We start from the raw sequence: 144,179 nt of genomic DNA, 5'->3' as shown, positions 1-144,179 counted from the left end.
CCAGCATGTGCACTGCCTGAGCTGGTGAGTAAATCTTGCACTGCTTTGTAGACATGATGACTCATTATCATCAAGCTAGAGCAGTATGGTAAGTCAAATAAATGTAACTATGTGGTAACAAATAATGTTCTACTCCACATGCACAATCAAACGCATATGTTAACTTTGTGAAATGCCAACATACTTTGTGATGTCCTAAAAAAAGATTCATGAACTGAACACAAAAGAATGTAGTAGAAAGCTTAAATAATTAATTACAAGCAAAATGGCTTTTACTTTGGTCAGTGTTATTATGCACTAACACTCAGGCACATAACAACTTCAAGCCCAAGAATAATTAAATTTTATGTGGTTTGACAGTTTTAATGAAATGCGCCTGGCTTCTAGCAAACAACATTCAAGACAAATTTATGTAGAGAAAACTAACTAATAAAAGAGCTGCAGGTTCTGTCAAGAATATCTCATGCGGGTTATTGTATTTTCTCTGGTTTTAGTGACACTGTGGATAGCAATGTCAGCTGGCTGGTCTGAAACTTTGGTAGAGACTAACTGTGAATATCTTTCTCTAGAAAGTCTTTTGAAATTTATATAAATACTTTTTGTTTTTTCCTTTAACAGTAAATCCTATTGTAATTCAGAATTCTATATTAGCAAAGCTAAGTTCTGGCCAATGCATGTTTTTACATGCATAAGGCAGATAGAGTTCCAATGTTTTAAAAGGCCCTTAAAACAGAGTTTTAGGGCCCCCTTAAAAAAAATGAGACTTCAAAATTTCCAGGTTAAAAGTTTACATTTCCAAGGAAAAATTGAACCCGTCTTTGTTGCCAGGGATCAGCATGCCGAGTCCAATACCCTGATTGCCACCCAGCCTCCTATGCACCGACCTCTATGCCTACCCCTTCAAGGGGTGGACCCAAAGGGTGACGGCTCCACAATGTTTTTCCCAGGCTGAGCCATCATCATGGAGGAAAGCCCGGCCACTAGACCCTTGCCATCCAGCCCCACCATCCTGGTCTGGCTCCAGGGGGGTTCCCCGGTGTCCAATTTCCAGGCGAAATAAATATTTTCCCTTTATGCCAATTCATAGAGGATCTGTGAAGTGAAGGAGTTCAAGTCTCTCGGGGTCTTCTTCACAAGCAAGGGTTAAATGGATTGTGATTGTCAGGTGGACTGGTACTGCGTCAGCAATAATCTGACCGTTGTGCCAGACTGTTGTGGTAAATAGGAATTTTAGTCAAAGGCAAAGCCTTCTATTTACCAGTTGGTCTACATTCCAACCCTCACCCATGGTCGTGAGCTATGTGTTCTGCCTGAAAAAACAAGATTGTGGATACAAATGGATGAAATCAGTGTCCTCCGAAGGGTAGCTCAGCATTAGAGACAGGGTAAGGAGCCTCCACATCAGGAAAGAGCTTCGAGTACACCCACAGCTCCTTGGCATCGAAAGGAGTCAGTTAAGGTGGTTTAGGCATTTGATAAGAATGCCTCCTGGAGGCCACCCTTTGAAGGTTTTCTGGGTGAATCTGCCCAGGAGGAAGCCTCAGGGTCAACCCAGAGCTTTGTGGAGAGATTATATATCACAACTGGCCTGGGAACATCTTGGGATCCCCCAGGAGGAGCTGGAAAACATTTCATGGGAGAGAGATGTCTGGGTCGACTTGCCTGGACTGCCGACCCTGCGACCTGTTCTCAGAAAAGCGGACCAAAATGAATGGATGGATGGAGCTTTGTGACATGGGCAAGAGATGTCATTCCACCCTGTCCCCTCTCTTCTTCTAGTCCAAGTGTAAATAGACTTTTTCGTTAGATCAGCTCCCTGTCCTGAAGATGGATCTCTACCGTCTATTCAGTGGAGTATAGTAGCTGTTACTTTGCTGCTCTCCTTCAAGCAATAGTATGGTATCAACCAAGCCTTACTCCTACTGAGTGCAGGGACGTGAAGAAGAAAAACCTATCTTGTCAAGACGTTTAGCATGCACAGAAAGAACAGCTGAAAGACGATCACAACCACTGTTTATATCGGACAGTTTTTATTTTGATTGGTTTATGTAAAGGTTGAAACCACCCCTCTGCAACAAAATGAAATTCCATTCAGTTTGGGCCTGTTTATCCCCACTGAGGTGTTTACATACAGCATTTTCATTCTGTTTGTGCTTTTAAATCATTTGTTATCTGAACATTATACTGCAGCTACTATTACTGTCACTCAGTATACATTTTAGCTAAAATTCTGTTGCTAGCCTGTCATTTCCATTACAATAACAGCTAAGAGGAAAATGTGTATGGGTGTTACTTTTAACTTTAGCTCTAAAATACAAATACAAATTGCATGCCTTCCTGTATTGGAGAGTATTTCTCCATGGAAGAGTGATTATATGTCCATTGTTAGAGCAGTGAATGTAAAAGCTTTCAAAAAAGGAGACCCAATCTGTGGAAGCTTGTATTTCTGTCATTATTCTCATTGTAACATTTTCTCACATATTCTTACACATTATGTATAATCAACAACGAGCAAAACATAAAATTCACTGGAAAGTTAGTTTTTCTCAACCCTTTTTATTTCACCACATATAGGTGCATGTGCATCATTCGGCCCATTATATCAGTTTGAGTCATTGGCCCTCTAAATGTGCTTTATGTAAAATTCCTGCACTTAGCAGAAGCATAAGAGTTTTGAACAACACTTTTTGATGGCTCTTGATGAAAGGATCTCAGGGAGCTAAAAAAAAAAATAATGAAAAAAACATCAGGTGTTCAACCTGTGGGAAGACAACCATTGGGCTCCATTCAGCAGCTGTTCTTAAATCCTGTACATTGTGCATTCCCAACTCCTCAACCATTCTCTTTTGCAGTCTCATGTCCTTTTATCAGTATTGGAGGGGCGTCTATCTATGCTAACAAGTGAAAACCAGCAGGCAGGGGCTTTTACCTAAAGAGAACATGGCTTTTATCAGTTTAATAACAGGTGCCAACAATTCTGCTGTAACAGAAAGGGATTATGAATCTGCAGTAGACTTCTCTTAGGAACTGACTTCAGAACAAATTTAAGATAAATCCAATTAGTGATTGAGCTCCTTTGAAAGTAGAGAGTAGAAATATGAAAGATTTTTTTCTTATAATAGACATTTTAACAACCATGTTACAGTCACTAGTTAAAGTAGACCAAAGACTTTCTGCAGACCTGGAAAGTTTCAAGTTTGCTTTGAAGTGAAAAGAGTTCTGATCTTTGACATGATGCAGTAAACAACATTGAAGAATTTAATACATTTTGCTTTCAAAGCATTTCCTACATCAGCCATTGATGTTGGTGATAAGATCTGGCTCACTGTTTGGGTATCATTTCATTCCTGTTTATTACATGCTGTAGCATCAATAACTTCTTTATGTGGAGGATGGCCAACCTCAATGGAAGTCTGAAAAAGCAGCAGTTTTAAAATGTACACAAACGTGTATGGACATCTTTATAACCTGGACTTCTACAGGCCTGACACCGAGACTCAAACAAAAGCCCATACCAGTTGGAAACCAACTCCCATTAATCACACCGTTTGGGGTCGAATGTGAGCCACAGCAAATTTAGTCCCGCCTCCATGGACACCCAGCATGGGATTAGGAGAGCCAGGACACCCCAAGGCTTTTTGAGCCAATGACAAAATATCAAATTTGGACCCACAATTCACACATCTCAAATTTGACATTTTCAACAGTTTTAGAAAATAATAGCTTTTTTTTTTTTTTTTTAAATAGTGCTGTTGGGCATTTTTGCAGTTATTAAAAACAACAGCTCAAGAGAGATAGGAAATGTAGGGACTAGAGAGAGGGGGAAGACATGCAGCCAAGGGTCAAAGCTGGGAGTCAAACCAGCGAATGCTGTGTACATGGGGCGCACACTTAGACCACAAAGCTAACCATAGCCCAAATAACAGCAAAGTTTGACTTGCAATAAATTCATGGGGATACAAAAACGTTTTAGAGTAATTTAATATATATTATTAATTCTATGAGAATGCTAGGATCTAAGAATGAAGACAAATCTCCCTTATTCTATTTGAGTGGATATAGGATCATATTTTTTCAGAATTTTCTTAAATGTCACACTATGAGGACACATTTAGGGTGCAGTTCAGAGAGTGATCAAAAAAAAATCCAAGAACTTTAAAAAAATTGGAGACCCCTTATATTTCCTCAAGTATCTGTTTTCATCAAACATAAATATGTACAGTTTATATATATATATAATTTTACAATAAATTCTGTTTTTTAATTCTTATTTGACATCCACCCCAAAACAGATTTTGATAGTTTGCTAATTATTTAAACCTTATATTTAATTGAAAATAATGTAAAGATAATAGATTAGTTAAAACTAAAAATTATGCTCATTTTGGGAATTGGGGTTGCACTGTATTATATTAAATATACTATACAAACTATGTATTGTACACTCTCTTTGTAAAGCTTCTAACTAATATGTAACTAACCAACCAGCAAAAAACACCAACAACTTGTACTAGCTAAAAGTCTCAGTCTTAGCAACAGTACTCACAATGTAGGCAAATCTCAGCATGTGCCACCATAATAAATAATATCTTTATATCAATATGTTTGTCAAATTCTCCTTTAGAATTGGAGTTAGGTAGACATGAACCTCTTCTGTCCTCTTCTGGTCAACTGCACTGGCTACAATCTATTCCCCTTTCTGCTTCCTATTGAGCATCTTGTATACAGGCAACACGATAGGCATAGCCAGTTGGAACTCAAAGAGAGAAAGAAAGAGCAAAGTTTATTTTTCTTTATGCAAAACAACATCACAGACCATCCCGTGACACTTTTGTCTTAATAGACATGTTAGCACACAGTCTCTTAAGTTTCAAGATCAGAATAAATGTAGACCATGTTGATAGTCAAAGTGATGGGGGCAGAGGGTTTGTCCCTGTCAGACTTTATAAGAGTAAGGGATTGGTACACACTAACCGAGACATGCAGTGTTAAAGAAGATATCTGTGAGTGACAGTCACTTAGTTGAAAGTGGGAAAAGGAGGCTGACCTTTATGTGAAGAAAGGTGTCAGCTCCAGGAGGGGCAGGAAAGGGGAAGGTGTCTCCTTCGCTTCACTGACTTCCTCTCTCCTGGACAAGAAAACTGTCGGCCATCTTCCAAGAGGACTCCCTTTCACTGTTGCACTCAATCTCCCTTTATCTTTCTGCCTATCTGTCACCTATCTTCCCCTTCACTCTTTCTGTATGCAATGTCTTCCAACTCCTTCTTTCTAGCCCCCACCTTCTCCTCTGTCACTCTGTCAGCAACCGTTAAATCAGATAGATTGCAGGTGTGTTTTCACTTTGAAGGAGGCTTCACTGCTGCTGAATGCCTGCAACCCCTCAGCATGATGCGGCATATCCCCCAATTCACTGCACTGTAATTTATCCACAAACCTCAAACATACTTAAACAGCAGTTATACATGCAGGGCGTATAGTGATCCTATTTATCATACAACCCTACCTCTGCATTAATTCTGAGGTGTGATTAACTGCAATTGCAGCTTATAAAGTCTTGCAATAAAATGCCCAACTTCATCCACTACCCATACAGCGATGGATATATTACTTAAGAAACCAACCTGTTATTATTCAGCATTCATTTACCCCCGGCATTTTAATGTGAGACTAGATGTATACATGCTGAATACAATTTTCTATCTCACCCGCTGTGTTTTCAGGCATATTTTCGACCCTGTATCCTCAAACTGGCAGCTGCTATCAGTAAATAGCACCAACCTGTCTCTGCGGACGAAAATGACTGCCTTGTAAGCTTTGCACCGGCCTCAGCCCTTTCCCAAGATGGTAGTTAAAAACGATGTTGACCTATACACAGCCTCAGGACTGTATATCTTAGCCAGAACAGCACACAGAAATAATCCCCACAGTTTTGAATTATTATGTGTCCCAAGGTCCCTAAATGGATTTTCTGAGAAGCAATGCAAGACTGTAGAAGCCGGACATCTGACAATATGCTCTGTTGTTGTTTTTTCCCTTTCTTTTATTGATTGTAATATTATCCAGACTTCTATAATCCCACTTATACAATTAGAAGTATCTTCTCTCTTCCAGTGGTGCAGAACAGATTAGACTAATTGAGTCTCTATTGACAGGTCTCAATTAATGGGACAGAGCCTTTGATTCTGCCTGTACTAAATTCATTAATAACAAAACTCTATACCAATGATACCGCAGTGATGGATGACTGAGGTTTGGCCTTTTAATATCACAACGGTAAACAATCTGTTGGATACTATCATGACATTTCCAAACCAAGCCTTTTGTCATTTTCAAAGTGCCTGTCTGTGTGTGCAGGGTTCCATATGAGACAATCACTGTCCTGGCTCTGTCCTCACAGGCTCTCAAAGGTCAGCCTGGACAGTACCAAGTGCTCTAATTATATTCTGCTGAAAAACCTGTCGAGGGAGCACAGGTCCAACAACATTGTGAGTACTGGACAGTATAGGTGTTGTCTGCATTGGGGGTCAATCCAAGGCCCTGTCCACATGATTGTGGACTGCATTTTGGCCTTTCATCCCAATACACACAGAGTTAAGGTCACTGAGATCTAAGGTTTTGTAAGATTTTTAAAAACCCTATTTTGTCTGTATTTGACAACAGAAACAGGTTTTGAGGATAGCTGAACGTCATTACTGGGCATGGAAATTGTTGTCGATATGTATTGAATCATAATCAAAGATGTGAGATACAGATCTGTTATTATCTACCTGATACTACTGACTGTAATTGCATATTCACAAGGCAACCTAGCTGTTCTTCCTCATTATACCGAGGCACAAGGGCAGATACAAATATCACACTCAGTAGTTTTTTATTCACCATTTGGTTCAGTAGAAACTGTTTCACTGCACGCAGAAGAAGTCACTCAATATGTATGCGCACAATCTTCTTCTATGGTGTTTGACATGACGGACCGATTACACATGATCGCCACCTACTGGTCTGGCATGCTCATGTGAGCGTTTTCAACCATTTCTGCACTGTCATGTGGACAGAAAAATATTCATGCTCACCTCTTTATTTTGAAATCTCAGAAAAAAAAGAAGTTTTGTATGTTATCATGTGGATGCAGCCATGCTTTGTTTTTAAATGTAGTTTCCTATGTTTTAAATAGCTATTATGTGTATGTGTGTATATGTGTGTGTGTGTCTGTTTCATACTTGTGCAGTCAAACTTAAGTTCTCACCAAAAGTACACAAAGTTCTCAGATATAGCGTACTTACTGTCCTCTATCCTTGATGTCTTATTCATTTTATGTCAGAAACTCAGGAGTATTTCCTTTTTGTCCCTCTGGTGATCTTTGCAAAATCAAGCGTACAAAATAAGAAAACACAGGCAAAAGGAGGCAACGTGAAATAAAATAAATCAATGCAGAATTCTTCAAAGAGGGCGCTATGAGGAAAGGAGGAGGAAACACTCAAAACAAGCCTAAAGTTAGGGTGAGATTTACTGTAATCTTTTTGACAATTTGAGACCTGGAAGAAGCTTGGGGGCAATTGTTTGTTAGATGACACCTAACACTACACCATTTTATTGCTATGAACCTTTGATATAGATTGCTGTGCTTTGTCCTTTTTATAACAATAACATAATTTAACATAAGCATTAAATTAATCTCAGGGTCATCTTTAGCTGTGAGACTTTTTCATAAACTGAACATAGGCAAGACTGGACTTGGCAAAAAAGCAGCCCTGGAATTTTGAAGCAGATAGGCCTTTATTTATTTGCACTTTATTTAGTAAGGATGGATACAATATACATTGAAAAAACAGCCATTCAATGCAAGTGTCATAACAGGTGCTAATTTGGGACACCTGTCCCTAGAAGGGTTTATGTGAGACAATCTGTCTCACACAACACACCTGAAAACCGTCTTTGTGAACCCTTTTTATGCATACTTTTCCCCCCAGACTTTTATAAAGCCTTTTACAAAGTACTATAGACACATAACTCAAAGGGTACTTACTCTCTCAACTTACTTCCTGGTGGGAAGGGGTGAGTATGAGCACACAAAAGCTGTGCAGGTACAATACTTTAAGTACTTACTGGGAGCTTCCACCAAATGCATGTTCGGTCAGTCCACCACAGCAGCGGGGTTTCCCTTTAGTCAATGTGTGTGCTTCAACGGGCTCTACAGATCATATGGTACAGTCAAATCAGATATCAATCAATCAATCAATCTTTATTTGTATAGCGCCAAATCACAAGAAGTGTTATCTCAGGACGCTTTTACAAACATAGGAGATCTAGACCACTCTGTGTCAAATTATGAACAGAGACCCAACTTCAAGACAGGGTAAGACTCAGTCTGACCCCACCTTAATCCATCATGAGCATTGCACATCACAGTATTTAGCTAGTTACATTGGTGAGGAAAAACTTCCTTTAACAGGCAGAAACCTCAGGCAGAACCAGACTCATGTTAGACAGCCATCATGCCTCGACTGAGTTGGGTCTGGAAAGACAGATAGAGGGGAGTAAGAGAGAGAGGTGATAGTGATGAGACGAGTAGTAGAAGCTGTTGCCGCTGAAGTCCAGTACGTCCGTATCAGCTGGAGTCCAGAACGTCTGCAGCAGGAGGACGTCTACGGCAGCTCAGAGGAATCTACGAGACAATGGAGCTCAGGGACTCCAGAAAGGTCTATGGTTAGTAATTTTAATGGGACAGGCAGAGTTGCAGTAAGTGATGAAGGGGTTGGGGGGAAGGGGGTGAGCTAGGATCCCAGTGTGTTAGTGCGCCAGTTCCCCCGGTAGTCTAGGCCTATAGCAGCATAACAAAAGCTGGTCCAAGCCTGAGCCAGCTTTAGTTATAAGCTTTATCAAAAAGGAAAGTTTTAAGCCTACTCTTAAAAGTGGAGAGGGTGTCTGCCTCCCGGACCTTGACTGGTAGATGATTCCAAAGGAGAGGGGCCTGATAACTGAAGGTTCTACCTCCCATACTACTTTTAGAGATTTTAGGTACAACTAGCAAGCCTGCATGTTGGGAGCGTAGTGTTCTAGAGGGGTAATAGGGCACTATGAGCTCTTTAAGATACAAGGGTGCCTGATTTTTAAGGGCTTTGTAGGTTAAAAGAAGGATTTTAAATTCTATTCTATATTTTATTGGGAGCCAGTGAAGAGAAGCTAACACTGGAGAGATGTGCTCTCTCTTCCTAGTTCTAGTCAATACTCGAGCTGAGATACTGAACCATAATTAAAACATCTGGTTAATCATTAGAAAAATACATTCTGTGTTGACGCCAGATCTTATTTCACATAACTACATCGACAAAATGTGTGGAGCCAGGCCTGGACTCAAGAGGTCAGAGGTTTTCAGAGTTCACTGCCTACAACATGGATGAGAAAAAGCTAATCATGTAGATGGCAACTTGCACATTCTGTAATTATAATGGGAAATCCTTGGTCTTGCGACTCCAGCTGTCTGGTGGTGCTGCTCTGTGCTGTGCTCTGAAAACATAGCTGGTAGGCGTTGACAGGCAAGCTGTCAGACAATGCACACGCAACCAGTGAAAGTTCACAGTTACACATGACAATACTGACAAAACAGAAGGAATTAAATCCAGGACATCAATCTTTATTTTTTCAATCAATCAATCAATCTTTATTTGTATAGCGCCAAATCACACCAAAGTTATCTCAAGATGCTTTTACAAACATAGGAGGTCTAGACCACTCTATGTCAAATTATGAACAGAGACCCAACTTCAAGACAGGGTAAGACTCAGTCTGACCCCACCTTATTTTTGAATGTAGTCATAGTTCTTTTACAATCACCCTTGACATATATTATAACAATAGAGCAACAGATTTTAAGCTATGGAACAACTACTTTCATACATTTGCATACGATGTAATAATGTGACTAACATCATGACACTATACTGATCTCACTCAATGGTAATCACTTTATCTTTACTCTAATTGTGCTCTCTGTCCCTTGGCTCACCAGTCGCTCACCTTCCCTTTCAGTGCCACACACCTCTCCTCTCTCCAGCTGTTGCATCATGACAGCGGATATTACAGTAGCAGGTAAACTCCACTACATTGACTGCAGGTTCTTTGCACATTTTGCAGCAATGATCATCTTAATGTTTTACTTTATCCAGAAATGTTCATGGTTTGATCAGGAAAGGGAAGAGGGGGAGGGTTTGAGCAAACCTAGTTGGAGACATGATTGGGTTAACTAACTACTTGGTGGTTTCCTCTGCTTTGTGAGGTGGCCAAAAGCAATTGTTCTTTCCAAGATAAAACCGCACCAGCCCCATAAGTGTATTGGACAACTATAAGTGCCTGGTACACCACGCTCACCAGTCCAGCCCTGTCCATGGATGCCTTTGAGGTAGCTGGTCATGGTTTATTGGTAAACCAATTATGTGTTTACACCATCAAGCAACTAAGTCCTCTTGAGAGAAGGTTTTTTTTTTCTTTTGGCAGCGTTCATTCCTTACATTGAGGTGGAGGTAAAGGTGACCCCTGAAGAGCAAGTACCTCAGTCTGAAGCACTTTTCCCTGTAGCTCTCTGCTGCCACATAGGCCATCAGAAAGCCAGGCTCAATCCACTTTTCTAAATTGCTACCATTAATGGAACACCTTGACCTGACATCCCTCCCTGCCAAAAATAAATAAAGAAGATGTTGGTTAAAATGAGGCTTTCCGAACCGAGGCGATGCCTGTAGAAAGTTGAACATATGAAACACATTTATTGAATTGCTTGACAGATTCTTCCCGGCACCGGTTCTTCATCAAGCTAAACATGGTATGGTGTTATAGAGAAACCCAATACATTAAATGGTTTACGGCTCAGTACATTTTACAGACAGAATATATTCTTAAGATTTGCAAAGTTATGCAAGCATTAGAAAAAAAAGAATCTCATATAAATTCTAAAAATGTACTTTTATTTAGTATTTGCACACCTTAGGTGTCAAAAGATGGCCCAGCAGTTTGAACCAAAGCTGGAGAGCAGCCTGAAAAAAGCTAGCGCCTTCACTTTAGCTTGGTCCCTGGTGGGTGGACAAGCAGCTTGTTGAATGACCTGCAGGTACAAGTGGAGGAGTAAGAAGTTCAAACAAAAAGGGTGGAGCATTTCTGTACTAGAGAGCGAAAAATAGGCTTTTTTTTTTTAAAACTCAGTCCTGGTTTCCATAGCAATTACCTACTTCATATTTGCCTGGCAAATCCTGCAAAATTCAGAGGCTGACTTTTATCTTTCCACTTGCTGGAAACTCCACATGGATACACAGAAGCTCTGCATGACTCCTTTGAGGGATCTGACACAAAAAGAGCTTTTGTAACCCGGCCTCATCTTATTCCAGTTGATTGTCATCCTCTCAGAGTTCAGTAATCTGCTCAGATCCAAGATCTTGCTCAATCAATCTGTAAGAGTACAGCCATCTTTAAACACTGACAGTTTCAGAGAGTTTCTCTCAAGGTTTAACACCTCAGAGGGCTCTGATGAGATTCTGAATGTAACTGGCCATAAAGCGTCCCACACATTAAATTAAGCCAGCCTGAATCTAATTAGCACTGACTGCTGACTTGAGTGACAACTTGTTTATGTATTGTGTGGATAAGAGAGTGACGATTGCCAAAACGAAGGGATGATTAAAAGTCCTTCTTCTGAGCCGCTGGCTTAGTGGTCAAACAAACTTTATTGCTTATGAAATTATCCAAATAATGGAGCTGCCAAACTTTCTTTGAACATTTGTTTATCCAATTTCTCAAACCAAAAGAGAGGAAGAGAGACAAAAGGAGTGATAAAAGCAAAAAAGTGAGAAGTGAGTGGTAAATATTTATTTCTCTGAAGTTGTTTTTTGCTTAAAGATATCATGAGACACCTTGACTCTATCAGAAAATGCACTTAAACTTTAAGTGTTAATGGGCCTCAGTGCCCTTCACATTCAGATTCCCAAGGTGGATAGCAGCTGTACTTGTTAATCTCTATACTGACATCTGCTCCAAATGTTGCAAAGGATGGAGAGTAAAAAAAAAGGCGGATCTGAACTTCCATTGGCATTCTAGGCGGTCTTTTGATCTCAGCTGAAACCCCACTTGCCTGCTGGGTGGACTTCGAAGGGATGCTGCGAGTCGAGCACTAGAAGCACGGTGAACCTGGGCTGGAAGCCAGCCGTTGTAGGTGGCTCTGTACAACATCTGAACTGTCCATCGATCCGTAGAAAAACAGAGACATCCATTTGTGGTGTAAGACCCCCTCTGTCAGGGATGGGCACAGGAATTTCCCTGGAAGCTGAAATTTTGAGAACCCCTGATGTTAGAGGCCATGCTCAGACTGCATTAGTATCTTTCTTTAGGATCTTTTTATTACACTGGTGTGACAGCAGACTAAATCACTTCCTTTAAGGCAGGGGGCCATGAAAGTCCAATTTAAAGGTAAAAGCTGCAATATATTGGTCGGAACTTCATCAAAATGAGTTAATGTGGTTAACACCAGCATTTAACTATCACTGAACATGAATAAGATATTAAGGGAAATAATAATAAGGGAATAAAAGTCGCACAAGTATATAAAGTGCAGCCTATTTATAGAGAGCTCTCAGAGGGTAAACAACTTTATACCTGTGTGTAATCATGCCTTTTATAATTGTACCATTGCTGTTGTTTTCTGACTGTCTGTTATTCTGTGAAGCACTTTGGGCTGCATGTTTTTATGTATGAAAGGTGCTATATGAATAAAGTTGAGTTGAGTTGTGTGGCACTTCCCATCGTGTTCAGCAAAATCCATGCTATGCAATTTCTGTGCTGCTGTGTATCTCTTTCTAGACCCAACTGTGTTTGCTTCGTGGAGTTTGCAATCCTTCTCGTGGTACAGTAGCTGAGCTCACCCTGTAGTAAGGTACAGACCCACCCACCTTCACTCGTCACTTGTTGTCTTAAACTGAGGTGTCTTTTAAATCTCACCCACACTGTACAAGACTTATTTGCTTACAGGTATGCAACTGTTTTCTTAAACTGCATGATTATGACCTAATGAGGGAGAAAATCTGTTCAGAAGTGGCGCTGCATGCCTGGGCCACCTCGCTAGGTATCCCTTCATGCTTCATGACGGGCAATATATTCTAAGTAAAATACCGGCTCACAATAAAATGCCTCTGAGACTAGTGCATTGACTACATTAGTACTCAGACTTATTTACTGATTAAGACTGTATATTGTTATGTTAGACTTTATAAGGCCCTAATAAGGTATTCAGTTTTGAGCAAGAGCTATCATGAGTGTTTGCCTGCATACTCTTTTGCATGCCGTCTTGTTCAGCAGCTCCTGTCGGGATTGCTTTAGAGGTGCCGTGAATCGTGCATTTTGCTCTCAGAGATTTTCCAGTTAATCAGAATCAGAAATACTCTATTTATCCCAGGGGGAAATTCAGTCATTAAAGTTGCTCCTATACACAATAATGAAGAATATCAAATAATATTAATAGCAGAAGTAATTAATAAGATATAAATACAAATATTTAATGCAAGCAATAGCAGCGCAACATGCGTAAAATGTAAAAGAACTATCGAGGAGAAGATGGGGACAACCTCAAACTTTAATATTCACCTGTCCATGATGGGTAAGTGAGATGCTTACATGATTTGGACTGTTGGATACGTCAATGTTAGCAAGCTCTAGCTTAATTCCACAAGAAGCGTGTGCGTCATGTTCCATTAGGGCCCCGCACTCTGGAGCTAATCTGTGCCCGTTCAAGTCAGGGCTTGTGTTTCCACAGGGAGTGCCTCGTCGCTCCGATCAGCTCTGATCCAAAAGCATCTCCCTGCTCCGCTCTGCTACACTAAAGATGCACGCCGACGCCCGCGCCCAACAAACTTCAAATTGAACTGGACAGGAAGTCAAACATGGGAACGGCATTCGAAATTTGGTTGATTTCAAAATAAAACACCATGTATGGACTATATCATATAAAGGTTTTGTGACTGGATTATAACTGTGGCAGATATATGTTTAACATGTACAGTCCTTATCTCCTTAAATTCCTTAAAAGAACATTTGCCAAAGTAGATCAACTGCATGATACTTGTTTTTTGGGGGGGACAAGATTTCCAGAGATCAATCATATTTGCTGACCTGTGGTGTTTGCTTTTTCGATTTTAAAATATTAAATATAATTTTATACGAGATTTGATCTTTTAATTTCTTCTAGCATGAGCAATGCTTCAAAGTGGTGCAAATCAGCCAATCACTGGTGTACACATGACAAAGTGCTCATTTGAACTTTGAGAGATTTATTTTGTAAAAGCAAAGTAAAAAAAAACGAGTTGCTGCTTTTAATGGACTGCTAAAAAGGAATTTATAACAAGCAGATTAGCGTACCCCATTTGTTGCTTGTGATGAATCTAGGCATACTAATCCATCATGGCTTGATATAAATACACCAATTGGCACCCAAGAAGCCCTGTGAAAAAAACCACAGCAGGTCTGACAGGAGCACAGTCAATAGAAGGCCTTTTTCTTTATTATTTTCCTCTCTGGTCTCATCCAGCTATGACGATCCTGTTAGCACCACATAATCTGTCTCAGGATGGCACCTCTCCTGGATCCAGCCTACCAGGTTTATAGATTACTACCTTTTATTGGAGAGAACAACAGAACAAGGACAGGCTTTATTCACTATTGGAAAGCTATAAGGACCATACCTGCCTGCTTTAAATGAGACACTTGAGGTGCTAAAGCCAGCACACTGAGGTCATGCATCTGATGTTAAGTATGCCAGGTGGTTTATACTCTGGCTGCTTGAGTGGAAGCTGGAGAAAGAAGTGTAACGGGTTGCATTCCTGTGTGAAAAGAAAGATCATATACAGGGTGATTTAATTCACTAGATACAATGATTTTAAGATATAAGTAATATCTTTTGAAATGCTATACACTAAAATGTGCTCTGCTGATAAGTAAGGAAAAAAGAACCAATCAGCGGTTACTTTATTATTGAGTTATTGCTGTATGAATTCACTCTGAAGATTGGACAACTCAGGAGGGCTAATGATTAGAGAAGCAGACTGGAGGATATTGTATTCATTAAATACCTTGGATTGATTAATGCAAAGAAATCAAAGGAACAGGCAAAGGGCAACGCATCATATTCAAATTTTAAAAGAATCAACTGCTGCAAAGTAGATTATATCGGACAGCTAACATGCAGCTGAAAACTTGGATCAAATCGATCATGTCCACCTTTTAATGTCATTTACATGTTGCTCATTTCATTCTTGTCCCTATTTATTGTTGCTTGGAGCATTAAATGAGTTTGGTGAGTTTAGCCTGTTTTATGTATCTGTGTTCACTCGAAGCGGCAGTGGCCGATGCGGACGTGGCCACGACATACTTAAGTGTCGATGTGTGTGTTGTGAAGACTACTGCCTCTAAAACTCCTCCAGTCTCAGACGCTGCTTATCTTTTCTAAAGCAATGTCCTTGTTACTGTATAAAATCCAGACAGGGTGCTTACAGTTTTTATTACAGCAACTTTCCAGCAGTCAAAAAGTCCAAGACACTGTGGAAGTGTCAATGCATAAATGAAACTATTCACCACTCCTGTATCAGGGCGGCAGCATTGAGACAAAAGTTCTGCACATAAAACTGTGTGCATATTTAGAGACCAAGGGGGATAAGAATATGTTTATCCGCGATTTGACCTTTTCTGACCCTCTCAAAACTCCACTGTGTGGGAGTTTCTCGATGTGAGAGAATATTTAAACAAAATCTGCCATTGATGCTAATACAGGTACAATGCAGGCTCTCTCATGTCTGAATGCAACAACACATTAGCATAAAACTGAGTCACTTATATGTGACTTATGCTGCGCTGCTTGCTGTATGAGTGCATTTTTCAAAAGTACTCAGCATTGTTTGGAGAAGCACTGCAAAAAGCAGGGCACAAACATATGAGCAATCAGGCAAAGCTGCAGAATATATTTAAAGCAGAGTTTCCACCGAGGAAAAGTACAACACCACACAATATTTTAAAGCATATTTTGTTGAATGTGCTTGTTTCAGTTATTGATTTTCATTTGGTTAATTCATTTTTCAAGAGGCCCACTTTTCTCTGTGATGATTGCAAGGAAAAAAATATTTCATTAGTCATTCTTACTGACTCATTCTATGTACAAAAATAGTTTCAACTAGCACTGAAGTGTTTGTACACTCCTGAAAGCCAAACTTCACCAAATGTCTGAACTGTAAGCCTAAAACACTTTCTTCACTGACTTCTTTTCCAGAACTCTTTGGAAGCCCGGTTTACTTCTCTTCACCATTTCTTTTACCATTTCCCGTCATTTTCTGAGGTGGAAACTGATGAAGCATGGTTTGCTGCTGTGTCAGATGGATGGTGCAGGAAATGGATCACTTGCTTTGATTAAAGAACCCCGCTTGGCTGCTTTTGCACATCATAATCTAGGAATGGATTACGCTGCAGTAATGTGGGTCACAATATTTCTCCACAGTAGAGGTAAAGCCACTTTGGTGCAGAGGAAACAATGCTCATAGTAAAAGATTACTCAGAGATGTACCTGTACACTGTGTGATTAAATTGTAAAACTGTATGGAAACTCAGCGCTGCTCATTTAAAGGTGATTTTCGCACTCCAACCATCCATATAACTCCCTCCCTCCTGGCTCTGAATGTAAAGGTGAGTGTAATGATGGTTGTGCAGAGTGAGTATCTGTGCTCGTGCATGCACACATGCCCGTGCATGTGATTGAGTGAACTGAGTTATTGACCTCTAGCGAGGGAGGAGCATTAATGTCCAGTGTGCCGTGAAACTGGCCTACACCCCGTGTCCAAGGTGACTGGCACTGCCCTGTCCCATGGCACACTTCTGCCTCTGATGGATTGACTAGGCCCCGGTGAAGGACCTCTAGTAGTCCACTGATTTCTTTTTTCTTTCTTTCTTTTTTGAACATGTTTTTGGAAAAAGTTTCATTGTCTACATATTTGAACTTTTGTGTTTTTGGCTATCTTCCTGCATACCTTGTAAAGCAGTTGTTCTCTCAGTACCTCTTCGGGAACATTTATCAAGACAGGGACTCTCCCTCTGTGCCTCATGCTAATGAGTCCCTGTACATTTTCTTCTCTCTAATGATCTTCAAGAATTGCTCCTCTCTTGTCTCCTTCTTATCACCATCTCCCATGCTCCTCTCATTTATCCAATGCACTTTTTCATTTAAGTAATGCTTAAATGAAATGTGCTTGCAACATTTTCTTCCAATCATGTTCTCCTTATCTCTGCTCCTCTTTTTTTTCCTCTCTGTACACTGCCACTCCTTGTGATTGAATGGATGAGCCGAGCACTCTGAAGACGATGCTAAACTCCTACATGAGACTGTGTAGTACATGCCACTTCCATTTATGGAATGAATTATAGATTACCCTTCACCACATACGGAGGCAGGAATGTGAGAAAAGTGCTAACAACATACCTAAGTTGGAGATTTGATTACAGGCTGCCACTTACTGATTCACCAGGAAATATCTAATGAAAGCTTTGGTTGTCAACTGTCACATTTGGCCGAGTAATTTCGGCACTGATTGACTGTGGATGAGAGAGTTGGGACATGTTCTTCATGTTCTTTCTTTTGATGGTTACACAGCTGATATTCTCCAATTTTCTTCTCTTCTTCTTTTTTGTCACTCATCATCACTGGTTATGTAAGCTGCTCAACCTGCTGAAAAGCAAAACAGCAATTAGTTTTTAAAAGATTTAAATTTGAGTCAGTGTACTGTTGTTGTGCAGCATTAATAGTGTTAATCATAAGCAAAAGCAGTGAGAGCCTTTCTTTGTGAGGCAATGTGACATTCAATAATTATAAGTTATAATTCATTCTTGATAATTATGAATTATCAAGGCTTCACGGTGGCGCAGTGGGTAGCGCTGTTACCTCATAGCAAGAAGGACCCTGGTTCGAATCCCTGATGGGGCAGGTGCCTTTCTGTTTCTCTCCAGCTTCCTCCCACAGTCCAAAAACATGCTCAACAAGTTAATTGGTCACTCTAAATTGTCCGTAGGTGTGAGTGTGAATGGTTGCCTGTGTCTCCATGTTAGCCCTGTGATAGGTCGGTGACCTGTCCAGGGTGTACTCCGCCTTCTGCCCGATGTCAGCTGGGATAGGCTCCAGCCCCCGACCCCAAATAGGATAAGCATTCAAGATGGATGGATGGATGGATGGATGGATGTACCATCAAACTAACCTGGGCCACTTGTCAGTGAAAAACACAGGGTATGTAATTATGTTTCCTTTAAGGACCATGCCTATACTCAAAATCTGAAGTTACAGTTTATAACAGACTTTTTCTCTGGATTTACACTACCAGTCAAAAGTTTGGACACACCTTCTCATTCAATGTTTTTTATTTATTTTAATTATTTTCCACATTGTCGATTAATACTGAAGACATCAAAACTATGAAATAATATAGTTTTGCTATAATATGGATTACAACAATAGTCAAATAGGGCTATCCATTGTGTACTAACCCTACCTCTGAACAACACAACTGATGGTCTCAAACACATTAAGGCAAGTCATTCTACAAATGAACTCTTGACAAGGCTCATGCTAATTAGAAACCATTCCAGGAGACCACTTCATGAAGCAGACTGACAGAATACCAAGAGTGTGCAAAGCTGTCATGAAGGAAAAAGGGGGCTAAATAATTCCATATATGTTCTTTCATAGTTTTGATGTCTTCAGTATTAATTTACAGTGTTTCAAATAATACAAACCCTTGAATGAGAAGGTGTTACCAAACTTTTGACTGTTTTTTGCCTTTCCTTTTCTACTTTTTTGCTATTTTTACTTTCCCTTGAGTCTAAGCAAACATAACTTTTTTAACCCTTGGATGGACTAAACGACCTTGTTTTGAGCTCATTTTTCCTGAGTTCATGTAAACCTTGCATCTTGGTCATCTATTCCTGACTGTATAGTTTCCCATCAGTGCTGACTGATAAGCTGCTTTGACCCTGTGTGTCTACATGTCCCTGCAGTCAATGGAGATGATGATCGATGTTTCAAGTGACATTTCTCAGCTAATAACCTCTTATCCTATTGATTCCCTGCCCAGATATCCTTTTCTGCTCTCTTTCAACAAATGGATTTTGTCCCCTGCTGTCCTTCTCTCCACCCATCTTCTTTTCTCATTTCTCTGTATTTCAAAGAATATCTAACATGTGCATTCAGGAATTCATTTCACCCCCATTCTACTTCGTACTGCTTATCCCTAGGGCTAAACTCCACGACAAATTAAAACCAAGTATTACCATTTTTAGAGAGTGGCCCACTTCAAAAGTCCCCCTGTAGTTTGCCTTGAGGAGGGTCTGTCACCACTGTCATAGTACATCTGAAAGGGAGGAAATAGGAAGGAATTGAAAAAGAGCCCTGCCAAAAACCCAGTCATGAGTTACAAGAGTCTTTGAGGAGCTTCTCAAAGGAAATGATGTTTCTGCATGCCCATATCACAAAGGCAATCACTGCACACTCCCTCACATCTTAATTAAAAACTGTGGGCATACAATGACTGTCGGTTGTGCTGCCAACTTCCACATTCAAAACATTTTCTTCTCTGTGTGACTTTTAATCTTTATTAATTAATTTGAATTCATACAGAACTCAAAAGGAAAATAGTCAAGTTTAACCAAGGATAAATGTGAGAATGTTAAAAGCAGAGAGATAGCTGTGTACTAACACAAAACACTTAACAGTAGCTGAGAGAAATTTATGAGCCGAATAATTACATAATGTTGTAGTCACACTAACTTCATTAGATGCATCTCAATGTGGTTTTACCCCTGCAGCATATCCCTCCCCAAAAGGGGTGTAGTGTGAAACATTTAATATGTTGAGAGCCGAAATGTTAACACTGAAGCAACAAAAACAGCTTTAAAAACTACTCACTCACTTATCTGTTTATGCTCATTTTCACAGTGTTTTTTCAAGTTTTATGTCCATTAAATTTTAACACACATCCTTTCAGGTTGCAAATGGCACCTGCCTCCCTGCAAATGTAGATTACAGCAATCTAGACGTAACAAGCCGTAAGCCTTGAAGACCATCATTTAGTCCTTCCAGTTATTTCCATGATTAATTACCCTTTGCTTCGTATTACACTGAGTATGAATTTTTATAACCCACCAATCCAAATGGCCACTGTAGACACCGTGTATTAACTTGACAGTTCATAAACAGACATAAAATATAAAAGAGTGAAACTCTCTAAGCTTGGACATTTATGTGCCTGCAACATCCCCCCGCAGGTGCTGTAGTTTCTGCAGTCAATGCTGAATATAATCCCACTGTAATGACAGAGAGGGAATCCAATATTTTCAAATAGTGACAGCTGTTGCAAAATAACCGTGATTAGCTATAATTTCATTTTACGATAAGTGTTTGAAGTTTACACAAAACAACAAACTTAAAGCCTTAAAAGAGACCGTACGGCTGATTAAGTGTGAGGTTTTTTCTCCACACTTTGTGAATCCCATGCTGGCCTTCCAACAAATTAATTATCAAGCTGTTTTTAAGATGCAGATTACAATCATGTGACTTTTGCTAAAGCTAGACCACACTTCCATGCACTGGGTTGTTTGGAGTAAGATCTTGTCTTGGTGTTTTGTTAAAATCATAAAATCAAACATGCTTAATATTATCATAGGGCTTTAATGGTTCAAATGCAAATTCTGTTGTTCAATGATGTGAACTTTTTCAACAACCAATAAGTGAGCTCTTGTCAGCATCAAACAGGAAGCTGCAAACTAGCAAAACAAACATGGTGGTGAAGTGGAAAACATATGGTTAGCTTGTAGGCTAATACCAAACAGTAACAGTAGGGTTCCACTGCTACACGAATGACACCCAGCTCTACTTGTCCACCAAACCCACCTCCCTTTCAGACTGTCTCCATGACATCAGATCCTGGCTCACAAACAACTTCCTCAAACTGAACAGTGATAAAACAGAGGTTCTTCTCATTGGCACTAAATCCACCCTCTCAAACTCAAACAACTCTACATCCTCATTGACAACTTCTCAGTCTCCCCCTCCCCCCATGTTAGGAGTCTGGGGGCCCGATCTACTAAAGGTCTGCGTGTATAAAAACACGTGCAAACTTTATAACGCACACAAAGCAAATCTACTAACCGGGTGCACCAAGGATTGCGTCTGTCAAATGAGCAAAATAGCACCTGCTATCCATTTAGCGTGTTTGCCTTCATGAATATGCAGAATACATGTAGATCATTTAGCACACGCAATGTGATTTATCAAACCTGAAGCAGATAGCGAGCGCTAATTTTGCGTCTATATTTAGCACGTTTGAATGGCAGGTGCAAACTGGCACAGTGTTGCGCACACATGGCTGCGGTCACTGCAAAGCTCATCATAACTTTACAACATGCTCGCAACAGCGGGATTTACAAGCATTACTACAGTTTTTACACACAGTTATGTCTATTTGAAGTCAATCAAACGGACATGAAGTCTAACAAACCAAGAGAACAACACAAATAAATAAATAAAACAACACAAATTCAAAGCAGTTCAGCACCACAGATAGCGACCGCATCATTCTGACACCCACTTTAACTGTTTCAACTAATGAGAGCACATGAGGCCACTGTATCAACAGATATACAATTTAGTCAAATTGGCACAGCGGCCCACATGTTCACATACAAACAAAAAATCAATATGAACTAGGCCTACTCACCACTGTTTGGACGAGCCTTAAGCTCCGCGGACTTGTCCATGATGTGCTGTATGTCCATTTTCTTTGCTCTGTCATTCTCAATAGATAACATGACATGTCCACTCAGTCTCTTCTGACCCCCGTGCTCATCAAGGGGTTTTTAGTTAGTTTTACCTTGGAGAATGAGCGCTCAGAAGGTGCAACGTTGACGGGAAGAGTAAAAAATAAAAGCAGGGACAGGCCTCATCAAATTGCTCTCTAAACTCCATCAAAACGTTGATTGCGTTTTGGAGTCGAATAGATGGGTTTATTTCATCGGCAGGTCTTCTGTTTTTTCTCACAGCACTCACCTTTGCTGGAGTTCACTGATGTGTTTATTTCCCTCCTCCAAAAAGACCTCCAACTCCTTGGCTTCAAACTTCATTTATTGCTTAAGACCACTCTGCTCTCTCAAACTCTCCATGGTGACAGCCGATAGCGCACGCAAAATACTCATTACAGGGCGGTCCGCATCACTTTTGCACTTGTTATCATTTGCGCACGCAGTCATAATAGATCAACCGCAACACGCCTAGAAATAGCACGTGCAAAATTATTATTTGCACACGCAAATTAGTGCTTGTTATATGGGATCTTAGTAGATCAGGCCCTGGGTGTCATCCTCGACAGTACACTGTCATTTCAGTCCCTTCGTGTTTTTGTGTTTCAAATACATGGGCCAGACATGACCCTCAAACAGGCCGGGGGGTCTGGCACCAAGTAGTTCTTTGAGCACCTCATCTTTTTGCATTCTTTGTACGGGATGGAAATAAAGTAACTTTGGTTCAACACGTTCATCAAAGGCTCAAAGGTGTACGACACTGCCTGTTTTTTTTTTGTTATATGTTTTTCATCAAAAAAGGAATAAAGGGGAGCTGACTTGGAGGAAAGTGAGTAAGTACATCAGATTATCTGTTTTAAAAACTTTTGTCTGTCACTTGATTCCACCTATCAGTAATACTAGCAAGTTACCCCAATTGGCATCACTGGCTTCTTGTCTTTCGGTACTAGTGTACACATGAATGGGGTCAGTTCTTCGTAAGTAAAGTAAGCAAATGGTTTGATTCGTGATTCGTGTGAACACAATATTATAAGGGATTTCAAACTTTGACTTGCTGACACATTGTCTTCTTCTTTTAAAAGTCTCTTTAAAGTTTTGTTCAAAGTCTTTTAACATAATAAGCCATTAAAACCATGCATTGTTGTGCTTGTCAGGCCACTTCCTCTGGGGGTTTGGGTGGATGTTACTTCACACAGCGTGGAATCTTCCATGTCAGGAACTTTACTCCACTTCAGCAGTAATAACAGAACACGCAGCTGTTGACAGCAGTGAGGGTTGTTAGACTGACTTGTGTGCTCTAAGTCACGTCTTCTGGTGTCAAGCAAATGACTCAACATGCGCTAGAAGTGACACGAGATATGTTCTGTATGATCAAAAATACATCTTGTTAGACACTGATCACTGCTATACTCTGTTAGTTTTATTATTGCTGTGTTTTCTGACTTCACTTGATCTGCCTTCTTAATCAGAGGTTGAGCGGTTCACGCACAGTTATATAAGTAACTGCGCCTGAGGCAAGATGAGTCTGGAACTACCAGTTGATGCAATGGCATTATTATACTGCTATGTCTTCATCGTGCAGTACATTGAAGAAAATATACTCACATGGTGTAGAATTGTATTTTGAATGTTAAAATAAATAAATCTGTCTATCACATTTTTTAAGCCATCATCGTGCATTATATACTAAATTATATTGTGATACAAGCAAAGTTTGGATAAAGTTTAATTTTAAGGCAACAAATCTCTCAGTATTAATCTGCGGCATGCAATGCTAAAACAAAATAATTTCTGATTCACAAACAAAAACCTGAACATGGATTTCAACACAACTGAGAAATAATTGTATTTATTAGGGATGCACAATATTTAGTAATTTTGAGCTGATAAATGGTAATTTCCTGCTTCTGTTGGCTGATTAGATTACTGATAATGTTTTATTTGAAAAAGAAGTTCATGATGTGTTTAATTCAAACCTGAGGATAAGACAGTCTGAGATGTAGTTAATCAAAATGAACATTTAGACTGTCTCCGGTAAATTCTCTGCAGTTTTCGAAAGCCTCTTGTATAAGCATGACAGCGCTTATTTTTTTCTTGGTGCTAATGCTAGCTGCGGCTTCTGCTGCTTTCATCAAGTGACTTATATGAGTCATTGTGCTAACTCTTGAAGACATATTTTCCACCTCTGGGAATCCTTGTGGTTCATGTCATGCATTTGCAACTGTATTATCCTCCTCAGAAACAGAAACACACAGGAGGAAATGGGGCCCCAAATCTGCCTGATTATCTCAGTGTCTAGTCTACCCCACTTTCAGGGATCATGGGCTAGCCAAAATAGGACAGCATTTAAAGCAATAAGATTAAGTCAAATGGGTAAAATAATAAATCATTTAGATTGTAATTCAAACTCGACAGTTATTAATGTGACCCTGTCGTGTTTTAGGGTCATGTGCACTATTAGTCAGGACAAAAAAATCTGGATTTACATAAGTCAATAAAAAATGCCAGACACTGGTTTGTCATGCGCCATATTCTTCTTGTCATTTTAACATTTAATGGAGCTTCACACCCACACACTTTGTCCCCTCATGCATTAAATGTTAATATAACATGGAAGCATCTGTGAGTGTGCTGCACTGCTTTTGTTCGCCTTCGTTGTGTTAACCTCTCACAGTTAAAGGTTTGTCAGCCATCTGCAGAACTAATCAGTTGTTATTGTGGTGTAGTGGTTATTTCAGTACTACGGTTATATCAGGTTTCCATAGCAGGACTCATTACTTTTCCTGTTTTCCCTTTGTACATGCAACCTTTTGATCCATTTTAAGTATGACACATTTTAGTCAAGGCAGTAACCAAACCTATAGACTTATTGCTGAAATATTTTTGTGAGATATAATTAGAAACATGACCTCATGAAGACCACAATTGTCAATTTTTGCTCCCAATATTTTTTGAACATTCCACAAATTTGAGTTATTTTTTTCCTAACCGGCTAAGAACTCAAAAACAGGAGCTTATATAAAACATGTCATCATTTGTATGCTAATGGTTTTATTTTCCAGTCAGAGTAAGACTTTTGTTCTCATTTTTATGTCTTGAGAAAATCATTATCAGAGAACATGGAATACAAGGCATTTTCTTCCCGTTCATTTACCATTAAATTGAATGGGTCCCAACACTTCTTGTATTAAATCAGTGCCTTCAGTTGTTGTATTGATGGAATCTGTGCAAGAAAAAAAGATCTGAATTTTAAAAGGCCCCACTCCTGTTATTCAGAAGAGAAAAAACAGTCCAAAGATGTTTAAATAATGATCATAAAGAAATAATGATTTGATAAATGTTTAAATTGTAAGAGGAGAGTAAAGGCTGATTTATACTTCTGCGTTGAATTGACGGCGTAGCCTACGCCGTAGGTCCGCGTAGCTCCCGTACCTACGCAGAGGCCTACGCACATAGCTGACGTGCACCTCCTCCAAAATGTAACTACGCGTAGAGCCGACGCGGACCGCAAGCTCTGTGATTGGTCCGCTCGACGGCTTGGTCTTTCCCGCATTCACAGCACTTCCGGGATCCCGGACATCGGCCACACATCGGCCGTGTATTTCATCTCCTCCTCTCTATTCTTCATGTAATCATGTCTGTATGATAAACAGCAACATGTATCAGCTGTAGATTAACTTAACACGCTCTGAATCGATGTGGAAAAGTAAACAGAGATCGTAGCAGGACCGGAAGCAGGCGACCGGCTATCAGAGAATTGCTGCGCGACACGGACACATCGACGCAGAAGTATGTGGGGCTCATGTCCGCGTCAGCCCCTGCTGCGTAGGGGCGACGCAGAAGTATAAATCAGCCTTAACTTAACATCCCTTTTCTTCACAGAAAACTTTCCTGGTTGAATCCATGCAGATTTTGCATTTCCGTAATATCATTTCTTTCATCTTTTAAATTTTCAGGAAATACCACATCTGTAAATACATAAAGTGAAGCCCTCTAAGGCGCCACCACTGCTTTTGAGCTGTCATCCAAACACTCAGCTGACCTGCTGTGTACATCTAATGTAGCTGCATGGGTCCAGACTCTTCCAGAGATTCTGTTCCACTGTTCCATTAGTGGGTCAAAAACAATCTGTATGTGTGTTAATGTGTCCCTAAAACCGTTAAGGGGTTTGGACCAATCAGAATCAATCATTTACAGAGCTGGGTCAGTAATAAGAAAGCCAGGGGGTAAATAATGAAGCAAATACTCATCTATGTTGATGAATTGTATTAATTTGATCCAATGAAATATTTTCTTAGGTAACAGTGATAATAATACTCACATGTATCAGATCTTGGTATGTTAATGTTTTCATTAGAGGTGACCTAAATGAAGTAATCAGTGTGGTTCACAGTAAATTTATTCCTGAGAGCCACATTCGATAAGCATCAAAGGCTCCCATGCAACCACATAGAAAATGCACGCAGGTCATTTTTGACCTCCTTGGGGAAGCTTGTGGTATGAGAAAAGTTACTACAATGTCTTAAATAACTTGTAGCAATTGTAGCAAGACTCTTCTCTAAACAATTCACTTCAATTGGAATGCAGTGATGGTGGAATTTGTTTGCTGGCCTCCCGAAGTGCAATGCAAAACTATTTACAAAAAGGGAAAAAAAGGGAAAACACCATTTACAAAATTCACAAAGAAGTCATCAACAAGGCAAGAGTTCCATAGTTACTCTTAAATCCACACAGGTAAACCGTGTGAGTAATGAGCAGTTACTTTCAGTGCAACCAAAACAAGACTGACTAAAGAGGTCTAGGTCCAGGTCCAGGTGGTTCTGGAGCCTGGTGGGATAGCTCAGGGTTTTAACCCGTTTCTATCCATGGATGGATCTCATCTGTGGTGGAAGGAGGTGGAGGGAGGCAAAGTTCTCAAGATGTTACAGGACACTATGGACCAAGGCACCAAAATAATTTAGTGAAAGAAATAAAGAAGTAAAGAAATAGAGAAAAGTATGATAAAGAAAAAGAAAAGAAACTGACCAGAGAGCCCAAAGCAGCCCGATTTTAACCCCTGTAGCCCCTCCCACTGGGCTTCAATAAATACATAACTTTTAGCTAAAGTATATTTCTTAATATTTAAGGCATTTTAAACTTTTGAAACGTAACACATTTCACAATGATATTCAAAACATTTTTAACTGTCCTTTTTTTTCAACCCAAACCACATATTTTAGGACATGAATGACAAGCAGGATATGGTGGAGTACATTTGCAACGCACCCTAGAAGCTAAGTGGACTGGATGCTGTGTAAACGTATGTTGAGGATAACAAAAGAGCTCCCAAGTGTGCACCAATGATTAGTTTAAGAACAGAGAGGAGCAGTGGAATACCGGCCCTGTTCACAGGGTGAATTGAGACACTGGCTGAGAAGGCAAAGTTTAGTGTGTATGTGTGTGCATTGGTGTGTGTTCCCTTGCATGCACTTCCTGCAGTCAGTGACGGTGCCGCTCCGTCACAGCAATTATTTTCCTTGCAAAGATATCACAAGACAACAACCTCACCGAGTCATTTTTGACCCACTTATGCATCTTAGGGTTAACATGGTTCTTTCCCTTTGGCTTTGGTAAACCTTGCAATGGCACCATCAGGTTAATCTTTAAGAACACTGGGGAAGAGGAGGATATTGTGGAGTAGGGAAAAGTAGGATGAAGGTAAATGGAGAAGAAGTGCTGTGGGAGATGGAAAGAAGGAAAGGTTGAGCTCTTTCTAATATTTAATGAGCTGAGATGTGGAAACGTTTGTCAGCAGCAGAAGTTTCAGGGCGGAAGTCGGACTACTTGTGGGGGCTGTGTATGTACAGGATGTAATTAGCAGCTGTTCACATAAAGAAAAGGGGTATTCATTAACAGAGTTGTGTTCCTTAAAGCTTTGATCAGGCTGTAGACTCTATTAGTCAACGTGCAACTTCTTCAAGTGTTTCAAATCCTTGAGTGGTTTATTTCGAAGCTAAGGTCGGAATGCAAAACAGATCGGTCCAACTGAAACCTTATTTTTAACATTTCTCCGGACAGTGGTCATAAATGTGCATATTTTTTATTAGCTTGCTATGTTTGTGACTAACGCATGGATGAGTGTAAAGTTCAAGTGCTGCAGAATAAGGCTCCATGTTCAATAGTTTGCTCTTTTATGTTTTAGGCACAGAGGCCTTTGACAAGCCTTTTACTACTAAGTTTCCCCTGAAAACTTTTATACGAGTGCTTATAAAGTACAACACTTTCTCATCAAATCAATTATGCAATGACCATGCAGCAGCAAAGTGTTTTTGTTCTGTTAAGTGTTTTACAGTGTGGCAAATGGTTCCACAGGGGATTGAAATCATGTCCCGTCAGATGTGGAGAAAGAAATAATCCAAATAATGAGGATATAAACAGAGAAACACAAGCCAATGAGTTAACTGAGGGGAAATTAAAAGACATCAGGTAAGTGAAGCGTGTTAAAATGTTTTAATAACATATAAATTAAGCATTAGTGTACAACAAATGATTGGGTGAAGAATCTGTGTAGCAGGGCTGGGGAATCTGGAACTCAACCTTGCATCCTTTCATCACAAAGCTGTGAAACATTGGAAACATGCTTTGTCAATTAGTGCAGCTAAGTGGAACTGATTATGACATATTTAACAAATTATGATTTGCTTAAATAACTGTCACCACCCCCGCCGTGCACACGAAGACAGTAGCTGTCAAGTTTGTGTATCCCACAGCTGCACAGAACATACAAAAGTACAGCTTCCGTCTTCTCATTCTGACATTATTTCATACAAAAAATATACTCTTATGTAGCATCAAATATTCATGCTTACTTCTTTGCTGTGTCAATGACAGAAACAAAGGTAGAGACATAAAAAATGTAAATCCTAGAATCAAACAGAGGAAGGATAAAAAAGACAAAGAAAAGAGTCGTAGAAAAGGAAGGTGGGGGAGATGAAAGGAGAAAAGAGAGCTTGCACAAAGTGAAACCAAACATTATGTCTTCTGTTTCCTCAAGCGGTTCATGCCTCTGCTTCCATTAACCTCCATGATGACAAGACGAAAACAAACGGATACTCCCCGCCTCTCGTCCCCGCACCCAGTAGCGTATGTGCTGCCGAGGTGGGGAACGGATCACGGGCGACACAGATTAGGAGTCAACAGGGTTCCCTTCATCTGGCTGGATGCAGCTGGAGGGCCGATTAGACAACCCTAGCGTTGGTGAGGGAGGGGACGCCCGATGCTATCACAGCCCCTCAAACTCACTCCCTTGCCGGGAACTCTGCAGACTACCGTGAAATTGATCAAGCTCCCTGAAACGATGTCGCAGCATTTGTGAGTGGCATGTCAGAGGTAGGAAATGAGGATAGCTGCTGTATGAAGATGCCTGCAGGTCATGAAAACGCTTCAGCTGTTGTGTCATGAAAAAGATTTTAACAGTCTGTTAACTGGGGTCCAGAGTTAATGTGCTTATGGAGGCCACTATTCATTTATTTCTTAATGTCATTGATAACAGTTGGAAAATGTAGAGGCCTGGGAAACTATCACTCATAACATTTCTAACATATTCTGTTATTGGTTTTGCACAAAAAAGTACAGTGGCTGGGACGTCAGTCATGTCCTTATTTGGGCAAAAACTCAGAATCTTAATATCTTCTGAACCGTCGCATTAGAAAAAAATTCACCCCCCCGTACAGTGTGTGCCATTAGAGAAATCAGCTTCGTAGGGCCAAGCCGTTTTTTGAACCAGGCTGTAAACATGTTTATTAATGCTGCAAAGATCGTCTTTTTCCCATTCATGTCTATGTGGTTTCCGGTGTTTCTGCAGCCAGCCTCAAGCGGATTTTTGATGTATTGCAGTTTATAACACTTCTGCATGGGCTTCATCATTTCAGACCGGAAGTTGCCGCTTGGGCACAACACAAATTTACAATGGATGTTGGAGACAAACTTTACAGTTAAGAAAACAAATTTACAAAATCCGAAACAATTTAACAAGAGACAGTCCAGAAACAAATTTACAAAAGGCAGATTCTACTGCAAACAGAATGTACCAAATACAGGAAGTGCACTGGAAGCGATCGAGTGAGTGGTTTGTTGTGAGAGAAATAGACTGCGGTCAAGCCAGCCTCCACGACATTCTGTTTCAAAACTTGACATCAGCGTTTTAAACTGAGTTTCTCTTCTTGCTTCAATATAGAGTGACCTAAGTCCAGATTTACTGAACCTAGACAATCCAATAAAAGACTATATTTTGGATTTGTAGTTCATTATTATTATTATTATTATTATTATTATTATTATTATTATTATTATTATTATTATTATCATCATGGATTTTTGTGTTTATACATTTATTCATTTATTATCATTATTTTTATTATTTTGTTTTGTGATGTTGCCTAGAACACTGATAGCATCTGACTTTTGAGACAGCTGAAGTGATAGTGATCTCTGTCTGGCTGGTTTAAAACATCAAGAGGAAGGTAAATCCTGCCTCCATGTCAGATCTACTCTCAGCTTCCTAAGAGATACTCTCCTCCTAAATCATTCAAATTGAAAGTGAAAGGTATTGCCATACAATCTGCCACCATTATCTGAAGGGAGTTAATCATATATTAACTAGAGCCTAGGATCACCCCTGAACGTATGGGCTGCAAAGTCTCTATCTCTGTCCTTGTCTCCTCCTCTATCTCTCTTCCACTCTGACACACTCACTTTTTCACCGACTGTGACCTGTGCTTCTTCCATTCACTCATCCTGAGCAGGAACTGGGTCATGTTGACCTTTTATCTGTCAAAACATACAGCTAAAGTGACCTGACAGGACTGAGTATACGCTTTGTGCAGGCTGGCGCTTTTCTTTCTCGTACAGTCTCAATTTGTTTGCTCTACATTTCCTCCTGTTTTTTTTCTTCAGCTGCAGCACTTAAAAGGAGTCACACTGAAAAACTATGTCTCTGTCTTCGTACGCTCATCATCCTTGCGTTTCAGCCCCTGCTTTGATGCTTGATCCAAGTCTGGCAACAACAAAAGGCTTCAAGAGGTTGACTTCAACCTCAACAACAAAGAGCGCACTCATACTGCAATATACATATAATAGAGCTACACAGGGTGACAGCCTATACTTACCTTATCTGACTGGTCCTGGTGGAGTATGACTGAAACTTATGCTTCATAAAAAAAAGCAAAGCACTCTATTTCTCTTTTAAATTGGTCATCCAATTTGACACAATTGGACAAAGGCCATGCCAAAGAATGACCGTCTGCATATAAAAAAGGAGTTATAGCCAGAAAGCACCACCCTGTGTTAGGAAACATTTGCATTTGAATGATTCCAGTCGGAGCCGGCGGAACAGATGGACACAGAAATCCTCAGAGTTACAGCAACGACTCTCCTCAGCGTCATTTATGTAACCCAATAAAGGGATAATGAGCCATCACTGATCTGTCAATTACAGGTGCAGTTATGTTCTCTGTGGCGTGTTTGTTTTGTCAGATGATGTGCCATCATGTCACGTTGCTTTAGGTGTCCAATATCCTTCAGAGAATACAGAATGTACAGAAAAGCTGATAACAATAGGGATTATGTAAGTAATGAGGGAACTGAGTGAATTATATTCGTGCCTCTAGAGTTTTTCTCGCTGAAGCAGGAGAAACTGTGTCCATTGAGCAAGTGTAGTGACATTTAATGTGATTCTTTATATGATGGTGCTCAGTTTACAGCAAGTATGAAGAAAGACACAAACAAGAACTTAATGTTAGAACTCCTAAACTGTAAAACATTGATGTCTTAAACTCAGTCAGAAGCTTTTTCTTTTTTTATGGGGGTTAAACTACGATGGGGTTAATTCTTATAGAAGTGGGGTTAAATAATTGACAGAGTTACAATGAAGGATGAATCTATACCTGCCCGCCACAACCCTACCAGTGGTATGCCATTACGGATCCCTATCCTGAAGCCTTCATCATATGGGGCTCAATTTGTAAAGTGGTGCACACCGAAAATAACAGCAACAATTCTCTACATTTAGCTCCAAAACGTCATAACAATGTAGAGTGAATTTTTAAAAGTCCCTTTTTTTTATCCCATTTAGAGGAATATTTGTGATGTTCTTCACATTTAATTTTGATGTGAAAAATATATTAAGTTATATTCATTGTTAAATCCAAATGTTAAATATAAATATAAATGTTAAATATAAATATAAATGTTAAATATAAATCCAAATCAGATCAGTGTAAGGTGTACTTGGCAAAGCTACACGTCACATGTGTACTTGCTGTTGGATCAGGTCACACTCAAAAGTAAATTATAATGTTACAAGTTGGCTCATTCTGATTGCTAATTGTCTTGGATGTTTCTTGGTGGAGCTAAGGTGGGGCTAATTAAATATCTGGTAGGACTGTAACCCAACCAAGCCTTACCCTGGAGCCCTATATGCCCATACTTCCTGCTTTAAATGATGGCTTAAAAACAGCCTATCGTATAAAGAGAGGTGAGTCTGCTGGTATGAATATTTTCCTGTATATCTAACAGAACTCAACATGCAATTCCTCAAAATGAATCTAAGTATCTTGGAAGAGACACAGAAGGTTCCTTCAATTTTCCTTTCTTTTCTTGAAATTCCTGTGTTGATTTCTTTAAGATGTGGGCATTTGTTAAACTGACCTCATAGAACAGGACAATAAACAGGCAGCGAGAAGCAAGTAAGACATATTGCTCTCCACTTATGATAAGACATGGAAAATGCTGGTTATGTAAAGATAAGAAATTATGAAATCAGTATACTGATTCTGTAATGTCACCATCTTAAGTTTGCTCACATTAGCCACCACTAGCTGCAGGTCATGCCATACCAAGAAAGGCTTTAATAGCAAAACGTTTGTGTGAATTCAGCAAAGTTAACTTTAAAGTATAATGTTTTATCTCACCTTTAAAAAAAGTTTGATCATTTCATTAATATTTCATATTATTCACTGGAAATGTACTGACTACATCTCATAGTGATAGTCCATAATGTGTGCAAATTCCCCATTCCAGAAATGTAATTGCCCATCCCAGTGTGATGTCAAATTGTGGCTAAGTAAATTAGACATGCAGTAAAACAGAGAGTAAAAACATTCCTTTCATATCACTTCAGATTTTGTCTTAAGCTGCTCTCTGTAAGTGAACCCTGGCAAATGCCAGTAGTCCTGACGAGAAAAGTTCAAAAAGGCAGAAGAAACTCATTAGCTGACTGAGCTCTAATTATTGTCCAACAGAGTAGGCGAGCAGTATCAAGCCATCCATGAGCACTTATACTTTCTGAAGCTTCTATACGGTTCTGCTCACTTTTCCGTGACCTCAAACTGCCCCTCGGAATGAAATGACAGCTTAAACCACCCACACATGTTTGAAGGGGATGTGGAAATGCTAGCCGCATCAAGAGAGTATGAAAATGCATACTGTGAAGGTCTGTGTGACATTGTCAGATTATATCATCAAATGCACAAGTCTCTGTGTGTGGTTGTTGCTTCTGTGAAGTTCAAAACATAACGATTCATACAGTGCACAGTATTTCCAGCTGAAACAGTCAGTGGTGTTCTGCTCTCTTTCTGTGTTTCTTTCTGTGCTCTGTGTGTATTGCAAAAATAGTTATTTAGTAAATGTGTAGTTACTTTTTGAAGACACAACACATTAATCTTGTACCAAGTTGGTCTTTCTATATCTATTTGAAGTGTATTTTCACTTTCTGCATAAAGTTAATGGTATCAGGACTTTAACAAAGATAAAGCATGGTCAAACTAAAAAATGTTTGAAAGTATTTTTCCCTATTTAAAGTTTAACTGCAGAAGAAATTACAGTTTTACTATGTGTGTGATTAGATCAAGTATTGAAAGTGATGATATGGCTTAAAAAAAAAAAACATATCAGACCTATTTACACAACCAATCAAACTAAATGTTACAGACAGAACTGATCATTGAAAGTTATTTTTGGATTAAAGTCAGTGGACATATATCTTCATTTGACTCCAATTCCTCAATTGACCATAACAAAGACAGACCCTTTACTTCATACAGTGAATCGTGTGCATCAAATATGAATTAATAAAAAAAATGTTGCCTTGGAAAACTGAATGGGGATACAATGATCAACACAAAATACTTGGAGTGTGTGTCTCTCCTCTCCAAGGCAACTCAATCTCATTTGAACCTTGATGGCTACAATTCAATTCAGGTATGGTTAATTATAATACAGAACAATTCTGCTCAATCAATACAATTTGAGTCAATTCGACCTAAGTAATTTCATAATTGAATCACAGATAATGTTTTACCTTATACAACTGAGAACAGTTGAAACGAATGTGTCCTTCAAAGTAACATGTCCTTGATTTCCTTTCTTTTCCAGGAGGTAAAAGTCACACATGCACAGGTGTCTCACTATGACAGGTAGTTTGGTGGTATAAGTGACACAGAGATCTTGTCTTTTCGGCACATCTATCTTCATTTGCTTTGCCCTGCTAACACTTAAAACAAAGTATTAATTTCACCAAAGTTAAAAAATGTAATTAAACTAACAACAAAAGTAGATGGAAACAAACACTGTATGACAAGATGATTGTGTCACATTTAACGGAAGAGCAATGCTGGGCCATTAAGTGGTTAGTATGTCATTTTACTGATCCAGGGTGCTGTGGATCAGTGCACTCTGATCTTTAACATGAAGACTGGTAACGGATTTGATTAGGGGGATTTTGACACCCCTGCAGAATACTATAACCTCTTCATTAAAAGACTTAGAGATACTATACATTCAGACATACGTATATGTCTGAACACTGTGCTTAGTTTTCAGTTGGATATAAAACTGACTGAAATTAAACTTGAATTAAGTTGTCTTTTTATGAAAACTAGAAAAGAGATATTAGATATCAACTTTACCCACAGGGCATGCCAAAATCAACACAAACAAATTTTCATCACAGGGGCTTTAAATCAAGATCCAAAGTGATACAATGACATTGTTCTGCTTGATGAGAAATGATTTGTTCATTCATGAAACTGTGAGCAGAAATGGCTGCTTTTGTTGTTGCATTTTGTAAACAGTTGTCTATGAGATGTGTGGCCCAAAATATTGAGTCGAAGCCCTTTGAAATCATGTGTTTTCAATCAATCAAATAATGTCAATTCAATGTAATGTAAATGCAAATTTCATTTTTGATAGTTGCATTATCATCTCAACATTAGTCATGATTTTTCTTTATAGAAGGAGATGTTTTGCAGTGCATTGGCCAGTCATTCGGCAGTGGGCCAGCGTGAGCTGAGCTGAATGCTGCAGCGTGTGTGGTGATTAATCACGCTGTGACTCTGCGTCTCTCGGGCCTGTCAACCACTCGGGCCGCATGAGGTCCGGGAACATCTGGGGATGTCTGGGGACGTCACGGGGTGACCACGGCCCATTCGTCTCCCAGGGACAGCGAGCAGACGTGTCACTTCAATCTCACATCAACCCCCCTCCTTTCTCCTTACTGTACCTCCAGGGCCCCTGTAGACCCAGCTCGGACAAAAGGTGTACACTCTTATTACATGACACATAACACTCGGAGGAACTGTGAACAGAGGAAGGCAACGCCTTGGGGCTGCACATCAGTGACAATAACAGCCAGGACTGGTAATACGCCTGTTGGTGAGCTATCAAGAAGAACAACAACCTGCTGGGTGTGGGAATAAGGCCTGACACATCACTTTAGCAGAAGCGGCTTTAGACAAGAGCGTAGCTTAAAATAACACAACAACAGACGCAAGGAAGTGACACAGGATTCGACTGATGATATAGATAAAACTTAGAGTTATGCTTTAAAGCACTAAAGCAGCACAAAAGTGCTGAAAATGTGCAAGAGTTCAAAACAAAATATACAAAGAGGTGTCAGTGGCATATCGTTCTTTGCAGGGTTGCTCGGGCAGATCAGTCTTCCTTGAAAAAACAACATGGTTCCCAACAAATAATCCCTGTCAAAGTCGTTTCCATCTTTGGCTGTTGTAAAAATATCAAGCTTGGTCCTCATAAGATATTCTGGAACAAAGACTTGTATTCTATTTTATGCTTTTTAAAGTAGAACCTGTAGGTTTCATTAAATGGCCAGTTCCCAACTGAAGTGACACACATTTCAAAGTAAACTATCGACTCCCACACAATTAAGATAAGGGATTATGTGTTATGAAGATTGCTCTGTTAATTCTTTCAATTCAGTGACATAAAAGGTTTCATAAGGGAAAGACATTCTTTCAAAGCAGGTAACCTGAATATTAGATTATGAAATATGCAAAGCAAGATTTTCTAAATAAATATTAAAAGTGGGCAGACTGTTGTTTATTAAAACAATCCACTAATTTACTCGTGCAAATCCACTGGATGTTCCGCTTCAAGCATTGTGTCCTGTAGCTTATTTTGTAAACATGAACCTGATTATATCTTTTGTGCAATCCTGGTTATTCACAGTAAATCAATTCAGCAGCGATAAGAGAAAGCAGCTGCGATGAAGTTAATGCAGATGAGGTATTTTAGGCATAAAAGAACCAGCTGATTATGCAGTGGCCCCTCTGAACATTCCAATAAGCCACTGTACAGCAGAGATACATGAGCCATGTCCCCCCCTTTGCTCTGCGAGACGGCATGATGAATGATCGCCGGGGGGAGCAGAGGACATGCAGCCAGGGCAGCTCTAACATGAGGGAATCATGGAATATACATGCACTTGCTTTGTTCCTGGGTCTCTTTCCCTTTTTTGTCCTTCTGTCCCTGCAGCAGGGAGCTCAAACACCCTGGTCTTTGGGAAGCAGCGTTGGCAGCTTTGAGGGCTTCCCTGTTGTGTGACGTTTGACAGGTGGCGGCTCACGGTGCATTGTTTCCTAGAGGCGGAGATTTGACGTTTGAAATCCAGCTTAAATCACTGCTACCGGACTTTTTCTAGGCACATGCATGGGGACACATGGGCACACAAAGAGCCGTGGAACACATGGCTCTCAGTGACTTAGCTGAGTGTGATGGGATTAACATGAAACTAGCAGAAACCACATGGATATAGACTCTAATCTCTGAGGCAAAGGGCAGTATATCTGACAAAAGATTTTCCTTTTTCAAACTTCAAAAAGGAAAATCCATTTGCGAAAACACAGCTTCACACAAAAATGATATGATTATAATTATAGCAATTCAGTGTCTAAGCTTCAGATGTCTACCCCTCAACACGGAACAGTGTTATTGATTTATTGGGGAGAAAAATAAAGAGTAGTCATCGCTTAAACTGCTACAAATCCATTGGGTTCAGTGGGTTTGGACTGAGAATCAAATTGTTGCAATAATGTTGTTGTTTTCTCTGAATCCTTCTTCTGTTGTTTGGTTTTTAGAATGAGACAAGAACATTTCAGTGCTCAAATGTGGTTGAGATTTCACTACAGCATTCACTGCCTGTGTTGTGGTAAACATTTCATAAAGGACCATTCAAAACAAACTCATCTAGCTAGTTAAATGGAATTATATGGTATAAAACCACTCTTATCCTACACCACATTTAGCTGAATAACACTTCAGGGCAGATAGTTGCATTCAGCTGCTGAGGGAGTCTTGATGGAGCTGTCCATGGTGATGAAGTGGGAGTGGATTTCATTCTACTGAAGGCAATGGACCCATTTAACTATATTCCATCAATGCAATGTCAAATTACCAAAAACAGGAGAAAGAGATGACAAGATTGATGCATATAAGTCAGTGTTGGGCAAGTTAGTGAAAATTAGTAATACGTTACAACTACTAGTTACAATTATTGCAAAAGTACTGACCCTGCCTCTTGTCTCATCAGTAATTTGCTAATTAGTTATTTGAAAGCAGCAGACTCAAGTGTGGATATGGGACACCTTGCAACAACATACCTTGCAATCAGTCTGTTTTCAGTCCTGGTTTAAAGATTGTGGAGCTGGATTTGATTGAAATCAAGCCTTGGCTGTAATGGTGGAGTGGCTACTCCTTGGTCTGCAGAGCTAACGTGAGCTGCACCTGAGTCCCCGGTGTTTGCAGCGCTGGGTTTGCTGTTAACTAGCTCAGCAGAAGTGTGTGGTTTTAAAATTACTTTTCCTAGCACTGGACAATGTTTTCCTTTCTGCAGATAGACTACTAGTACGATCCTCCATTCGTGAAGTTATTACCATCAAAAATATCCATCAATACAAATTATTTTGGGCACAACAACAAGCACTCTCTTATTCTTTGTCTACCAAGTTGTGCCTTACATGTACCCACTCACTAAATACATCAGCACATGTTACTTCCTCTTTGTGCTGTGCTAGAAACATGGCTATGCAAGATGGTGGCCTCCATGGAAGTGGACCCACTCCCAATTTTTAAAGCTCATTGTAAGTTAACAAAAACAAAAGCTACCCATTGCTAGCAAGTATTTTCTGCTAAATGAAAAGTCCCATACACTATATCCACCAAACATAACTCAATCTAAAAATGTATTGTCCCTGTACCAGGACATCATGGGCAACTGATTTTTTGAAGGAACCAAAAAAAATTGCCTCTTCTAAAACTTAAACAAAAACCTTCCCAAGACATTACACGAACAAACTAAAGATAATTATGTTGCAGCATACAGAAAAACATATAATTAAGTGCTACAATCAAGATCCATTGTGGTACTTAATTTTGTGCATCATTTTGAAAGACAGCCTCTGTGTGAAGATGAGCTGGATGTATTTTCTTTATTTATAAAAAAAAGGTTGCAAAGCTACCAGCCAGTGCTTAAAAAACTATTTGAAGTCAGTTGAGTTTATTTAATAATTTAAATATTAATTACACTTAACGGAACTCTTTAAACATAATTTATAATAATGATTTAAAAGCTAAAATCAAACATGATCATCAGTCATCCAAAAAACATGACTCAAAATGGGGGAAAAAATAGAAACACCTTACAGAGTACAGTGGACTTCTGAGACACCACAAGTCTTATACAACAGTTTAATCTTAAAAAAAAGGTTCAACAATAGTTCAGACCTTTCAAAGCTTTGGAGATAAGGCTCCAGGGCCCCTTCAAGCAAAAGGGGCACACAGAGGCCAACTGTTGTTTTAGAGGAATCACTAAATCCCACCAAATACATCCTCACATGGAGTATTTTGGTTGAATTTCATGAAATTTGGTTTCTGGTTTTGGCTCTTGTGTCATCTCCTGGTGCCAGAACACATTAAACCTGATCAATATACAGTTGGATCATCCATAATATGCAGTCAATGCAGTACATTTTTTCATATATACACTGCATTCCAGCAATATCTTAAATGTTCCTTAAGATATCATGTTTCTAACTATTTCCACAATGTTTTCATTAAAGGTTCTTATTCACTATTGCAGACACAAACCAGAAGGCGCACGTTTCTGCAAGGGTGAACTGAGCTGAGCAGCTTGCAGCGATTGCTTGGTCAGCCATGTTTGCAGTTTGATGAAAGTCTTAGTGAAAAGAGACAAGGTCATAGGGAGGATGTTCTTGCCGACTGAATCAGCCGGGCAAACAAGAGCGAGCTGCTGTTTAAATTAAACATTATGTTTCTTTAAAAAATGGGAGCAAAGTGTTGAGAGGTCTACAGATCTAAAAAAAAATTAAAAAGGAGATTCTTTCTCTGCAGATTACTTCTTTAGTGTGTTTGTCTTTCTCTGCATATAGCCATGTGTGCTCATCAGCACTAAACCGAGTTAACATGGGATTACGTACGAGCAGAGTCAGAGTTACAACAAGCATTCAAACACAATGCAATAAACTTGTAAAAGTGTTCAATCAGAAGACGCCCAAAGCCCTCAAAATAGGAACATTCATCAAAACCAAAACTATCAAAGTGATGCTGCTACAAATACTGCATACATACTTGTTATAGTAATAATCTAGAGAGTTAACTAGAATGTAAAATTATGTTTTCAGTTAATTTAAGTTGGTAATATATTTAGAGATTACTTCAATTCAAATGTAGATGGACCAATCCAAGTTGTGTTTGATAAACATGATATTTAAATCCATGAAAACATGAATAAATAAAACTAACCAGTCCCTCCAGGATTTCAAGGGATTTTTTTGTGATTGCTGCTGCCCAAAAAGCCTGAATTTGCAACAGTTTTTTGACTTAATTGCGGTGAAAGTTGCTATTTTTTTTTTTTTTTTTTTGCTTTTTTCCTTCAATAACATCTCAGGGGCAAGTAAATACGCTAAATTACAGTTGTTTTTAGAAAACATTCTTGATGTGGCCACTGACTGTATTTTGATTCTGTTGATTCACAGAAAAAAGCCATGAAAGGACTATATTGCACATTTACGACGGTCCCTGAATGCACCTCACAGCGACTGAGGCACAGACAGTCAGTTCACGGCACTCTGAAATGAATCTGCATCTTTGATGACGAGGAGTTGATCAAACTTACTAAATGGGTCTGATGTATCACCAAACTGGATTAAATCAAGCTGTAGACGTGGAGCTTTTTACGGTAATGGCGGCAAAAACGTTAAACGCTGAATATTAAACAGACGGTTGTGGTCTTTGTCACTAACACACACCGGGGATAAAAATCCTCAATAAAGATGAGACAGATGCATGGAGGTGAGGAGAGCTGGTTCATAAAGTACACCTGCTGCAGGTAGAGACCAAGCGAACACTGAGCCCCTCAATCTATAAATAACAATGTTGTCATCGTCACTTGTCCTGCCTGCTGTCCTCTCTTTTCACCCGTTCTCTGTGCGTGTTTTGCTGTTGAAAAGTGCAGATCAAGTGAGGACTTCCGTTTATGTTCCAAGGAAGTCAAATTGATGACAAAACCGATGACGTACAGGGGCTGAGATTAAGGTAATTGGTCAAATTTGTGGGAAAGTTGCTGTGATTGTATAAAATTGCAAGGCCGCGAAAAAATCGCGCTGATTGGTTGAATTTGCGTTGATAGTTGCGAACGTGAAATCGCAACTTCCTGGAGGGACTGACTAACTAAAACATAAAATTAATTGAGATACAACTAAATATTCACAGTGGATGATTTATTGTATTTGGTATATTGATCATTGATCAAAATGATACGGTGACCCTTTAATTTATTATTTATTTTGACTACTCTGATAAGGTCTTCAGATTAATTCAAACTTGATTATTCTCTGCTTTTGGAAATTAAGTTCACTACATCATGCCTGTATGTATCAGAGACAGACATAATGTTTATGTATCAGTATAAATCAATACAAAAAAATACAAAAATAAAAATAATAATACAGAAATATGTACAATCAAAAGGGAGATAAAAAAGGTAAATAAATAATAATAATAATATTACTAAATAGTTTTAGATAACTTTTAAAAAAAAACATTCTGGGAGACATCTCACTACCCCCCCATTTGTGTCTCTGGGGCCCCCCCCCAGGGGAACTCGACCCACACTTTGGGAACCCCTACTTTAATCCATCTTTAATACCTCCTTATACATCCTTATTCCTCCTTATTCCTCCTTTTACCTCCTTTAATAACTCCTTATACCTCCTTATACCTCCTTATACCCTCTTAAACCCAGCTTTAATACCTAATTTATTCCTTCATACACCTCCTTTAATCAACCTTTACTACCTCCTTATACTTCTCTAATCAACCTTTAATACCTCCCTATACCTCCTTTGATCTACATTTAATACCTCCTTATTCCTTCTTACATCTCCTTATACCTCCTTTAATCCACCTTTAATACCTCTTTATACCTCCTTTGATCGACCTTTAATACCTCCTTATACCCAATTAAAGCTCCTTCAATCCACCTTTGATACCTCCTTATACCTCTTTTCATTCCTCTGGAAGAGGGGCTTGTCCAGACTTTGTTACTGGAATGGCCCAACCAGGATGCTGACATAGGTAGAGTCGGCACACTCGTGAAAAATTATAAGCATTTACCCCTTCTGTATTCACTGCCTATTTGAGTTACTATCATCAAGTTGTTATACAGTTGTTCACAATAGGAAGTCATATCTCTCTGTTGGACACCAATGGTTTTGGAACTGATTTTACCAACACTGTTCAGACTATTTGTCTATTACTAGGAGGCTTTGAAACCAGCCGATAAAAACAAATTGTTTTCATGTTTGTATTCATAATTTGATTACATTACAAATACCAGTGTTTTTTCTGATCAAAATCGATTATCTACTGTTAAATGTCTTATTTTTACAATGGTTTTTCTCTTATTTTTATAAGCTGTTATGCTCATCTTGCAATAAAGTTATTAAACTCTATGATAAAGGCCATTTTTTACCAATGCAATTTTTTCAAAGGTTATCTTCTACATTACAAAAGAAAAAAACAGTATCTAATGGTAATATCCAGTCACAGTATCCCATTTCAACCATAAGTATGAAATGTCTCAAGATATCAATCTCAGCTCTTACCTGGACAGAAATGTGTAGAGCAAAGTGAGAACAAATGGAGAGGAATGCAGTTTAAAAAACATTATTTTGATAATTTTATTAAAAGGAAACAATCTCTGTATAAAACCGTGTTTATCAAAATAACTCTTCATATGAACTTAAAATTATAAATAAATAAATATAATTTGTAATTGGTGAGTCCATCATTTATAAAGTATGAACAAAGAGTTAGTTAACACATTATAGAGAGTTATATTCATCAATAATAAAACATTTATAACTGTGTTTGTACATGATATACAATTGAGTATTAATGTATGAACAATGCTTTACATGTGATGAGTTAAGTATTAACTAATACTTAATTAATGCTTAACTAATGCTTAAAAGTGTGTAGTTAATATAAAGTGTTTCCTTAATATCTAACCTTTGTTTGTAAATTGCCGCATGGGAATGTTTCATTACAATAAGCCTTACCTGTACAATATATTTCAATGTCTGTCTCTTTTTTGTGTATTTTTTTTTTCTTCTGTTGTTCGTGCTTAGACAGGCCAAAACACACATGCATACACAAACACACACAGGTACATTGCAAAACACACACATTCACATAATCCCAGTAAGGCTGTGTTTAGTTTGGCAGCGCCTCCGTCACTGTGAAAGACCTCTTGTCTCTGGGCACCGGTGGAAATGACTGCCCTTTCATTAATCTCCCTGTCCACAGTGCAGACCTCCCCTAATTGCAGCCATTGTTTACCTTTGCGCTGGCACACCCATTGAATTATTGATGGCCACCCTGCCCTAGTCAGTTTAAAGGCCTTGCCACTGGGCACACACCAACCAATGGACAGATACCTGCCAACATAACCCCTGTGTCTTCTGTATGACAGTTCACTGAATTATTATGCTAATAGCAATTTGTTTCCCTGACAGGAGTTGGAGTACAAGGAAAAGCATACCATTATCATATGCTTTGATGTTTAAGTGTCTTTGATAAGAAAAATGTTTATTGCATTATATAAATGGATCATTAGGTTCCCACTTTCCAAATGTTTCATTTCAGAAAATGCATCACAAACAATTGTGCTTAATCTAGATCCAATTTATAATTTAATGAAGACACAGCAATGTTCTGATTTTTCATTACTCCAATCTCTGATGCATGTTGTAAATGTGTTAATTTGTATGTAGTGAATTGTAAAATTAAGTTGTGACCCCCATGAAGAGTGGCAGTGTTTTAGTGCACAGCAGATGACAATCCTTTTAAATGAACAATGTGCAAACTATTTTAGATTACTGAGATTAAAAGGTGACCTCTGACAACCTTCCTTATTTTTATTAGATTAATTATAAGGCCTATCATAAGATGACATCAAATTTGTCAAACCTGCCTTTAGTGGCCCATTATACCCTCTTATGGCACGCATAAATAAAATCCCTCTATCTCTACTGCAAATAAAAAAAGCAACTGAAACCCAACCAAATCCATGAATGATTACCCCCCAACAATAAGTAAATCCGCAGAACTAAAATTCAATTTTCAGCAATCCCATAGTCCTACTGCTAGACGCCATTCAAAGCTCATGAGGATTTGGACTTAAGGCGACTTAGAGGTGATTTATGCAGTAACCCAAATGGCTGTAAGAAAAAAAAGGCACAAGTCTCAGAACAAGAACCTGTCTCTGTGTCATGACTCACTAGCTACACTCTGCCTGATAAGGTAGGGCACATTCATATCAGATTGCTAGGGATTGTGCTCTGTTGGGTTTTCCCTGTATGCAGAACCTCTGTGTCATGCAGTGAGAGCAGAGCATTTCTCACTGCTGGCTATGGGGGGGGGGGGGAGAAGATCATAAATGTCAACACAATTTGAGATACCTCCGACATGGTTGTTTAGAACAGTTCCGCCTCAGTTTACCAATCTATAAAAAGAGTCAGATTCCATATCTCAGTGGACAAGACGTTCTTTATGTAATATAAACAGCAATATATTATCTGTCCAAACAACGATGCAGAAATATGCTTTCTCACTCTATCATTTTGATCAGCAAATGTCATTACACGTAATTTTTTTTTTTGCATTTTATGGCACAGAAATATGACACCACATTCAAATCCAGACTCAAACCCCACCTATTTAGAAAGGCTTTTAACGTTTAATTGATTTTTTTTTTTTCTTTTTTTGCTTTGCTTTCCTTTGCTTATCTATTATATAATTGTGTACAGTGTCTTTGAGAAACTTTTAAAGCGCTTATATCTATAAACTCAGTCTTGTCACTACCATACAGCGGTCAAAAAATGTATCAATAGTGAGATATACTAAATGATCACACAAAAAAGGCCAGAGGTTAGTTAAATGCTGTTTTTGACAGATTAGTAAAGCAGTCCTAAAATATATTAAATTGGAGGTCTAAAGTTTTATTAATAAAAATATATACAGTGAGACAAGATTTTCTAACAAAATGTAAAAAAAGTTAAGGGGTACATACATTCCCTACCCACCTATATATCTCTGCTGCCATGTGTCAGATGTGTGGACCTTATAAAAGGATGCCTTGCTTCAGGCTTTATTCTGACTTCAGGGATAATACGCGCAAACCTGAGTGCTTAAGGGGATCCCAATGTCTAAAGCAAATCTGATAAACAAATAGGATAAGGTCCATTAATAGGTTTAGAAACCAATAGCAGGACCTTCTGAAGCTAACAGAAAACTTCACAAATGGTGAAAAATGTGCTCACAGCTTGTGCAAGTCAAAACACATAGGCTAAATTTTGGAGTAGTTGTAAAAGAGGGGAAAGTACAACATTAAAAGCATGTAAGCTTCAAATAATTAGATTTGATTAGATAAGAGAACTTTATAAATCCCCTGTGGGGGAAACTCATGTGCCACAAGGGTCTGTTCACAGAATCAACAAACAAAAGACAATACAGTCACAAAACACGACAAATAAATAAATAGCACAGTCACACCATTTGAGGCATAATTAACAGCTATGAGTCAGATCCATAACTACAAATGTTCAATAAAAATCTGACTGCTGCAAGAACAAAGGACCTTCTAAGACGTTCAGTGGAGAACTGAGGCATCACCAGTCTTTCACGGAAGAAACTTCTCAGTCCATTAAAAACACTGCAGAGAATTGCCTCACCAACTGACATATGTAATAATGTATCTGTATCGACTTGAAGAAGAAACTGTGGCACTCTGTTCAGCGGATGATTAAATGCATTCCCCTGGTGTAGGATTGAAATGCAACAATGCCCTTAGGTTTTTAAATTGCTCATTTAGGATGAATGAAATTCTGGCCATTTTGTATTACATTTCTCTCTCTGGATTTGAATTCCAATTACAGTAATTTTAATTTTATTCTGCTTAGCTGTTTAAAATGCTGTTTTAGCTGTTCGATACCTTAATATCACAGATCCAGTTAAAAGTGGTTTTGGAATTTTGCCAGTAGACAACGCAAAATAAATCATTGACATAGCTTTGGGAGACGGTAACATGTAAATGTAAAAATACATAGGACTTAGAATGGAACCCTGAGGAACGCCACAATTCTTCTAATAGTCTCATAGATGGACACATTGATTATTTTGAAGAATGATCTTTTATCAAACAAGATTTGTGCCAAGAACTTCTGAAATAGCACAAGAGAGCTCAGTCATACTTTGAAGTCTGCATATGAGAATCTAGTTGTTTGCTAGCGCTAATACTAAAACCATAGACTGTATAAAATATGGACGTAGTATCCGTGACGTCACCCATTGAGCCAGTGTGACGTCAAGGGGCGGGCTTTGAGCCTCCTAGCCAACAGCTACAGTGTTCCTGCAGTCAGCTGTGCCTCTCATTGGAAGACTGGTAATCTCAATATCTTCAAAATTGCCGCGTTAGAAAAAAATTCACCCTCCTCACAGTGAGAGGACATCGAGAAATTAGCTATTCAGACTACACTCATCTTTTGTACCAGGCTGTAAGCATGTTTATTTTTGCTGTAAAGATCGTCTTTTTCCCATTCATGTGTATGTGACTTCCGGTACTTCCGGAGCCAGCCTCAAGCGGATCCTCGATGAACTGCAGCTTTTAACACTTCCGCATTGACTCATATTTTTAGACCGGAGGTTGCCGCTTGACTAAAACCTTTTCATGCCCATATTGAACCTGGGGGTGGAACAATGTCTTGTGCTGTCTTGTAATTTCTTCAGAATCTCAGCTTCAACCAGGACACATTTATCTAAAGGGATGGTACATGATATTAAAAATAATAGGCTGTCGTTGACTTAAATTTCTCCAAATAGTGCTCTAAAGTGGACTATAAACTCTACACATTTGGAGATGGCAGAAATGCCACTGAATTGCACAGAGACAAAGACAATTTAATAGACAGTCGTGTGGAAGATGATTTTGAGGCTGTTCCAGTTGTTTGACTTCTACTTTGTGAAATGTCTCTCTTACATATTTAATTATTCATTATAGTCAGCTGACATCAGAGTAAATAATAGGGCCAGTGGCTTGTAGAAGACAGAAATAAAACTGTTGTATCTGTGCAGTTTTTGGAAGTCAGACAGTCCACGCCCCAAGCTATAATACCAGAATCCAATTCATCCAGCACTTTAAACCTGTCTGATAGGCTGAGGTCCTGTCAAGGAGGAACTTCTACTGCCCTGTTTTTTCCCGATTAAGCTCGCTCAACGGTGCTAAGTACCCAGGTGTAAAATACTGGAGAGTGTGGGTAAGTCCTGTGTCCACTCTCTTGCCTGCAGCTACAGGGAAGCTGTGACAATGGGGTACCATGGTGTCAATGAGTCATTCATCCATCCTAAATGTGAAGGAGAGACAACCTTTTCTTCATCTTAACAACTTTCTGGTTCAGCAATCGGCAGCCCTTGCAGGCAACAGATGGGGAGCTAAGACTTAGCATACTGCCTCTGTTTAAGGTATTCTGTGTTAGCTTGTTAGCTGCCGTACAGGAACACAAACGCTGAGATGCATTGTTGATTTGTAGAATTTGGCCAGTAGGACAAGGATAAGGCAAACAGCTGGGGAAGGAAGAAAATGTTCCTTAAAACCTTAGGAGATGTAAATTTAGGATGTAAAAGTAAGCCTTCAGTGGAAAGGTCTTATGCCTTTTGCATTCATTATTCACCCCAGCGCCTCCTGACTATATCCGTGCAGAAAAATAAAATACAATTGCCATAGGAGATAACACAGGGGGAAAAAGTTATTCCTTGAAACTTATTGGAAAAGGGCTTCACTATTACTGTGTCTGTTTGCAACACTAAATTCCAGTGATAATATCAGAACCATTTCCAAACGGACATTAAATTCTACAGAAAGTTACTTATTGTGTGAGATTTTCTGAGTGGCCTTAGACACATCAAATGAGTCCAGCATAATCTTACTCACAATACATTTTATAACAGCAGTAACAGCAGTTATTTTACTTTGTCCAGGCCCAAAGGCTAAAGCTGCTTCTTTCTTTTTAAATGACCCATATGGATTCAAGCTAATTTAACTGAATGAGCTTTGGACAAAAATAAATGACATGAAAAACAAAAAAGAACAAAGGATGATAAAGGTTGAATGTACCCCTCACAAATAATCATTGCAGGCATTTCACACACACAAGACTGCAGTAACTGATGTTTGTTAAGAGTTTCCACATTTTAATGATGTCTTATAGGGCCTGGTTACGGTTTGGTTATGTCTTTAACTTTTTTTTATCAGCTTAACTTAGGAAAAAGAAATATGGTGTTTACATATATTTTTAATTTATGTCTGTCATGCTATACATGTTCATAGCTTTACAATGAATATCTATATGAAACCAAAGTCAAGATAATCCAAAGCTTGATCCTTAAGGCAACTGGACTGGTAGAAATTCTTGTAGATGTTTCACCTCTCCTCCGAAAGGCTTCTTCAGTTCTGACCAGAATGGGCAAGAGCTCGAATCAGAACTGAAGAAGCCTTTCGAGGAGAGGTAAAACGTCTTCAAGAATGTCTACCAGTCCAGTTGCCTTACGGATAAAGCTTTGGATTACCATGACCTGGATGACTGAGAACCTTCACAGACAAAGTCAAGATAAAGAAAATGTATTAATTAGACAATACTGTACAAGACAACTAAGAAGCTGCACGATGTCCTGCAAATGGGTATTGCTTATTGCAATACACAATTACTCATTACAAAACGGAAGTGATTCCATTTTTCATTTCAACATGCAACATTTGGAAAAGAAAACAAAGTAATTTATTCATATTTACAACTTTCTTTGTAATGAAAACAGTCATATCACTGTTATGAACATAAACGTGATAACCTATGATCAATCTATTTGTTAACTGCAAAAGAAAGACAGTTTCAGAGTATTTCTGTTTTTCTGTTTTGATTTCAGACTTGATCTTTGAAGGGGTTCCTCCTCTAGAACAACCTGCTCATCATACATTATCTATCTTGATACACGGCTACTTGCTTAAGAAATCAATAATTTCATACCAATATTAATTCAGACATTATTGTATTGATTCAAAAATGAATAAATCCCTTTTTTTTTTAAATAGTTTTTTACACCGACAGTTCGAGCTGCATCCACGGTAGCAGTAATGGGTAGCTCTCTTACCTTCTTTAATAAGAATAAATAATGCTAACTGTAATTACTAATGTTGAACTGAATATTTTCATTGATATAGAAGTAAAACATGGTGAACAGATCAGCATGAATTGGCGCCTTAGTTGAATGACTTCTATTCTGTCTTGTTGCTGTCAAGACTCCACACCCTTTACTTCATATACCATCTTATATTTTGTGGATTTCTGTGTCTTAGCTCCAAGAGTTGTTGTGTTTAACCTCTCCTGCCTGTTTCCACCTCTTTTTTCTTTTTATTACCAAGTAAACAATTGATACAGAGTCTGTGATACACCTGTATCATCTAAATTGATGTGCTGTTGTAGAATAATAGACATTTGTTTTGTAGAATTATTCGATCAAAATCAAGTATTTCACACAGCTGTGTAGTGAGGTTACAGAACACGCCTACAGAAGTGTTATTTCATGGAGGACGTGAAGATGTGTGGCTCCATTAACAGCACTGTTGTTTGTCTGCACAGGTGCTTTAAAGTGAGAGCAGTGGGAAAGCTCAGCCTGATGATGATGGCCATGTCTGACATCAGCCACAGGGTGAGGTGGAGGGGTGAATAATAACAAGACAGGAAATAGAAGCGCTTGTCAAGTGGCATTTAGGTGTCACTTCCAGAATGTGAATCATCGCATCACGGAGAAGGTCTTGATCGACATGATGTCACGAAAGTATCCGCATCTACAGCAGGCTGAAGACAGCAGCAGCCAACAGGTTATTTTGTATCAGTGAAAAATCCTGTGCAACACAAAGTACTGATGACACTTCACAAGACGCAAAGCTCCAAGAATGAACAAAGAAAATTAAACTTATATATATATATATATTATAAACCCAGAAGGTTAAATTCATCACAGGGTTTCAGGTCCAACTATTTCAACTCATCCCTGCTTTAATAAAACTGCTTTCCCTTTACACATTTCTGTGCAAACTAAATATGATGAGAGCTGTTTCACGTATCAGTCAGAGAGCAGCGGAGTGGAAAGATAATAATGCGAGGCGCGATACAATGTGTTTCTCAAGTAGCATTTAAGTGTCACTTCCAGAATGTCAATCATCGTCTCCTCACTGAGGGGCTTCAAGGGGCCACATCAAGTTGGTGACAGCATGGATGGTTTAGCACGGCTGCCAGGATGAATCTGGACTGTATATAATGTGTTTCTTGTTATTTGATATATAAGGTTTACAAGGGAGAGTTTTTGGGTTGACTGCCATTTCTTTCAGTCTTCAGTGATTGATAGTTCTTTATTGAAGTCAACATATTAAGTTACTGGGTTTATGGGTAATGTATTTAGATGATTTACTCAAAACAGTGTTTTAAAGGAGCAGTATGTAAAATATCTACTGAAATAAATCATAAAATGACCATAATATATCATTAGACATGAAGGAAACATGTAAAATTGAAATACTGGCTTCTCTGATGTAGTAACCAGCATGTCCCCTCAAAGTTTCTAGGTTTTGGGACGCAGTTGGCCTAGTGGTCCAAGCGTATATGCAGAGGCTGTAGTTCTTGTTGCATCGGTCGCAGGTTTGACTCCCGGCTTGACCATTTATTGCATATATTTCCCCCCTCTCTACTCCCCACATGTCCTGTCTCTCTTTAGCTGTTCTACCCTAAGCACTTCTGGTTAGATGCTATCTATATTTCATTTCTTGTTTGTACCTGTTACATGGTCAATGACAATACATTGAATCTAATCTAATCTAATTAAAGGCGAAAATGCCCGAAAATATAACTTTAATAAAAAATAATAAAAAGGTTATAATAATCGTTTGTTAATTCATGTGCTCGATAGAAGTTAATAAGAAAGTAACACACATAATTGACAAATCATGGATTAACAGACATGTGCCAAGCTATGGGTATACATACGCTTATCAGCTAACAGTGTAGGACTAGTCACTTGCTATTCTCCAAGTAGATACACACCCTCTTCTTGCACTCGTTAAGCGTCAGTGTCCGCGACATTTTGAATTTGGACTGCAGTACCCATTTTTAACACTAGGTGCCACTCACGTATTGGTCCTTTAACATCCCTTGCTAATTTCTGCGCTGGTTTACCACGCTCGTCAAGTATTATCCACCAATCCAGTTTTGTACTCTTCAAATAAATATTGAGTAATAAAACAAAAATCCTCCAAACTGTCTACTGATGTTATCGGTAAGTTACTTTTTCTGTCACAGAAAGAGATGAAATCGTGCTTTGACTTCTTCCCAGGGATTGATTTGATGTGTGTTATGTTTTCCTCACTTAGAATTAATAACCATTGTTATGGGGTTTTGACCAATCACAGTCAAGTATCTATTACAGCTGTGTGATTAGTAAGAAAGCCAGGTACAAATTAAAAACACTTGGGGTACCATTGGCCATTTAAGTGAAAGGCCCTTATACAGATTGTGGTCCTCATCCAAGTGGTTGCTGGTTTGACTCCATGCCACGGCCGTTTGCTGCATGTCCAGAACACTGCTGCTGGTATCATCACCAGAACTCTGTCCATCAATCACATCACTCCCGTCCTTCAGGAGCTTCACTGGTTATGTGTCAAAACTCAGACCAATTTCAAGATCTTGCTCCTCGCCTTTAAGGCCCTCCATAACCTCGCTCCTCCATACCGCTCTGAACTTCTCCACATCAACACACCCAGCCGCACTCTCAGGTCTTCTTCTTCCATTCACCTCACTACACCACCCGCCCGCTTAACCACCATGGGGTCCAGATCCTTCAGCCGGTCTGCCCCCCGCCTCTGGAACTCCCTCCCACCAGACGTCCGTAACAACGACTCTCTTTCCGTTTTTAAATCACATCTCAAAACACATCTTTTTAAACTGTCATATTCACTCTGATTACACCTCTTCACTGCACTTTATCTTATCCTGTTACTTTTATTTGTATTTGTTAATTACACTGTATCATGCCTTGTTGATTTTATCTGCCTAATTTTTATATTGTTCTTTTTTTAAACTGTGCCCTGTACGGTGACCTTGAGTGCTAAGAAAGGCGCCTTTAAACAAAATGCGTTAATATTATTATTATTATTATTATTATTATTATTATTATTATTATTATTATGTCTCCCCCACTCTCCCCCATGACTTTTTAAACAAGCCGTTTAAATATTATGTATAATGGAAACTGGATATAACCAGACTTTTTCAGTATGTGTCCTACAGCTGTTATTTTTGGAGACATTGTGGTAGCCACATTCGGAAGACCTTGTTTACCAAACACTACAAATGAAAACAGACAAGTGGAACCTCATTATGAGATCAGCTCCAGGTGATGCCAGCTGCAGTATGCAAAAACTGCCAAATCTCTGCATCCTTTTCTTGGACTCTTGTGGTATGAGTTTGGCAGTTCTCTGAAAACACATTCCTCAATTGGTTACAAAAAATACCCTGTGGTGCACTTTACAGGTTTCCACATTTCCAGCCAAGTTGGACAATCTCTATGAAGTTAAAGACAGAAGGAATGGGTGCTGTGCAGAAGGGAAGCCAAAACAAGAGTTAAACTTATCACCCTCTGCACAGCTCACATTATTTTTATAGGTCATTCCATGACACTAAAGACACAAAAGACACCAGTCAAAAGTGAAGGATATATGCACCTCATAGCATTATGTCTGTAGCGGGAAAATAAGGTTTTCAAGTTACAATGAAAGAGCAACTTGTCAGTTAGCAATATGCTTAATATTTTGGATTCCTTTTTGCATACAGTGACAAATCACAAATCACTTATGCTGCCAAACACACCCTCGTCATGATGACAATACTCCCAATTCTGGATTATGGTGACATTTATAAAATGGCCTCAAGAACCACACTCAAGAAACTGGACACTCTTTATCACTCAGCTATCCGCTTTGCCACCCTTCCACACTCACCACTGCGATCTCTATAAATTGCTGAGGTGGCCCCCCCTTCATACACGGCGGCTTCACCACTGGAATCATTTTGTATATAAGTCAATACTGGGCCGGACACCTCCCAACCCGTCCTATCTTCTTCACGTCGCCCATGTTTCATATCACACTAGGCCCAGTGAATACATCAAGCTCATCATCCCCAGTATTTCTACTATGTTTGGCCGTAATTCCTTTCGTTTTACAGCAGCTAACGACTGGAATATCTTACAAAACACCCTCAAACTTTCTACTTTGACTCCACTCACAACCTTCAAGCTTAAACTTCAACAGATTGTAGTTGATTGTTGCTCCTGCTGATCACTTCCGACTTTACTTAAATGCATACTTATATATACACACATACTTTTCTTGCACCTCACGCACATTGCTTCTGACTTGTTCTCTTTTGTTCTATTTTATGTTGCTCAAGTGAAAGTTCAGACAGGACGACTATAAAAGCAATCACAGCAGTTGTTTAACTCTCCTCTCCCTCGTTCAAAAGCTCACCTGCTTCCAGCTGCATGCTCCGGAGCTGTCATTGGTTAATTAGCGGTGGCTGTCATCCAATAGCTCAGTGGCATGCCCTTATCGTCAGCCTATCAACTTTCTGCTGTCTTTTTAAATGTGTCTCTCTCTACTGCTAGTTCCTTCTTGCATTGATGGTGCGCACCCCTCCACCTCCCCATCTCCACCTTGTCTCTGTAAGTCTTCAATTCCTAGAATTCATCAAAGATTTCATTATTCATTAATTAATTGATAACATTGAATCTTCAAATTGTGTCTCTCCTGATGGAAAGGTTTATGTGTCTATTTGTGACTGTAGTTTACATGTGTATGTGTTTCTGTTGGGGCCTCTTGGCCAGGTCATGTTTGTAAATGAGAACTGGTTCTCAAACATTTTTTTTACCTGGTAAAATAAAGGTCAAATAAAAATAAATAAACAAAGAGAGGAGTGTGAGAACCAGTTAAAAACATCTGCCTGTCTGCTCTACTTTGTGCTTGTAAAGTTTTGTTTTGCAGTGAAGTGGGTTTCATTATTCATCATTAAATTGTTTTGTTGCTGTCATTGCTTAAGTGGGGAAATACGGCAAACATGAACTCAACATGAACTCATTATGGAAAGAGCCATATCACTCGTAGTAAGTGACTTATGGGTACCAATCTTACAGTGCAGCAACTAGGGAATCTATCTATCTCACCTCTAAAAGAAAAGATTGAGCGATGACTTCAACAAGGTTGAGGAATTCACAACAGGAAGATTTTGCTGTAAATGGATGAAACTGAAGCAGAAGAGTAACAAAATGGACAAGCTATAAAATGGTTTTGTCTCATTTCATATACAGCATCTCAAAGGGTTCACTTCATACTCTCTGTCTGTTGATCTTTTCAAACTTCATGCCCTCAGGCTTTGAAGTCTCGGAATTGAAGCACAGGTTGGTCTGGTGCAATTGCCAGGGGTTATTTTCTCAGACTATACAAAGCTTCTCCAGAACCAGAGGAGACATAACACAACTTTCTGCATCCTGAGTAGCACTCCCGAAGACTCATTAACGGATCTTCATTGCAAGGAAGTATCCAGCAGAATGTCTCAACTATGCACATCATTTTTAGAAACACTAGATGTAGTTCAACATGTAGCCTGTTCTAGTTTGGGATACACGCCAGTCATTTAATCAATTATCTGTCCTTTATTCTGACTGTCTTTTGTGGTCTTCCTTTTTCTCTTTCTCTACTATAAACTTTCAAAAACATACAGCTTCAAAATATCAGAGAGTTTAAACCATAGAAATGTAATAAAGTCCTTGATGTTGTTCTGCTCCTTCTGCATTCTGCATGAGTTTAACTGAGACAGAAATAGGAGTCATAGTCATCTGAGAGAGGGGATATCAAAACCCCAAATGACTTTTTCCAGATTATTTTGGATGAAAAATAAATGGTTTATGGAATATTACACAGTTAAAAGAAACAGCAGGGGACGACCCAAAACATTGTAACATCAAAGCTCAATATGCTGTCAAAAATTACACCTGCATTAATTGCTACTGGCGGTACTTTGGCAGGCAGAAACTTGCACTGAATCAATTTAATGGGGTTTGGTGCTTCAAAAAGAGCTATTTCTGATTTGGCTCTATGAAGCTGCAGAAAACTCTGTTGCATCTATTACTTTTTTGTCTGGGGTGCAGTTTCTCAGAGACGTGATCCGAATGGAGCCTTGAGGTTCTTATCGGCACGCATAAAAATGTTGTAAGCATAACAATGAAAATTTATAGCAAGTTAGTGAAAGTAAAAGCAGGTACATTGAGAATGAAAGGCCTGAAAGTGGACCTTTCAGACCCTGAAGGTTGTGGTGTCATGTCATCTGGTGGGACAAATGGTGTCAAAGGAAATTGTAAATGTGAAACCTGTGCCAATCTGGAGCCAATTTTAAAAAGATGTTCTTTAAGTTGAACAGTCTGTGCCTTATTGTGCAACTGAAAGAGGCTGTCCAAAGTGGGAGGCAGACACCACAGATACGTGGATTATATTGGAATGTTCTCAAAGTTTGAAAGATATAAAGTGGTGAAACATTCAAGAAGCTTTTAAAAATAATTTCCTTTGTTGACAAAGGAGGGTATATCGAGCTGATACAATAATGACCTGATAAACTAGTATTCCTACCAACATTTCACATTTCACCAGGCTTTCTGTGTTTTATCTTTGTTGGGTTTTTTTCAATCCTTTGATGATAAAGCGTACAGAAACAGAATGGTGTGCAGTTTACTAATTACCTTTTTCTTCAAGGTCTCAAGGTTGGCAACATTCCTCACGAAACAAAGGTGAAGAAGTCTTTCATCCAGAAATAGCTCTATTTGATCCTTCTCTTAATCAGTACAAATGAGAAGGAATATGAAAACCTGTTCATTTAAAGGCAGGCATAACTCACTAAATGGAACCGTGACCTTCATCTTGTGACTTGGTACATAACTCAGCTAGGTTACAAAACTTTGACCATAAGGCCACTTCTTTTAAAATCTTTTACCATAGGCAAAAATTCTTTCAATTAATGAGAACCTTGCTTCTAAGAGTCACATCAGGATTTACACTGATGTGGCAAAACTCTTTCCATGGCTGTATAGAAATCAATACTTATTGTGATCAAGAAATAATGAGAAAGTGGCAGAAACCAAATGGGCAAGAAATTTTAAACTTGCAGACATTTGTAGTGCAGGGACTGTGTTGTGATCTCTCTCACATTGTACAGTTAATAAGAACACTACATCACAAAAAGGTAGTCCAAAACCTCAGTTATTTCCATGAAGATTAACTGGATTTTTTGACCACCAAAGTTATTTCTAAATGTTACCTTGCTTTGTTACATACTCAGTTCTAATTGGTTTAAAAAACTGTGATTAAAAGCAAGGGCAGTAACAACCAGATCACACGTCACATCAAATCGACCCACAGAAAGGTGCCCCGCACATTTACAGGTATGTGTCTTTTTCTTTTTTTTAAATAATTGTCATATAAAACCACAACCACAGATCCAAATCCTGGAAATACATCAACTTTTGGTGTATATTTTTTCCTGAGGGACAATTGAAATATGGTTTTACTTTTTGTGACTGGGGAAATAAGCGTTTATTTTATGCTCGTAGTGGAGCCATTATTTGTTGCAAATATTCTTAAAAAACACTGACAACTGTGAAAGCTGCTTTTAGAGGCACTGGAGGATGCTCAGAGTGTCAAAGTAGGGCATTGTCACATTTTTATCAGCATGATTTTTTTTTCCATTAATCTCACAATTACATAGAGAGGATGTAACAGTCTCTTCATAATACTACCACTACTAATTTCTTTGTGTCAAGCCTCATGTATTGATACAATTTCAGTAAAGGCCTCATTTATAATTGACACTTACAAACTTCCATCAATAGCAGTAAAGTTAAAATAGTAAATAATAATAATAATAATAATAATAAGTATAAGTATAAGTATAATAATAAGTATAATAATAATACTTACTATTAATATTGTTATTGTTGTTATTATTATTATATATCATTATTATTTATTGTGTTATTCTTATGATGCTTATGATTCTTATGATTATGATTGATTATTATTATTATTATTATTATTATTATTATTATCAGCATTATTAGTATTATTGTTATTATTGTTGTTATTATTAATTGTATTAATATTATTATTTTTGTTTCTCTTATTATGAAGTCACATCATTGTTGTTGTTGTTGTTTTTTCAGTCTAAACAGCATTACTTTACTCTCCTCTCTTCCCCCTATTGGAAGTTTCACACAGCTAATACTGTGGTTATTGCATCAACAGCCAATCTACTCTGCATCATGTACTCATAATCATCGCATTAAGGACATGCAGAAAAGCAAAAGCATTCAAGTAATCCTTGAAGATTTGAAAGTGCATGAGTCCTCAACAAAAGATAGATAGACAGTCGAGGATGGCACTTCACAATAAGCTCGAGAACGATGTGGCTCTCACAGTCTAATCTCTTTCTGACATTTCAGCAGTAAGTAATTCATAACACGGGATGACTCTTAGAGTTTATCAGCCTTGCATTTGTGCGCAGCTTTCAACATCCGCTCTTAACCGCTCAAGTGTTGTCATGCAGCCACAGAGAAGGGAACTTTTCTTAATTCATTATAATTGTGTTTTGATTTCAAAGTGGATTATCAGAAATAAATAAATAAATGAATAAATCAGGCATTTAATAAACAACCTTGTTCGCACCATGAGGAAGGAGTGGAGTAGATTTGGTTATGATTACGGGAAATGCAGGAGCAGGAGGGAGACTGTGAAAAGGGGAGGGCCTCAAAGGACAACGTTATGAAAAGTATGTGAATTCTGTATTCTTCCCATGTTTAAAATTTGATCAAAGATTTACATGATCAAAGATGGTGGTGTCGACAAACCATGAATGGTTTTCCAGAGATCATTTTCCAGGACATTTCCAGGACATTTTCATTGATGGTCAAGCTGGTATGACAGTCTAAATGTAGTTCCTAATTTAGTCCCTAAATAGTCTAATATGTTCCTCTCAGTGTAAGTCTACATTGAAAGACATGTAGTCTATGGCTATCAATGAATTCATCTCTTACATACTTAAAAATTATGGCAAATGAATAATAGATGCAACCACAGCTGTGCAGCACTTCACTTTATTAGTGCAACCAAGTAACAATGATGGGCAACATCTCAGCTTTCTCTTTTCTCAAAAAATATAAAATGAGCTAAGAAAAAAACAAAAGAGCCTGCAAAGGAATCAGGAAGCTGCCTTATTGAAATAATTAAATAATAATAATGATCAGAGGATCAGTGCATTAATGACATAAATAGATCTGAATGACAAAAATGGCCACAAATGTTTCTCAACTCAAACTCAAAATATACCTGCTTAATCATGACATTCATCCTGCTAAGTGGTCGATATAAAACAAAGCAAATGTCACGTTTTTTTATTTGAGTTACCGTAAACTCTGAAAAAAACGCACCGGTGTAAAGACGCACTCCGTATTTGAAGATCTCTCAGAGATTTTAAAAAATGTAAACTATCTTCCTGCGTGGCGATGTCTATTATGATCAGCGATGTCTACAACGTGGAGTTTCTGTGCAGCTGTGTCGCTCTTTTTGTTCTGTTTGTTTTCACTATCGGGATTTGGACTCCTACTAGCTACAGCAGGGGTTCTCAAACTTTTTGGAGCCAGTGACCCCTTACAGGTGAGAAAATTGTCCAAGGACCCCTCATAATTGTAACACAGATTAAGCACATTAGTGATGTGTCATGATCAAAAGCTGCGGCTCTGAGAGTCGATGCTTTATAGTGCCGGCTCCCAGCTTTTTCCTTTCACTGCTTAGCTCTCAGTGCTCAGCCCCAGCTCTGCTCACAGCAGAACTTTGTTTTGACTGGTCAGCATGGCGGCCATGCGGCCAATCATATGTGAGGGCATAGGATTCAAGTGATGGAGGGGAGGCTATGTATTGTGGCTACACATGTTCCTTCAGAGAGAGTCTTCTTGAAGACAGTGCAAATACTCTAGAAATCGGATCAGCCCATCCAACCTGAGGACATTAATAATTTTTGCTCCAGTTTGGTTCTGTTTGCTTGAGTTCGGTTCTGGTTCGGTTCAGGTTCGGTTCTGTTCTGCTTCGGTTCTGTTCTGGTTCTGGTTCGGTTCTGGTTCGTTTCTGGTTCGGTTCTGGTACGGTTCTGGTACGGTTCGGTTCTGGTTCGGTTCTGGTTTGTTTCTTGTTCGGTTCTGGTTCGGTTCAGGTTCGGTTCTGTTCTGGTTCGGTTCTGTTTTGTTCTGGTTCTGGTTCGGTTCTAGTTCGTTTCTGGTTCGGTTCTGGTACGGTTCGGTTCTGGTTCGGTTCTGGTTCGGTTCTAGTTCAGTTCTGGTTCGGTTCTGGTTCGGTTCTTTTCTGGTTCTGGTTCTGTTTGCTTGAGTTCGGTTCTGGTTCTGTTCAGGTTCGGCTCGGTTCTGGTTCGGTTCTGGTTCGTCCTGGTTCGGTTCCGGTACGGTTCTGGTAAGGTTCGATTCTGGTTCGGTTCTGGTTCTGTTTGCTTGAGTTTGCTTCTGTTTCGGTTCTTTTCTGGTTCGGTTCTGATTCGGGTCTGGTTCTGTTCTGGTTCTGTTCTGGTTCTGTTCTGATTCTGTTCTGGTTCAGTTCTGGTTCTGTTCTGGTTCTGTTCTGGTTCTGTTCTGCTTGGGTTCTGCTTTGGTTCTGCTTCGGTTCTGGTTGGGTTTGCCTGAGCTTGGTTCTGTTTGCTTCAGTTTGGTTCTGGTTCTAACCCTTGCCCTAACCCTAATCCTAACCCTAATCCAAATGCTGATCCAAACCCTAACCCTAACCCAAATGCTGACCCTAACCCTAATCACAACCCTAACCCTAACCCTAATCACAACCCTAACCCTAATCACATCCCTAACCTTAACCCTAATCACATCCCTAACCCTAATTCTAACCCTAGCCCTAACCCTAACCTGAACCCTGACCCTAACCCTAATCACAACCCTAACCCTAATCACAACCCTAACCCTAACCTGAACCTGAACCCTAACCCTAATCACAACCCTAACCCTAACCCTAATCACAACCCTAACCCTAACCCTAATCCTAACCCTAACCCTAATCACAACCCTAACCCTAACCCTAATCCTAACCCTAACCCTAATCACAACCCTAACCCTAACCCTAATCACAACCCTAACCCTAACCTGAACCTGAACCCTAACCCTAACCCTAACCCTAATCACAACCCTAACCCTAACCCTAATCACAACCCTAACCCTAACCCTAACCCTAACCCTAATCACAACCCTAACCCTAACCCTAATCACAACCCTAACCCTAACCCTAATCCTAACCCTAACCCTAATCACAACCCTAACCCTAACCCTAATCCTAACCCTAACCCTAATCACAACCCTAACCCTAACCCTAATCACAACCCTAACCCTAACCCTAATCACAACCCTAACCCTAACCCTAACCCTAACCCTAATCACAACCCTAACCCTAATCCTAACCCTAACCCTAATCCTAATCACAACCCTAACCCTAACCCTAACCCTAATCACAACCCTAACCCTAATCCTAACCCTAATCACAACCCTAACCCTAACCTGAACCCTAACCCTAAACCTAACCCTAACCTGAACCCTAACCCTAACCTGAACCCTAACCCTAACCCTAATCCTAACCCTAATCACAACCCTAACCCTAACCCTTACCCTAATCACATCCCTAACCCTAATTCTAACCCTAGCCCTAACCCTAACCCGAACCCTAACCCTAATCACAACCCTAACCCTAACCCTAACCTGAACCCTAACCCTAACCCTAATCAGAACCCTAACTCTAACCCTAATCACATCCCTAACCCTAACCCTAATCCTAGCCTTAACCCTAATCACAACCCTAACCCTAACCCTAACCCTAACCCTGACCCTGACCCTGAGAATGGTTCTGTAACAGAATAAATGCACAAAATTGGTCAATTACAAGTCTTCTCATAAAAACACCATACGTAAAAGGGTTTTCAACACACAGACCATTCGTTTTTGCAAAGTTTAGGTCAAATATACTGCTATAAAGATCCTGAATTAAGAGCCATTCAGGAGTCAAAAGAGCCGGCTCTTCTTTGGGAGCCGAGTCAAAAGAGGCCGCTCTCTGAAAAGAGCTGAACTTCCCATCACTAAAGCACATGCTTAATACCATTTGCACTCTTAGATGCCCTTGGAACTATTTGTATTGTAAAACGTATCAATGTAAATACTTCAGACCTGTACCATAGTGATAAACAGATAACACTTCAATTTGAATCAAGTAAATACCACTTGTATACTTTAAAACAGAGGGTCATTTCATTCCTTGTGGACTCAACATGACAGCATTTATACTTTTCAAGTAATTGATCTTCAACGCTTTCAGAAGATTAACAGTAGCAAGACTCACATATCCCTTCGAGCCACCAAATGGTATCATTACAATGGTGTATGCTGTTTTGTAATGACACAGCACAATTTTATAATTTATTAGAAATGTATTCAAATTATTTCACGGACCCCCCACGCTATGGTTCGCGGACCCCCAGGGGTCCCAGGACCCCACTTTGAGAACAACTGAGCTAGAGTACGGTAATTGAGCTCACAGCCTGCAGAGAAAGTTGTTAGGCACAGACCCCCAAGCTCTCTGCCCGACTCCACTGGTCACACTATAACCTAAATATAAGACTCTTTGAATCAAAAGAGCACTCTACAAGGTTAATGTACCATAAAACTAGACAATACACCCCCGTTTTCTGTGAATGCATGATTATGAAGTGAAGGAGAAAAGATGTGAAAGAAGTTGCGCAGTGTCACTGTCTTTTCAACTTTCAATGAACACGCAGCCATGTTGGAATAATTTTCCAGGACTATATGTGATTTTCAAGGACATTTGACTTTTTCTCCCATTTTCCAGGTGTTTTCCAGTACTGGAAAACTGGTCAACTGTTTTCCAGGTTTTCCAAGTTTTCCAGGACGCGTGGGAACCCTGTAAGTGTCTGCTTCAGATCACACATGAATATGTTCAGCTGTTGACTGCACCCATACAAGGGATCTCTAACATTTTATCTGTGAGTTTAACACGTTTTTGTTAGCACCACAGGTTTGACGTCAGTCAGTCCAGTGACGCATCCCGCCTGCATCTGCAAATGTTCATGACTGGGCTCCACCAGCGGCACCTGTGGAGGATATCTTTAGCTTGTAATGGGCGGAAATGAAGTGACTCTGTCCACTCTATAAACAGTCAATGATGACATTAGGTTTTGGTCCAAACTATATACCATAAGTGAATTATCTTTTTACTCAACCAAACCAATTTGGTGCCTTTACAGAGGAAGAACGAGACTCAATGGACCAAGGGAGTGAGGGGAGAAACTTCTGAGCTAACTGAAGAGCAGGAGAGATCCCAGATGAACGGGTGGTGCAGGTGCATAAACTGTGAGCCCATGCTCATGAACAGACAGAGCTACTTGCCGTCATGAGTGGGACTTAGTAACAATAGCATTTTGAATCCAGCAGATCAAATACAGTTGCCATCAGCACAACCGGTTCCTTGCCATAAGGGTTTTTTTTGACAACTTTCTTCAATTTTCAGAAGTTAAATCAGACAACTAGAGAAGCTGAATAGAAGGGTCTTCAAACTTGTTTTGTTTTTTACCAATGACACTGAAATTAAACTAATGTTTTGACTAATGGTCCTCACAATATGTTTATACACACACACACACACACACACACACACACACACACACACACACATACATACATATTAAACATATATATATATATATATATATATATATATGGCAAGCCGTTCAGGAAATCCATATATATTAAATGAAACTCTGAATGTATTTATATAGACTTCATTCCATATATTCAGACTTCATTCCATATATTCAGACTTTCATTTAATATATTCAGACTTTCATTCAATATATTCAGACTTCATTCCATATATTCACTTTTATTCAATATATTCAGACTTTCAGGCTATTAAATATATCATCATTTCCAAGATAGAGCTGAAAAACAAACTCTACTTTTTAAAATTCACTTTTTGACACCTAACCTGCATCAGTCTGCCTCTAGGTCCTGACGTAAATGTTGTGCATTAAATAGTGCAAAAATAAGCAGGCTCTCTGACAGCACAGTTAAACACTGAACAATTTCCATTAAGAGCAGACACTCTGAGAAAAGTGCTTTTTTTGGAGTTTGTTAACATTAGCTAAATGATGTGGTAGAACTGACCCTGTCTGCAGCGGTTGCCAGTCTGGCTTCTGTTACGGTTTTCTGGCTTCTCTCTTGACAAGAGGGGGCCAAGCTGACTGGCATCCCCTGCGGTTACTATTGACAGGTGTCTGGTACAGCCCCACTTCAAAAACAAACAAACGAACTATCCCTTCAAACCAACCATTTCATAAATCATGCTGCACAGTGTAACTGGATTGTAGTTTTTTGTTCAGTTCACAACCACCACTTCAATAATTTAAGATAATCAAAAATGAATCCGACTGACTTGTTAAAGCTCAGAGGAAAACGTTCAGTTTGTGTCAATTTCTGTGCCCACTGTGGACAAAGCAGTACCTCTTACCCTGTGGCTGGTCCTCTAGGTGCTTAATCATTCTCTGACAAAAATCTCCTCCTGCTTTCTTTTGACTGTCTGTTAAAAAGCTTTTTAAAGGTGTGCTGTTAATCACTTTGTCTGACATCCATCTGGGGACAGTGAGTACAGACAGTGGAAATAAAGTTGTAGAAATCATTTGTCTTCCTTCTGATAGTCTCACTGACTTTTGTACCTCACAGAGAGGCATCTCCATTCATTTCAGTCTGTCATAACCTGCTGAAAACTCCTCAAAGGAGAGTTTTAACTTCTTTACTTGCATAATTCATCACAGAAAACATTGAGTCTCTATTTTTTCGAAGAACACATTAACTGTTCGGAGATAATGCAGAGCACTCTGCCTCAGGTCAATTCAGTTTGCACTAACTTTCTTAAATCACATTGCTAGAATATTGTGTGTGTGGCCAAAACACTAATTTAGCAAGGTGCTTCACTATGAATGAACATGAGCACTGTTGCTTCAGTTGAATCTGTTCTGTCTCTTAATCAACATTTGAGAAAAGTCCCTTCAAACACCTGTTTGGCAAATGACATGTCAAAAAGTTTCAGTGCCCACCTGCAGTAAGAAATCAGTAACCTGGGACTTCCACCAGATCCATGTCCGGTCTGTCTCTGATCCGCTGCAGTCTGGTTCCTTACTCTCTCATCCGTCAACACCCACTGGTTTATCAGAAGGCAGCACCGAGCAGCACCATAGACTGTATAATTAATGGACGTAGTATCCGTGACGTCACCCATCTGTTCCTGAAGCGCTGTTTTGAAGTCCATCGTCGGTGGGAGCCATTTTGGAAATGCTGAACTCAACCTATCTTCTGTCAAGCTAGTGTGAGGTAAAGAGGTGGGCTTTGAGCTTCCTCGCCAACAGCTACAGTGTTCCTGCCTGTCAATCAAATCAGCTGTGCCTCTCATAATGGAAAACTTGTAATTTTAATATCTTTGAAATTGCCGCGGTATAAAATAAATCACCCCGTACAGTGTGTGCTGATCGAGAAATTTGCTATTCAGACTACACTCATTTGTACCAGGCTGGAATTGTGTTTTATTGCTGCTGTAAAATTCTGCTTTTTGAATTTGTGTGTATGTGGTTTCCAGTACTTCTACTACTACAAGCGGACACGTGAGAAACTGCAGTTTTTAACACTAACGCACTGGCTTCAATTCTCGCGGCCCGGCGTTGCCGTTTGAGCAGGACCGCCGGGCAGGAGTCATGTGACCGAGGTTTTCCTCTCCTCATCCATGTTGTCTTTATTGGCCTCTGAAAACCTCTGACCTGTTGACTCCAGGCCTGTCTCCTCTCATCATGATGGTTTGTTGTTGTGGTTAAGTGAGAAACGATCTGGTGATACCACAGAGTGTTTTATTCTGAAAGTTAACTGGATGTTTTAATTTTGTTTTGGTGCCTGACTTCCTGTCCTGCTTGATCTGCTCTGTTGAGATTTATGAGTCATGCAAAAGTCTTGCGTATTTGATCCGGAAGGGCTCGGAGCTGCCGGATCAGAGACGCAGCTGGAATGCAATGGAGCAGATCGAGTGGAAGTTAACACATAGACTACAGTAGAATAGAAACCTATCAGATCCGGTGCCGTGACAGATCAGAGAAAGACAGGACATGGATCCGGGGGAATTTGGCCGTAAGCCTTCACTCAAACATGGAACCATATCTGTAGCATAATAAAAACATAGTAATCACCATTAGAAATCTACTGTTCTAACCTTAAAAGTCACTGCCCAGGATTCAAAGCACTGAGTTCGAAAAACATTATATTTTTGTCTTTTCATGTGTAATAAAACTAGCTCAACATGCTGGTATGCTTTGAAGGCCAAATGCAAAGTTGGTGATTATCTGGCTCCCTCCCAGATCTGCAGTAACATCACAAACTCAATATTTCCTCCCTTCTCTGTTACATATTTGTATTGGCACACTGCCCGTAGTGCATATCTTAAAATCAAAAAGTATCTAGGCAGTAGATACTGGTTCAAGCTGCGCACCTCTGCCTTCAGTGTATCCCTTGGCACAGGCACACACAAGTCTGTGGTAATTTAATGCTTGGCGCCCAGGCCCTATGATCCTGGGGGAGTGCCTGTGCCCCCGTAAGTGAGGCTGAACACTTTATCCCGTGGCATTAGTCGTCCATGTTTGAGTTAATACCCTAGAGTAGAGCTTCTATCCGAAGGCATTAGTGTCTGACACTCCACAGCTCAGGATGGGGGAGGCTCTTCCTTCCTCCTTCTGCTCCAACTCTTCCCCAAATTCTTCTGTGTTCAATTTCTTTCATCCTTGCTCTCAGGATTTTGATCAGAGTTGGCAAACTTAGCTCACATGGTTACTTTCCTCAAATAAAAGACACATGATGATGTTCCTTGTAACCTGATGTGCTGCTGAATGCTGTACCTCTGAGTTTCTGGAGCAAATCAGACATTTTATTTTAACCCATCTCCATGGTGACTGGCCTTTGTGCTGTATGACTTTTACTGGAGAAGTTCTACATTTAAAACAAGCTCTGTATTTCACTCCTCCTTGAAAAAGAAAGTCTCTGTGCAGAAGCTTACTGTCTAGTCGTAAAAATGTCAACTGAAAACTTAACAAATTATATAGAGAGATGCATTTCAAAATTAAAACTATGATAGTAAACTTATGACCAATGTTAGCATGTGAATTTTTCAAGACCCTAATGCGATAGGATTTTCATAATCTGCAATATTTCTATGCAAATATGACGCATGTCTGTTTTGCTACCTTCACTAATGCTACTACTACAATCGCCCCATCCTTTTCCATCAACACAGCCAGCTTCCTAGCCACTTACACTCTCTCTCACACACACACACGCACAGGCACACACTTTAAAGGCCATGACACACAGAGAGATATTTGAATGTGTTCAAAGATTAACATTGTTTGTGTCATTATGGTAATGAAAGACAAACATTGTCTCCTGTCATTTGAAGCAATTAGAGGAGAAAATCCCTCCACTTTAATCTATTCATTTTGTGTTTCTGTGGAGTATTACTGGATTTATTAAGTATTTCAAATTCATTTAATTTATTTTAACCTTCCCGGATTATGAGCTCCTTTTTTTTCTTTGCATTATCACAATCGTGGGAATTCCTGATATGCTGCATAATGAAAACATACACCCACGTGTCTCATCTGATTTGCAGAAGATATTCAAAACAGTCTGAGGCCAGCAGAGGATGTTTCTTTCCCCGTCTGCCACCAACAATGCTGATAGCAGTAATATGTGCAGATAAACTCCCTGACCTGTCGCTTCATGTTATCACATTCAGAGGCTGTGTACCGTTTTCACAACCCGTCTCCTTATTCTCATGATAACCTCAGGTTCTGGAGAAAGCTATCACACTTTGGTATTTCACTCCACAGAGGGTGACTATCTGCAGAGTCATTCGTGTTAAAGAGGAATAGAGATATTCCTGATAACCAGCCGAGTAAGGCAATATTCAGGTGAATCATTTCAAACTCTGAACTCAAATAAAAGTGCTCACCCAAACGCAGTTATTGTGAAACATTTATTTCAATACAAATACCTCATTTAAGTGGTCTATTTTGTAAAACCTGTGATGCCGGGTAATTGCACAACATTACAGCTTTTAATCATGGTGGATGGTTTGTTAACACTTTAAACAGCCCACCAAATCCAAGGATAATTGCAGATACTTGTAACACGGTTGATTCAATGGGATAATGTGTCGCTGCTAAAGTTTTTGCACTCTTTAACCAATTTCTTTCTACTTCTAGATGTGATTAATCAGTGAGATTTATTGTTACTTCTACCTGTTGCTTATTAGGTAATTAGTTATGTTCTTTTCTTTCTTTTTTTTTTTTAGGTCATTACTATCTGCGTGGCTCTTATGTACAAAATGGGATGTAAGATCCTCTTTCCTTAAAAAAACAAACTTCCTACTTTATCTGTAGATCATGTTCAGCTTGAGCAATCTGGGTTGGACTAAGAAGTAGTAATTTTTCAAACACACCATCCTTTTTATCAAAACATGTCCTGGGATTATAATACTCCGTAGAGCTACACTGAAAGGAAAGTAGTACACATTTTTATTACTGTTGAATCACACTGGGACATCAGGATTTCACACCAAAATTGGTTCAGCTTAGATGAGTATTTGAATATTTATTTTCCCTAACCAGCCCTTTTCCCAGCTTTATGCAATCAGGGATGTAGTTTTATACTTACATAACATAATCTTGCTTTCTGGCTTGTTACTATAGTGTGTGAAACATTGGCATAGTCTCAGTGATGGTTTATGTAGCTGAGTTTTGAAGCGTAACGATGGCTGTCGCTGTATTGGAAATACTGACTCAACCTAACTTTCAGCAAAGAGATAGAGGCAGCCTTCATCCTTCTTACTACAGTGTACATTAAGTCAGCCCCTAGTTATCTCAAATCTATAACCTTAATAAATTTAAAAGTAAGGAGTGATAATAAAAAGTCACCCTCAATAAAGTGTGCTCAAATAGAGAAAAGAGCTATTAAGTACAAAATCGTCTTTGGACCAGACTGTAAACATGATTATTTTAGCCATAAAGAAGGCTTTTTAATGGGTCAGTAACTGGCTCCTGGGGCTTTTGGAGCCATGCCTCAAGTGGACACTAGAGGAACTGCATTTTTTGGCACTTCCGCATTGGATTAATCTCTCAAATCGGAGGTTGCTGCTTCCTTGCTACTCTGGATTGAGATGGGTGGCACTTCACAGACAGTGAGTCCTTTCATTCTTTTGAGTTTATTTTACTCAGATCTGTTTTTCATTATGTCACAAAAGTGTCCATTTTATATGTGAAATTGTTGTAAGTCATTTTGTGTAGTGTACTGCAAACTGTCTTGTGTCATTTTGTAACTTTAAAACTTGTTTTTTGTTTTTATGTAGGTACCTCTTCCCCCCAGTCGTTGTAAATGAGAATTGGTTCTCAATTGACTTACCTGGTAAGATCAAGGTAAAACGAATAAATAAAATAACCCACCTTAGGACTATGGAGGAAATTTAGCTATTGGGCTAATTACGGCATATTTACATTGAGGCATACTTCTGAAATGATGATTAATGTGCATTGTCCTAATTAAATAAATTCAATTAATAGATAAAATGATAAAGATTCCCCAAGCTTTTAAGTAATTCAAAGTAAATAGTAAATAATGCCAAGGATGAATTTTAACTTTGTTTTTCTTAATTTGTCTCAGATTATATAAAGCCCCTAGATAGACATAAGAAAAAAGAGCCAGTCCTGACAACTATAGTTATTTAACCATCAGAAACAAGACACTGTAAGGACAAACAGCCCTTCAAACCCTGCCATAGGTGCCTTTACAGAGATACTCAAAATTATGCTTCAGGCCTCAGCTCACTTTATTCAGCGCCTTTATCGTCCCAAGGACAGAAATGTTATTTGCAATCAGAAATAAACTCTTTCAACAAAACCATGTCTAAGTGTTTTCTGCTTACAAAAAATAAAATGTGTTTAGAGACTTAACAAAAAAAAACAACACTGAATGACCCTTTTTTATCCTCAGTACCCTGCTGAATCATAGCAAGGACAAAATATGTCCTAACTCCTCATGAAAGGCCATTCTGAAAGCTAAAAAATACTGCACACATGAAAAGGGAAGCCAAAGGCAGACACAGTGGAAATATCAACCTGGAGCACTATTTGAGTTTTCATAACAGCATCTGCTGCACAGCTTTCACAATTTGTTCCTGTTGGCTTTTAGAAGGAGCCAGTATAATAAAGGAACAAGTTGCATATTGACATCTTGATAATCATGAGGCGGCATATTAATGCTAATGTGAAAACTAGTTTGAACACTTAGGACTCTCTTGGGAATTACAAGAGCCTGTCGAAGTGAATGTGAGTGTGTTTTCGTCAGGGTTGTAAATTGGTCTATAATGACTGATACTTAGCTGTACATGGGGTTTACCGCAGAACCACCTCCCCAATTATGAGAAGTCTTAAAGTTGGTGCAAATGAACCTCTTTTACCCTTACTTGTGTCAAATTTAACACAGAAGGCCCCATATGAAATAACCATCACTATCATGTCTCTCTCTCTCTCTCTTTTAACCTCCTCTATCCCTCTTTCCAACCCCAACTCAATCAAGGCAGATGGCTGGCTAACATGAGTCTGGTTCTGCTCAAGGTTTCTGCCTGTTAAAGGAAGTTTGTCCTTGCCGCTGTAACTTGCCAAATACTGTGAGGTGCAATGCTCATGGTGGCTTAAGATGGGATAACACTGTGAAATGAGACTGGCTCTTATCCTGTCTTGGTGTTGGGTCTTTGTTAATAATAAAACATAGTACAGTCTAGACCTGCTATGTTTGTAAAAACATCTTGAGATAACGTTTGTTGTAATTTGGCGCTGTATAAATAATGATTGATTGATTGATTGATTGATGGTTGATTGATAAATTGAATTAATGGAAACAATTAGTTTCCAGACTTTAGATGAGAAGCAATAATTGTATCCAAATGAAGATAGAACACAACATACTTTATTTTGGGTGTCTCCCATTGAGTGTGACAATAAAAATATCTTGGACTTGACCCTTGAATCCAAAGACAGTGTTAGTAAATTGTTAAAGTTTCATGGAAATTATGTCTTTTTTGCTTCAGGTGAATAACCAAACTTTCAGCGAGACCAAGAGTTCCCAAAAGCCTGAAAGAAAAATCTGCTCATGTAAGGTTTGCCTTAATTAGTATCTGCTCTGATAAGTGTAATTCATTTTATTACCTCTTTGTGTGACTGATTATGATCTTAATGACCAGAATGTCACATTTAAATGAAGTTTCCAGAGTGTTCTACTTTGTTGGTCCATTGATCTCGTAAAGCTTCAGTTTTAATTAGCAGGTTCTTTCAATAAATGCTTTGTAACATCATCAATCATTTTGTTTCACTTTATTAAGATTATCTGCTCAGTGGATTCTGCATCTCAGATGTAATTTATTGATATTATAACTTTCTTGATACCTGAAAAAAAACCAGCAACAACTCACAAACGTGAACCATGCACAGGTGTATGGACGTAACACTTCTTATGCTAAAGTTGGTAGCAGTCTGCAGTCTCAGATACAATGTCTGCAATCAGGGGTTGCAATTACATACACAATTTAGACCAAATAGGACTGACTCAGTCCATCTTAACACAATCATGTACAAACTGGAACACACTCACTTTGTGACTAACAAATGTTAAAACATCCGGCATGAAAGCACTAAGTGCTGTTCTGTGGATACTGTTCTATAGCTGGATGATTTATATATAAAGATAGAGTAGACAGACAGCTTGTTTGTCACATTTGCCTTTCATTAAATGAAACATTGTTGTTATTAACAGTATGACAAAGATGTCAAACACTGCGTTGATCAGCATGCAACCACAGCGAGAGCTAAAAGGAGCTATCAAAAGAGTAATGTTTTCTGTACTGAAATATATACTTTTAATCAAGTGAACCAACACAGCAGGCTGTTTGTTTGCCTTGTTTGTTGTGTTTATAACAGCATGTCAGATAAGTGGGAAAGGATTAAGTGAAAACCTGATTTGGGATTGTATTCCATTTTTTCAATTCACATTATTATGATAGAGGAATCTTTTGCAGCACAAAAGGTCAACATGATCTACTTAACATTTACATTAATTAATGCAGGATATAGAGATTCATGATGTTTAATTCATGCACTTTCAGTATTCTTTTTTAAAACAGTGGCTGTTCAAACAGAAAATAAAGAGTCTTACACAAAGGCAAAGAAATCTTAATCAGGCTGACTAAATAGATGCTCAAACCTTGAATAATTATTTCTCTGCAACTTATGTGATCATTGTGTGTTTCTTCCCACAGGATTTATCTGATAAATGTACAAAATAGTGTTGCAATTACACAAGCACAAATTTGTCTTCATTTTCTAGAATCTAAAGACAACACACAAGATAAAGTTTGCAACTGACTCTTGGAAAAGATGAGAGCAATAACGGAGTTCAGATCGAAAAAGTGTGGCATCACTCACACCTGGCAAGGGAGCAAATCTATACCAGGATTCTTTTCAGAAGAGCTGAGTCACTGTAAGTCATTTCAACCTGGTACTCAAAGTAGCAGGCAGGGCAGTTTCACCAAAGTCTGTGCTGAATGATTTATCAGGTGGCAAGGGGAAAGTTCAGTGGGGCATTGCTTATGTGGAGAATGCAAAAAGGAGTCATCAAGGTTCATAGAAGACTGCCCTGGGTATCTGGAGCATCACCTGACGGGTTGACAAGGGGCAATGGTGAAACTTACCTACAGCATGAGAGCACATGGCGAAAGGATGGCTTTTGTACATGGATGTCAACAGCAGCCAGATTTGTTACTTTTGCCTGGGTAAATCTAACCTCTCTTACACTCTTTTTTAATGGACAACTCTGACGACATTTTTTTTGTTTAACATTAAATCACAATATGAAGGATACCTTTGATAATGTTAATAAATATTTTTTTTATGTATAATGAATAGTTATATAGTCCTACAGATCTTGATCATATCCTATCAGTCGACAGATGTCAGACACCACTTTGCAAAATGTCTTACAAACACCATCAAAGTCAAATAAAAGCCCTCTTGAAGTTGATGTCGAATGCATAGTGAGGCTTCACATCATTCATAATCAGCAGACTCAATTCATTTGCTAATTCTTTAACTCACCATGGTGATAAGTAGTAAGTTCAGAGAGTTTTAAATCCAGTGCGGGTGTTCACAGAGTTGTAAAAAACCCAAAGGGCTGATCATGTGGCTCTCCTCATTAAAAACTACACTTCATCCTGCTTATGCAATAGTTATTACCATAGCAAAGCAACATGAGGCAACTAATATTACTCCCAGTCACCAGACAGATCTTTAGATTATTCGGTTAAAATGTGTGTGAAGATTAACAGCAAGAAACGAGTTGTGATTTTATTTTTGTTTGTTTTTTAATATGTTGTTTTAACTTCCAACCTTTAAAAAAATTAAATGGATGATCCATGTCATTTGCACCACTGTTATGCATTAACATTAATATTATTAATAACAACAACAACAACAACATCATTATTATTAAAATTGTATTAATCGTTATTACTACATAATTTCAATCTAGTTCCATTGGTATCTAGTGTCAATACATGATATAAGCAAGGAAGGAACAAGGGATAAGTCAAAGGAGTAAGACCCTCTAATGGGACACAGCTGCATGTAAACTGAGCCAAAATTCAAAGAATGAAATAACTCACAGGTGAAGCTTTCCACTAGAATCTCACTTAAATGGATGGTATCAATTTAAATAGTAAAAATAGCAAAAGTTTGAATGTTGGGTTATAATGATGGTTCGGGTTAGTATGTATAAGAGAAATGAAAAACAATGGTATGGGTAAAAAGTTCTATATAATGACTTTTACATACTGAGAATACTAATAATAACTATCTATATTTAAACTTGAAAATCATTGAGAGCGAAGCCCTCATTTACAATGATGTCGAGCATATAAAAGAAACATTAAAATGCATGACAAGTAAATAAAAGATAAAACCTTAAAGTAATGATGATCAATTAAAAACAGACAACAATTAAAAAGTAATGTTAAAACCATTGAAAAGTTATTTAACACAAAGTCAGTTGAAACAGGTACAATCAGAGGTTAAAAAGTTTAAAACTAATGATTTAAAATGACTAAAATAAACAAATGTGTTCATTTTTAAAGTGCTTTGAAGGGAGTTCCATGCAGATGGTGCAAAAAAGCCAAAAGCAGATTTTCCCAGCCCAGAATTAACTTAAGGAACCTGGAGAGCAAGCCATTTAGTTGACCCTGTAACACACAGTGTGCTCCAGAGGACCAAACTAGCATCGAAGATCATTGAACGGTAGCATCCCAACAAGTGGTTTATGAATAAACAGAATAAACAAATACAAATGAAAACCAGCATTAAGTATGCTCTTGTGTGTGCTATATACTGTACATCTTAAGTTGAAATATAAACAGTAAGATTCAACAAGGGAATGAGATAGAGACTGGCATGGTACGACCATTTCAGCACCATGGACAGCACCGTAGCATTTTGAATGCTCTGTGTGAGCGCTACATACTGTATGTCTTCAGCACCATGGACAGAAACACAAAAAACATTAGAAACACAGCAGGGCTGGGAATGAAATGTTTCTGTTCCACAGAGAGAGACAGAAAAATGGACACTGGTCTCTTTTGTGCACAAACTCATGATGGGTTTGAGCATGCAATGAAGAGTGTACTCAAGACAACGATTTTGCAGATTAAAATGAATAATTGGGTAGATTAGATATGGTTATAACGTGGGTAGAGTTGTGACACCACCATTTACAACAATCAGAGATTACACATGAGTCACATCATCATTCTGGTGTATCTTCCCTCATGATCCTGCATGATGATTTTCAAGGCTGGAAATAGGGTCATCTTCATCATCTGTTGTTTTAATATTTTTTGGAAAGACTGGCAGAGGTGTGCCTGCCAATGTTTCTAAAAGAGCTTCTAATGAGGTCACCTCGAAGGCCAAACTTAATGAGAGGAAAAACAATTATTGTATTTCAATTATGGTCTGTGCCAGTGGTGTGTGAATGGTATTAGTTAATACTGATTGGTGCTTTACATAGAAGCCTCTGCCATCAGTGTATGAATTGGTGAATGTGACATATGATGTAAAAGCTTTGTTGAGTGGTCAGAAGACTAGAGAAACAAATAAACAGTCCAATTACCATTTATTCAAAAAAATATTGCCAAAATAAAATGAACAGATCTATACTTTTTCTGATATGAGACAACACAAAGTCTTTATAATCAATACAGACAACATCGTACAAAATTTAAGACCTAACAAAAAAAAATGCCTTCATTTTGAGGACTATATTATTCACCATACAAAGTTATCATGCATGAAATTGGGGCATATTTTTTACCTTCTCGGAGAGGGAAAGACATGACAGACTGTGCTTGAAGGTTTCACAACCATAGAAGAGTAACTGTGTCCCAATTCAGTGGCTGGATTCTCCGAAGTCTTCATTTCTAGACCAAATATGTCCCAAAAATTCCTGTCTGTCCCATTTCAAAGGCTGCTTCAAATGTGTCAGAGAAATCCAGCCTTCTGTTAAATCTGGAGAGCACTAGTGTATTCTTTTTGGCCAAAAGTAAGTAATAATGTATGATAAACCAATCAAATGTTTGATGGTGAGGTTTTTTTTTACTTATAAAGCCAGAAAATACACATTAATTTGCCCATGTATCTAATTAAGTCTAAATGAGAAAATAAGGCGGTAAGGCATAAACTTCCCATAGCATTTTCCTATATCTTGTTAATTAGCAGTCAGAATGCTGATTTTATGTTAAATACAGCAGCTTTCTAGCTTGCTAGCATCAACCGTGCAAGTTTACATGGGGTTTTCTAGTTGAGTATCTTCTGTCACTCAACAGTCAAACATAGCTGCAGCATGCTGTTAAAGAGATGGTTTGTTTTCCTTGAAGTGGGGTTGTATGAGGTACTTGTCAATAGTAAGTGTATTACCCACAGGAGATGCTAGTCAGCTCAGCCCCTCTATTTAGAAACCGGCTGGAGCACAAGCACCAGAGTAAGGCTGTATGCCACTGCAGATGTTATTTAGCTAATTTTATGTGAGTCCGACCCAAACACAGATGATGGTGTTGCTACAGCTTCAGGCGCTGGTAGGTCTTGTTTTTTATTGACAAGCCCCACAACAAAAAAAAACACCTGAACTGTCACATTAATCTCTTCACCTGAGAGCTTCTCTGTTACCGTTGACTTTATATTATGACAGATGCAATAAGTGTTAGCAGTTGTAAAATAATACTTATTTTTCGATTGGTTTCTGAAATTTCCCAAATGTTCAGTTATTTTAAATTTACAATTTTACACAACTTCTTCTTATGGAAATGTATGTTAAATGATTATTTTATTTAGTAAGCAGGCTCATTTTGAGGGGTTCCTTGATATTAATGACTGGCTTTAGATTCCTGATTGTTTACTTTGAATCAAGCTTTTTGCAAAGACTTGCAAAGGCTGTCACTGTTTTCCCAACCATCAAATGCCTGTACAGTTATCCTTCATGCCTGACGGTAGATTTATTCCATATTGTCATGGAGCATCATCAACACTTTTAACTGCAGTTAAATCCTTTGTGGTATTGTACTTTACGCTATATAAAAACTGACATATTAAATACCCATCATTGTTCTCTGTATCACACGGCTGGATGGACTCCTTTAAGAGAACCTCATCAGAGTGTGACTCCCTAATTAAATAAAGATGGAAACAAAATTCCCTTTGAAATCCATCTAAGGCCATTTGAGGACATGGATTGAAAATATTTTATGAGTTGACATGGAGTGCCCTAAAGCAACATTACTTTAGCATCTTTGCAGACAGACTCAAGTTTGAGAAGGATGCAGTGAGTTTAATCTCTTCTTCTCTCCGAGGACTGTATTCTGCACAGGATCAAGCACCTGAAGTGGGATCAACGTTTTACCTTTGTACTTTAAAAAGTGTAGACTCTGTGTAATGGCAAAACAAGTCAGAGGTTACATTTTATGCAACAGTTCTCTCACACCCTTTACAAGAGTGCCAGGGCTTTCCAGCCACTGTGTTACTTTGGGTTGCTACAAAACCACTTAAGTGCTCTGTGCTCATAACTCCAAGCTCCCATTTCACTACTAGAGTTCATCAGTAATGCAAAGTAAAGCACAGGTTGAATCCCCCAGAAACACAAGGCTCTGGGGATGCACTCCAAGGGCAACCAGCTCCTGGCTGCTGTGCAAACACAACCCCTCGCTCTGAGGAGCTCCCAGCTCACACAATGAGGTCTGAACAGGCACAGAAGACCTTTAGAGGATTAAATGGGGGAGAATACTGAAGCCATCATCAGAAATAGAATAGGGAGCCCTCCATGGAAATGCCTAGAAACATGTAAGCCATTCTTCAACATAGAATAAAGTCTACAGCCTCCAAGCATTTCAAAGATTATAATGAGAAAATGACAGAAAATACACAAATGATCTTATGAAGTTTTTCTTTTTTAAAGAAATATCCTCTTATTTAGGTTATAGTCAACAACAATGATGTAAATGTCTAGCAGACCAAATGCACCATGGGAATCCAAGCTACCTGGCAGAAGCACTTCTAACATTTACAACGCTTTAAGCTCATGTTTGCTCCCATAACTATTTGTCTTGCTATAGATGATGGTTTTCCCCAGCAACTTGTTTACTGATGTTCTCTTCCATTTCATGCTGGGCAGTTTTCACAGCACGACAGGTATTGTCGGTTTGTTTGGGCTTGTTTGCAAGAAACAGCTGTCAACAGTTTTATATGAGGAGGTTGGTTGGAGCCTCTGGGAGGCAAGCATACAGTACATGAAAACAGACTGTAGCCAAACAATGAGCTAAAAGCGGCTTAGAGCTCCAAAAAGCTGCTGCAATGGTTGTTGACTCTCAGTGGGTTTTGCACTTTGAGTGACCCTTTCACTTCATGCATTTAGAAATCTGATAAGTAACTGAGCCACAAGTTATTTTGCAAATAAAAAATAAACAAGACACAAGCGTATGTCTGTTCAATGTTAGAGCTTAAATACGTGAAGAAGATTATGTAGTGGAAATCTGTAGCATTCCTCCAAAGTCATAATGACATATAAGTTGAACCAAAAAAAGATCTTACACTGGTATCATTCAGCTCCCATTTAACTAACATTTTTCCCCACTTGTGACCTACTTTTTCCTCTCTCTATCTTCCTGACTGTCTTGCAAAAACTGCACACTGGAAGTGCCTGGAGGAGATTTGCACCCACCCCTGGGTTTTATAAATGGAGGTGGCACAATCCTTACAATAATGAGGATCGCCCTCATTCCATAACTCAAGAGGAGAGAGGACGAGGATATTCCGAATACAGTCATCTGCCGAGTGTGACGCTAATCATCCTGTGGTATTTCAGTGAAGCCGACCTCTCACCTGCACAGCTCCTCGTGCCATTCAGGAACAGGAAAAGCCACGTGGGAGTCTGACTGCACCTGCTGCAACACAAAGAAACAGAGAGATGTAGAGTGAATAGTCATCTTGGAGTCTTCTAATAATTAGCTCTCACCACTATGGATTTTTCCTCCCAAGGACACTCCTTTAGAGTCCCTTGTGGATCTCTAAATACACATCCCCAGGAAACAAGCATCAATAATCCTGGACTTGTAAAGAAATAAGTACCGCTTGTATTATATCCCTTTTATGGACTGAAGTTAACAAGCATGCTTTGAACCAGTCTGTGAAAACATCAAGATCCTCAATAACAAATGCATTTGAGACAAGTACAGCAGGTGCACCGATAAAACCTCATATAACACACGCTGTAATGTCACTTGGAGTGCTCATAGTACATCCAACACTGTGGACTTAAACCTCAGCCTTGGTTTAATCAAAAGTGGTAACTTCCCTTTTTTTAAAATTAAGCCAATGCGAAGTGCAAAAAAAACTGCAGTTCCTTCAGTATCCACTTGAGGCTGCCTCAAAAATCGGTCAGTGTTAAATGACCACTTTTACAGCAGAATGTATCTACAATGTGCTACATTTTTGGATAGGTACCTTTTTCTGATTTTGATTATTCAAGAGATAGGTATAATTAGGCATGATTATGGGCATGGTTGATATGACTGACAGGTGGGCATGCTATAGCTGTTGAGGCTATAACCTTTACTCCACCTCTGTGCAATTTTCTAGATTATCCAAGAGTTAGTTAGAGTCAGCATTTCCAATTTGCATCTACAATCTTTAGGCTGCATAAACCCTCTTCAGAAATCAACAGGTGATGTCAATAAGGCAACTTTCATGTTTTGAACCTATATTACTCCTGTATGTTCTGAAAGCTATCATTTTTTCAACATTGACAATTCTGGAAATCTGGAATTAAAGTACTGACAATCTCACAACAGAGTCAGTGATATATTTTTTTTAACATGATCATTACTACTGACTTATGGTCATTTATCATGCAAATCTAAGGGGTTATGACTTTCACACACATGATGTTGCCTTTTTTAATATTGACAAATCTAGTTCAATCAAAGCGAATCTGTTGCAAGGTTCTTTTTTCAACACTCACTTCAAGAGGAAAACAGCCGTCGTTGAAAAATGTAGATTGTGGAATTGATTTGTTTGCTGGCCACCCAAAGTGCTATGCAAAACAATTTTTAAAAAGTGCACAAAAACTACTACAAAGAAATAGCCAACAAAGAAAGAGTTCCACAGTAACTCTTAAAGCTGCTGTTGGTAGTCAGTAAAGTAAATTAAAGTAAAGTAAAGAGTAAACATCTTTTCAGAGAGAGGGACTTTGAATGTCAACACTATCCCTCCCAACACAGATCGGTGTGTGCAGTCATGATAGTGGACTCATAACCAATCGTAGGACGTAGTAGAGGCCGCCCCTTAACCAATCAGGACAGAGGATTGGAAATTAGCTATGATTGGTCCATCACAACGGGAACGAGGGGAATAATAACATTGCTTGATACAAAGGCATTGGAAAACACAGAGATTTCGCAATAGCCTCAAATTACTCCACTTACCAATGAGTACCGATGGGCATTATGACCTTTTCTCCAAACCCAGCAGAAAAAAAAAAAAAAAAACTTTTTTCACACCGTTCTTACCAACAGCAGCTTTAAATCCAAACAGAGAAAAAATGACAGGTATGAAAAACACAGATGAGCAGTTACCTTTAGTGCAACCAAAACAAGACTGACCAGAGAGGCTGAAGCAGCCCTCATTTAACCCCTGTAGCCCCTCCCACATGGGCGTCAATAATTACATAACTTTAAGCAAAAGCACATTTTCTTAATATTAAAGGCATTTTAAACTTTTAAACCTTAACACTTTTCACAATTACATTTTTAAGAAAATAGCTGGCTTTTTATTTGAACCCAAACCACATATTTTAGGACATAAATGACAACAAAACCAAAATATTTAAATTCACTCATGTGACCACTTTTACCCGCCAAATCCGTGTATTTACTCTGCGGAAATGATGCGTTCAGGTTCCTAGTTTGAAAACAGGAGCGGGATGTGTCGGAGCGCGTATGCAACACACTAAAGGTAGGTGGACCGGACGCTGTGTTAATGTACGTTCAAGATTACAATAGAGCTCCAAAGAGTACACCGATGATTACTCTGAGGAACGGAGAGGGACAGAGGAATACTGATGTTGTTTACTGGGTGAATTGAGACACTGGCGGAGAAGAGAAAGCTTGGTGTGTGTGTGTGTGTGTGTGTGTGTGTGTGTGTGTGTGTGTGTGCGTGCGTGCGTGCGTGCGTGCGTGTGTGTGCGTGCGTGCGTGTGCGCACTTCCTGCAGCCTGTGACGGTGCAGTTCGGTCAGAGTGTCACAAATAAAAAACAATATACACTACCAGTCAAAACTTTGGACACACATTCTCATTAAAGGGTTTTTATTTATTGTATTTATTTTCCACATTGTAGATTAATACCGAAGTCATCAAAACTATGAAATAATCCGGTTTTGCCATAATCTGGATTACAACAGTAGTCAAATAGAGCTATCCATTGTGTACTAACCCTACCTCTGAACAACAGAACTGATGGTCTCAAACACATTAAGAAGGCAAGTCATTCTACAAATGAACTCTTGACAAGGCTCACGTTAATTAGAAACCAGTCCAGGAGACCACTTCATTGATATGATGATATGATATCTTTGGTATTAATCTACAGTGTTTCAAATAGTTAAAATAAATACAAAGCCTTGAATAAGAAGGTGTTTCCAAACTTTTGAATGGTAGTGTATTTTTTTAACAAGATTAGAATTTTTACAGACAAAATTTGCATACACGTGAAGCAGAAATCTTAATTGGTTATTCATGAGGAGACATCAGATTAACATACAAGCGTGTGTCATTGCTGTGAGAGCTAGGCCTTTGTCCTTCCTGAATTAGACCTAACAGGGTTATTTCATTTCAGTTCTGTGGGTGGACCACTGAAAAGGGAACAGGATTAAATTAATAGAGGAGATTCTGTCTTGCAGATATGTCCGGCAGAGTTTCCATTTAGCAAAAGAGAAGATGAGAAAAATGGTTGGATGGGGTTTCAGTATAATAGGACAGCCTTTCCTTCTCGTTAGCAATTCATTCTTTTCGTAAAAGTCCTTTAAATGTTTTAGCTGCTTTAACTGACCCCAGCTATTTTTTTTATTGATATGGCAGGGTATCATGTGTTATGAGGAATCTGCAACATAAAGTCCAGGGGTATTATAGGGCAATTTCAAAGATACAGATTCAAGAGCATGTCTTGCTTTTATATATTGATATATTGTATATAATGATAGTGGATTGGTGACATTCTGAAAGCAGTTTTCAATCTATACAAAATATAGTGAAAAGCAGGACAAAATTCTTATAGCAAGTTATTGTTCAGGATGGATATTCAGTTGACAAAAGGTCAGGTCAGAAGTTTATGAGCTGTCTCAAACCAAAAGCCAAAATTGGTTTATTTTCACCATGACAACAATGTGTTTCTAACCTTCGTCTTGACCCTAATCTACCCTTGTAGGCTTAATGTAATTTACTTTTCTGATATACCTCTCCGAGTTATTTACCTAATACCAACTATCAATCAATCTTGGATCAATCAATCTTTATTTATAAAGTGCCAAATCACAACAAAGGTTTTCTCAATATGCTTTACAAATAGAGCCGGTCTAGACCGTACTCTGTTCTATTATTAACAAAGACCCAACATCAAGACAGAATAAGATCCAGTCCTGTTTTACAGGCAAGATTGTCTTAGCGGTTCATAATTCACCATGAGAAGAGCACTTTGCAGCATTTAGCAAGTTACAGAGGCAAGGACAAACTTCCTTTTAAAAGGCAGAAACGTCGAGCAGGACTAGACTCATGTTAGGCAACCATCCGCCTCAAATTTGTAGGGGCTGGGAAGAGGGATAGAGGGGGATGCAGAAAGAGAGAGATAGACAGAGACAAGTAATAATGGCAGCATCAAGATCAGACTGTAGCTGGAGCCTGACACGTCCAGAACAGCGATCCAAAGGAACCTACAAGACAAGGGAGCTCAGGGACTCCCAGAAAGCATTTTAAAGATTTTTTGTATTTAGCAAAGGATTTACTCTTTTCTATAATGAACTACATTTCCTCTAAGGAGGACAGCATAGACCTGAACTGAATCTAATTATATCTAATTATTTAGCATGACATAAAGCATTGTCTTATACTTCAGAATCACACAGGTGACCAAGGAAACTAAACTGACTTTGGTTGACTGGTGGATAAATAAGAATAGAGATGGATCTACTACAATGTCAATGTGTTGCCTGGTGACAGACAAGTGTTTTGACGAGGTGAAGCACTAGTTCTGTTTGCGAAAAAAAGGCAATAATGACCTGTAATAACCTATATCCAGTTTATAGAACAGGTTTATGAAAGAAATTTCACACTTGACTCAAGGTAATGCTGTTAAATTGATTATCTACAGCTTTCCGCATGGAGCCTGTTATAGAATCACATCTGTGCTGATATCGAGTACACCAGCACTACTTCAAGTGTGGGATTACTCTGTAAGCTGTATTAAAGTCCCAGCACTGTTTTCCTGTATACTAATGCTGATGAAATGTCAAATCAAATTACTTGATTGGATAATCCTGGAGGTTATGATGATACTTCCAGTTACCTATGACCCAGAGTAAATCAACAGAAAAAAACTCCAGCAGCTATTCCATCAGAGGTACAAAGAAGAGAAACTAGTGAATCCATTCAAACAAATTATTTTTTAGAATTAAGAGGTAAGACAAAACTAATTTCTACCAGCAAACTCACTCCGTGTTACAAAGAAGATTAGAGCTGCAGGGCACAATAAAGTTGATTACCTTGCAAAGATGTAAAGGTTGGAGGTATGCAGCCTGTCGCCTGCAGCTCTTCATCTCCAGCTCAGCAGAGGTTCTCTTTCTTGTTTCATTTTCCCTTCAAAAATGTGAAAAAAATTAATGTTGTCTGGTTTTGCAGATGCATATTTGGTAACAAATAATGCATGTCTGTGCTTACCACTGTGACAAACTCAATGTGTTCCTTATATATATTGAACAAAATAGACAAGAAAATATTTTGTTTTGCATGAGAAGTAAATCAACGCAGATTAAAAACAGCTGTGAGGAGTGACAGTTAAACTGAAGCTGTAAAAAATAGCGATAACTCTTGATCAAATCATTGCACTGAGTGCTTTTTATTACCTTGTGTGGGTTATAGCAATATAAATCCAGCATTGAAATGGCATGCAAACAAATATATATTAGGTTTTGCAATAAAGTGTAATTCAAACAATGTTAAATAAGCTATGACTTTCAGGTTGGAAGAAGTTAATATTCTTGTTTTTAATATTATCAAAGTTAACTGACTTGAAGTGCAAACCCATATTTGCTCACTTTACCTGATAAAGACTTTATGATGCAAAATAAAGTTTCACAATTGAAGCATTTTATTACCAACCAACTCAGCCTCCTTTACAAAATCTATGTCCATCAGTGCTGTGTTTTACTTACTATGGTAGAAAAATACATGACTTGGGAGTTAGTTCTGGCAGCAATTATGTGGAATTAAATAAACGTAATAAAAAAAACACACTTGTGCCTTAAACTGATATAATTTCTCAGACACAGAGTTAGGTATGAGATCTTCTCTTCTTGTAATATAGAGTTACAAGCGTGACATTTAACCAGTGTTTGTATATTTACACTCGCTTCGATTTGACCAAGTGGTTTGACATTTCATACAACCTGCACTGAAAGTAAACCCAGACTTCATAACTTCCTCTGTAAATGAATTGTTCTTCTGAGTTAAAAGGCCATTTCATTTGAATTGCTGTCAATGTAAGTAAAAATCTCATTCAGATGGGAGATGAAATACAGAGGAGGAATAAGATACCACCGGTTAGAGGTTCGAAACTTTCCCTTTTTGGGGGTACCACAAGTGCCTAAAAAAGTCTCTATTTCATGCCCCTCAAAAGGTCGCTGCTTGTACTCTATGAAAGCACAAACTTGGGTTGGGTTTGCATCTCTGACAATCATTAGCCAATTACTTGCAGCGTTTAAGAAACACTTTAGACATCAGCAGTCTAATATCCCTTATCTTGACGGGTCATCAAAACAAGGTGGAGAAATGAGCTAGACAAAGCTTTTCTAATCCCCGGATAAGGAGTTCCTGGCACTTCAAGTCCAAGATGCTTTTACTGAAAACACTGTTTGTTTTTTCCTCTTATTTACAATGAAATCAAATAATCAACTTAAAAATGTAAGCTAACATAGATTTGATTTTGAAAGATGCACAAGAGCAAGTGTCAATATTCCACAATTACAGAGAGTCATTTGATCAGGCCTGAGAAATGTGCTATGGATATCTATTCATTCATGCCTGCTGTATTATCTCTGGTCACTTAAAGTAACTGAGAGAATGCAAACTAAAGGCTGGTTTATACTTCTGCGTCTCCCCTACACAGCAGGGGCTGATGCAGACATGAGCACCACATACTTGTGCGTCGATGTGTCTGTGTCGCCCAGCAATTCTCCGCCGAAACACCTGAGGGCAGTGTGGTCTCTCTGATAGCCGGTCGCCTCCTTCCGGCCCCGCTACGATCTCTGTTTACTTTTCCACAGCGATTCAGAGCGTGTTCTGTTAATCTACAGCTGATACATGTTGCTGTTTATCGTACAGACATGATTACATGAAGAATAGAGAGGAGGAGATGAAATACACGGCCGATGAGAAGATGAGGGGATCCCGGAAGTGCTGTAAATGCGGGAAGTACAATGCTGCCGAGCGGACCAATCACAGGGCTTGTGGTCTGCGTTGATTCTACGGGTAGTTGCATTTTGGAGGAAGTGCACGTCAGCTACGTGCGTAGGCCTCTGCGTACTTACGGGAGCTTCACGGACCTCCGGCGTAGGCTACGCCATCAATTTGACGCAGAGGTATAAATCAGCCTTAAGCTAACTCGCAAAGGGGTTCATTACGTGGAATCACACTTGGCTGAAAAAGACCATGTTGAACAGATCATTGTTTTTCAAAATGTGTAGGCCTCTTCTGGAGTCAGCTGCCGTAAACATTTTCTATTTCATCTCTTCTCTGAGAGCAGACCATTTCATCACTTATTTAGGTTGTATCTGATTCAGCATCTGTCCATCTCCCCCCGTCCCTTATCTCTCTCCCTGGGTGTGCTTGCAAATTTGAGTGTGTGCATTGGAGCGGCTGTTATTCACCGAAGTTGTCTTTCATTTAGTGTTCTTTTTATTTATTTCATGGCTGTCTTGTTCGGGAAATTCGTTGTTGTCGGGGCTTGCTTCTCCCGGGTGAAATGATTTGTTTTTGATTCCAAAGTCAAAAAGAGACTTAAGATCCTAACTTAGAAGGAAGGTTGAACTTGTGTTGAAATGCCTCCTTAAATCTTTTACCAAGATCAATTCCTGGTTTAAAATCTTCCTAGCTTTTAACCAAGCAAAAACAAAAACTGATGCAGGGAATGTTTAATACAACAAGGGGAAGCAGTTGTTTTTTAATAATCAAAGGAGAAGATGTGATTGTGCTAGATTATTCATGAGCTACAACCATGTTGTTTAGCCATACATCGGGTACCTGCAGCAGCAGAAGAATCTAGGTCAGGAACAGGGTCTTGTGAACTCCAAATAAAAGAGAACTGTTGCCTGTTACAGAGACTGTAATGAATGATGGCTTGTCCGTCAAAGCTGAAAGTGGCCAAGAGATGTTCAAGGTTATTACTTACAGAGCACAATATATTATTCTTTATACAATATGACCAGAAAGCTTTTATGAGTGGGGAAAAACAGCTTGTAAAATGGTCATTACACAAAGTAAACAGACTGCAGGTTATTCATCATGTGCAGGTGTTTGTTTAACAGGTAACATACAGAGATAAAACACTGTCGCCATGTATATTTAATCAAAATGATTACCTTGCATATGTGTGGAGAAACAAAGTGCAGTTAAATCTGACTGACAGCTGATCAGTGGTAATCAGACGAAGCTGTCATCACAAACAGGCATCATGTGACGATCTGAGAAAGAAATAACATCTAGTGTATCTCAAAACAAATACCTCGTTCCCTCTCTTCAGTTCCTTGCATCTCTCCATGCATCTCTGGAGGAAGGGAACGATGTGGGTGATGCAAGGATACAACAAAAAGGCTTTGGGATTCATTCTCAGGGAACTGCTGGAGTTTAAACTTCTGCACTCTGGGTCTAGACATGCTGAGATGCTCTGATTTATAGTGCCACAAAGGAGAAGAACATGTTAAAACACACTTCCAAGATGACATCACACACTACATGAAAATACAGGGGCATCACAAGTCTACAAACAATCCTCATTCATATGAATATCTTTGAACCAATAGCTAAAATGTGTCACTTGTTGTGGATCAGAGTGTAGATGTGTGTAGAGATCTCATAATATGGGGCAGGTAGTGATATTTTTGCAGGGTAGTTGCGGCTCAGGTTACTATTAAATTACTAGTAAATTCAACTATTGCCTTTAGATGCTTTGTAGTTGTCTCTGGTATTGCAGTTCTTAAATGCCAACTGAATTGGCACAATGTTGCTTTCCTTCTCTGGATATTATTGTAAAGCAATGGCTTCTGCTGCTGCCTTTGATATGACTTTGTTGTGATGGCAACTTTTCCGGGGACTTAAACGTTTGTGTTGTTTAACTTGAGAATTCCTCTCTGAATACTTGTAATAGGAAATTGCAATACTTGTTTTGCAACTTGCAATGGAGGTAAACCCTATGGGGTCTAGGGTATAGTTGTCCGTTTTTGACTCATGTATGATTTTACTTTTATATTTCCCCTTTAAAACTGTTTTATTTGCCTTGTTTCTTGTCATTTTTTTTCAGCACAACCCCATAAGTATGATTATGCAGTTATTTTTTCATTTTGACAGAAATCATTAACACACTAGACCTAAAATCACACAAAAAACATGGAATCTGAATAGGAAAAAGTTAGATTTTTAACTGTGAAAACCACAAACATGTTGTATGAACCATTTTTAAAACATAGAATGTAAATTCAACTTCTCAAAAAATATGTTCAAATTTAGTAAACAACAAAGATATTTATTACAATTATATGTTAGTCTTCCTTAGTGTCTTCCCGCCACGTGGCATTTTGATGCGCCGGTGCAGAAACAGACCCAGGAGGGTTAACCTCCTCTGAAACAGTGACAGAGTGACACAATTTCACTCTCTTGTCAACTTGCTATGGTTGCGTTTGTTCTTCTTCACTGTAAGTATGATGCCAGAAAGAAAGTCAGTGAAAAGTTAACAAAAGTTAGCACAACAATGATAATTAGTTAACGCAGATTCTTTTTAACAGTACTCTTTTTTTTTTAGACAAGCGGTTATGATATTGAGCCCTTGAGTTTGGGAAATCAGGAAACTTCCATAAACTTTGTGAATGACAAGCAGAAACAAACCTCCTTAAGCAGAAATGGATGAAGAAACAGGACTTTAAAATGAGAGGTTCAGCTTCAAAGCCTTTCCATGTGGTTCTCTCAACAAGACCAAACATCTCTTCATTTACTGTTGATGTGAATTGAGTTTCAACCTGAGAAATATCACTTACTAGCCAAGCACACAGTGGATGCACAGAGCCCTCCTCCCCCTCGCCAAAGGCAGGCCACACTGGATAGTTTGCAACAAAGAAACCTGGCAACTCTTCTGGCAGCAAACTTTCAACAGTGATAGATACGGATGGCTACAGCTTGTAGGCTGATCAACGTTGTGGAGGATGATGGTCTGCAGGAAATAGCTTGCATCGCATCTAATGACTGCACATATTTAGTGCCTTTTAGAGTCACCATTGTACCGATATCATTTGATGATCCACAACTACAGTTAGTGTTGTTTAATTAAAGACACTGGTAAACTTTACATTGTTAAGGACTTGTGTTAGAAATAAAACAATAAGGATGCAATTAAAAAAGCATTTAAACACAATTAACGATGGAACTGTATATAAATATATATGCACACATAAACACACACACTCAAAGACAGACAGAAGAAAAGAATTAGCCCTGGAACACTGCTGCGGGAAGAATTCCAATGTGTTCCCCTCTCATTGCACTCAAGTGTTCCTCCAACCTGTCTCCTGTCACAACACTTATTCACCAAGGGAGGAATTGCACCTGAAAGACCTCCGAAAACAAAACCACAGAAGAGCCCATGGGTGGCTAGAGACAATAATAACGGGGAAAAATGAAATAGATACAGAGAGAGCGGGAGAAGAGGAGGGTGGGGAGGAGACCGCAGGCAGAAATGGCACAGAGCGACAAAAACAGCTTGGGAGGCAGTGCAGCGGAGATGCTCCCGGACCCCTGGGGATGGACAAACTCAGCACCATCCTAATTTTCATTTCTCGGTGCGCAACCCCAGATGATTAGGGTGTAATGATGGTTATTCTAATTGGCCCTTTTCTTCCCTGGTTTCACATGATCACATGAGCTCCAAGGAACATTAGCATACACACATAAAATGACACTGATAATTCTCCTGCAAACATAACTATAGGCTCTCGAACCCTTGAGGTCAGGATGTTGAAAAACATTGCTAAGAAAATGGCTCTCCCGGGGAGAGCTCTAATAAAACTAATTGGCAATATATGTCTTTAATTTAGGATTGGTGAAAAAAATATACAGCTGCAGTCTTTGGGATCTACTTTGAAAGTAAATCAGAAGAGCCCAGGGTCAGATAACATTCTAACACATTGCTTCAGTGCGGTTCTGGTTATTGTAATCATTTCAGTCATGTTTCCCTCATGAAGACAATAGCAGTTCAGAGAAGTCATTTGTTATTTTTTTCTCTACCTACCTGGGTAGAATATCCAGCTCGGCTTCCAATGGTTTTTAATTAAAAGACATCACATCACCCTGATTTTATCCTGCCTTCACTGGCTCCCCGTTAGTTTGAGAATGGATTTTAAGCTCTTACTGATCACTTTTAAAGCACGTAAGGGTCTGGCTCCAAGTTATATACTGTATGAGCTATTGACCCCTTATGAGCCATCTTCCAGCCTTAGATCATCAGGTGGTAGCCACCTCGCAGCTCCCGAGTCAAGGCTTAAGATTAAGGAGACCATGCTTTTTCAATCAGGGCCCCTCAAATTTGGAACCATCTGCCTGAGGAGATGGGGCTTGCAGAGTCAGCTACATCTCATAAATCTCATCTTAAAACTCACTTTTTTTCACTCGTGATGCAGATTTGCAATTTCTTCTTCTAATCCCATTCCTACTTCTAATTATATCGTAATTATTATTGTTGTTTTATTCACCTGATTTATTTTCTGTTTCATGACTATAATAATAATAACAATAATAACTAATAATAATAATAACAATAATAACAATAATAACTAATAATAATAATGAAATAATAATTATTACTATTAATGGTAGTAGTGGTGGTATTAGTAGTTTTTTATTATCATTACTATTAGTAGTAGTAGTAGTAGTAGTAGTAGTAGTAGTAGAGGTAGTATTATCCTTTCTTTATGCCTTTCCCTTGCTGTATTTATGTATTATATTCTCATACTCATTTCATTGTTTTCATATTTTCTCTTCTACATCTTTATTTTTGCTTACTTCATTTTACATCTTTGGTCTTCATGGTCTCAAATTGGTTCTCTTCTTCTGCTGTTGGGTTCTTATGTTTCATCTTATAATTTACGTGTGGATGAATTATCTGGTTTGGCACTCCTGTGATTGGCTTCTTGTTTAATTGCTGTGTTGATTGTCTGTTGTTGAGCCTTTTGACTTCTTCAATATTCTATTGTATGACTTTTTGGTTTTTCAGTAGTAAATTTTTTACTTAATTGTTTAAGCACTATGTAATCCCATGTTTTTAGAAGTGCTAAATAAAGTTGCTGTTATTTACAGAATAATAGGGTTTTAGATAAGATAAGATAAGATAGCTCTTTATTCGTCCCACAACGGGGGAAATTTAAAGTGTTACAGCAGCAAAGTAGACAGTGCAAAACAGTATAAAGTAAACAAGAGCGTATATAGTAATTATTAAAAAGTTATTAGCAATTAAAATTAAAGAAGTCAAAATAAGCATATGTTACAACGTATAAACATAACTAAATAAGTACATTGACAATATTTACAAAACCAGTGACGCGTTGAAAAATTTGCACAGACTTGTAGCATAGTATAAAACAATGTACAGAACCGAGAAGATGGGTAGAAAAAAAATGATTGCACATGAAAAGAGGAGAAGAGAGGGATGAGTAATTATTGCACGTTAATAAATAGACGGGGTAGATATTGCATTAGAGTCTGTTTTGGTGAGGTTATTGTTGTTGATTGTAAAGTCTGACCACTGCAGGAAGAAAAGACCTGCGGTATCTAACTAACAAGGATCCAACAGTCTGGTATTGAATGCTTTAGTACCTACATTCGACAGGTATTTCAAAACTATTTTTAATGAAATTGCAAACCTAGTTATTTAGGTATCTGCATTTCTATAGTCTTCTGTTGTTCTCCACATTGTGTAGAATGGTAGCTCTGTTAAATATAGCTTGATGACACACTCACAAGCTAGCCAGAAGGGGCTTTATTGTCCATTGATTTTGTCTCTGATAATGGTCAACCTCAAGTCATCTATTTTGAAATCTGAAAGGTGGTGGAGGCTGTTATCAAAACATGTCATAAAAAAAGAAAGAAAATGAAAAAAAAGGAGAGAAACTGTGGATCAATCGGACAGATACTTATTGGCCGTCTGGGATTTCTGGTGGTGATGTTGTTTGAGTCTATCTCTGAAAAATCAGATACATTCTTCGAAAAATATGGTCTCAACCAGTGCAGTCAGGTTTTCTATGCATATTCACAACTCTCTCAACCTGACATGAAAAAAAAAAAATCCAATTGGATAGGCAGCTGCAAGTGAGTGAGAGACCTGGACTGTTGAAGTGAGGCACACTGAGCAGAGTTAATCTCACACCTACTATCATAAGGCTACAGTGTCTTCTGAAAGTATGCACTAAACTTAATGGATAGTAGTTTTACCATGTGCACTCATGCAGTAATGCAGTCTCTTGGGAGCTTGTTATACCAAATGCCGAATATAAAGAGCCATGCACACATGCAGGGACTGTCTGTGAGATATCAGATGGATTTTATATGCAGTCTGCTGTTTTTCTCCAGTACACTGCATTGTTTTCAGGAGGAGCTGCTCTTCTGGGTTCACTGCTTTTCAATGATGTAGCCCCAAACACATCACCCATGAAAGTGGGAGTTGGAGTTGGCATTGCTAAAGGGTGCTGCGTAGGCACAGCACTCAGGAGCTGGGAGTCATCTCTATGATGTTCTAGGGGCCTCCCAGTCCTTTATCATGCACAAGGGATGAAACCCCGGCAGACTGATGGGAAAGGAAGGCTATCATCAGAGGATGCATTTAATTTCCATAAAGATGATTTTGTTTCCTAATTAATCTCCTGGCTCCGTCTCCCCGCTTTGCTCCTGTCACTTCCTCCAAATGAAACATGGCCGGCAATTTGTTAAATCAATTATTCCGAGGAAGAAGCAGGGCTTTCGGCGAATTGGTCCACACAGATGCGCATATACACAAATGCTGACATGTACACACAGATGAGGAGGCAAGGGACACTGATTGTGGACTGGCCTTCAACTTAAAAAGTGGACAGGGGTGTTGGAATCTGAGATCTGGGGAGTAAGAAAGAGAAACAGTTTGCCCTTGTCGACATGGCAGAAAGCTTTATAAACACTTGGCTGACGAGGACTCTCCTTGGCCTTATGCCCCGAACTCCAGCGGAAAAACAGGACTACTGGGCCCTGAGGGACAAGATACACAGAGAGAAAGAGAGGCAGGAGGAGTGAGGGCTAAGTGACAGAGAGGAACATGAGCAGCGAAGACGAGGAGGCAACAGGGAAAAGATGGATTTCACAGGCGGAAATAATTCAGTGCCAATGATAAAAGTAGAAAACAATCTTCTGATTTCCTTTCTTTCTCTTGTTACCTACTTCTGAAGACTAAACCCAACAGTATTTATTTTATTTAAGGTTCTTAGATCATTAAAATGTTGATTTACAATAAACTCTTTCATGCTGAAGGGAAACTAGAATAGAAGATGAGGCCCAGGCTCATAACAAAAACAACAGAACACATTTCAGATCAAGTTTGACTTGCCAATGATCTACAGGTGCACAAAACAGAAGCATTATTCATTTCAGAGCGAGACAAGAGACAGCGGATTGGTTCCAAATGAAAAAGCTGACATTCAAATAGGAAGACAAACAGAGAGAGGAGCCCGATGGTGGCGCCGGCTCTTTCTGGCTGTATTAGGGCAAAGAGGAATGGCATGGCAGGATGTGTTTAAATCAGGGCGCTCTATCTTGTAGTAGGACACATTTCATTAAGCCCAGCAGCTGGGGCCGTGGCTCCATGCGTCCACACATCTATCATACGAATCCATCAGGTCTGTCTCTATCCTGCACTGACAGCATGTGTGCGATAGAAACCCGTCCTCCTGATCAGACAACTCACTGACTGCCCGCACTTATTCATTTCCACCTCCATCTTCTCCTTTCTCTGTTAGATTTCTTATTTGCGCTCTCCTCCTCTCTCTCCCTCTCTTTCTATGGTGTTCTTATTCTCCTTTTCATTCACCTTTGTCCTTCATTTCTCTTTTAGTCCAATTCTTTTAAGGGGGACAGATGTTACCCAGCCCCATATGTATTCTGGACCCTGCTGTTTCATCTCTGTTATATTTCATTCTATTATGTGTCCCGTCTCCATCTTCTACTGGTGCTCCAGCGGTGCTTCATCTGTATTAAAAGTCATGTGTTAATCTTTAAAGCCTTATTATTACACTCATTTTCACTCTTCTGGTGGGCGGATCAAAAAGTGGCACAGGATAGTTCTGAGTATTTTATTCATAAAAGCAGCACTGTCAGTTTTGATGAGTTTCTCTTCTTGCTTTATCCGCTAGCTATGAGAGTGCTGACACAGAGGTGTTACTTCCAGGGCTGGTAATACTGCAGTATCATGCCTTCCTATTGAGTGTGTGAGCCGTAGCTGGATTTGTGGTGCTTTGAAGCACGATTAATTATACTTATCACAAGAGGAGCTTTAGAAACAGTGTAAAATAGCTCTATGTATGATTTTTTCAAAAAATTAACACACTTCGTAACACACTTCACTCCCGACTGTGACCTTTTAAAGCGTTCTCACACATTCCCACCACTGCAGACAAAGCCACTTAATCAAGAACAACAAATTCTAATGCAACATAGAAGAATTGCAATGGATGCAATCAGAGAATTATATTGAAATATGTTGTTAAAGGTATTTTCTTCAGTCTGCAAAAGAAAAGGCACACAAGTTTGGCAATCCAGTGGAAACAACTACCTGGAATTTTCAAAGTTGGAAACTTTCCATAGGAATAAATGGGAATTAATGGGAATAAACCATAATAAACCAGGAATTTACAAAATTGAAGTTTGGCTCTTAATAGGGAACTTAAATATAGTTGGGGAAAATATGTTTTAGCATAATCCTGAATGAAACAACCAGATTTCATGCAAGTAAAGTTGAATATCTATGCAATTCCTCAATCACATGCACATAGCACACTACTTACTGCAGGGCTATTGAGACCACGCCTCCTTCATGCACTATGCATTCCTCCATCACATGCTCAGATGATTTCTAGAATCCTGGACCACACTTTTGAGCCCAGAGCACAAGACTATTGAAGCCACACATTTGAGCCTACACAAAGTGAAATAAGTTTTAATGATATTATGTGGTAATATATTTAACAAATTTGATGTATGGTACAAAACAAATATTTATGCGTGCATGATACCTTACCATTAAATCAATTCCAATTTAATTCCCATGGAAAGTTTCCAATTTGGAATATTTCCAAAATTCCCCAGCTTAATTTCCCATGGAAATTTACTGGAAACTTTCCGGAAATTTACCGAAAATGTTCCACCGCTTTGCAACCCCACTAACAGCTACAGGGTGCCCACGCCCGTCAATCAAGTCAGCTATGCCTCTAATTATGCAAAACATGTAACTTTAATTTCTTTGAAAAATTCACACCCCGTGCAGTGTCTACCAATTTGGAAATTAGCGATTTAGATTCAAATGTTTTTTTAATCTGGTTGTAAAAATGTTTATTTCTGCTGTAAAGATTGGCTTCTTTGAATGTGTGTGTACGTGGCTTCTGGTGCTTCTGGATCCAGCCTTGATGAACTGCAGTTTTCAGCACATCCATATCTGCTTCATTTCTCCAGACAGGAGGTTGTCGCTTGGCTAGCACTATGAGGCTGCATTTTTGAGGGAAGGTAACCTCTCTTCTAGCTGTGTAGCAATAATTGGATTTATTGCGTTCTTAGTACAGTGATAAGGCACACCGTTTAAATACAATAATGCAGCTGGCTTTTGTAACAAGTTGCTTTACTTATTTTCTTCTAGCAGAACAAAAAGCTTGTAAGGCCAACAAAATACAACCATGAGTTTGTTTTTTTTGTTGGTGATAGCAGTGGTTCCGCAAAACACCTCGCCTTTCCTTATCTCATCGCTCCTTGTATCTTTACACCACTGTCTGATCCCCCATTTCTGCCTCATCTGGCTGCAATTCTTCTCTGTGCTCTGTTGCATGCAAACACAACATTACAGGGCTGTAATTGGAATGTGAAATGCAGTCTGAAGGGGAAAAGTAGCCAATTAGGGGGCTCTGGTCTGGGATCTCTGGGATGAGGGGTCACATAGTAGCTCGTTGTCCCGAGCTGGCAGTGTACCAATCCATATGAGCCACGTGGACTGTAAAAGCTGAGACCTTACATGACTCAGCACATGAAAGATCTGTTAGGAGAAGATGAAGTGCAACAAACACTTGACCCACAAACAACTTATTGATACTGTTGTTAATGCACCATTGGTCCCAGCACTACGATATATGGAAAGAGTCTCTGATGGTGTTTGTGGCTGTTAAATCTGCTCATTTATAATTGTTATCATTTATGCCACTTGAAGAGTGACCTTCACTCCGCTCCCTGTGTTTTAATCCTGAGAGAGAAGTGCAAGAGAGCAAGATCTGTTTATGAGCTTAATGGAGCTGAGTCTTTGGATGTACACCACTTCAACAGATACACTTTTTTTAATATAGCAGGAAACATGCAGATGAAAGAAAATCTATTGGTTTTACAACAATAAAAATGACGATAACTAAGGAAAGCGGATAAAATAGCTTTTTTATTTCAAGAAGTTAACAATGAAATATGTTTAAGTGAAACAAATAGTAAGGATTGATGTGTTTAAGGTCCGTTTTAAATAATCTGGATAGGCTTTATGCATACATGTTAGGGTGCCATTGTGAGAAAAGTCTTCTTTTTTAGGGGATTAATTTGAGAAATAGATTAACCCTCCTATTATCCTTGGGGTTAACTGGACCCCATTCAGTGTTTAAAGATTGATGTTCTGTTTTACAAATAAAGTCCTTCTAAATGCTTTAAATTGTGTTTATGCTTGAAATATACTTTATTCAAAGGCTATTTAGGTAGTCATCAAAGAAACATGAAGTACCTGACACATAAACTTGGGTAACAATCAGTTTCTGGAGGTTTAAATTGCTGGGGTCAAATTGACCCCAAGGATAAAATATGTTAGTACATTTGAGGGTAACAGGAGGGTTACGTCTCAAAAAGTCAAGAATAAAATCAATGCATAGAGTTAAAAGATAGAAAAGATGAAAAATAGAAAAGGAGAAAAAAAGATTTATTATCAAAACATTGTGTAGCATTGGTTTGGCTTAGCAGGTAAATTGTGCTCCCCCTGTAAGGAGGCCATAGACAAGGGTCTTGAAGCCTTACAGACCAGGCTTAATTCCAACCTATATGTTATGTACATTCTTCCAACAACTCCATTTATGTTGCAGTCAACAGCTTCATTTGCACATCGTTAACACCTTTGAGGAAATAGCTCTGCATGTGGGACAATCTTATGCAGATTCAAAGTGAAATGAGTTGTGACTTTCCTGGAGTCTGCACAGCTCCAGGAAAGCTAACATTCCATCTCATATCTGATTTTACATTCCAAAATATATACTCTGTTACTCTGTCATGCTTTATGCACCAGTGTTAACTAGTGTTAAACATTTCTGTCCAACACCATGGAACACTATCCCCAGCACACCACTTACATGAGCATGCACATTAATATATTTCTTTTTCAGAGACAAAATTTGACTTAAAGTGATTTATTTAAGCTTCATATGTTCAGTGTTCTTTATAAAAATAGAGGCTGATAACTCATCCTGCATGTCGTGCACATATCTGGGAGACATTTTCCACATCACAGTCCCAGATTTATACAAAACAAGCTCCTAATTTTCCTGTTGGTCTACAATCAGTGTTGGGTTGATGAACAAAGAGCACAATTAAAAAGATATTGACAAGATGTGTTTGCTTGCCCATTTCAGCCCCCCTTCCTACCCCCCACACACAAACAAGCACACATTTTATGATTAATCAAGCGCAGTGTGCTAATTAAATTAAATTAGAGTAGATGTGTTAAAATATGTGGAACTTCCATTGCTTGGTTGAGTGTAGGTTTAATCATTGAGGTTGAGTAATCACAGACTTATGAGAAACAACTGAAGCATTTTCTGCATCAAGGTCAAACTGCACAGATTTCCTATCACCTTTCGTGCATGGTTGCATTCATGTATTCCGGACCCTGACCTGTCTCTCTCAGGCTTTTCTGCCCTGCTGCTTGGCTCTCTTTACCTCTGGGTCAGGGGGGGTTAAAGTTGAACTCGGAATCCTACTGACTCCCTTTTTTCCACCGTGTAATCCCTGACCGTCTGTGGCCCGATTCCTTGTGAGCGGCAGATGTGAAGCTCATCTAAGACAGTCCCGACACGCTCTCTGACTCCATCTGTCTCCGAACATGTCTGCCTGGTGAGCCGCTGTATCGCTGTAGTGCTGTGAACGGGAGCTGTGGTTTTAGTGATCTTGAGCCAATCAGAGAATAAAACATAGCATCAGCACTTCCACACTGAGGGGTAAGATTGCACCTCCTGCAGAGAATCTAAAGTGATCAATTTAAAACAGTGTGGTGGAGGTGTTAGGTTGCTTTAAGTAAAAGTAAACAGTGTGGAATGTTTTTTTTTATCTTTAAACAAAGTAGAGGTGTCGGATATGTGCAGCTATGACAAACACTGCAGAAAAAGGCCTTAACACAATGTCTTTGCATGAACAACTAGAATAACTGTCCTGTGAATGTCTGCCTTTGCCAAATATCGGTGTTGCAGTTTCTATCCGCCCATGTGTCCTCAACAATGTCGATAGTAGCTATGGCCAGGATCTTGCGTAAATGTATAAAATTGTGTTGTGTGAAAATTTTTAGGAAAAAAAGAACTGCCCGGAAAAGTTTTAAAAATGGTGTTTCTGAGCTCACATTAAACAAGTGAGCACAAACTAGAATAATTTACATGAGGACATCTCCATCTCTTTGTGTTACTGAACCAGACCATGTGATTGACAGTAGACCTCTCTTGAGACATGCAAGTTATGCAAGTGAAGCAAAGTGTGACCGTTCTCATATATTCCATTGAGAATGAAATGTTACCTTTGATCTTGGACCACCAAAGTAAGTAAGTTCCCTGCTGGCGTGTTATGGTTATTTTATTATGGCGATCGAAGCTCATACATGTATGTGCATGAAGCCCTTGATGCAAGAGGTTGATGTTCCAAACCTGCGTTTCATACTGGATTAGCAGAGTAGAGGGAGAATGGTTAAAGAAAATGCAAGGCCTTTCAAAGCCATAAGTCTCTGCTTCAAATCAATAGCAATAGCAATGCTCCCAGCCAGGTCACTTGGGGAAAGAAGAGACAGAAAAACAGTGCAAATGCTTTGGGGATTTTCTATTTTGTGTAACAGATTACTTAAAGCTGCTGTTGGTAGTCGCGATATAAACATCAGTTCGGAAAGAGATTTCGAATGACAACACTACCTCTACCCTCTCTGCTCCCGTAACCCCACCCACAAAAGATTGTTGTGCACGTTCTATGTGAAAGTTGTGGCTTCCCAGCCAATCAGGGTGACGTAGTGGGACCGCCACTCAACCAATCAGGACAGAGCATCAGGGAGTAGCTTTGATTGGTCCGTGATAACGGGAATGAGGGGAATGATAACATTGCTTGATACAAAGGCGTTGGAAAACAGAGATTTCGCCATAATCTCAAATTACTTCACTTACAGATGAGTACCGATTGGTAATATGACTTTTTCTCCAAACCTAGCAAAAAAAAACTAACGCTTTTTACACCATTCCTACTACCAGCAGCTTTAAATTACTGAAGTTGTCGCAGCCAATTAATAATCCGAGTACTCTGACAGACTACTGTGTAACGTAACTCCCACCACTGGTGGTAATAGCAGCAATGTTAAAAGTTGTGACATTTGCTTCAGTCATATTAAACAGTGTACCAGCTGAAGGTTAACAATCTCTTTCTTTAGTAGAAAAGTAGAAAATCAAAATGACAGTGCAGCTTGAGCTGCCTGTGAAGCAAGCTCAGGCAGGCAGCTCAAGCTGCACTGATGTCACAGTTGATATGTGTCATTCTCTCCATCATACCCTCCTGATTTGGAGGTCTATACAATCTGAAAAATGTCCCATCTCTCCCTCTGCTTGGTCATTGCTGACCTGCAGCAGCACTGCTCTGAAACTTTTAGCTCCCCCACTGTGCAAATATCCACCTGCAGGCTCCGGACAGGACATTATCTCAATGCCTCTGAAATTTTTACACGTTAAACAAACCTGCAAGGAGTGATGAGATTGCAGCCTAGACGTCAAAGCCAAACCAATATTCAGCTTCTGTAATACACATGTCAAAGCGCTACACACATGAGTTATCTGAATGAGCTGTAGTTAAGTTTCATCATTGAAGATGAGAGGAAAAACATTTTATATCCTCTTCTTAAGATGAATTAAAGTTAGGACACCTTTGCCTCAGCTGCTTTCATTTTTGTAATATTACAGATCTAAATCATTGAAATTACATACTGACTTACTAGAAAAAATAATGTATGAAGATATTATCCTACCCTCTATAATATTGTAGGGGTGGAGAAGTATCGCCTACATTTAGATCATCCAATTAAAGAAATCTAACCTCAATATTTCCCTGGTTGTATAACATTATGGATGGACTTTTCACAATCCTTCTGTGGTTTTGAAAGCCAGCGCACGACAGCCACGTGAGGACTCAATCTCCATTTCTTCTTTTTTTTCCTTTTCCTTTTTTTATCTTGGCTCTCTGTGACTCTCTCACCCCCCAATGAATCATTATCTTTCTCCCTCCCTCTCTCCCCAGCTCATGCAGGGCAGTATTATAAGACTACATTGCCCTTTCAGAGAGGATAACAAAATCCCCACTGGAGATGCTTGAGTAAATGACCGTGGGAAATGGGTGTACTTTAGAACACAGTGATACTCAGTCCACGAGGAGGGGAAGCCTTTGCAGGCTAAATCCTGTCATCTGTTGCCTGGTGTTTACCCCTGGCACCATATCGTTCCAGATCTAAAATCCTGACTATCCTCAAAACCCCATGACAGACGCTAATCCCCAGCCACGCACACCCTACGCTCCTCGCTAAGGGAGGCATTATTGCTAGACTGAGTGATTTCATTTTCCCCTGAACTTATGCAAATATTCCTTGTGTCAAATATTTCCAAGTATACATTATGGCCTTATCCTCCAGTCTCGATCTAACATGTGGCCATAAATTATAGTTTTTGTCACAGACAAGCTCATTTGGCATGTTTGCAGGGTTTTATAGAACAGCAGGGTTCTACATGTGGCGCCACACAGCATCAGCAGCTGTAATTCTTGTATAGTAGCATCACAATGTACAAACATGATAATGACAAAATGATATTGTGGAGGTGGTGGAGTTATTCTGCTTTCTACAGACAGCTAAAAGGAAGAGGAAAAGAGAGTGAATGATGATAGAAAGCACCCTTGGGGCTGGTCTGGCTCCTTACTGCCAGATATATCTTAATGGATCTTGCTTGGGTGTGAAAAAGTCTATTGGGAAAAGAGAAACACAGGATGCATGACAAGAGAGTGACTGTAAACACAGAAATGTGAAATTGTTGAGGCTGAAAACAAGTCTGAAGATGAAAAGATGGATACAGTATTTGCACAAAATGCTGTGGCGTTGTCAGAAGCAATGCCAGAACATGAAAGCAAATTGTCATTGCCGGCAAGACAGGCGAAGAACTGCACTCAGTTTTGTGCTATTTCATGTGGCACAACAGGGCAATGCTTTTGGATGTAATAAGGCAATTGAAATAATGAAAGTGAAGCAGAAATTGGGAGGGGGGGCAGCAGAATTTTTTTTATCACTTTCAGAAATAGGCTTAGGGATAAGAGAGAGAGCTGAGTTCAGGCAGCAGAGTCAGATATAATTTCCACAATTAGGATATGCTCTGTGCTAAGCTCAACTTTTTTATTCAGACATGAGAGGAAATCAAGATAAGTAGCCCACAAAGAAATTACTCATAAGGAGAGATTCCTGTTACATAGTGGAACAGTTTTATGGTCACAGGGGCTGAAGAAACGAATGTGTACGGGGGGGAAATAAATGCGTCTCCTGACATATATATCTTTAGCAGTCTGACTAAGAGCCAGAGTTAAGGCTTTCTCTGTGCCATTGGCCCCAAGGCAGAATGATGCACATGAACACAAAACTCAAGTAGAAGAAGTAACTTTTCAAAACACTCACTTTCTGCTCGGCACATACATCCTGTAGCATTCAGAGAGCTCATTATTTAAGAATTTGTATCTCAAAAGATAACATATCTTGGTTTCTAATGCCGTTTTAACCATTTTAGTTGTATGAAAAAATTAATGTCGTGAAATTATGTCACAAAAAGCTTTTTTCTTCTTAAAGCCCAATCCTCTCTGAGTCGTAGGTAACATTGTTGTTTTTTTCATTCTATAAAAACATGAATCAATTTTGTTTTATTCACTTATTTGAAAAGATTATGTATTTTCTGTTGGTATGAATTGATGAACCTGTCATGAACCGGTCTTCTATTTGCATGTTGAAAAGATAAGAGCCACTTGAAAAGTCTTTGGTTCACTATTAACAATCCTTAAAGCCTTTTTTATTATTCCTATCACTTCTGAGTGAAATATCTGTCTCTTTAGCTGCAAAAAGCTTACTAGCTTTGTCTGTCTGCTGTTTGGTTTTTGGCAGGAAACTTGCTGTGTGTACATAACAGACGGTCCTCCTGGAGAAAAAAAACAGCTGTATAAGCGGAGAGAAGCAGCTTGTTACGTCCTAAACTCTTTTGTCCCGACTGCGATTAGCCTTTTGAAAAAAAGCTGTGATTTATTAATTTAGTGCCTTTTTTATGTGCCATATATATATATATTCCCCCCTAATGTTTCTCTCTATTGTTTGCGTGAGGGTTGCGTTGTACTGTGGGCTGTAAAGCCAGTCCCACTATCTCTCCCCCATACAACTAAAGTATCCTTAATCACTGAATCAAGATTTTGGGGCATTTTTGCCTTTATTGGATAGGAAGACAGTAGAGAGACAGGAAATTTAGGGATTAGAGAGTGGGGAAGATGTGCAGCAAATGGTAGAGGCTGGGAGTCGAACCTGCGACCACTACAACGAGGACTATAGCCTCTACAGGTGCAGCTAAAAAAATTAGAATACCGTGAAAAAGTTCTATATTTTTTATCACTCATTTCAGAAAGTGAAACTCATACATTATATACATTCATTACACATAGAGTGAAGTATTCCAAGCCTTTATTTTTTGTAATTTTGTTGATTATGGCTTACAGATAATGAAATCCAAAATTAAGTTTCAGAAAATTTGAATATTACATAAGATCAATAAAAAGGATAAAATGAAAATTAAATCAGCATCTCCATCAAGCTTGTCAGCAGGAAGAAGCATGAAGTGCTCTAAAATTTGCTGGTAGATGGCTGTGTTGACTGTGGACTTCAGAAAACACAGAGGACCAACACCAGCAGATGACATGATTTGGGGTGCCATCATAAGACGCTTCTTAAGCTACAAGAAAAACAGGCTCAGCCTAAGTTTATAGAACCTTGATGCCCCGTAAGTCAGCCAAAAAGTGTCAGAGACATAGTAGTCCTTGATTCAAGCTCTTTTTTTATGCAAGTTTTAAATACCAGATGTGCTGGAAAAAATCTTGTAAACTGAACGAACCTTTAAACGAACCAAGCACTTGAAGGTAAAAAAAAAACAGCAGCTCAGCTTTCAGACCCTCCAGACTTCATGTCACTGCTGGAAAGTGTCAGAGAAACATAGATTTTTAATGTGAAACTGCATTATTCAGTGTTTTACTGTTACCATGTCAGTTAGTGTTTCAGAGGAGAACATTTTAATTCTTGGGAAATCTTGTGAAGAGTAAAGATTGACCACCTAGGAACAAGCAGCTCAGCCATCAGCCCCTTCAGAATTCCAGTGTCCACAGAGAAGCAGCAGAGGAACACGGGTCTTTTTTAAAGAACTGCTGTTTTCAGTGTTTGTTACAGGTTTCAATAGCCAGGTATGTCTTGAAGAGGAGTAGAAAGTCTTGCTGATGGTAAGACCCTTGTGAGCAATGGAAAATGAAGTAAGAGATTGCTTATAAAAGCACCTAGAAGTAATATAGCAGTAGCTCAACGTGCAGCCCCTCCTAACATCCTAAGCCCAGTAAGAAGCATTGGAGGACACAGGATTTATGTTAAGGTATAGTCTTTAATAACAGGTTATTTTGTTAACCAATAAAGACATCTCTTAAGATGGACTGGTGTGGTCATGTTGATTGCATTTTTGATCAACACAACTGATTGTAGAAGAAATCAGTTTCCTAAATAAGATTTGCGTGACCCCTTTAAACAAGTTATCTAACCTATATCATTCTAAGAACATTGGTTATAAGCACTGTGAGTGTTCAACAGGTCAAGTGCTAAGTGGGAGACATAGACATAGAGGTGAAATTACCATTCAGTCCTCATTCTGTGGCAAAGCTCTCATCTCAGAAATGCAAAGCCTCCTATTTTCCTGCGGGAGCTCGCTCTCATATCGGATCAACAGCTCTACACAGGTTAGGAAACAGAATCCACCTGAACTCTGATGCAACAGATGACAAATAGAAATCTCTGCAACTTTTTTTTCACCCCCCCTACACATTGCCATTACTTTGCTTGCTTTCTTATTCAGCTATTACTCAGGGTGAAATACAAAGAGCAGTGTTAAAATTGGCACCGGATTGCTTCAAAGAAAAAACAAACCAGTGCAGTCAACGAACGCGGTGAACGTACTGATTTAGAAATCAGTTCATCACACCGGCATTGTCCTTATACAAAGTTGAATGACTGTAGGACATCTGAGCATGAATAGGTTATGGTTGCACACCAAATGAGAGATTCTGCCACCAAACCAATAATCGGTAACAGATGCACTGAGGCCTGCTGGCTTTCTGCCTGTATCAGACCCCCTCTAAAGCCTCCTCGGGGAGCGTTTAATGGAACAACAGCTGTGCAGACGCTATTTCTCATTTAACTCACTTAGAGGCTGCCTTCTTATCACAGCCTGAAAACAAAAACACCAGGTCACCCTTCTAGCGCTTCCCTCTTTCTCTGCAGCTCCCTAAAGTGATTGTAAACTTTTAGAATTTAATTGTGGTTCTAGAGAATTGCTCTGAGAATTTGATCGAAGCTCCTGCTAGAAAGCAAATCTGCCAGTTTTCTTGGAGCAAAGCTCCCCCCGGCCAGCTAGTATCCCAGTACACAGGCAGTGAAGGAACACTGAGCTCTTTTCACACATAATCATACACATGCCCAAGAGGGCACTCTAATATAATTAGGTACAAACCAATTATTCAAGCAATCAGTCTCAGTTTGATGATGTGTCAACACTCTTGTCAGTCCTATTTCCCAAACTGTTCTAGAGCTGCATAACTAATTTTGTTTTCATTCTCAGAATCCATAAAATCTTGCACCCTCTCCTCAATTTTAATCATTGTAGTCTTGGCAATCAAGAGCAAGGGAACCGTTGACTATAGGGGTCAGAAGTCGAGTTATAAAATATTACAAAAGTGTGAATTTAAATGAGCCACTCTGCAAGTTATCCTCCCACAGTAAATGCCTGAAATTGACTGCTTAAATGCATATTGCCGCCTTATCACAGCAGGTGAGGAGGCAGAGCAATTCAAAAGCAGGGTAGAAATTTGGGTAACAAAAATAGATGTGACGAGGACCTCAGAAGAGATAAATTATCTGCAGGTGAAATACTGAAATGTACCCGTCAAAGAGACAAATATATTACAACATAGAAAGCGGAGAAGTGTGAACCAGAGGAGCAGGTACACAGCGAGCAGAGAGTTCAATCTACTTTTTTATTAGGCTTATTATCCCCTATCTTTTTGCTTTTTAAATGATTACTGATATCAATCTTTTTGAGGCTATGCAACTTAGTAAGATGATACTGTTTCTTGTAGTGGAAAGGCTACAAGAAAAGAAACAAAAAAAGTAAGGACTTAGCATTGCATAAACTGGAAACCGCAGCTTTTCTTTTGCAGATTTTCAGTGATACCAAACCTTCAATCTGTGAGCTCAGGAGAGCACCATAACTTAAGAACTATTGAGTTTAAAAAGCTATTGCACATTTAAACAACATTTACGAGACTAGACAATAAAATAAAAAATAGTGGTCAAGTTATTGTAAAACAAAAGTTAGGACCCTTCCATGTTTATAACTTCCCAGTGTTGTCACCAGAGAAAAACAATATGTGCGCAAATCCAAGGGTTAGAGGCATTCTGTGATGCTATCCTGAAAATAAAGGGTAATGCTTTTTTTTTGCCTTCCTGTTGAAGATTGAGTTCAGAGGTCAGCGACAGAACGGGAAAGCTTCCAGCAGATAAGTGTCTTGCTCAAGGACATTTAACAGGGGATAAAGCTGCATGGAGGGAAGTAAGAGAGGTAGCATGAACAGCATTCCAATCTCTACATTTTTCTGATTTCAGTCACTCAGGGACCTTCGAAGGGTGACGTGAAATATGTGCACACATACTCCACGTATCTGCTCTTCCTGTCTCTATGTACAGACCACATTGAAGTCACACTTCACTGTGACCTGCTTTGCACCAATTATATCTTGCAAACTTACTTATCACAAGTGAAACACACTAATGATGTTGTTTCTAAAAGCATTTTGACATGCTATGTAAACTTCTGTTGACATGCTATCTAGTTAGCACAATATTAGCCCCCAAAATAGGTTGCTTTGGAAAGAGTTTTCAAAGGGTCCTCCTTCTCCCTGTTTCACATATCTCACTTGTCCTGATTTAAGAGGTAAGATCCTAAAATAAAGTTGCGCAAAAGATCAGATAGATGTCACCTAACATAAAAAAGCTGAAGTTAGCTTGTTGGAGTGAGCTTTAGCTAACTTTTTTCAAACATGTTGACAAGCTCTAGTTGAACAGTGTTGGCTCCAGTTTCGTGCCAGCCAGTTGTCTAGCTTTTTCAGATAACATCTCTTTAATTCAGTAACTGTCAGGCTGTGTTGCAGCATGCAGTCACTGCAGCTCCATGTATTTGTGTCTTGTCAAGAAACACCAGCGCTGATATTCCTTTGAAATGACAAGAGCACATGATGACATGTTTGTGCACGTCACCGTGGGACTGTTCGGTGGAGTCAAAGCAACTACATGACTTTAGATAGCCTTTATAAAAGATGAGGAACATATGTCCTTTCTCTGTGGAGAACAGCATTGTCTCCAATAAAATTTTATCCCCTTTCTTTTTCTCTTAACTTCCTTTTTCCAGTCTTTAGTATTTGTCTTATATTTCTGGTTAAGGTTTATCAAGGGGAGAAATGATCTGTGAACTTAAGGACTGCAGGACATGAAAGCTTTCTGAAACCAATTGTGGTGCAGATTTACAACAACCTCTCCTCTGTTCTTTCGCTTATGAGCCGCTCTGATTCCACAAAGAGAAGGCGATAAATCAAGAGTGTGAAACGCTCTGTTCAAGAAAATAATCAAATGCCTGATGCAGACACTTCATTGACATGCAATGCCAGCAGAACAGGTGAAGTGACAGCAGCTCCCCACCCACTTAGCACTGCATTGTAAGGCCCTGCTTTCACTTTTGAGTGGAGCAACCCCCCACATCAGCCATAATCCACACTCTCACATTCATACATACACACTCAAACACACCCACTCAGACCATCTCATAACCCATGCCCCTTTTTCCCATTTCTCATTCCATTAAACCTTGAATTATTCAAAGCAGATGAAATTGATTTCTTGATAGTTTAATCGCAAATCAAAACCGAACCTTGGGCCCAGTTCATTCCCTCTGGGCAATTTTTGACAATCAAATATTCATGGAGAAATGAAATGTTAGCAGATCATTTCTGCTTCTGGCTGATTAGGCAGACACAATGAAATTCAGATGGGGAAAGAAGGAGGCATGGAATTAACGTACCCCAATATGCCATAGAAAAATTGAAAATTAGATAAGATTTTCGGACTTGATTCTAGGATTCAGGGACAGTCTGTTCCTGGAAGGCGTGTCCTTTTTTTGTTTAATCATGCCAGATTGCTGCATGCTTCAAAAAGATTAGCATGTGAATTAAACTTCTTCTTTGATTTGTAATGAAACCCTTACTTTTCATCAAATGAACAATGCACAACGTTTTTCAAAGAAAAGGAATATGTGTAGCCTGTGAGTTATAATCATCATGTTGGCTGGTGAAGTTCTGAATACTGGGATTTAGCAAAATATTCAGCAAGTTTACATTTCTGTCCCTCAAGAGTTACCCTCTTTCCTGACCTGTCACTGACCCCACTCCTAACCCCAGCTCCAAGATGAAACCACATGTGACTCAAACCTTTATACATTATTCACTATGGTCTGTTGGCTACACTGGACAACTCAAATAAAGATGAGATTTATCATGAATGACAAAACCCTTCTTTGTTTTGTATTCCAATTGAATACTGTATGATGTCTTTGGAATGGTTTCAGGAAACTTGCATTACTCGTTACCTCAAACTAAGAAAGAATATCAAAAACAGAAAATCTGCTGCTTCACCATGTTTCCAAGGTAAAAAGTTAACAAACACGAGAGTATAAATTATCCTTCAGGGTTGCAAGACCGTCCCTGATGACTTGTTTTTTTTCTGACAGCAGATCAAAATGCTCCTTTAAATATTCAAGGGATTACCTTCAAATTAAACAGTGATGTACTGTTGATGCCAACTTCTGCTGTAGATTGGATTGATTATTTATGCAGGATTTTTGGACAATTTGAAAACTATGCTACATTAAGCTAACATTCTGACATTGAATTCAATACAATTAGAACTGCCAGTAAGCTAGCTTAGCAGTCAGAGGCAGGTGTATGTCCACACTTTTTGGCCCAGCTGGGGCACTGACTAACACAGGGAAGTATGAGCCCAAACACACACAAATTAATTAGATTTATTTACTCTGTCTGTCTCTACTAATCATATTTACATTGGCTACTGGCATCACAAAGTATCATATAGATGTCGTATTTTTGTGTATACTTTTTAAAAGTGACACAATAGAGTGGCAACATCTTCCAAGCATGATTCTTTAAGGACCGAACATAAGGTGTTTGTCAAAGTCACAATCAAAAGTTCTAAAAAGAATTGGAAGCAAACTCATACACACTACGATACACAAAATACATCTACCAGTACAGTTTTGATACCAAAACATTGTTAATAAATGTATTCAAGTTTGTTTTGGATAGTGTGCAGCAGTTTGCTTGCAATTTTAATAGATTGATTCCACTCTTTTGACCTGTCTGATTAAATAAGATGTACAAATTAATTATCTACCATTCGCAATGCCAACAAAACTGTTACATTCAAATGCAAAGAAAGAGACGAGCAGTATGTCAAAATATAACTCACAGGCCCAATCTCAATGTCCTCCCTAAGCCCTGAGCCCTTCTTGACTTAATTGACATCAGCTGGAGAGTGATTGAGGGCAGGAGGCTGTAACTGGAATGGGACAGCACTTTGTGACTTCACACGTAAACTGCATGAAGTCACCAGCTCATCTCAGCGATATTAGGAATTTTTATTACACAATTTTTACTTTCCTCAAATTCAAGGCGCTTAAGGGACGACTGACCGCCATCTGATCCAGGCTCTCATTGTACAGACTGCTTAACCATACAATTTAAAATATATAAACAGGCTATATAACTATAAATATATAAACAGGCTATATAACTATACATAATAAATCATACTGTATACACATCTGTGTGAAGATAAACAGATTAAGGCTGTTTTCTATATTTATACTTACAGGTAAACTTTTTTGCCTGTAAATTTCATTGCAACTTTCATGCTTCTTGTTTACTGTTGCACTTTTTTTTATTTCCATGTTACGGCATTAGTTTCCCTTTCCATGCTCGCGGGCTTCCCCTGGGAATCCTGTGTTTCACGTCACAATGCTATGAACTATGGGTAATATCCCTTACGCTAAATCTGCAAAAATTTCCACTTACGGAAAGGGGGCATAAATGGCTCAAAAGGTCAGTGATCGATCCCTCACACACTTGATGATTTGACAGTGGGACAGCCATAAGCCCTCACGGATTTAGCGGGAACGCGCCTCAAAGTCAGTGAGTGCTTGAGGGTGGACATTGTGATTGGGCCACAGAGTCTATTTTAACATTAGTCCAGTCTCTGACACAGTTTCATATATGGGGTGGTACCAGGGCTCCCCAATTATATTTCAATGGGGGGGCCATACCACCCCTGATCTCCCCATTGAAATATGCCCCTGCTCAGAGGTTCCAGTAGGTGGACTGAGTAACCCATGTTATAGGCAACCTGCTTCCCTCTGAATCCTGGATTTAGCCAAGCTAACTGTCTCCAGTCATGAGAGTTATGTCAAGAGAGTCCAAGGTGTATGTTCTAAAGTATAAAATCCTATACATTTCCAACATCTCTGCAAAAATCATACAAAGGAAAATGTCTCTACATTTACAGCATGTAAACCAAGTTTCTCCAATACATTGCCATGACACATCTGTTAGGCATACACCATTCATCGCTGAAGGCCTTGTAATGTGCTTTAATCATAGACAAGCTTCAAAGTGGACCTTAAATTGAGATTATTTTGTGCATTTTTTATTCCCTTAAAAAAAAAAGAAACAGCTTTTCCACTCACCAAAAAAGTTAAGCACCACTTTGTTGAACAAACAGAAATGAAGTATCAACATTGCAGAGTTTACTTCCTTGTAAATGTGTGAGTGTGTTATCCAAGGCCAGACACAGAGGTGCTTTCAACATGAGTCATCCCCTTGATTGCAATTGCAGAAGGTGCAGATGTTCAGTTATTTTGTATGGAGAGGATCTGAGGGCGTGCACAAAACACAGTTTTCAAAACAACTGCCTTATCTTATGAAAACAGTGTGAACTTTGTGAAAATGTTCATCACAAAGTTGACTAAGAGTTGTTTGTTTTACTTTCAGAAGTATTTCATGATACTCAGAAACATGTCATAGAAAAATGCAATTGATTTTAGTTTTTTCTTAAAACTGTATGTGTATTTTTCAATCAAAACGCTTTCACAAACAGAATTATTAACAAAGACCCAACATCAAGACAGGATAAGATCCAGTCCCATCTTACAGACAGGACTGATCTCATCTTAATCCACCATGAGCAGAGCACTTTGCAGCATTTAGCAAGTTACAGTGGCAAGGACAAACTTCCTTTAACAGGCAGAAACCTCCAGCAGGACCAGACTCATGTTAGACAGTCTTGACGGAGTTGGGGTTGGAGAGAGAGAGAGAGAGAGAGAGAGAGAGAGAGAGAGAGAGAGAGAGAGAGAGAGAGAGAGAGAGAGAGAGAGAGAGAGAGAGAGAGAGAGAGAGAGAGAGAGAGAGAGAGAGAGAGAGAGAGAGAGAGAGAGAGAGAGAGAGAGAGAGAGAGAGAGAGAGAGAGAGAGAGAGAGAGAGAGAGAGAGAGAGAGAGAGAGAGAGAGAGAGAGAGAGAGAGAGAGAGAGAGAGAGAGAGAGAATTTACAGATTTAATTCACAGAATTTCAAATGCTTTGGAGCTGTCTCCTACTTCTAAGTCATGGTGTCAGAGCACACAGGTGAAGCAGTGCATCAATTGAATAGTAAAGTGGAGATAATAAAGTACATTTTGTTGCATTAATATGGTTCCCAAATCAAGACACTGCGAAATAGTATTATTTTAAACATAGCAATTAAAGTGATCAACTATTGAAATTCTGTGATTAACTGCAAGTAAAAAGAAATGTTCGACAGCCCCAGTCTGTATGTAATTCTTTAAAATGTTCAAAAACTGTTTCACTGTGGTAGGTATAGTCCTGAGTAATACTATATCAGCATGATCATCACTTTCATGACATTTTTAAAGAGCAGCAAGAATGCAATTACTTTTTTCCTCTCTCCTTATCAAATAAATGAATTACCTGTCCATTAGCAAACAAAAGGAGCCCAGATATCACTGGAATCCCCCTCTAAGATGTGATCCATGGATGATTAAACCCCATTTGAGATCCCTGGAACGGCACAATAAGTCTATTGGCGACAAGATTTCCTTTTTTCAGATAGAAGTAGAAATTGAGAGAGAGTGATAAAGGTGATGAACGAGGCTACAAAGAATAAAAGGGCAAGATCAAACGGCAACACAGGGAATGAGGAAGTGAGGAGGATTTTTTAATACAGTTCTGTGTGCAGCGTGGCTAATTCACTTCCCATCTTCTTCTTTTTTTCTTCTTCCACAGAAAGCCACTCGATCTTACAGAAAGCTGTATCTTTTCATGGCAGAGGATGGCTTATTCACACTGACATGTAGAACAGTAACATCAGATATTAGTCCAACAGATTGCATTGCTGCTCAGAACATACTTGCGCCCAGCTGCTTGCATTTCTGTGCAGCACGCATCTCTCCATACCCGCGGTTATGTTGCAAGATTCACAGTCTTGCAGTAATTTGGTGAAGTATTATTTGAAGATGATAGTATCTTTTTTTTCTCTGGCCCATCCTTTAAAAAAAGAGAAGCATAGACCAATATACTGGAATGTGTTTTGTTATCTTTAAAGGAATGATCATAATTCATATCAACAAAGTAAACCCTCATATTATTACAATTCATTCCGTTTAACACAGTATTTGGCTAACAGTGCTTCACACCCAGGCTCCTGTGATGTAAGGCCTTTTAATAATGCAGAAATCCACTAGACCTGTATAAGACTCCCCCTTGCATGCCTCTGGGATCATGACATGCATTAAAGGAAATAAGCTTTCCCAATGTGCCCTCTCCAAGGTCAACATACTGTATCATGCAAGTGTAAAATAGGTTGAAATGAGCGATAGCACTTGAGACTTTTACGTTCCTCCTGGTGCTATGCAGGATGAGAATCCATTATTAATAGTTGGTCCCACATGGGAACTTTCTTCATGCAATAAATACTGTATGTGCATTCTTACCACTGCACATATGCAGCAGCAGTATTAGTGTAGTATGATTCAAATGCACTTGAGACTGTTTATTCTACTGCAGCACCAGGGGCTAAGTCTCTTACTACCACACTAGCATACATGAGACACGCTCTGGGGGTGCATAATTTTTTTATTTGCATAATTTATTAATGCTTTCAGTTTACAAAATTAATATTTTCTATTATGGCTTAGCAAACACAATAACACTCAAAGTACACTGCTAATAAAAAGGAAAATAAAAACAGAACATTTATTCCTCTTGATCAGAATCTCTGAGAACACAACAGCATTCGTTAACAGTTTCGGCGCCACACTGCTGTCCAAAGTGCAGTGAGTGTCTAAAGGAGAACTAGTTCTTAAAGTTCTCAACAACCCACACCATTTGCTGATATTCTGTCCAAGGTTACAGAAATGCTTGCGTTTGTGGAAAGTGTTTCACAAGGCTCTATCAACTGATTGAGTCAAAGCCAAAGCCACAAACACACCTGTGGGCTGCAGGCCAGTGCCGTTCTGCTGTTCATTATGGAGAAGGTATACAGTGCAGCTTTTATTGTGCTTGTGTTCTGTGCAGGAACTTAATGATGCAAAATGAAAAAGGGGCTTTTCTATTTGCTATGGCTGATGCTCCACTGCCATCAAGTGGACCTGTAAGAGACTGCATGCAAAGGAGCACACGGTGAGCAGGTTTGCCCCAACTAACACAAGTGAATCCTGGGTTAAACATTCGATATGGGGATTGAAATGTTGCTCACTGTATTTGTCAAACAAGAACTAACAAGATACAAGACATCATATTATATCTGTAATCGATAAAATTGGGATAACAAAATATAAAAAGGAGTCTGACATGTTCTGTTACTCAGGTAACTTCCATCAAGATGCATCTGGCCGTAATCATTGAGAGCTGTAAAGGTTTGTAACTTTCACCTGGATTCACCTGACCGCTCCATTTGCTGCCCAGCTGTGAAAGTACACCCAGTAGAAAATGTTTCGCTGCACACAGCTGTTTAGTGATTCGGTGCTGCATTTTGTAAATTAGGACACATCTGGTTTTGGAATATCGTTGACCTTTAAATTAACCAAAGTTCTGATGAGGAAAACTCTTTCTATATGAGTTATCTCATTTAGAACGGGCAAGTCTTGTCTTATTTGTATTGGCTTTCAGATGGATGCTTTTAAAAAAAAATCTACATTGTTTTGGATTTATCTAGAGAAAGCCGCTTCTGTAAATGATGAAAACTGCAAAACCTTTTCAGACAAAGAGAAAATACAATGCTGTCAGCATCAACTAAATATATAATGGACAGTGTTGCTCCGCCTTTTCCCATTGTACGGTTTTGAAGCCAAAACATTGCGTACCAGAAAGCTGACATCTTGTACATTTTCTGCAGCCAGTCTGCGCAGTAGGGAATTTGTTTGTTTCCACTGTAACAAGCTCCGCCCTACGGTGTACTGTCCCGAGGTCCTACTGAGTTTCTCTCTATGGCAGCCGTCAATCATAGCAAACCCGGATGTAAAACCCCGTTTTTGAACCTCTAATAACTAACAAAAAATAAACTTTTCAGAAAAAAGAGGCCTTGAACACAAAACAGTCAATTAATAACTACTTATCACCAAAGCATACGGATGTGAGAAACATTCGTACCACGTGTATTTATTTTTAAGTTTGACTGCAGCCCCATTCAAATGAATGGGGGAGACAGAGTTTCTGACCTATACTGCAGCCAGCCACTAGAGGGGGCAGTTTTTGTGGCAGCCTCACTTCGAGCCAAGTAAGATGACGTCCATTTTAAATACAGTCTATGGTTGTCAGTGATAAGAAAAGGTCTTTAAGATGTCATGACAGCGTTTCCTCAGTTTGTTAGCTGTCCTGTTCTTAACCTTGCATATGGATTGTGGGTTGGGTGTGGGGATTGGATTGGATTGGGCTAGGGTGATGGGGCGGTCTTTTTTGTATTTTTAATTTATTCTATTTTATTACTACAATCATTATTTGTATGTACCACACATTGTGTTACAATATTATTGTATGAAAAGTGCTTTACAAATAAAGTCTGATTCATTCATTCATTCATACGCTGGTGACCTGTCCAGGGTGTACCCACCTTGCGCCCAATGACAGCTGTGATAGGCTCCAGCCACCAATAACCCAGTAAAGATAATGGATGTATGGCTTCAACTGATCAAAACCATTCTTTATTAATTTTTCTCCTGTATACGTCAAAAAATGAGGGTAAGAAAATCAAGAAAAAGGGCACAAAATAACAACCATATTTTTAACACTTTCCCTAAAACTCCTGAAAATCCTCGAGCTCATCTATCTCACTGTACTTAACATATTGTCAGTGCTTGTCTCTTACTAGAATACTCTTGGGGTGAGTAATGTTCCTGTTTTCATTGCTGAAAGAAGTGAGGGTACAAAGACGTGTTTTATCTATGTGATCGTACATTATTTATTACATACATTGCATTATACATCACACACATGGGTATACTTACAAACGGTTATACCTCAAGGGAGTTTCTATTTCACACAGCACACTTTATGAACTGCACAGCGTATACAGGATATGCGTAGATGGCACACATGTAAAAGCGAATGCATATTTACGAGTTCACCAATGGTTACCTTCTATAGAAACTCATTAACATATGAAAGCCTGTTTCCGCTGTATGTTAGTGTTTAATGAGGGTCTCTGGATTTTATGTTCCCCCTGTTTTATTCCATGTATTTACACCACAAAGTTGTTTGAATTACGAACACTTTATTTGTGTTTTCAGCGTATCAGTTTTTTCATCTTCCTAATTTTTTTTAAGGACACATCACAGCATTTCATGGAGCCGTTAGAACTTCTGTCTGCCATCTTTCCTCTGTGCTCGACTGACTCTATCTTTAAACATGCATAAAACTTCAGCTGGTGGAGAATTTTTCAAAAGTGGCAGCATTCTGGCAAGTCTCAGAGATATTCCATTTTGCATGAATGCCCCGCCACAGATGCAATCCTTTTTGTCTCATTCAAAATCCATTATTTGTCAATATTTCAACACAATGCTGTTTGCTCTTAGTTGTGCAAATAAGAGGTTTCTGTTGGAAAGGTCAGCGGGACACTTTTTTCACATTTCATATATGTTTAACTCATTTAAAAGAAGTCTAGACAAACACAGATTGCAGTGCATTGAGATTTAAATATTGTCTCCCTCCAAAAAATACCCTACAATTTTCCACCATAATGTCTGTTTTTCCCTCTTCAACCCTGCATCAGTCATTTCCATACACTACCATGCCCGATTCATAATGTCCTATAGGTGAATGAGGTGCAACTAGGGGCATGCTCACAACCTGAAGGTGATAAAAGATCCTGATGTGAAGTTTTGGTACCAGATGAGGCAGGATAGACACATTCTGGTCTTCAATTACATTCTAATGCAACTTTGACAACACTAGAGTCTCAGGTGTCCCAGCTGCTGCCTTACCCATGCTTAGAACCCCTGAGGACCCCTGGCACAAGCAACAGGAGCTAAAACCCACAGCTGTGCTTATCTCTACACCACTCCTGCATAAGCCTTGGACTGCAGCCTGTTCGTGGAAACATGGCAGCAAGCACAAATCTCTCGCTCCAACACTCCCACAAAGCCAGCTGCAAAATAGATTTAATATTGCAGATCTTAATTTCACAAATCATTTGAAACAAACTCGTCAGCTATTGTGGTAACGCTACAGTGCAAATCCCATAAGTCAATCTTGATGCCCCAGATCTTATTCAGCTAAAAAATGATGCGCTGTGCTGGCAATCACTGTTTCTCTCAGTCTGCTGAATGTAACACGTCAGGCATGCCACGCACAGATTATTCCTGACAGATTGTAGTGATCATCGCTAAGCTTTACATTTCTATGACAGAATCATATCATAAGATCTTAGATTTTATGTTTCATAACTCCAGGGAAATGTTGACTGCTTTTCATGTCAGTTTCATGAGAAAATCTGCCTCCAAGGACATAAAACTCCCTAGACATCAGTTACACATTACAGAGTGTAATAAGCTGTATTTCATGTTTCTAAAAATATAATGCAGTTCTAAGGAGTGATGATCTGAGACATTTTTGTAGGTGCATTCTACTGCCTGTGGGAGACAACAATGTCCCAAATTTAGACATAGAAAAATGATCACAGACTGCCTCTTTGGTTTTTACAGGTAGAACCGGAAAGCAAGGATTTAAAAGCCTCTCCCTACAGTGCTAAATGGATATCTTTATTTTATAATACAGATTCAACTACTCAAACAATGTCAGGTATTTATAATACCCAGTATTTCCTCGACCTTCCAAATCCAATCAAAAGAAAGGGGCCACAGAAAGGGACACGCTAATATCTTGTATAACACTCGCCTCCGGCTTGACCTACTAACCTGATACAGTTATGTGCAAAGCACTGGCAAAGAGATCATAAACAGTCTTCTGTGGATAATTTCAAGACCAAACTGGATTTATAATGAAGAGACATCCATCCACAAACTTGACAGTTAATCAAGATCTTCACAAGCCAAGAGAAACACCTGAACATCTGTTGCCAAATGTGTCAGTAAAAACATGAAATGTATTAAAGTCCCAACAATAACAGTATTAGTCAGTATCAGATCTGCTGTTACAGTCTCTGTAATTAAAACTTGTGCTTGTGTCTGAGGTCTACTTTGACTTTTGCTGTTGCTGTTTTATTGGAGTCCAAAACAAATGAAAGGAAACAGTTATCCTTAAACTTACACCCTACATTACCCCGGCCTCCACATCCACAGTAAGCTTCTGGCATTCAATTAATGAGCAAACAGTGTAGGGATTTTTAATGTCATGCCATTCTACATTTTTTATGTAGTGATCAAATAGTTTTTATTCAGCCCACTTGTTTGTTGTTGTTTTAATTTTTTTATATTTTGTTTTGTTCTTGTTAGATCTGAAGATCAATTACTTATTGCATCGATCGAGATGATGTCTTATGAGAGTGCAAAAAGGTCCAAACTCCAATGACACCAGCATAAAGAACAACTTTATTCTTAGACCAAAGCATTTCGGCTTGTGGCCTTCATCAGGGTCATAGTAAAACATACAACAGACATTTAAATGGGACAGGTTTCTGACAGAAAAATGTAGAAATGTCCAATCATATGCATCCACATATGTCAGGCAATAGAGCTACCAAAAAAAATGGGTTGGGCATGTGGTCATGTGGCTTGAGGCAAGTTATTGTATCAGGTTGAGTGTAAAGACAAATGTTAATGATAGTTATGCCAAACAGAGATCAATCAAGTGGTAACCTCTGGTTTTGAAAAATCAAGTCAATGCTGAAGTGCAAAAAAGAAATGCAATTCCTCCAGGGTTGAGACTGAGTATTTATTTCTCCATTGGGTTCCTTATTAAAATGATTACTTTTTTAATTAAACACACATACAGCCTGGTTCCTTTTTTGGTATGTTGCCAATTTATCTTTCAAACACATCTGTATCTTTTCATTATTTTGTAATAACACTTTTTTTAATGATCAAGGCTTAGAGTTACTGTAAATACAATTGCATAATCAGGTCCACAGTTCAGTTTAGTCACAGATGGGTGTGTGGTGTTTTTTTTGCCAGGAGCTTTAACTGCATCTGTGTTGATCCAAAAATAGGCTGAGTCAGCATTTCCAATATGGGGCATGCCAAAGTTGGCCTTGAAAACATCTATCCAGAAACAGATTGGTGACATAGATAGACTATGTTTCATACAGTCAAAGAGTAAGAAATGAATTACTAAATTATATTTGTAATATTAGAAAAACGAGGAAAGCAAAACCACCTCCAGCTGTAATTTGGAATCACTGATTGCTAAATTTGTTTGAGGAGATATTCAAATACAAGAACTTGTCTCAAAGCTATTTGGTGTCTTTTTGAATGGAATCTGTCTTCATTTCAGTGAAAGCTGAAGGTTGTTTGATGAAAGTTGCAGATTTTGGTTTTTTTAGGCATATTTTATTTGCATAAAACCAGATATTGGCTCACCCTGTTAACTTCACTTTGTGTTGCCAAAACATTTGCAACAAAAATGACAAGAAGAAATGGACAGATATACTAACGATATGTTTACAACCAGAAGATGTATGCTGTCTTTAACAAAGTGACAACATTCCATCATTATTAATCTACAAAGACATAGTTGTCTTTTGTTTTCTACTGAGATCAGATTTACAGCTAAAGATGTTCATGATTTTAAATCACAGCCCGTGTCAGAGGAGATGCATTAACAGAAAGTTTTTCGTGTTTTTTCAAATATTTAACATTGAAGCAATCCAACAGTAAAGCTTACTTGAGGATACACAAAGAATAAAATACAGAAATGTAATGCAGGCAGGCAGGCATAACAGTCTTCATTTGTTTGCTGCTTTGACCCCATTTAGAGGTATCCATGTTAAGCTTTTGTTCCATCAACATCTAAAGGACATTTGTTCTGTTATATATATATATATATATATATATATATATATATATATATATATATATATATATATATATATGTATATATATATATATGTATATATATATATATATATATATAAATACTGCAGTGAGCTCTCCCCTTAAAGTGAGGAGTCCTCCCTTCTCTTCCCACAGGAGGGTGCTACTCCCTCATGCCTTCTGGCTGCAAAGACGTCAGCAGAAATGATGGAGAACCTTCAGGGTGCTATCTTCACTGAGCATAGGGTGGTAATGGGGTTACAGTGTGCAATTTGCCGCTGTACCCCTGCAAGCTTACATCAGCCGCTCTCATCATTCTTTCTAAAAGAAGAATTCTAATCGTTCTTCCAGCAGAAATACAGTTTTGGCTTTGAAGATTTTATTTTTTCTCCCCAAAAGGAATGAAGTTTTGGCTTTGAAGATACTATTATTAAGAGCTATTTTAATACATTTATTTTTTTCAGAATGAAAATAAGTCTTTAAAAGTGTCTGAGGGGTTTTGAAATGATATTATAAACTTCAGAAGTGTTTAAGCTGAATATCTGTGAAGGGTGCATTTTTTATTCTACAATTAATTTGGATGAGAATCAACTAATATTGTGCAACTTATTCATACATTGTCGTTCATTAATTTGAATAATTTCAAAAACATTTGTTGTTGTCTATCTCAGTAACTTTCATAGCACCTGAATCTCATTGCAGCTCCCTGTCCCTTTTGAAAAGGAAGGAAAATAATCCATCAAAAGCTAACTCTGAACACCAAAGAGCTCTTGACTCCATGTAAAGAAGTCTCAGTAAAAACAACAAAAGAAAAGACATCATCAATTAATATTGATAACTCTGCTGGGTGATTATTTGCCACTGTTGGGCCATGAAAGCAATAACAAGTTTGTAGAGGCAGCTTTTTCCGCATGAAATTAGGTCATTGATTCAATCCAATATTACACTTATGATTAAAGTCCACCTTATAATCTTGCGTTGCACATGTTATTTCCCTCTCTTGTATACTTTATTTCTCATAGTGACATTTTTATGTCCTCTATAGAGGCAGTTTAAGTCAAGCTGCAAAAAAAGTAGCTTAATATTCACTGCAATAATAGTGTAGTGGCCATTTGTCATAAAAAACTCAAAGAATAATCAAAATATCAAACTCAAACTTTAACTAAACATAATCATAAAAAAAGTAGTCCATTGTCCATGCAAAAGTTCAGCAGTTTCCAATGGTTTATTTTGATGGCAAGCAAGCAAACAAAAGGAACAATTCAAGAAAATCACGGCTCCTGCTGCCTCCCTTGCACTGGTAAAAAACCATAGGCCCACCCAGGTGCATGCTGGCCTTCTGCCTCCTACCTACCTAAATAACCTCAGGTGCCCACAGTTACTAATTACCAAACAAACAAAATAAATACTAAATATACAAAAAATCTAAATATACTAAACAAATGACGAGCAAAAAATATATCCCCAAAATCTAACTTCAATTACCAATAAAAAAAGGTTAGGATAAAACTAACAACTAATACTACTTATTAATTCTAAAATAAATAAACTACTAAATACAAAAAATAACAAATAGCTCCAACAAATAGGAAACTCGAATGGCTTGTTACTTCAAGCATACAGCACAGATCTTCACAAGTAGACCCTCAATTACAACTTCTTTGCAATCAGGTCAGTGTTAGTGTATTAAAAAAAAAAAAGGTATTTGCAATACATATGAAGAGAATTCAATTAAAAGTTTGTTAGTGTTGTAAGAATACAACATTTGATGTAAAAAGTTATCGAAACAGAAAACACAACAGAAACAAGACTGATCCAGTCATTTAGGGACTTTCTCATTGTCTGCAGAGCTCCATGTGGAACACAAATATCTGTGGTGATGTTTTAACAACTGTCGGCTTACACTTGTGTTGCTACGTGGGAAGTCGTGTCAAGACATGAAGGGCAAATTGTGGCAATCTAATTCCCTCTGGCATAAGTTCATCACAAAAACACGAGGACAAGAGGAAGCCGTAAATGTATTGCCGTGTTGAGTGACATTGCTTTGAATCAACAGTGAAAGCCTGAATTACTGTCACGTGTATCTCACTGACGTATGTGGATTCACTGGCATGATGACAGTCTTTTTTTCACAAAGTGTTTACAAATCTTGTAGGTCTTACAAGTTCATATCTTTTTGCTTACCTGCTTTCATGAGGGAAAATGTGCAAATACATCTGAAAAGACTCACTTACATCACTGCTAGCCTGTCAAACACTGGTTTTAACATACTATAACTCTTTAAATGTCTTTTAAAGCATGTAAATAAGGCCCTAATTAGTACAAACAGCCAACCTGAGACAACTCCCTGCTGTATGAGAACAAACGGCTCAGCTAACGTATACTCATAAAGTGGTAAAGACACATTAGCGGCAGAAGGTGTGTTTACGGAGGGAATGTATGAATACTTGTGCTGCTGCTCGAACGCAAACTCGCTATCAAAGATGTTGTAATGAATCTACTCGAAATGTCACAAGCTTTCGAGACACAGAAAGACCAGTAAAACGGCAGGCAGGCAGGCAGGCAGACAGGCAGGCAGGCAGACAGGCAGACAGACAGGCAGACAGGCAGACAGGCAGACAGACAGACAGACAGACAGACAGACAGAGGTTTATAAACTGATATCAATGACACATGCTATATGACTCTATGTGAGCTCACTGAACACCTGCATGGAGCTGACAGCAGTCAGTGGGTATGCATCATGACTTTTGGCAGCACTTTCTCCGGGAAGACTGACTGAGACACATCATTATAGCTCCATTTATGGTATCACTTATTATACCGGATTCATAGCCAGTAATGTCATCATATGATATACATTATTGCTGAGTCGACCAAAACTAGACACTAAAATACGATAAGAAGAATATTTAGACAGCAAGCTAACCCTTTTAGCACATTTGATATGAGGTCATTCATGAGACTGAACATTTACAGCCATCACTGTATGTTAAGTTATGTGGAGGTGATTTATTTTAAAAATGCACTGAATTACTGCTATTTTATATTCAAATGTTGTATTATTTAAAGCATTATCTTTCTAATCAAAGAGATTAATTTGCACAACTCAGGAGGAATAATATTTCCTTTTTTAAGCAGGGTTGTATGAGGTACTTGTTAACAGTGAGCGTATAACACACAGAGGAAGCCGGTCACCTCGGCCCCTTTGTTGAGAAACCGGCCAAAGAACCTGCACAGTGGCTAAGGTATCAACTCCTGTAGATGGAGTTCCCTCTACCACGTAGTTTAGCTAATTAGAATAAACTCCAACCCAACCAGTAATGCTGGTGTAAGTGAATGCTTAATTCAGAAAATTAATAGTGCTTTAATTTGCAGCCAGACAGACCATTTGTTTTTGCACTATTGCACGTGACACGTGTTCTTCCGACCGCAGTCAATTGATCAGCTATTCGTGTCTATGATATGCAGGTCAACGTGACTTTTGCCCAGCACACTGACTGGAAGTTGTGATTTTTTAGATGCAATGCATATCAGGTTGACACAACTTTAAGTAACACATTGAACAGTATCTAGCTGACCTACTAATAGCGACAGAGTTTGTTATTTCAGCTGTCTTCCCTTTCCACAGCTCACACAGTGTGTTTTGATAAGGTAAACAAATTGTGCAGAGCACGGGATGTGTCATTATGCAACAAGAGAAAATAGTGAGAGCCGAGAACTTACTTTGAAGACCACTTTCCATTCAGTCTTTCTGATTATCTGGTCTAAGCTCTGAAAAATGACGTCAATAAAACAGTGCCATTCAATACAGAAAGGTCCTACAATACTGTTGCCAATTCTCACTCATGACAGCAGTAGCTCCAGGTTTGTGGGCATGAACTCTAGTTTGCACACCTGTACCACCACATAACTTGAGATGTCTCCTGTCCTCCAGTTATCACAGAAGTTTCTTTCCTCTCTCCTTTGGTCCATCAAGTCTTGTTCTTCCTCTCTGTACTCTAGTTCATAAAAAGTATCTTCTGTCTTGTCCTCCTCTGTAAACAACATGTCATTGCTGCTGTTAAAATCACTCATTTTTCAGTTTGCTTGCATTTTTTGTCTTTTCCGAGCCCACAGACTCAAACAGCTGATAACAAGGAACACGTATGAGTCATGTCTGCAAATAGTGCAAAAACGAATTAAGCCTCTGACAGCAAAGTAAAATGCTGAACAAATTATAATAGAGCTGACGTTCATGTTTGGGTTGGACTTTGTTACAATGAGCTAAATAGAATGATAAGGTGAACCCTGTCAGCAGCAGTTGATAGCCTAGCTTTAGCGTTGGCTGGCCCTTTTTTCGACCAAGGGACCAGACAGACAGTGATCCCCTGTGGGTAAAACACTTACTTAAGGCTGGCACACATCACAGGATTCTTAAAACCTTCACACATTTAGAGACCACACACTTGATGATAACAAAAGACAGATCGTACAAGATCTCTCTCTTCTGATCTTATAGTGTGTGGTATGCACTACGGAGCACACCACACTTAACCGATTCTTCAGCAGAGTATCAGGTTCTTCACGCTCAATATTCCAAATATCGCGTAGTAAAACGTGACTTCGGTGTAAACAAACATGGCAGACGAACAGGAAGAAGCATTGTTTTCGGCCTCTTACTTTCCGAATACACACACAAAAAAGGAAAACGATTATGGAAAAAGGTCCAAGAGACTTTTGTTTTCACCGGCGTCATGTTCTTGTTGGTTTTTACTTCCTCTTCCGTCAGTCAGCTGAGTCAGCTCCTGTCTTGATTGGCTTTTGCTCCGGTACACGTGACATTACACAATGTGCGTGCTCGGCTGCTCTCGGAGCATTCCACACTATACAGGGTTTCTAGTCGCAAATATTAAACATGTTCAGTATTTACGATCTCTCCTTCTGAGGCCTTCTGAGCGGCTCCAACTGGACAAAATCACTCTTAACACACCCCACACCACAGGAAAATCAGACACGATGTCGTTTGCAAACAACAGACAATCTGGCCTTTGCTGGCTTTGATTGTAAGGGGGAGATCGGGACAAAATCTGCCCGATTATCCTGTAGTGTGTACCCGCATTTACTATACACAATTACCTCCAATCACCCCACTTCAAATAAACAACTATCCATTTAAAATAATTAAATTCATGGGACTTTGCACATACATATACTGTCATAGATGGTTTGTTCATCTGACACTAGCCCTTTTATGAAGTGCACAGGTTTTACAACTGGAGGAATTTTATGTTAAAATGATACTAGCCATACTTGGAAATATTTTATCTTTCTCTGTGGTTCATGACCCCAGTGTTTTTTGTAAACAAATATGATGTAGTACGCTTACATTACGGCATATTTTAGTTGCGTGATACCCACATCGTTACATGTTGAAGGATTTACTTCTACATGTCTCATCAAGGTTGGATACTGAACCTCATATGGATGATATGATACACTTTGTAGCTATATATGCAAATTGAAAAATGTTTATCGCTAATCCATACCTCCCACTCTCCAATAGATGTCTACAAACAGTGTGCATGAATGAAATACTGCCCTATTTCAGAATATGTCCCATAGAGATAATAAGAACAAACCTCCTGAATGCAAAGTGCACAAAAGAACACCAATAAAAAGACAATCCAATCATTACCTTCTCTTTCATATACATACATCAACTTGCTTTTATCAACCTACTTTAGCGCTATTCCTCTTTAAATGATCAAGAGCTGTTTGAGGTTTTCTACCAGAGATGCTGGGAGCACACAGAGCAGTAAAGGTAGACTGCAGACAGATGAAGTGACAGCAGAGGAAGGTATGTGACGAGACTGGTTCATCACTCACCTCACCTCACCTCACCTCGCCTCGGCTCACCTCACATGGGAAAGTCTGCATGAAGGGCACATCAGGTTGTTGGCAACTGGATGTGTATACAAAACAAACCTTTCATGACTCTTAGCTTTGCTTTCTCTGAGCAGAAGTAAGAGCTTTTATGAAGTGCAGGTCTATAGAGAAATGTAAAATACTGGGTCAATGTGCAAACAACATACTTTTTCATGTTTTTTTTTTTATGATTCATTAAACTGGTTAGCTTTTAAGTTTAGACGAGCGATCTTCACAATGATTTTTCATAATTCACAGGATCAGAGTGACCCACATAAGTATTGTATCATGTGTTCTATTACTTAATACTATTATTTTTGTCTTCAACAACATTCATTACTAAAGGTAAACTTCCTGTGTAAACTGTTTGTATTAGTGTGTATTGGAGCCTTACTGTGTATCAACTTAAACCATGTGTCTCCACCTTACAAATGAGAGGTGAGTCAAAATAAACAATGCAATAGGTGTTGACACACTGTGCTAGTGACATTCTTGAAGCCAAAGTTTGTGCAGCAGGGATCAGCTGATGCAGCCTCAGTCTCGACGTCTTCACACCTTTACCTTCTCTTTGGTTAGCACCGCCTGCAGCTTTAACAGCTTCTGTCTTTGAAAATTTGAAGCCAACACACACTAAAAGTTAAATTGCTCATGTCAGAATTTGTCGTGTGTTTTCATGTCAATCCTCTATACTGCTGTCCCAGTGCACACAACACCTCAAGAGCCACATTGGTAAACAGAACTGTTCTGATAGTGATGGCATTGTATCCCTTCACATTGCATCAAACCATTCAACTTTCCTGAACAATAACTACATAGACTAGTATTATAGTCTAGTCTCTAAGCTTCAAGTTTAAGTTGAGTGTCAAGTCCTCACTGTTCAAGTCTGAGTCACCAGAGAAGAATCTGAGTAAGGTCCAAGTAGAGTCCCCATTACTTCATTCAAAGTCAAGTCTTCCTTATCCTTTATTCACTACTCACTGTTATTTATTATAAGGAAGACCGTATTTCACTCCAAACTTTTCACTATATGAACCTTGACTGACTGTCTGGGACCATCTGGATAGCCTCTTTAGAAAACACATTTCACTCTCTCTTTCTGGGGAGATACACTCAATGATTCTACTGTGGTGGAATCACTAACATCGCCATTGGCTTGAAAACAGTACCTTAATCAACAGTTCAAGTAACTTAAGCATCTCTCTTATTTTTCTGGGTGCATCCTGGACCAATATGTTAAGATTTTAGCTTCCTCTCCTTGATGGTTTTTCCACATATTGCACGTGTTGCACGTGTTGCACGTGTTGCACGTGTTGCACGTGTTGCACGTGTTGCACGGCTATTGCATGCAAATTATATCTTTGAAAGCAAAACTAGCGATTTGAGTTTTGTCTTTTAGCATCTTGGCAGGGACTGTTGGCAAACAAGATGACAGGTGATCATGTGTGAGGCCTGCCAGCCCTTGCTCTAAATTAGATCAATTATCAGGGTGTAATATAAAAAAACAGAAAACAGTAAAGCAGTACTGATCAGTTAATAAGTGCGTCCTCCTCTCAATCCTCTAAGTTCTAATGCAATCAATGCCTGAGTACAAGTCCAAGTTATTAGTGAGCTTTAGTTGAGACACTAGTCCTGAATATCAGTACTTGAATGTCTCAAGTACAAGTCCAGCAGCCTGTTGCACTAGCTGTGTGTAAGTTGTGTCCTAAATTAGAGTGTAAAGTCCACCCTAAACCATACGTTGAAACTAGTTAGTTTGTAACTTAAGTTGTGTGGTTGTTCTGTTGCACCACTGAGACGTAACACCACACCAATAGCACCCCACCAATTTTGATGCATTGTTATCTTTCGTGCCTAATCTTCTCTGAACTGACCGACAGCTGAAACAAACTAAAGTAAGGTGGTAACTAAAGCCTAAATCCTTAATCTACGGTGTGTGTATAATAACACTGACATCGAGTGGTAAAATGATCAACTACAACATAGGTTAATACTCAGGAGCGCAAATCTTGGTCATCACATGTTTCTGAAGGATGTAATCTCTTGCGGATATCGCGTTGCCGACGTAATATATCTGGGAGAACCCTCTGTATCTCCTCATCCTCCAACTCATCCCACCTTTCAAAACGACGCGCCATGGCAGCCGATATACTCTGCGGAGGATTACACCTCCTAGGAGTTAAGTGTAAGAATGAAGTTGTAACTTAGGCTGACGTTGGAACTATCTCAGCTGGTGCAATGCACAAAATGTCAGTAGAGTGTAAACTCTATCCTAAATGAGAAATTACATTCAAACTAGGCTATGTTTGAACTTACACCCAGTTGGTGCAACAGGCTGCTGGACTTGAACACCACAACACTGACATGGTTGAAAATCAGCACCATGACTGCAATGACAAAAAGCATGTCTGAGAAAGAAACCTTTGATATCTGTATTAATCTTACAGTTTCACTCATGTTCCACCTTCAGAACGCGATTGTTTGGGCTTGACGTAAGAAATAACCAGTTCCTCAAAACAAGCCCCGGGCTGCACCTAGATAGAAACACCCTTTTTTTATTCCCAGTCAGTCAGTCAGCTGCTGAACTTAATCCTGCATTCAGTCGCTGGAATGTTCTGTTCTACTGGCCTTGGGCGCGTCCTGAAAAATCTCAGATTTTTTGTCGCTCAAACGTAAGCCATCCTATTTGAATATTATCACCCTGCTGTAATAAAGATAACAATGGTTCAGAAGAGGACATGTTGATCCTAATTTTTTTCTTTTTGGTACACTTGGCTTGGCCTAACACAAGAATGATAGAATACAGGAAATATAATCAAAGACTGATACTAAACTGATTTTTAGAATGGTTTATTACCTGGCTTTCTTACCAATCCAGCTGCATTACATACTTGATTCTAAAGCCCTTGAAAATGGTTATAATGGACGACCTGATCACACGTGTGAAACATCAAATCAATCTGTGGAAAGGAGCTAAATACACAGCTAGTGTACCGTTCATGATTTCTCCTCTTCCTGTTGAAAGTGTAACAAAAATGTTACTTTCTCGATGCATTGGTACACGATGTGGAAGATAGTTTGAATATTGTTCTCAATTTGTTTGGAGGGAATACAACTTTGGATTTGTGCTTGATGGCCAGCAGAAAAAAGAAGACAAGAAGTTGACGCAACACAGATGTAACAAAAGAGGCACCTACCAGATTGAGGAAAATGAGACAAAGTAACCACAAACTGCAACCAGGTATGGGCTTTGGCAGTGTTATGGGTCTGGTTGAGTGAGAACAAACCAACAGGGAAGTTTAATGTTAATTTAGATCAATACTTGAATCCAGACGGTGTGAGAAGACCCCAGTGTACAGCCTAAATGAAATCTTTTCACCGGATTCACCCTCAGTTTTCATGCTTGAATATGTTCTGGACTAAGTTGAGTTCATTTTTATCTTGGATTTAACTGTAATTGTGATATGAGACAGTGTGAGTTAAAGAAAAATGTAGCATTTCATTGATGTGGCTCTACTTTCAGTGCACAGTGCAATAGCTCTTCAGGGGCAGGACATGAACAGAGGAGCCTCGCCTGATTGGCTGAGCTCCTCTAACATGCAAATATGGTGTCAGATACAGTTCAGTCCTCGATACTAAACCCTGCAGTTCAGCTCCAGAGAGAGAGAACATAGACGCAGACTCAAGATACTCTTTCATTTCCACTGGAAATGATTTAGCAAATCACATGGTGGTTTACCATCTGTAAGTATACTTCACTTTAAAATGTACTATCACCTTTGTTTGTATTTAACAAGCTGTTTGCAGTTGTGTAGACAGCTCAGTTCTGAATCAGCTGATACTAAAATCATGACTTCTGTCCACAGATTTATCTAAACTTCAGCTAAAGCCAGCAGACATAAGATCACATCTACAGTCTAAGAATGACTTGTACAAGGTGAGTTTCTGTTTTACATTTTACTCTTTTAACCTTTGCTGCTGGTAATCATATACAACATGCAAATCAAACATAAATTGGTAAATGGAAAATGATCAACATGCCATTAGCTGAAAGAGAAACAATACTTGGATAAATGTTTGTTTATTTTTGATCAAATATGACACACTTCACTTTTTTCTGTTTATAAATGAATACATTTTTGAGTGTTTGTCATTTTTATTTAATTCAATTTAATTGGTTTTAATGATGTTGAACTGCTACCTCTCAAAACAAATTTCTTACCTTCTTATCTCCTTATTATTAGCATAATGCAAAATAAAAATGCAGTAGGAAGGCACATTGATAGGTAGTGAAATACAAAAAGAAGCAAATTAATGACATACATTTAAATTCATATTCATCTAAAATTAAATGCTTAATTTAATGCATTTAATGGCATATGAATTTAGGTACAGTATCAAAGGTTATTTTGGCCAGTGGGCAGTTCAGTCCCTCCAAGTTAAAAGCCTTCAAAGCTCATTTATGCTAAAAAAAGAAATATATGCAACCATTCCTGTGACAATAGATGTCATTCTAACCCCTATAATGTTTTCTTTATCAGAGTCCTCAGTGCACTTGGGAGTCACGCCCAGCCGGCTATGACACCTGTCGACCTTGCCATGCATCTCAGACTCAGCCAACGCCAACCTCTGTATGAGCTTCTGTCCATGTCTCCTCTGAAACCAGCGGAGCAAAGCAGTCAGCCAGCTCAGTGTCTCCAAAGGGCTATCAGCCTTCGCTCCACACGCCGCTCACCTTCTTCCCCCCACTCTCTACCATCATTGCTGCCCTCTGCCCCAGTGGCCATCGGGCCACAGAGCTGTTTCCGTAGAGACAGCAGCGGTCGGACCAAGAAGCGCGTTGTGTTTGCAGATGCTAAAGGACTGGCTCTCACTGCTGTGCGCCTGTTTATTCCTGACTATTCAATCCCCACTTCTACCTTGCCAGTAAAACCCACCAAGGCCAAAGTGCAAAGCCCACAGTGGTCTTGGAACAAACTGCTGCAAAAGTCACCATCAAGCAAACTACAGCAACAGTCAACCTTGAACATATTGCAGCAACAGTCAAGCCCAAACCAGTTGCAACACTACAAGTTAAGACTGGGCTTCCCTCAGCCAGTTCTGGACATTTCCCTCGCACGTCTGCGTGAGATGCGGGTACAGTTGGAAAGCTGCAACATTTCAGGGAACTCATTGAGTGGCAGAGTGCGTGTTTCACATGTTAGCACTGAAAAGGCTGTACATGTAAGGATGACCTTTGACTCTTGGCAGAGCCATCATGACATTCCCTGCACATTTCTGCAGGAGCAACGTTTTGGAAGCTCTGTGGTGGATGTTTTTGCCTTTGACCTCAGCTTACCGAAGAATGTAGATCCAGAGGAGAGAATCGAGTTCTGTGTGTCCCTCAGAACCGGAGCAGCGACACACTGGGACGACAACAATGGACAGAACTACAGGGTGTGTGTGGAAAAAGACAGAGCTAATGCCAACCAGGGCAACACTAACAGCTCTTACTCTACACTTACAAAATACCAGCCACCATCCTGGCCCTCATATGTGTCCCTCAGTGTGCAGAACTATGCTGATCCTCAGTATATCCAGAATAGCTTATCAAGAAGGTTCAATGCAGACTGGGATCCTGAGTTCTAGTCCTGTTTGCTTCTATCTTTTCAGTAGAGCTTTGTGAATGTGTAAATAATCTGGACATTGTAGCTAATATATATTTAAGAGAGACAGAACTTTATGGGATGTATGGACCAAAAAAGTTGGTCAAAAAAACTTACCCACCTGAGCTCACCTACCCTGCTGTAATGTGAATGATACATACTGCAGTAATGATCTTATTTTACCATTAAACTAAAAAACAAAACTCCTTTTTATTCTCTTTGACACATTCCTTTTTACAAGAGCAGCTTAGATTTTACTGTAATACAACCTGTGTGTGACACAAAGCCCTGATTAAGACACAGGGGCCCTACAGGGAGAACAAAAATATGAGACCTGTTTTTCAGTTTAAGAGGAAGCATGTGCATCAGCACACAAAGAGATTATTTTATTCTAAGAACCTTTTGAACTCTTAGCTTTTGTATAACGTATTTTCCACAAACACAGTGAATGAATAAAATAAATGATCTTAGCTCATGATGTGCTCTCACTGACATTATTTATCTTGGCTCAGGCTCAGATATCCGGTGTGTCTTTTCATCAGGTTTGTCATGCATACCAGACAGAGTAAGTCAACAACCCTGGGTAACGTCGCACACTGCAAAAACTCAAAATCTTACAAAGTGAAATTGTCTCACTTTTAGTCAAAATGTCTTATCCCACTTGATTTAAGTTACATTTACTTAACAAGTAACATTTGAGCAAGATAGGGGGACTGTTGTTTTAAGACAATGCATCTTAAATATCTTCTTAAGTCAAACAATCTTGAAATGATCTTGTTTTGAGTTGTAATTTAGAAGAAACAAGGTTTATTTTACATTTTATACATTTTTCAAGCTGAGATCTTATTTGTAGAAGACGGATAAACTTGATTTAAGACAAACTCTTTACTTGATTTAAGTAAATTCATTTTTATTGGAGACTCCATCAGAAAAAAGCTCCATTAATAAAAGAAAGAAAGAAAGAGAAGTTGATTTTTTAAGGGTGGGTTACAGTTTTCAGGCACTTCTTCTAAATCAGATAAAAATATACATCCACAAACTACATGCACACAATGAAACACCTACAGTACTTTTGAGCATAGCTGGCTTATCCTAAAAAAACAACATGACTGAATATTAGTATATCCAGCTCACTATGAGAAGACATTATGTCTCAAAATGCTCAAGTTAAACTTTGTAATCTTATTTCAAGTACAAGATGGTCTTAAACCTAGAGAAGTGCCGCTATAATACAACTCAAATTAAGGTGAATATATCTCAAATGAAGAAGCTCACATGAAATGTAGTAGTGCAAAAATATTTTTTTGAGTGAAAAAGTACTAATTGTTAGCATCCCTGTCTTATTTTGAGTCACTAAGCTTTAAAATACTGGTTAAATATTGCTTAAAATAAGTTTTCCCTGCTAATTTTAAGATCACAGTTTTCTAAATATTATTTTAAGAAGTCTCGCCAAGCAAGTTTTCACTTGTTCTATTGTCAGATTTTTTTTTTTTATTTCAAAGTAAAAGTACCTTGAAATAAAAAAAAATTCCCTTGTTTTTGGAGGGGCATTTTTTCAAGTGCACGATTTGCATAGGGGAGCCTGTTCCAGACACTCCCTCACCTGCTGTAAAAAGGGGAGTAACACACTGGGAGTTGTTACTTCTTGTTCTGAACATGACAAGTTTGGATAAATAGTGTGTAACCATGGCAGCATCTGGCATGTTCTTTTCAGGCAAGTGTTCACAAGCATGGGTGGAGTCATCATTAGATTCAAGCAGCAGACAAGGTGAGAAAATATCTGTCTAGCTTCCATTTCCCACTCCCCCTTAGTCACGTCTTGGTTAGACTTGTTCTTTTCTCTCAGGCGAGTCTCTCTCTTGGAAAACCGCCCTATTCACATTACCAAATCTGAGTGACATCAGCTGTAGCGTTGCATGTGAGTTGATCAAAAACAACTTCTTTTTTAAGACTCAAGACTTTTAAGCTAGGGCATGATATTTATCCTCCTCTCAACAGACCATGAATGATAAGCTGTACAGAACCTTGGAGCAAAACACAAAACCATAACTACACAAAACAGATATACACACATTTTTCACCAAAGAGTGCCACCTATAATGGTTTATTGATATATTATGCATCTAGAAATTATGAATGGACTGTGTTTATTTAGCACTTTCTAGTCTTTTGATCACACAAAGCACTATTACATCACATGTCACATAAACTGATGGGAGAGGCCATTAAGTACTACGCCCATCTGTACTGACTAATCCCCTCCACATACTGCTGGCACTGTTTGAGGGTCAAGTGTCTTGCCCAAGGACACTTCAGCATGCGAACAGTAGGACCTGGGATCAAACCCCATCATTCCAATTGAGAGGCAACCAACTATACTACTGAGCCACAGCCACCCCTTCAATATACTGTACAGCCGTTGATGCATGCAAATGTATGTGGATGAGCTACAACCAAAGCTGTAAGGGATACTTTACCCTCAGTAGTACAAGGGTTTTTGGGATGCCTAAAGTTTTTCTAGGTCACATAATGAAGAGCCAAGTAACCTTTTAATTATTTGGTGCCTCTCATTCAGGTCAAGTGTGAATACATGACATCTAATTACAATAAACACAAAAGGTTTTAATGACTAGCAGTAGTTAGGGCCCATTATAAGTCCATGTTGATGCATAAAACACATAATTGCAACAGGCACGGCAATAGGCCAAGGTCTTGTTATCGATGTCAAAGCCCCCTTCTCTAGGTCCCTATTTTAAATGCCCTGAAAGTTAATGGTAACTGTAGGCCATAAAAATCCCAAGGAGAATGAATACCTGTAACTTCACTTAATTTTGCACTTCATGCAAAAACATGCCTTCCCTCTAAATAATTGGGAACCAGAAGGGTTTTCTGGATGGACAAACAGGATGAAAGATTTTTTTTAAAAAGAGTTGATATGGTACACAAGTTTTCACCATGCATGTTGGCACTGATCGCACCCTTATTACTTTAGTAGCCATGTGTGGTGACTCAGTCTTTAGGCAAGCAGATGATTCAGTTTCATGATATTTTCACATGAATGTTTCTACATTTGCTGGCTGCTGAAGGGTTGATCCTGTGGCTGGCTGCTGACAGACTGATCCTGTGGCTGGTTGCTGACAGGCTGATCATGAGGTGGGCTGCTGACAGGCTTGTTTTGGAGCTAGGGGCTCTTCTTTCAACTCATTGTCAGACTTATCTCTCTTTTGAAATAATTTCAAAGGCCAGTCTTAGTGGTTTTCCAAGGCCATCGTCTTGACAGATTGCCATAAGGTGCCACAACACAAAGTTAACAAACGGCCACAGGACACACCCTTCAGCAGCCAGTGAGTGTAGAAATATTCATGTGAAAATATCATGAAACTGAATCATCTGCTTGCCTAAAGACTGAGTCACTACACATGGCTACCAAAGTGATAAGGGTGCTCAGGGCCAACATGCATGGTGAAAACTTGTGCAGGATATCAACTCTTTTTTTTATGGATGTTTGTCCATCCAGAAAACCATTCTGGTTCCCAATTATTTAGAGGGAAAGCATGTTTTGAGTAAGGGGTGAAAGGAAATGGGACGAACCCATCTTGGTACACACTTTTATCCTAACTCAAGTTTTCAGATCGAAAGGGATGCGGGATGCAGAAATGAAAGTTAATTTTTCCTTTATTCCCCGTGTATGTTATCTGAGGCTGGCAAGTACATTTTTCCACCTTTATTCTGACCAAAGTGAGCTTGGTAGTGAGGGTGATGTTTCTACTGAGTAAAAATATAGCATGGTGGTAAATCATATAACTTGGTGATTTAAGGTAGAAGATGGTATATGAATACAACGTAAAATAATCTAACCTTCTGCTTCAAGTTTCAAGAGAGAATAATGGATTAGGGTAAACACTCAAATTTTAAGCTTTAAGATAACCACATAATTGTGAAAGTACAATGAGAAAAAAATAGAGAAACAAAAACAAGAAGAAAAGTTTGTATTACTGAAATCCATGCTTACCTTTTTTTTGTGGAATGAGCATTACATCATTTTGTAGTTCATTTTAGTAACTGAGATCATTAGTTGTCTGGAGTTGAGCTGAAGTAACATTCTTTTCTTATTGCAAAACTCAGAGCACATCATGAATCATATTAGTGACTGCACCAAGACATGATGTCATCCTGCTAACAGGGATTCAAATCTGAAAAGGCTTATATATAAGCCAGAAGACTTATATAGTAATGCGTATACAAACACGTGTTGTAATGTTGTTTGGAAGACTTTAGAACTCTTTGCAAATAAGATGTGATCCAGACTGATTTAAGACGGCCAATGTTCCTATGCTGTCACTGCTTGACTATTAAGATGGGTTACGTTCATAAATATGGACCTGGCATCTAACGACAAGTCCCTTGTGAGGCACAACAGCCTCCACAACCACACTAAATAATATTTTATTTTCTGTTACATCTTGTTCGTACAGAAGTCACATCTGGTCAATGACCAGCAACCAGCTGCTGGTGCTACATGTGCTAATGCTTGGTGTAGTCTGAACAATAGCCTGCAGACTGATCCAGTGGGCTGCAACCACAGCTGTGATTACAGAGAGGGAGAGAGGGTAAAGAGAGAGAGAGATCCTCTGGGAGCTAACAGTAATGAATAACTAAAACCAAGACATTGGGCTGCAGTAACTGGATTTGTTTAAATTTGGTGCCAAGTAATCCCAAAAGCAACCAACGCTTCTCCCACAACCAGCTGGTGCCCAGACGGTAATAGAGGTCGACCGATATTGTTTTTTCAACAGTGGAAGCTTATAATTACAGAGCAGGTCGGCCGATGGCCAGTTTCAAATAGTCATAAACACAATGTTTGATAATAACAAAATATGATAAACAACATCTTAGAAAGGAGTTGTTTAATTTCAATGAGGCTTTACCTGGTAAAATACATTTGAAATAAAAAATAATAACAATTCTAAGTCTGGCCACAAGAGGTTTAAAACTATTTATTTTTCTTTAGGTGAGTTTTATTAAATTTCATTCATTGCCAAAGTCACATGTAGCATTACATAAGATAACTTGCTGACACACATGATTTTGAGTGTTTTATTTTCAGCCCTCAAACACAGATGAGAACTTGCTTAACGGCTTTTCTGTATGTTTTAAAGATAACAGGGTAGATAGATGACTGGCAGGCTTTTGTATCTGCCTGAAGATCAGGCTTGGGAAATGGATCCACAGATTTCTGTTTTTGTCTCATCACTGACGGTTTTAAAACAGTTCGTACTGTGACACTCTGACATAGCAACACCCCCGTAATAGCTTCAAGAAACACTGTGTTGTTGTTTTGCATACTTTTTAACAACATGAAAATACTATATTTGTGCATGTCAGTCAGGATTGATATCTCAGTGAGTCTCAACGAAGAGGATTTCGGAGAAACTAGTCTTTCATATTAAGTGGTGACATGGATCAAGAGTTGGTTAAGTTCTGATAAACCACTGAGCTTTTTTAGGTCTATAATACAAAGATTGATAAATAATTTAACAGTAAATTATTTGCAAGGTGAAAATATGTGTTTAATATATATGTGAAAAGACTACATAGACTGACTTACTGACCTTAATATAAATGCAAATGGTTAGAATAATAATATTATAACATAAATTAGATTAAACCATGATTCGTCCACATACAGGACCCTTAAAATAGTGGGAAAGGATTGGTTGTCCACAAAGCACCTTTACAAACCTGTGCTAACTAACTTATCAAACAAACAAAAACTAACTGACAAGCTAACTATATTAATAAATAAATACATAAATAAATCTTCATTTTTACTTGATACAAAACAAGCAGATCAAAATTCTTGAAAAAATGTTTTGCTATTTCTGAGTAGATTTATTTGATTGGAGAACAAATGTGTGACACACTCGGTAGAGTTAATGCTTTACTGTTACACTAACTATAACCTGCAGATCAATAGAGAAAAAAGGGCAGACTGTAGTGCCCTCCATGGTAAGTTTGGTTGAATTACCATTGTGTAACAAGCTGTAAGTTAACAGAATGTGAAATAAAAGGAGAGATGCAGAGCTCAATTTGTTTATTGTCAGGAGGACAAATTTACAATTACAAACCCAGAATATATCATTCTGCACAGAGAGGGAGTAATGATGGTTAAAGGTCACACAGAGTCATGTTTCCCGAATAGAAAAAAGAACACTCTGTACTTAAAAATGTATGACGTCTATGTGAATATTTAAAATTAGCCAAATATTCCTCAGGAAATTGACAATTTTTCATTTTTGAAAACAAAAACAAAAATGTTGCCTCAAAGCATAAATCCCGAATTTAATGCTAAAGTTTTTTGCTTTACTGACATTGGTCACTAGGCAGGTGCTCATGCTCTGGGATCCAGGGAGATCTGGAGAAACACTCGGCAGCCTTCCTGTCACACTCACAGATGAACATCTCACATTCATTGTTGTCTTCTAAAAGAGAGACAGCAGAAAGCGCTCTGTGGTTATCAAGAGACCAACAACCATTTCTTTGAATTCAACACTCTGAAGAACACATTTTTATTTCTCATCATGTTTATATCAATTCCAACTTCATTTCAACCTACCATAAGTTTATGACCTATCAAGTTTAAAATGAAGCATGCTTATACAAGATTTCATGTACTTACGGCCACAGGTGACTTTCCTGTTTGCTTCGTCACAGCTGTAGTCGTAGAACTCGGTGTAAGGGTTGTCGATAATAGGCCAGCACTCAGAATGCTGCATGGCATCAGAGTAACACTGGTCATGCACCTCACAGCACCTACAGATGATAAAGTCAGACAAGACACATGTTGAATAAACCTGTAAACGGTTCCTGTTCATTTAATTTTCAGTAAGAAGCAGAATGATTGTATCATGACCTATCCAGATCATCCACAGGTGTTCCAGAGCCTCCTTTTCCACAGAAGCAACCATAGTCGGCATAGTCCATGACAGGCCAGCTATCAGGCATCACACACAGGATCATATTTCTAAATTGGTTGAGTGCCTTGTAGTCCAAGGACTGGGCTGAAGTAACAAAAATGAACACTCAGAATTTAACTGGTAAATACATCTCATTAAACACAACAATGTGTATGCTTAAGAACCATTCTGGTCAAGTTGTACTTACCAAGAGAGAGGCTGAAAGCCACAAAAAGCAGAGTCTGAATGGTTTTCATCCTGTGAGTAGGAAGGGAGTCCGCAGAGTCGCATTCACTTGTAGACCATGGCCTGTTTATATATCAAGTCTGGGACCTTGGGACCTGTCTGTCAGCTGTTCATGCGACAAAAAGGTCACAGAACCCATCCCGCACAAACTTTAAGATTGCTACAGAAACCTGCAAAAGCAGATACAAATTCCCACAGTTTTGGAACGTCCCTGAACTCTATGAACCCTGAGTGCAATGTTTGATTTTCCAATCCAGCGTTACTCAACCTTGAAGACAGGAAGCCAATGTTATTTACAACTACTCATTTAAAATGATGTTTATATTCCTTTTTTTGACTGATTTCAGTTTAGGTTCTTAGGTTTCAGGCTTAGTGCTTAGTGGCTTACATTCTTGTAGCTGAATGTGAGCAAATCTCTTCAACTAAAAACTTGTGAAAAGCCATCCTATTCACCATGTTTAAACAGCTGACATTTTCCTTTGAAATCACAACTGGGTGGAAAGCTAAATGATGTTATATCCTACAGCTTTTGCCACATTAGAATTTCTTTAAATTGAAGAAATCTAGTGATTGCTGTATCACTATTTCTCAATTGTGCACCAATTATAAAGATGATGAGGCCTAAACAACATATATGAAAACCCAGCTAGCTTTGATGTAGAACACATTATGTAATGTTAGCTTAAGAAAACGTGACGTGAGCTAGGCTGGATATCTCTCCATGTCTTTTAGGTGCCTGTTGATCAGGAAGCATTAATATGATTACAGCTGTCAGATAGCCTACACTTATAGAAGCTGCTCACAGCAGTATGACTGTTTAACTGCCTTGGAGCCTCCCACCATGAATGGGCATTAGAGAATATGGCTGATATGTGCATATAGAGAATTCAAAAGTAATTAATCTTGCAATATAGCTTATAAGCAATATATAAGGGTGAAATAACCATTAAATGGATAGCAATTTATAACAATGTGTAATTGTTGTGGCCCGCCAGCCCTCTCCGACTGCTGTTTTGGCTCTAACCTTGGTCTTGGTCTTGGTTCACTGTTTAAGAAGTTTCGACTGACCAAGACCAAATACAACACTTTATACTGCGATTGTTATGAAAGCAAGTCATTAACTTCATCATAAAGAGTTAAAAGTATGTTTTAAAGAAAAAACAAATAAAGACAAATTGCCAGTTGCACATTTTGTAATTAGTCTTTATTACAAATATCTCTTCAAAAGGAAATTGTCTTCACACAAGCTTGGTTCAAATGGTCAAAAACATTTTAAACAATACTGCAATTTACTTGAAATATCGGTATATTGGCATAAATAAATAAATACCATAATAGTTCTGACAAAACAGTACAACAGAGTCTTTTATTGAGGAGATTGTCAGCTTCTACTGGCCTTCAGCATCGGACAAAAATAGACACACCTTGGACTTATTTCCTCATTTAAATGATATGAAAAATGTATGTAAATAGCTGCTACATGTCATGCCTTTAACTTAAACGCAGTCGTATCTCAAACCTATGAAATGCATGCAGACCAGAAACTATAAAAATATATCTTCAGTTACATAACTCTGAAATGTGATCCTGTGCTGGTCCCTTCACTTGTGCTCCAGTACTTGAAGCAATCTGCGACAAATACATTAGACATTTTGTTTCCTGTAGTACAACCATACATTTATCTGAAGCAGTGCAGTGTGTTCCTTGATTTTTAAATGCATTTCCGCTGCATGTTTATTGTTGTTGAAACGCTGTGACAAAGTTAAGATTTATTCTCCTGATATAGTCGTTATTTGATTGTACATAGACTGTAAGCATATTAGTAATGCAAAACTTAAATTTAAGGTCTAATTATTCAGAAATATTTTAATATTTTTATGTTCCTGTGCCTGATTGATGAGGTTTTCTCTAAGCCCACTAAAACCTGCTCATACACATTTTCCAGTCAAGTGTTGAGCGTAAAGGTTTTGACAAAAGGCTGCATTTAACTAAAGAAAGGAGTGTTAAACAGAAAACAAACCACATCAACCATAGTAGAAAAAATATATACATGCATCATTAAACAACAGAAATTTCCTATTGTGTGCTGTGTGATCATAAATAAATATTGAAACAGTGAAAAACTACTGCAGTGCAATTTTTCCTTCTTTGACCTTTTACATTCACATTCTTGATTGTACCCTTATCTTTGTTGTAATCATGACAAACTCACAATTCGAAGGCTTTCAGTCTGATTTTCAGTGCATTACCAATCCTCTTCCAAAGTTCTACCTTATTATTACCTCCTCTCTGTGTACTAAGCAAAGAGTGTGCTGTTCTACATGGCAATCAGTGAACACATGAAGGCAGGATATGTAGGGCTGGGGTGACTGAGTGACATTTTATCATCCTAAACAGTTGTGTGTACTAACTGGATATACATTGAGTGCACAAGATATATAATCTCAGAGCCTTTTCAAAGTTTTAGATTAGGATTCTTATTCCTGGTCCTCACAAGTTGGGATAAAGAAATCAGGTAGTCACTAACTTTGTGGTCACTTGGAGAAAAAGTCACTCAAAAGACCTCTGAGAGCAGGTTCTTTGAGGCAGATATAACCGGACCTGGATTCATCTGCTCTTTCCATGTTGAGGAGGGAACAGGAAGGCTCATATTTTGTCCACTCAGTGCACAGTTAACAAACTCAAGCAGGATTCTAAATTCTGTTCACTCAGATTGGCTTGTACAGTAAAGTGGTGACATATTTCTTCTTGTAACGATGTGTCGCGCTGAGCACCATCACTCCATCCTGTGATAGAAAAAGGTCATGCAGAGATAAAGATTACTACTACTACTACAAAAAAATCCACATCCATAACCATGACCATGAAAATATGCTTACAGCTGAGGTACAAGTGGGCCAATGGCAACAATGATATCAGTCAAACCATGTGCAGTAAACATAGTGTCAACCATAGAGATTAGCGGGAGGGCCACCCACTAATCTGTACAATGTGCTCCAGCTCCAGTCACTAATCCCCAACAACAATGAGGCGATATAATATACCTCCACGCTCCTGTTCTTATTTTCATACAAGGACTTTTTCTGTTGTGGAGTAACAGCTAGAACACAGTCTACTGTTGTCCAGATACTATTAATGACTAAAAGGTATTACTGTGTCTGGCAACTACACAGTGTTCCAAATTATTATGCAAGTTGCATGTTTGTGAATATTTTAAAAATTATGTTAACAGTCGTTTTCAAATATGTTGAGAAGTCAGATAGTGAATACATTTCTTCATCTGTGAGGTTAAAATGATGCTTTTCAAAGTACCTCGGCTGTATTTTCAAATAAAATCAGAATCTGCAGAAATGAGTATGCCAAATTATTATGCAAGTTGGTGATATCTTACAAAAATAAAAACTAGGCACCACTTTAAACATTCTATTGATTGGAAATAATAATATCTACTACAACTGTATTCAAACTTCAACAAAAACAACAGTTTTCTTTACATTTGTGACAAAATAAAACAGTTAAAGTATTTAAAACATTAAAAATTTAAAGTGTTTTTCTAATGTCCAATATAACCTCCTTTTCATTCAGTGAGGGTCAGAGGTCACTGGTAAACTGATTTAGTGAGGTTTCTGATGTCTTCTCGGCCGACACTGTGATCTGCACCTTGTATGGCTGTCCAAAGATGCTCATTGAGCTGTATTTCTTGCCATTACTGTAAATTATCTTATTTATTATTAACCACACGTTCTCAATTGGGTTTAGATCAGGTGAGCAGGCAGGCCAGTTCATGAGGCGATCGCCTTTAAAGCCCAGAGATGCCATCCTGTCCTGGGAATACCGTGAGGCATGTGACGGTGCATTGTCATACATGAACACTAGCATCTTTTTTACTTTAGGTTAAAGACGATCGCCTCATGAACTGGCCTGCCTGCTCACCCGACCTCAACCAGATTGAGAACTTGTGGTCTTTAATGAAGAAGCGACTTCTGACCCTCACTGAAAGAAAAGGAGTTATATTGGACATTAGAGAAACAGTTCAGATTTGAAATGTTTTAAAGACTTTAACTGTTTTATTTTGTACACAAATGTAAAGAAAACTGTTGTTTTTGTTGAAGTTTGAATACAGTTGTAGTAGATATTCTTATTATTTTCAATCAATAGAACATTTAAAACGGTGCCTATCTTTTGATTTTCACAAGTTATATGCTCTTATCACCAACTTGGATAATAATAATTTGGCACGCTCATTTCTGCAGATTCTGCATTTATTTAAAAATACAGTCGACGTATTTTGAAAAGCGTAATTTTAACCACACATTTGACAAAATATATTCACTATCTGACTTCTTAACAAATTTGAAAACGACTGTTAACATTAAAATATTCACAAATCTGCAATTTACATAATAATTTGGAACACAGTCTATGTTTAATGACAGGTTCATGTGTTGTTTGAAGCATGGCGCATCTCTCTCAATTTCAGAATTTACTTCAAAACCTGATAAAAAAAAAACTCTTTACAGGCGCTTTAATTTAAGACAGAACTAAACAAGGTGTTTATATTTTGTTCCCCATATGTTTTAGAGAGGCATCGGAACAAGAAATATGGTGATCTGACTACAAGAGATCAGAAAAGTCAATATCTGGCTGACCAGCTGCCAATTGATATGGCAAATAGTATCTTGTTCAAATAGACAAGTGTGTACTCTTCTTGTGGGTTGTGTTTTTGACACTGCTGTCACTATTTATATTTAACATTCACAGTTTCCTTCCAGTCACAACGTGTGAAAAAGAAGGCAATTATCTGCACTTCGGCTGCTCTTTTACCAGCATGTTATCATTTTCTGTGCTGAATAGATACAATGTGCTCTGCTAGCCATGTGAAAGCGTACACGCAGCTGCAGCGGCTCACAGTTGGTATTAAAAACTGCTAACAAAGCTGGTACTTTCTCAAGTGTCGGCACAGAAAATTTTCCCATGTCTCAGCAGCTACACGAAAAGCACACACTCGTTTGTGGGAGTGAGTGCGTGCGTGCGTGCGTGTGTGTGTGTGTGAGTGAGATGCAGTCAGTTTTGAATCCTTACCTTAATGGACAGAGCATAAAGGTGGTTGAGCATGACATGGTTTGGTTCAGGTAGTAATGCAGGGTCACACTGTTGAGCAGAAAAAAAAACAAGCTTCTTAATCCTGTTCTTTACATATTCATCATCAGATCTGTAAGTATGTTGCCCGTCTCGTTCTTAGTGATTTATGCTACTTATTACTGATGGTGTCATTTCATTGACTACTTTAATTTGGATCCTGTGGCTCAAGACCATGAGAAAGTGTTAATGCCTGCAGCACGTCCTGAGCTACTTACAGAAATTCCAGTGTCTTTGTTGAGGATGACCTGAAGCAGGTGAGGTGGGAGGATAGGTGGCGACTTAAATTTCTCTTCTTGCTTCGGAATATAGGCGTCCTGATGATACGGCCCGGGAGGAGAGCTGGAGAGGTCTAATGACAAGGAGGAGAGACGGAGCGAGGATGGAAAAGTCTGACTCTGATTGAGAGAGAAGATCGTTGTTCTTCATGGTTTCAGAAACTTTTAGAACCCTTTTTTTCATTTTCGATTTTCTATCCCATGTAACAAACATCATGTGGTCTCATATTTCGTTCTGCTCTCAGGGGAAGTTTTTTTTTTTGTTATTTAAGTTTTTATTGACTTCATCACAAGAAACGCTAACACTATAAATGATACATATATATTGAATGGCATATACTGTCAACAGACAGCACAGCCAATTTTTGGTCGAAAGACCCTTCGGGGAAGTTTTTTGTTTAAAGCATGTTTTGATGTGAATCAGCTGTCTGAAGGTGTAGCGCACAGCGGAGACGCTCAACTGGGGGATGCGACAGGTCCACACAAGCACTTTTTTTCTCAGCCGTCGGACTGATTATGACCCGGTTGAGCTTCCAGCTGACAGCTGACGGAATACACATGCTTATTTTCTCAATAAGAACACGTAGCAGATAACAGGAAACTGAGTCTGAAATATGTCTCTGTTCAGTTCTCTTGTTACAGTAAGTCCACATGTTGTTTATTATCAGTGATGTATTTTAGCTCGTCATAGTCTCGTCTTCGCCGTGAATTAAAGGGTCGTTGACAAACATTTATCGTCATCAACGAAATTGACACTGCAACACATCTGTGAATCAAGCTGAGCTACGTGGTCACCACGTACCTGACATGTCGGAACATTTCTGAGAGTCTACCATCAGAGCATCAAACACTTCAAAGTCCGTTTTCTTCACCTGGATTATATTGTTCACCGTCCCCATCTGGATTGTTACAACTGGCTGTAAAGAAACATAAAACAACTGTATTTACAAGATCCCAAGTTATAAACAAGGCAGACACAATCGTATACAAATAGAACAATGTTGAAGCATTTAGCAGAACAAACCCAGGAAGGAATTTAAGTCATTTATGTCTTCATTTACAAACACTGACAGTAGTGGTCGAGGAAAATCCCATACAGAATAAAACCAGACTAAGAAGTCCTGGACATGACGAGTAAGATAACATCGTAATTGCAACATCATTCCTAAGTTACATGTAGATCTCATTTGATAGCTTGATTAACAACAGGTCATATTGCTAACCTCAGTAGGGTCATGAGTCCACTGGCCATCCACATAAAACTTGTACTGGTGTTCCCCTTCCGGTAGATCCACGATGGCAACAAAGGTGTTCTGACTTTGACAGAGGACAAGAGAAGGCATTCTAATTAACATGTGTTTGAGACCATCAGTTGTGTTGTTCAAAGGTAGGGGTAGAACACAATGGATAGCCCTATTTGACTACTGTTGTAGTCCATATTATGGTAAAACCAGATTATTTCATAGTTTTGATGTCTTCAGTATTAATCTACAATGTTGAAAATAATTAAAATAAATAAAAACCATTGAATGAGAAGGTGTGTCCAAACTTTTGACCGGTAGTGTACGTGTGGACTAAGTGTTGTTAGCTTACACAAAGAATGGTGAACAATTATGATGAAATAAGAAAGGAGTTTAGAATTACAACAGACAAAAACTTACATCACACTGAAAAGATCCAGAGTACCAAAGGGTTAAGCATCCTTACCTTCTTATTAGAGGTATCTTGTTGGCCCAGTTGTTGAAGGATCCAGAAAGGAAGACCTCTTTGCCATCTCCAGTCCAGCGAAATACTGTTGGCCGGTCTAAAGTGGGTCCTTTATCGTCTGCTTCTAAGTCTTGCTGCCATGCAAGGAACTCCTCTTTCTCTAAAGGGGCCTAAAATATACATTATTTCACCCTGTGTCTGAAGGCTGACAGAGAAAAAATATTGACAAATGATAACCTGAAAATGAGAGGGTAGAAAACTTACTTTCATGTCTTCACCATGAAAGATATCTGCATCCTCTGGGCTGTCCATGAGGATTTTTGGCCTCTCGCCCTCCTTGTTTCCCCGGCTGTCCCTCCGCTGAGCCTTCTCCCCCTGACCCATAGCAGCCCTCTCACTACTTGTATTCCCCATGGCTTCGTCTTCTTGTTGGCTGGCACAAGGTCACTGTGAGAAGGAGTTTAAGCGTCAACCAGAAACTTGGAAAAGACTTCACAGGATTTGATAGTTTTGGATAAGCTAATTAATCACCAATCGCTGCAACTGGCAGCAAAAGTTCCTTTTAAAGACCTCAAACCATTAAAATGAGACGAAAGTCTTTACAGCACAGAGACTTAAATTTGTA

The 144,179-nt window shown here is 38.8% G+C and overlaps 3 protein-coding genes and 1 long non-coding RNA gene across 9 annotated transcripts in view; 1 reads left to right on the top strand and 3 right to left on the bottom strand.

Moving 5' to 3' along the window:
* Window positions 1-11,838: 11,838 nt before the first annotated feature.
* Window positions 11,839-18,049, bottom strand: LOC117831372. Its single transcript, XR_004634982.1, has 4 exons — window positions 17,951-18,049; window positions 17,527-17,737; window positions 14,392-14,852; window positions 11,839-12,307 (listed from the first exon to the last, which is right to left on the bottom strand). It is a non-coding gene; the product is annotated as an uncharacterized LOC117831372 (long non-coding RNA).
* A 61,542-nt stretch (window positions 18,050-79,591) lies between these two features.
* si:dkey-242g16.2 (uncharacterized protein LOC336380 homolog) lies at window positions 79,592-129,706 on the top strand. 4 transcript variants are annotated; one of them, XM_034709731.1, is made up of 5 exons: window positions 79,614-79,658; window positions 126,727-126,824; window positions 127,243-127,327; window positions 127,450-127,520; window positions 128,125-129,706. In XM_034709731.1, exons 4-5 carry the CDS (start codon window positions 127,507-127,509, stop codon window positions 129,209-129,211), a joined length of 1,101 nt encoding a protein of 366 aa, XP_034565622.1. In that variant the 5' UTR covers window positions 79,614-79,658; window positions 126,727-126,824; window positions 127,243-127,327; window positions 127,450-127,506; the 3' UTR covers window positions 129,212-129,706. The 4 variants fall into 4 exon arrangements, with proteins under 4 accessions (XP_034565624.1, XP_034565622.1, XP_034565621.1 ...); XM_034709730.1 differs by having other exon boundaries at window positions 127,107-127,327; XM_034709732.1 differs by lacking the exon at window positions 127,243-127,327.
* Window positions 129,707-135,307: 5,601 nt separating this feature from the next.
* On the bottom strand, window positions 135,308-136,528 carry LOC117831029 (phospholipase A2-like). Its single transcript, XM_034709477.1, has 4 exons — window positions 136,393-136,528; window positions 136,142-136,289; window positions 135,908-136,041; window positions 135,308-135,710 (listed from the first exon to the last, which is right to left on the bottom strand). The coding sequence occupies exons 1-4, from the start codon at window positions 136,439-136,441 to the stop codon at window positions 135,592-135,594; spliced, it is 450 nt and encodes a 149-aa protein (XP_034565368.1). The 5' UTR covers window positions 136,442-136,528; the 3' UTR covers window positions 135,308-135,591.
* A 1,089-nt stretch (window positions 136,529-137,617) lies between these two features.
* The window catches only part of prkab1a (protein kinase, AMP-activated, beta 1 non-catalytic subunit, a), a 7,826-nt gene continuing 1,264 nt past the window's right edge, over window positions 137,618-144,179 (bottom strand). For 2 of the 3 annotated variants that reach the window (XM_034709474.1, XM_034709475.1), the window contains exons 2-8: window positions 143,819-144,001; window positions 143,555-143,724; window positions 143,071-143,164; window positions 142,650-142,764; window positions 141,788-141,921; window positions 141,513-141,581; window positions 137,777-139,216 (exon numbers count right to left, since the gene is read on the bottom strand). In XM_034709474.1, the coding sequence (XP_034565365.1) occupies window positions 139,139-139,216; window positions 141,513-141,581; window positions 141,788-141,921; window positions 142,650-142,764; window positions 143,071-143,164; window positions 143,555-143,724; window positions 143,819-143,968 (810 nt within the window). In that variant the 5' untranslated portion in view covers window positions 143,969-144,001 and the 3' untranslated portion in view covers window positions 137,777-139,138. Of the gene's footprint in view, window positions 139,217-141,512; window positions 141,582-141,787; window positions 141,922-142,649; window positions 142,765-143,070; window positions 143,165-143,554; window positions 143,725-143,818; window positions 144,002-144,179 lie in introns of all 3 variants that reach the window. The other variant, XM_034709476.1, reaches the window with a different exon arrangement.

Source organism: Notolabrus celidotus, chromosome 19 (genome assembly GCF_009762535.1).
Source record: "Notolabrus celidotus isolate fNotCel1 chromosome 19, fNotCel1.pri, whole genome shotgun sequence".
NCBI lineage: Eukaryota > Metazoa > Chordata > Actinopteri > Labriformes > Labridae > Notolabrus > Notolabrus celidotus.
Note: the sequence above shows the minus strand (reverse complement) of the source record. Positions and strands in the feature narration are given on the sequence as shown.

Coding starts and splice junctions, on each gene's coding strand:
- LOC117831029 (XM_034709477.1), bottom strand. CDS start 136,441: ATGAAAACCATTCAGACTCTGCTTTTTGTGGCTTTCAGCCTCTCTCTT. Junction 136,042..136,141: donor CCTGTGGATGATCTGGATAG/GTCATGATACAA, acceptor TATCATCTGTAG/GTGCTGTGAGGTGCATGACC. Junction 135,711..135,907: donor CAGGAAAGTCACCTGTGGCC/GTAAGTACATGA, acceptor TCTCTCTTTTAG/AAGACAACAATGAATGTGAG.